The sequence below is a fragment of the Lemur catta genome, chromosome 2, assembly GCF_020740605.2.
Source record: "Lemur catta isolate mLemCat1 chromosome 2, mLemCat1.pri, whole genome shotgun sequence".
NCBI classification, from domain to species: domain Eukaryota; kingdom Metazoa; phylum Chordata; class Mammalia; order Primates; family Lemuridae; genus Lemur; species Lemur catta.
Genome location: NC_059129.1, coordinates 61,336,269 through 61,480,447, shown reverse-complemented (window position 1 = coordinate 61,480,447; position 144,179 = coordinate 61,336,269). Strand labels below are relative to the sequence as shown.

General features: G+C 35.2%; 1 protein-coding gene across 3 annotated transcripts; it reads right to left on the bottom strand.

Annotated features, from left to right (window-relative positions):
• Positions 1-56,121: 56,121 nt before the first annotated feature.
• TINAG (tubulointerstitial nephritis antigen) lies at positions 56,122-136,891 on the bottom strand. Of its 3 annotated transcripts, none has more exons than XM_045543776.1 (11): positions 136,394-136,891; positions 124,629-124,692; positions 123,875-123,964; positions 118,989-119,103; positions 108,128-108,251; positions 104,041-104,191; positions 101,650-101,830; positions 100,078-100,123; positions 96,596-96,713; positions 65,185-65,230; positions 56,122-56,470 (listed from the first exon to the last, which is right to left on the bottom strand). In XM_045543776.1, exons 1-11 carry the CDS (start codon positions 136,746-136,748, stop codon positions 56,336-56,338), a joined length of 1,425 nt encoding a protein of 474 aa, XP_045399732.1. In that variant the 5' UTR covers positions 136,749-136,891; the 3' UTR covers positions 56,122-56,335. The 3 variants fall into 3 exon arrangements, with proteins under 3 accessions (XP_045399732.1, XP_045399734.1, XP_045399733.1); XM_045543778.1 differs by having other exon boundaries at positions 136,619-136,847; XM_045543777.1 differs by lacking the exons at positions 123,875-123,964; positions 124,629-124,692 and having other exon boundaries at positions 118,989-119,107; positions 136,394-136,847.
• Positions 136,892-144,179: the final 7,288 nt, after the last annotated feature.

The window sequence follows — 144,179 nt, the reverse complement described above, 5'->3', positions numbered from 1 at the left end:
TATACTCAACCTTTTGTCTCCTGGCTAAATTACTGATAATGATATATTAATAGGTCAGGCATTAGTTTCCAATTATACTAACAGTCTAGATTAGTAAAAGAGAAGAAAACAGTGGGTATGTTAATACTGGCTAAGTAAAACTTCTCAAAACAATTTTGGGAAAAAAAGAACAAGATCTACAAACCTAAAGCTCAGTGGAAATGTTTGGGCTCAGAAAGTTCTACAGATTTACCAAGTGAAGTTGAGATACAAAAACATGCCCAGCCCGAAGCATTTCTGCTAAGTTTTGGAAAATACAATTAGGTCTACGTGCCAACCAAAAATCAATTGATCATTGAGAACTTGCAACTTCAAATATGAGAATAATCTTTTATTTTTGGCTCGAAAGATGGCTATATCCTTAGGAAAATACAAAAACATATCTGATGAAATTATTACAACTCCAAGAAGGCCCAAGAAGCAATTTAAGTATAACCATGTTACCAAGAATGAGAATGAGACTAAGAATAAAAAAATAATGAGAAATAAGTTTTATATCCACTGTGTTGATAATTTTAGAACTGGATTAAGTACAAATCTTTTAATAGTTGGAGATAATTTGAAGTGTGTTTTGTCTGCTTTTTTAAGTGACTGAAGCTCTCAAATCTGATATAGTATACCTATGATTTTAATTATGTTTGTGAAATCTGATTAAATAACTATTAATCAATATTTAAATAACTATATAATTTTGTTTTTTTCAGTTTTTGATACATTTATTTTTTCAGGATTTAAGCATTCAGAAGAATATTATTTAATAGATGTATAATACTAAAACAGTAAGCATTAAGTGAAGTTCAAATAGTTTTAAATATATTTAATCATGTATACAGGCCTACTAGACATTCAAGTTAATAAGAACACTACCTGCTGAATACTTACATATGGTAGGTACTGTTTCCAGTGACTTCTCATGTTTTCTCTCTCAGTTTATCTTTATCACAGCACTATGAGTTTTACAGTGTTGATTTTATAGATGAGGAAACTCCAGCACAAAAAGATTAGGTAATTTGTTGTAGGTTACACATCATGCAATACCAGGCAGCCTGACTTCACTTGTTTCCAAATTTAACCACCATGATGTGACACCCACTGGTCATTCCTACATTTAATGAACAGTGTTAAGTAACTGTTACATCAAAGTTAAGTGTGAGTTCTTTTTCATAAAGTTCAATTTTTACATGTTGTATCTTCGTTGGTCTATATCAAGGTAGGGCATTTATGCAAATGACAAATGGCCCTTAGAGTAAGATGTTCTCTTTAGTGGGTCAGAGCTCTACTCTGCCGAAAACAATGCAGCTAAGCTTCATTTAAAATGCAAAGTTTTAGAAGCAAGTCTCTGAAGAAAATGTGTTTGCCCAATCTCATAATTCATGTTTTGATGATAGTAATAAGTATGAAATAGACAATGTTTTGAGTTTAAAATCATTTCAAAACATTTAAAAAAATGTTTTTATCTTCATTTGAAATTCTAAGAAATACAGAGACATAGCTCTGAATCATTTAATGTTCTTTCCAGAGTTTAACTCTCTCCACTTAATCGTTTTTTTACAGTTGCAAACAAGGCAAAAGGGGTATGCAATCAGTGAAGACTACATTTCTGGAAAGAACCAGTTTTGTTCTGCCTCTCAGCATTAGCCAAAAACTCAGGTGTCCATCTTATTGTTATGTTCCTATTAGCATTAATGGTCTTCTGCTACAAAGCTCACTTATAAACTCAATAATATTGTAAAACTAGAAAACACATTTAAATGTTGTTTCCTAAATATCCGGACTGCTACACACAATAAAGCTATTTTATTACCTTTTTTAAGTAGAAATATGCTATTAAAGATAAATACAAAGCTAAGTTGCTTTAAAATCTAAGCCAGACTCCTGAGTTAATGATTTCATAAACCAGTTACCTCAAATTTTAAAGAATGAACCTGAAATGAGTTCTAGGATGGATGAGGATAGCGGTGTTTCTATTCCTACTTTTACATTCTCAAATTACCCTCCAGTCCCAGAGAAAATAGTCATCCTTCTCTGCAATGCTGTTCCCAACTTCTGTTTATGTTCCTTGATGTCATCCAATATATATACATTTTTACTTTGTTTCCTCAATTTCTTTCTCTCTGTATTTTATTAATTTATGTAAGGGTATTAATCTCTCCACTGTTGGCAAATATTTACACACAGTCTTCATGAAAATCTTAAAGGTAGAATATAATACCAGCCCCCTATATTCTAAATCAGGCTTAACTGTACATTTTTCTGTCATCCAAGTTCTGCAGATATCAGAAGCCAACAAAAGCAAAATTCACTTCTCTTCTAGCTCCACTTTACCATTTCCAAACCCTCTATGACACTCTTGTTGACAGAATCACTGCTGTCCCCCACTTTTTTTTTCTGGTATTATCATCTGCCAACCTTCTGCTCACACCACAAGGGTATATGGTCTGCGTATGGCTGGAGTATTCTATTCTACCTCTAGTCTGACACGTGCCTTAGGTGATGTTCAAGTTTAAGATCAGGGTTTATCCAGCAGCCTATCTTCATCTACCGTGACCTTCCCCAACTGCTTCCACAGCCACACCCTGGACCTTGGCACAGCTCAAATCTGCTACACCCCTGAAATCTTTTACTCATCTATACCTGTAGCTATCTACAGCCTCCTCTCTTTCTAAGTCATTCTACCAACAGCCACATCAAAGCCTGAGGTCTCTCAACTATATCATTTGTTAAAAATCTATTGGCATTGTTCTGGATTCATTCCCTTCTCTATCCAGCCTTGACCCCAGACTGCTCTTTAAGCTCTATAATGTTGTTATCCATTTTCCACCTACCACACTGACCTTATAAAATCATATCCCCAGAGAAATCTACATCCTAGCTATTAAATTTTCTGCTGGAGAAAAGCACCTATTAGGTGATTGATGTCATACACACAGAAAAAAATATCATGGTTTATTCTTCAGCTGGGTCTTGAAAGCCTCCTGGGCAAGCTTCTATGAATCTTTAGATAGCATCTATTCCATTCCCTTCAGTTGCTATTCCAACTTTTCACATTTCTCAGAAAATCCTTGCACAGCCACATTCTCCCTCAGCCTCAGCAAATGAACTTGCCTTACATATTTACAAAAACGCTTAAGCAGAAACAAAAAGTATTTTCTCCCTTACGAAATCAGCTATGTCTAAAGCTATCATTTTAACCTATATATATGAAAAGGTCTCTGCTTCTACACTCTAAGACAGTATTCCCAACTATACTTCCAATCCCACCTCTGCATTAGTTTACTCTTGTCTTAACCTGGATTCTCCTAAAAAAGAGCTTGAAACAAAGGACTGTGTGGAGGTAGTTTATGGGAAATATGGTCACAGAGAAGGTGTGAGGGACTGGAAGACGAAATGGGGAATAAGAGAAAACAAATGCAAAGATATGCCTTTGAGTTGGTCATCCCAACAAGCAACTGCTTCTTGTTCACATGTAATTTTCTCAGAAGCCTTAAGAGATATAAGAACCATTCACCTAGGGGAGAAAAATCAAATGTATTTGTCTATCAACGTCCATCCTGTGTTGGTCAAAGGGTAGCCCTATGGACATCAGCTCCCTAATATCTATCTCTGATTTTTTTCCAGTGTCAGACTGGATAGTCAATAGTCTACTTCAGATTGCCTTATGGAATTTCCATAGGTATTTGAATAATATCCATTATGTGTTCTCCATTAATAGACACACACACACACACACATACCTGCTCCATTGTGGTTCCCTCCTTACTCATCCAACTAATTGCCTAAGCCATAAAAACTGGAATCATCCTTTATTCCTTCTTCCCTGTTAATATTTTAATCCAATATTTCACAATTTCCCATTGATTCTTACCTCCTTAATATCTTTAAAACAATCCCTTCCCTTGTTTTTATACTGCCATGGTCTTTTTTCAGGTTTTTGTCATTTTTTTACTCTGATTACTCTAATTTCTACAGTTTCACTGGTGTCTGCCTAATCATCTTTCAGATACTTTCAGTATGAAGTTGTCAAAGGTCTAAATCTAAGATCCTGAGATAAGGATATAGGTGCATATAACTTATTGGCAAGTTGTTCCTGAAGGCACATGGAGGAATAAGAAAAGTAAAAGGGGAATAAAGTCATTTAAGGGTACATTATGGCTGTGGGTAACTGGGGACCTCTGAGATCCTCTATTTGTGGTCCTCTGAGGAACCATGTATAACATATCTTAGAATGCTTCCTAGTAAAGGAGGCAGAAGTTCACTGGTTGAGGGTTCATCCCAGACTGCTCTACATGTAGATTGAACATGTGATTAGAGAAAAGCCCTTGGACAAACAAGAGTTACCCATTTTGCTATTTGTTTTCTATATACTTTGTAACTTTTTTGTCCCACATTTCCTGCTTTGCTTTATTCTTTTGTGCTGAGTTTTCTGTAGTGAAACATTTAAATTCCTTTCTCATTCCCTTTTGTATATATTCTATAGCTATTTTCTTTGTAGTTACCCTAGGGATTACATTTAACATCCTAAAGTTATAACACTGCAACTTGAATTTACACTAGCTTAACTTCAATAACATACAAAAACTCGACTCCTTTGAAAGCTCTCTCCCCACCCTTTTTGATGGTTGATGTCACAAAATTACATCTTTATACATTGTGTGTCCAAAACTAATAATTATTTGAAATGCATTAGCCACTTAAATTATATAGAAAACAAAATATGGATTTACTAACCAAACAGCTTTTATGCTAATAATTGTTTTTGTAATGTTCTAGTCTCTTAAATCATGTAGAAAACAAAAGGTGCAGTTACAAACCATTGTTGTAATAATTCTAGCTTTTATAATTGCCCATGTATTTATTTTGATTGAGATCTTTATTTTTTCATATGGCTTCTAGTTACTGTCCAGTGTGTCTTCATTTCAACTTGCAGGAGTCCCTTGAGCATTTCTTGCAGGACACTACTGGCAACAAACTTCCTCAGCTTTTATTTATCTGGGAATGTCTTAATGTCTTCCCTACTTTTGACAGTCTTACCATATGTAAGATTCTTGGTTGATAGTTTTTTTTTAGCACTCCTCCCACTTCTTAAACCACCCTCTTCCTTTCTACCATTTAATACCTCTCACTTATCTCTGAGCCTTTTCTAAAACGCTGTAATCAGGTTGCTTTCATTTCTTCTCAAGGTTTAAACTAGATGTTTAAATGGTGATTTCCATTTATATTCCAAAAAATACCTCATTTCCAAATTATATCGTACATTTATAATTGCATAAGAGATGTTTTTACTTTCATATTCTATTATTAACATAAAGCCAACTTAATTCTTTCCTTTCTTTCAGCTGCCTCTCTTTACCAATAACCCATCTCTTTTCCATACCAGTCAATAGTCTTGATTTTATTCTGCCTATGGCATATAGCACTTCTTTATGCCCTAACCTCTTTGATTCTGGTCTTTTAAGTCCTTCAACCCTGATTTTTACAACATTCTTAGAAAGTGGTGACAGGTAACTTCTCCTAGATAAATTATTTGTCACTCTCCTGTTCATACCCGTCAGTGGTTTATCAGTTTGTACAAGATAACATCCACACTTCTGGGCCTGCCACTCAAAGTAGGTTTATCACAACCTATCTTGGCAGTGGGAATATTGTGCAGTAGCTAGACGTTGGCTCTGAAGATTGACTAGCTTATTTTTAAATCCCAGCTAGTGATGTGAACTTAAGAGCAATGCGTCATTTCTCTACGTCTTAGTGTTTTCATCTGCAAGGATGGGAGTAATATACTCTAATTCCTGGGATGGATGACCAGATAAAGTGAGGTAAAATAGATACCTAGCTCATGGTAACTGTACAACATGTAGTAGATATTATTAGCTTCTAAACTGCAGTTTTCACTTCAGCAATCAGGTCTATTCACTGTTTTGTAAATTTGTCTGACACACTTAGGTTTCAGTGACTTTCCCTTCATAATTGCCCCTACAACATTTTATAGTAACTGACCATCCCTTCAAATAATCAAATTCTAATTATTCTCCAAAGTCATGATCTCATTCTACATTTTTCTTGAAGCCTTATCTATTTACATTGAATGAGCTCTTCCTCCTCTAAAATCATTGAAGAGATAAAGGTATTGTCCATGTCACTCAGTTGACTCATTAGATTCTGTGCTTTGTTACTAACAGTTCAAGAGTGTGCAATTTGTCTCTCTACCTAAAGTCTAAGCTTCTTGAGAACAGGAGGAAATGTGTCTTCTCTTTATTTTTTTCTGTACTCTATACATATTAGTTGGTTAGGTCATAAAATTTTAATAAGTATAAACATAGAGAAGGGATGTGTTATTGGCAAATAGGGACATATTTCTGATATCAGCTGTATCAACCTCATCTTTCTAGTATATCTATTTCCAGATTTCTGAATTTATTAAGATATGAAAGGACAACTAACAATAACTTTTCCTTATGAGATAATGTTTCTGTAAAAGTAGACAACAGGTATAACTTGGACTTTTGCCTGTTTATCTTCCAAAAAGTGTACAACTACCTCACTTCCTGAGTTAAAGCCTACATTCATGACAGCACCAAAAAAAAGCACGTGTACACATGTATTTGCACAGACATGCACATGCCTACATGCACACAATCAGAACTAGCTTATAAACTAATTAGCTTTGAACGTCCTGCTTTATCCCTAGCATATTACTTTTGGTGCTTCCTGCATCTCATCACTATTTTGCTTAAATTGGAAATGAATCTTTTAAATGTGGGGAAATATGTAAGTATTGAGCCTATTATCATTTTTTCTCTCATAGTAATATACCCCCAAATATGGCTTGAATATTTATTAGATGCTTCTTATAATGTAGTTCAGGTTTAACTTACCAGGTTATAAAAATGAAAAGATTATTCGAAGCAGCAAGGAATACACTGGCAATTACATACACTAGAATGTCAAATATTCTGAATAATTATCTTACATTATTTTAGTACAGTTTTGCTAGCTGGCATTTCTTTGAAGATATTTCTCTGAATTGTTTTAATTTTAAAGCTCTACAGTCAGGCCTATAAAGTCTCTAAATACAGTAAATAATTTTTTTTGCATGGACGATAGCCCTTTTTAATCAGCTTTTGTTATCTCCTTAGAGTTTTTAAAAATTTTTGCAAAACAAGTGGGGGTATTAACAATAGTAGTCAACACTTACATAACGTCTACTCTGCACCAGGCCTTGTTCTAAGAACCATTCAAGTATTAACATAGTTAAGAATGAATGTTATGAGACAAATGAAGAAATAGATTAAGTGGCATGTCCAAGAACATAGTGCTATTTGTATTGCCCCCAATTTTATTGTTTCATATGTTTAATAAATATTTATGAACACTGACCATGTATGGATCACTGTGTTTATATTTATTTTCTCTTTGCCCTAATTCTCTCAATTATTTTTTATTCATTTTTACTCTATGTATTTTGAGAGCTCTAAAAAATTTGGATGTAACATATATGGTATACACACTTTATATGTATGTGTGCACACACAAATACACACATGTCTGCATTCATTAAGCAGTAGTAATATGCAAGGCTGATTTTGAAATGCAACTACCTGGCTTATCTGCCACTTGTCCCCACATTCCCCGAATGCTCTAGTCATTTTAGTCTCTTCAGCATCCCTGTTTCAATAAGCACGATTTTCATTTTATTTTCTCATATTTCTCTTTTGTAAAAATAGAGCCTAACAACATGTAAATTATGACTACTATAAAAAGTAGTCATAGAGAGAAGACCATGTTCAAGGCCTTCACCAAGTAGGTGAAGCACACCCTTACTTTTGCAAACAAGGACATCAAATTAATGTATAATTATTTCTTAAGAGATATTCAGTCAAAATATATCTTGAATGGGTAAAATATTTCACTAACGTTATATAAATTATTCCTTCCACACATATATAAGACATGTAAGTTTTATATATGTCAGTATTACTTTTTAAAAAAAATGTTTTCCCAAATTACACCCTTATAGAGATTTGCTGTTCTCCCAGGTGAGTCATCTTTTCATAATGATTCATAATCTTCTTTTACAGAGTCCCATAAAATCAGAATCTCTTTTATAATAATGATTTTGAGAGGAAAAACATGTTGTGCATTTTCCATCAATTGTAAATAGATTCAAAGTGGTTCTTGAAATACGCGAATTTGACATTGTCCTTAGAGACAGAATGATCAAAGGTAAAAACAAAACAAACTTTTGTGTGCTGATGGTCTTGCCATGTATTTATTGATATAACACCACAGGGTCTTATATGAACAGCTTCTTGAAAGCCCCTTCATAGGAAATCACTTTAGAATCTATTACAAAGGAAAGAGTTAATATTCCTTTTTAATTTTTTATTGATATGTAGTAATTGTACATATTCATGGAGTATATGTTATATTTTGATACAAGCATATAGTTGATATTCTTTTTTTTTTTTTTTTTTTTGAGACAGAGTCTCACTCTGTTGCCCTGGCTAGAGTGAGTGCCGTGGCATCAGCCTAGCTCACAGCAACCTCAAACTCCTGGGCTTAAGCGATCCTACTGCCTCAGCCTCCCGAGTAGCTGGGACTACAGGCATGCACCACCATGCCCGGCTAATTTTTTCTATGTATATTTTTAGTTGTCCAGATAATTTGTTTCTATTTTTAGTAGAGACGGGGTCTTGCTCAGGCTGGTCTCGAACTCCTGACCTCGAGCGATCCACCCGCCTCGGCCTCCCAGAGGGCTAGGATTACAGGCGTGAGCCACCGCGCCCGGCTAGTTGACATTCTTAATATGAAGTAGCCAGGCAAAATGAAACACTGTGCAAAATAGTGTTCAGAACATCCACTTCTTCATTTGTACTAGTGAAAGTACTATGTCTCATCTACTTTTATTCTAATCTCAAACTACGTGATATAAAACAGAGGCTGGCAAATTACAGCCCATGAGCCAAATTCCTTCCTTCTCCACCTGATTTTGTAAATACAGTTTTATTAGAATGTAGACACATCCATTCATTTATATATTGTCTACAATACATAGAAGCAGAGTTTCACAATACAGGAGCAGAGCTGAGTACTGCAACAAAGATTACATAGCCTGTAACACCTAAAATACTTACTATCTGGTCCTTTATGCAAAAGGTTTACCAAACTCTAGTTTAACATATATTATGCAAAATTTTTAATCTGAGGTTTACCTGATGAATACATGCCATCGCTATCCTTATCAAGGGATTTGAAGAATCAATGAAAATGACAATGAGACAAAAAATGTACATTTTGAAAGAGTTAACTAGTCAGTCTTTTCATGTAGCTGCTGTTATAATTTCCACTTTATTATTATTATCATCATCGGTCAAATTTATTGAGCATTTACTATGTGCCAAGTACCTTATATGCAGTATCTCATTTATTCCACACAAAAAACTTTGTGAAGTAGGTGCTATTATCATCTTAATTTTTGAAATGATGAAACTGAAGAGCAGAGAGCTTAAGCAACTTGCCCAAAGTTACACACTTAAGAATAGGTGGGACAGGATTCAGAAGCCAGATCTATTCAAATCTACAATTCCTATTCTAAACCCTGTGTTCACTGGACAACCTTGTGGATTGGGGAGAGATAAAGGAATACAGAAGCCTCAATCTCTACCTGACCCTGCAGCAAGCTTTTTTGTGTTTGTGTTTGCAAACAAAACATATACATCCTAACAAACATTTATCCAGTGACTGTGGTAGGCACTGTTCTTAGCATCATGCATTTATTATTCCATCTAATCTCCAAAACAACCTTTTAACTGAGCTCTATTATCCACCACTTTTTACAGATGAGGAGAAGAGAGATAAGGTCACTTGTCCAAGGCCACTCAGCTGGAAAGGAACAGCAGTATCTCTGTTAAATCCCCATGTAGAGTTCTACCCAGCAGTCAACAAGCATTACCTACACAACTTAAAATTCCAACAACTTTTAAGTTTCCCATTCTCAAATATGAACAGATCTCCAAGAATCATTAGACATTTAAGGAAATATTCTAACATGAAAGCAAGCAAATAAAAAGGAACTAATCAGAGAGACTGAAGAAAACTTTAAAAGTACCCATAATTACCATATAGGGAAAGTAAGAAAAGATGTTTTATCTATGAAACACAAATAGGATGTTATTTTTTTCAAAAGGGAATACTCAAAGCACAAGAAATAGGTTTTAGGAAATCAAAATATGAAAGAACAACAAATTCAATAGAAGAAGTAGAGCTAATAAATATAACAGAAATAAGGAAATGAAAATAACAGAAAAGAACAATAATATTACAAGATTAGAACACTCAACATGTATTAAAACGTGAGAAATTATCAAATAAATAATTGTAGACAATTTTTCAGAACTGAAGGATACGAATTTCCATAATGAACAAGACCCACTGAGTGACCAGCAGATTGAATGCAAAAATGCCCACATTAACAAACATTAGTATTAAAATTAACAAAACTAGGCATAAAGAGAACTGGAACACTTCCAGAGAGAGAAAAAAAAAATGAGTTCACATTTAAAATATACCAGAACAACACAATTTCTCAGCAACATCAAAAGCTTAGGGAAAATGGAACAAGGTATTCTTTCTTTTTCTACATGAATTGTAAATTCTGAGAGTAGTGTTAAAACTTCCTACTAGGATTTGCATGTTGCTAGTTTTTCTTTGTGTATCTAACAATTTCGCCTTGGCTATTTTGATCTTCTTTTCTTTGTTATATAAAGTTTTATCTGTCATTTTTTCATAATGTATTGTACCTTCTTTTTCATCATATATTCTTTTTGTCCCTTTTAAATCATTGTGTATTGAATTCTGCTTTAGATGAGTAAGGTCACCTCTATTCTGCAATTTTGTGCATTATCTCTTAGAGGTTTTGCCACCTCATGATTTTCAGCAGTTTGATTATTTTATTTTAGAAATGTGTCATATGAATACTGAAAATATTTAAATATATTAGACCATATATTTCTCTATCAATATCAAAAATTAAAAAGTGTCCATGATAGTTCACATATTCTCCCAACTCCCACCAAGATGAGAACTTTAATTTTAAATGTCATAATAAAGTATTCCCATCAACTTTTATTAAAAGAAAAAAAGCAGCCTCTGAAAATTTTTTCAGCAAGTGAGCAAAAGATCTCATTATTGTTTTAGAATAATGATTCTGGAACTAATGAGGATATATTGTCAATTTGAGAATTGCTTTTGGAGGGTGTGGCAATTCTTGCTAAAGAGCTGTCGTAATAGCTTAAGGGAGTGAGGATAATTGCTTGACCTAGGCATTTAGAGTGAGGATTCAAAGATGATTAATTGGATAAGAAACCAAAGGAGGTGGAGGCAGAGGCTGTTCAGGGCGATGTCTGGGTTGCTATCTTGGGTAACTGGGAGATGACAATGGTGTTAATTATCACAGGAAATGAAAGAGAAAGAAAATGTTTATCCATATGTTGATTTGAAGTGTCTCAGGGACCAGAATTCTTGTAAAGTAATGAGTCAGTTTTAAAGTAAAATTTTCCTCTAGTCCTGCCTTGAACTCATACCTGGATTTAGTAACTAGACTTATACCCTGATGATCCTGTTACTAAGTACCCATCCGTGTTCCAGTTTCCCTTAGACTTTTCTGCAATTCCAAGGATTAAGATGCTTCATCTAATCTTCACAGTTGAAATGCTTCATCTAATCTTCACATTGAAAAGTTTATGCTACCTATTCATCTCTGCTACGGTATAAATGTTTGTGTGCCCCCCAAATTCATATGTTGAAATCCTAACCACACAACCTAAGAGGATGGTATTAAGAGGTAGGGCCTTTGGGAGGTGATTAGGTCTAAAGGGCAGAGCCCTCACGAGTGGGATTCTTGCCCTTATAAAAGTGGACTGGGGTATCTTTTTTGCCCCTTCTGCCACATGAGGTCACAGTGAGAAAGCACTATCTGTGTATCAGGACACAGGCCCTCACCTCACACTAAATCTGCCAGTGCCTTGATCTCGGACTTCCAAGCCTCCATAACTACGGGAAATAAATTTTTGTTGTTTAGAAGCTACCCAGTCTATGGTATTTTGGTATAGCAGCCAGAACAGACTAAGGCAATCTCCTAATTCTAACTCCCCACTTTTATGTTGTTACCACCTGCCTGATATCAGTTAAGATTCTTAGATGCAAACAACAGAAGCCTACTTTGGCTAACATGTTGTATTCAGTAAAGTAATAATAATAGGTACCACAAGGGTGGGAAAGCTAGAAAACCAAGCTCAGGAAAGAGATCCCAAGGAAGGCTGGTAGTGAGAACCACACCCAAGGCCAAAGGGTGGGTTAGAACCCGGCTTCTGGTCCTGCCGCCATGATGCTTCAGAACACTGTAGCTACTGAGGCAGAGACTTGAAACCACCACTCCAGGCAGTTCATGCCAATACTACTATTGTGAAAAATATCTAAACAGACCTGCACGTTTCCCTCCACGTTCAAAGTCCCTGACAGGAGTGTTCTGTGGGCTGTCCCTGGATCACCTCTCACATCCTTGATATCAGGTATGAAAATGCAGATGATCACCCTTCTTTGACTTCCTTAGTGAGAGGAGGGCACTGTGCCCCACTAAATTATTCAACAAATACTGATTGAGTTTACGCTGTGTGCCAATTATAGGCACCGGGGTACAGTAGTGAACAAAATAAGCAAAAATCCTTGTCCTTATAGACTTTTAGGTAATGGTGCAAGAAAGTTTTTGGCATGCCTTTGCCTGAAGCTTGTTTTCCAATCTGCTGTGTATCAGTATTTCCAAAGATTTAAAGTTGAGTCTAGACAAATGACTGATTTTCTGAAATCTGTGTTTCCTTGAGAATTTAAGTTCAGCTGCAGGGTTTGAAATAACTATTAATACTAGATAAATTTTTAAAACTTGGAAAGCATAAAGGACAGTTAAACCTCTCATTTAATTTCTCAGCTATGTACTTAGAACAAGCCTAGCCCCCTCCACTTCTTACTTAATGTCTCACCTCAATCCGGTGCTTCTGTTCAACTTGTATGATATGATTAAAATTTGAACTAGGCAGAAGTATTCTTGAATCCTTGACAACTTTTTTGTTCTAATTTTATATGCACAGACAAATTCTCAGATATTCTACAAACAACTGATCCTTATCTATTTTCAAATCTAGGACTTCCTGTGGGAGAAACTTGCAACTATCTCTCACCCAATTTCCCAGTTGGAAAGAAAAATGCTGTTTGTTAACCAATTCAGAACACTCAGTATTCTTTGCACAGATATGAGAGGTAAACACTTAAAATGTTTTGTGGAAGACTTTCTAATCCCAGCTACCTGAAGCACAAGAGGGGGAAACTGAAGGGCTTGATCCTAAAGTCCATAATTAGCAATGAAGTATCCCACAAAAACAATATAATGAAGGAGGATCAAGTATAATGAAATCATCGTAATAATACTTCAGATACCTAAGGGGTAAGTAGCTTCTGGAAGCTGGAATATGAACCTAACCAGCACAGATACCTTGTCTATATGGGGGGAAACATTCCAACTTTGAAACAAGTCAATTTATTTAATACAAATGAATTTCCAGAAGACAGTCCTTCACCATTTTTCATTCCAAGACTGGTCTTAGAAAAGTTCTTGCCCTTGCAAGACTACTAAACCCTTCAAAAGGACAGAATAAGTGTTTCCCAGGTCCAGATGTCAAAATAACAGGAAAGGCTCAAACTATGACTAAACCGTGTCGCAGAAGAAAATATCAGTCTCCTAGGAAACCTACATGAACCAGAATTGTTATCACTCTTTAACTGCCGAAGATATTTCTATACAACTCACAAATTTTCACCTGTGGTAAAATATTACTTTGAAAACCTTTACAAGCTACTAAAAAATAAAGTAAAATGTAAAGCTAATTCATTAATTCAACAAATAATTGTGGAGAGCCAGCCACAGGCTATGAACTGTTCTAGCTGAGTGTAGAACACTATCAAAACTGACCAAGTCCTTACTTTCTGGAGCTAACACTAAATGGGAAAGAAATTAAGGAGGCTACAAGGATGAGGAGCCATGAGTTGGGGTGCCACATTAGATGGGGGGAAAAGAAGGTGTCTCAGAGATGACGCTGGAGCAGAGACTTACTTAGGAAGTGAAGGAGGAATCACTCCCTGGATAGGAAGTGAGCAAAATAGATGTCTTAGGGGAACAGAGAAGGTAGGACTCGTGAAAGCTCCCTGGATGCTGCACGTTTGCTGGGTATGACACTGGTAGCTGTTAAGAGCCAGCTGGTGTTGTGCTAGCACAGGGAGTGAGCAGGAGGGAGGTAGACCCTTCACTGGAGAAGTAACAGGACCAGAGAATTCAAGGCTGTTTAGGCTGCAGTAGCGACTTGGGATTACATTCTAAGAGAGGTGGGGAAGTTTCAAGAGGTGAGTAAAACAATCTGACTTTATTCCAGAAGGGACCACTCTGATACCCCTATGTAGAGACATGAAAGATCCCTTAAGATGTAAGAATATGCCCATAGAATAATGTTATTATTTGCTACTTATCATTATTTCTAATTTTTTAATTAATTCTGTCAATCTTCCCTACTGCACATTTTTGGCATGAGGGATCCTAAAGCTTGCGATCTTCTATTGATGCCAGCAATAAAATGAAATATGCTTGTGTTTTTTCCTACCAAAATTGTCACTGGTATAATTATTTTCTACCTCTAAAAATTCTTGTGTTTGTACTCTAAACCTGATCTGATTTTAAGTAAGTATAGCAAGAAAAAAAATGACCAAACAATTCTGTTGTGTGAATGTTGTGTGAGTTTTGGGAGGTTGTGTGTTTCTAGGAATTTGTCCATTTCATCAACATTTTCTAGTTTATTTGCATAGAGATTTTTGTAGCATTCATAATTGATATTATGTTTTATATTTCTGTGGTATTAGTTGTAATATCTCCTTTTTCATTTCTGATTGAGTGTGTCTGGGTCCTTTCTCTTCTATTCCTGATTAACCTAGCAACAGGTCTATCAATTTTGTTTATCTTTTCTAAGAACCAACTTTTTGTTTTGTTTATTCTTTGTATTTGTTTGTTTGTTTGTTTTTCATTTCATTTAGTTCTGCTCTGACTTTAATTATTTATTTTCTTCTGCTAGCCTTAGGTTTTGTTTGCTCTTCCTTTTCTAGTTCCTTGAGGTATGTAATTAGGTTGTTAATATGTGATCTTTCTGTCTTTTTGATGTAGGCATTTGAGTTTATGAATCTTCCCTTTAGAACTGCTGCTGCTAAACTGTATAGATTTTTTTTCCTTTTGTCATTCAATTCAAAGAACTCTTTGATTCCATCCTAATTTCATTATTGACCCAATAAACATCCAGCAGCAGATTTTTTAATTTCCATGATTTTGAGTAGATTTGAGTGTTTCTCTTGTAATGGATTTCTAGCTTTATTCCACTGTGGTCTGGAAAAAGACATGGTATGATTTCAGTTATTTTGAATTTGTTGAGACATGTTTTGTGGCCTAAGATATGATCAATCTTGGAGAATGTTCCATGTGCTGATGAGAAGAATGCATATTCAGTAGTTTAGTTTGGGGGTAGAATGTTTTGCAAATGTCTGTTAGTCCTATTTGTTCTAGAGTTCCATTTAAGTTCTGTGTCTTTTTATTGCTTTTCTGTGTTAATGATCTGTCCAGCTTTGTCAGTGAGGTGTTGTAGTCCACAGCAATTACAATGCTGCAGTTTATCTCTGCATAGATCTAATAGAATTTGCCTTATGAATCTGGGTGCTCCTATGCTAGGTACATAAATATTTAGGATTCTTATTTCTTCTTTTTGAATTGCCCCCTTTGCCATTATATAATGACAAACTTTGTCTATCTTTACCATTGTTGATTTTGGCTTAAAGGGTTTCCCCTAAGAAATCTGTGGTTAGCCTGGTAGATTTTCCTTTGTAAGTTAATTGATGACTTTGCCTCACAGCCTGCAGGAGTTCCTCCTTCATGTTGACTTTGGCTAGTCTAATTATTCTATGTCTTGGTGATTTCCTCTTTGCACTGTATCTCCTAGGTGTTCATTGAACTTCTTGTATCTGGATGTCTAAATCTCTAGGAAGACCAGCGAAATTTTAGTCAATTTTTCCTTCAAATAGGTTTTCTAGACCTTGTGCTCCTTTCTTCTTCACCCTCAGGAATACTTAGGATTCTTATAATTAGCCTTTGTACATAGTCTTATATTTCTGGTAGGCTTTGCTCATTCCTCTTGATTCTTTGTTCTTTACTTTTGATTGGGTCAATTCAAAAGAGTTATCTTCAAGCTCTGAAATTTTCTTCTGCCTGGTGTAGTCTATCCTTGAAGCTTTCCACTGTGTTTTCTATTTTTCTACATGAATTTTTTATTTCCAGAAGCTCTATTTTTTTTAATATGTCTGTCTCTTTAGTAAATTTTTCATTCATTTCCTGAATTGTTTTTATGGTTTCTTTGAATCAGTTTCCCATTTCCTCTTTGAATTCATTGAGCTTTCTTATAATCCCATATTTGAAATTCTTTATCTGTGATTTCAATATTTTCATATTGGTTAGGATTCATTGCAAGAGAGCTTGTAATGCCCCTTTAGGAATGTCCTTTTCCTCTGATTTTTCATGCTTCCAGAGTTCTTTTCACTGATTCCTTCACATCTGCACCAGCTATCACTTCTTAGTTTTGGATTTTCTTTTATGTAGATGGGACTTTTTCCCCCCTCACTCTTAAGAGTGTGTCTGTACCATATGTTGGGTAAGAACATTTGGCTTTGCTTGTGGGTTCTTTGATGAGGTCTAAGTTCTGGATGGAGGCCTTGGTTATAGATATCCTTAGTGTGTTAGTTTTCTTAGTTGCTAATTGTTTGTCGGCTATAGCAGTGGTGAGCTATGCATGTGAGAAGATTCCTTATCTCTCGTTAATGAGAGAAGATGGAGGCCTTTGATATCCTTTCTCTTTCCCCAGCCCTGTGGTCTTATTAATGGTGAGAATTATATTAGGACACTCAGTTTAATCTTTGAGACAGTTGGTGGTGCTCATAAGTAAGAATCAGCCCCCGCTTTTATAACTGAGTCAGTAAATACTGTAAAAGGCTGTACAAGTTGTCTTTCCTGCCAGTAGGTGGCGCTTGCTAGAATAACCAGCTGCAGTGTTGTTTTTCTTTCTTTGTTTCTCTTCTTTTCCTTTTCTTTTTCTTTTTTCTTTTCTTTTCTTTCTTTCTCTTTTTTTTTTTTTTTTTTTTTTTGAAGCTCTGACCAGCTCTGGCTCCTCAGGAGAAGCACTCAAATACCCCAGGTAGTAGGCTCCCACAGTCTGTGCAGGAGTTGGGGAATGTTTGTGTGAGTATGAGGAAGACAAAAACTGAGGGGCTGAAGCTTCTGGGGAGGACAAATGTGGACAGTGGGTGGAGAAGCAGTATGGCACCAGCCATCTCAGCTCTGGTTGTGGTGACAGGAAGCTACTCCAAGGGGGCTGGCAGCCTGATGCATTATCCTCAAGAAACTCCCACTTCACTGGCAGCAGCAGCCCCTAGGCTTGTAAGGGTAAAAAAGCTCTCTGGGCAGTTTGGGAGCCTGCTAACTGCCAGAGATATGAGGGAAAGAGAAACAAAACCTCAACATACCCCTCTTGCCATGCTGCAAGCCTCTTGGGGGTTGATCTCTGCCAATATCTTGCTCCTTCTTGTTCTACTCTTGTAGGTTCTGGCACTTTTCCCTCAGAATTACACCTGATCTATGTTTTTTTCTTCATCCAAAACTTTTCCTTCTTTCTGAGACAATCTGGCAGCTGATTTCTTTGGTCAGCCATCTTCGGTACCCACAGTATTATTATTTTAAACTTTACTTTAAGCTACACCTAAAGCCAGTCTTCCCAATTTCTCAGTTTTATGTGAGCCATGAAATTCATATGCTTTAAGCTAGACTGGGGTGTATTTTCTGTCACTTGAAACTGAAAATATGGTAATGGATATATTGAGTTCAAATAGTCTTGAATTACATGTGAATGCTAAGTTCAATAATACATAACACTAAATATTAGAATTTTGTTTCCCTGAATATTAGATGACATGTCTTCTCCCCTAGTTAATGAAAAAGTATACATTACGCTCTGTCTAAATACAGAAAGAAATAAGAGCTTAGAGACTTAGACAGGGTGGAGTCCTGAGACATGTGTAGGAAAGAGGTGAAATGGGATTGATAGGGGTTTCAGGGAACAGAGCAAGGGGATAACTGGAATTTTAAAGCCAAGCAGAAAGTCAAACAGAAGAATCAAGTCAAAGAAGCCAGTTAGTAAGTCAGAATACAGACAAAAGGCATAAGACCAAATGGACCCTCAAACCAGTATGAGAAAGTTTAAAAATGGTATTAAAAGGGCTGGACTTGAAAGAGATGCCTGAGGACTTTGGAATTGGCTGCAGTTCTTTTTATAGGTAACCTTTTGAGTTAGCATAGGTAAAGAGGGAATTACTGAAGATACTGAATAGACAAGGATGTACTTGACAAAATAAAATATTCAGTTATGTATCCAGGCCAAGTAAAATATTCAGAATTCAGTAGACCTTCAAATCCCTAAGGCAACATGACTTTGAAAGGAGGAATATCTTCATGTAGAAAAACATTCTCTATTGATGAAATGGTAATTCTCCATGACCTGCAACTGAATCACTAAAACCAATCAAAGTACAAGATGAAAGTTGTATTTCCCTGCTTCTCTCCCACTTATCCACTCCCACTCTAACATAGAATGCATTTGGCATTGACTACTTCATAATAAAAAGTAAAGATGTGACCTAAACTTACTGTAAATGTACATGAAATTAAGGGAAAAGGTATTGCTACATAGAGAGAACCTCAAAGATGTAGAAAGAACCACAGCTTCAAGTCAAAGGTAGACTCAGGCAAAATTGTGAGCTGGAAACTCATACCAAAAGTCATTCTCAAAGTGCATCCCTGGACCAGCAGCATCAACATCACCTGGGAAATTGTTAGGCAGACCTACTGAATTAGAAACTCCAGGGAGGGGGCTCAGCACTCTGGTCTAACAAGTCTCTCAGGTGATTCTGATTTACACTAATGTTTGGGACCTTCATCCAGCCTCCTCTCAGCTGGAGTCAATGAATTCTTCCCTCTGACTATTCAACCATACCAATTTCTGAGCACATATAAGAAACTTAGTTTTGCAGGATACAACATTCTAGGCTGTCCATTATTCTGTTTGAGAAGACTGAGGATGGGGCCCCAATCCCTTCTGGTTTTTAAGGTCTCAGCTGAGGTATTTGCAGTTAGTCTGATGGGTTTTCTTTTTATAGTTACCCAGTGCTTTCACCTTAGGGCTCATTGGAGTGTCTCTTTCATGTTTACTATGTGTCTTGGTGTTGCCTCCTCATCATGAATCTCCCAGGAGTCCTTTGAGCTTCTTATAACTGGATATCTAGATTTCTGACAAGGCCTGGGAAATTTTCCTCAATTATTCCTTCAAACACTTTTGACTTTTAAGGTTTAAGTTGAGAAGTCTGCAGTTAGTCTGATGGGTTTTCCTTTGTATGTTACCTGTTGTTTTTGCCTTACTTCTCATAGGAGTACCTCTTTTGTGTTTACATTGGCTAGTCTAATGACTATGTGTCATGGTGATTGCAAATTTGCAATGAATCTCCCAGGGGTAATTTTAGCTTCTTGAATGTGGATTTCTAGATTTCTAGCAAGGCCAGGGAAATTTTCTTTGATTATTCCTTCAAATAGGTTTTATCCATTCTGTATTTTCTTCTTCATCCTGAGGGATGCCTATAGTTCTTATGTTAGCCTCTTTACATAGTTCCATATGTTTTGTAGGTTTTGTTCATTCCTCGTTTCTCAGATCTTTCTCTTTGACTGTCTTACTTAACTTAAAAGTGTTGTCTTCAAGCTCTGAGAGTCTTCTACCTGATCTAGCATACTCTTAATGCTTTTCACTGTGTTTTGTATTTCCTTGAATGAATTTTTCATTTCCAGCTTCACTGATATCTTTTCAATAATTTGATTTCCTTAGTAAATTTTTCATTAATTTTCTACATTGTTTTTGTGGTTTCCTTGTACTGGGTTTCTATTTTCTCTTGTATTTCTTTGAGCTTTCTTACAATACATACTCGAAATTCTTCATTTGTCATTTTAATCTTTTCATCTGGTTGGTATACATTGGTAAGGAGTTATTGTTTTCTTTTGTGGTGTCCTTCTGCTCTGATATTTCATGTTTCTGGAGTTCTTTCTCTGATTCCTTCTTATATGGCCCATCAATTGAGATCTGGGGTGCTAAGCCTGTCTTATGGGCCTGTCTCCAGGTCCCTGAGGATCGATCTTGAGTGTGCCAGGGAGAGAAGTGCTGGTCCTGAGTTGTCTACAGGATATTCTAGTAGGTTTGGTTTACCTCTTGGGTTATCTCTGATCTGCTATCTTCACGTCTTCCCAACAGTGTATAGTTTAGTTAGGTCCTCCAGCTTACTCTTGGTGATGGTGGGTGGTACTTGTGAGTGTAAATCAGCCGTATCCTGTTTGCTTGAGTTGGAAGATGCTATCATGGCCTGTATCATTATTCTCCCTGTCATTGGTTGATATTTTTGTGAGAGATCCAGCTGCCAAGATGTTCTTTTGTGTCTGTGGTTGACTCTGGTCATCCAGGTGGAGTACTTGAGTGCCTGAAGTTTTAGGAGGGACCATATATCTCCCAGGAGGTTTCTTGATCTCCACTGCCCCTGAAGTTGGGAGAGGAACAGTGCAGTTAGTGGCTAGGTTGAGTGGGCCTAAAAGGATTTGCAAAGATTTGGCATGGCTCAGATGTTGCTTTTCCAACCACTAGGAGGAGCCACTGGTAGGGGGGTCAAGACAAGCTCTCCAAACCAGAAAAGCTATTCATGGGGGAGGGCCCTAAATCCTTGTATGCTAAGGCATCAGGGCTGTATTCTTTCTGCCCTTATCCAGTAGCACAATTTTTCTGTGGGGAGGGGTAGTTGCTCTCCAGCTGGCCACTCCTTGGACTGCCACACACTCTGGGAGGCCGAGGCGGGTGGATTGCTCGAGGTCAGGAGTTCGAGACCACCAAGAGCGAGACCCCATCTCTACTAAAAAAATAGAAAGAAATTATCTGGCCAACTAAAATATATATAGAAAAAAAAAAATTAGCTGGGCATGGTGGCACATGCCTGTAGTCCCAGCTACTCGGGAGGCTGAGGCAGTAGGATCGCTTAAGCCCAGGAGTTTGAGGTTGCTGTGAGCTAGGCTGATGCCACGGCACTCACTCTAGCCAGGGCAACAAAGCGAGACTCTGTCTCAAAAAAAAAAAAAAAAAAAAAGATTGAGTCAGTAAATGCAGGAAAAGGCATGCAAGTTGACCTCCCTATCAGTAGGTAGGGCTTTCCCAAGGTAACAAGCTGCAATGTTAATTTGTGGTCCTGTGACTGGCTATAGTGCCTCAGGAGAAACACTCAAATGCCCCAGGTAGTGGATGGAGCCCTGAAACTTTCAGATGAGTCTTTATTCTCTGCTGCAGCAGGGGTGGGTGGGGGAGTGCAGCCAGGCAGAGCTGGGTTCGAGATTTAAACTAGAAACTAAATGCTAACTACACTGAAAACCACAAGTGTCACTGTAGACTTTGTATTGGGAGAGATATTAATGGTCATGGATTCTTATCTCCCAGCCAATGCAGAAATCCCTTTTCCAGCCTCCATAGCAAGTGATCCTCAAGCCTCTGGTTGAATATTAGGAGAAGAAGAAGTTTGATCTCTTTTGAATAATACTAATTGTCAGGAATTTTTGTTTTAATTTTAACTGACAAAGCTGCCTCGATATGTCATTTTGTCAACAATATGATCATTTTAGGCACCTCTAAAAATTTGGCCTGTCCTATAAGATAATACCATAGATAGTATTTTTAAAAAGGGTTCTGTTTACGCATTTTTTATGGCTATGATTCACTTTACTTTCATACAATTCTACCATTAATAGTCATTACTTTTGTGTGTATATGTGGCTGCCTGAGGGTTGCTGGTATTTTAGAAGCACTAATAAATTCCTTGAAGCTAACATTCTCTTTCCTGAAATCATAGTTTAGTGCAGTATTCATCCAGCAACATGAAATATGAAATATCATTCATATTAAATTTCCAGATAAATAAAAATTTTCCCTATTAGTAATAACACTAAGCTATCTTAATGGCACTCTTTCTAAATATAATAGTCATAACTATGGCTTTGAAACAGCATGTCTGTTAAGTCAGAAGAGAAACAGCCTGCCCTATGAAGGTAAAAGAAATTTCTCGCTGCCTACCCATGAAAACAAGAACAAACCGTCACTTTGAAGCCGAACTTCTCTTTCTTAAGAAGAACACATTGTGTGGCCTCATTAATAAATAATGTGTATTTAGCAAGGGAAGGAGCATCTTCATACAATTGTAAGAGGGTAGTGTTAACTTTTACCAAATGAAATGAGCAAACTTCTTATATACTAAAAACCTTTGTTGTGCAGAGCTGATATTGGGGGAAGAGATGGAGCAATTTGCTTAAGGCATTTTGGAAGCAAAAGGTACAAGACTTCCAGTCATGCTCCACAAGATTCAGTATCAGAGGGCTGAGTGAATTCATTCATTCATTCATCCATCCATCTATTAAGGGCCTAGCACACATCTAGGTGCTAGGGTCACAGCAAGAAATAATGCCCCTGCCCTCAAGGTTCCTAGCCAAGTCTGCTGGTACAGATGACTTCAAAAATGCACTTGGATGGCAGCATGTCTGGCAATCAACTGAAGGACAAAGTACACAAGAGGAGAGATGATGTTAGTACACCAGCCTTTCAGGCATAATGGCTGTGTTTTGCAGAGCAATAACTGAGCATGGGTGCATGGATAAAAAGTGTCATAATTTTGGTACTCAGTGTGGAACATCACTATGGCACACTAGGAGCCTGGGTCAGGAGGAACACCCCTGCTGCAATGGAGAATCATCATTCCTCATACTATGTCATCCATCAGCTCCCATGCTGTTTGAGAAGAAGGGACAAATAGCAGAAATGGACCAATTATTTTTGTCTTCTTAATGTCTGAAAATAGTGCTAACCTCCTTTTGAACTGAATAAGCCCCTGAATTTTTTTGGACAATAAGAGTTGGTGGCCAAATGTCTCAACAAAAAGACAATGGACTTGCTGCTAATAAGTGAAGGATTGATGGCTAATTGAAAAAATAATAAGTGTCATATACTTATAGAAGCAACTTAATTAGTAAAGTGGATCATACTTGCTATATACAAATCATTGTGCTATGAACTACACATAAATTATATCTAACTCTCCCAGCAATGCGGCATGATAGATTATATTTGTCTTTATTTAATAATTTGTACAGTACCACATAGCTATCTAATAGAAGCTAAATAATATTACAAACCAATGTTGGTATATCTTAGCAGTTCAGGGATGCCTCTTAGGAAATCAAGGGGTTTATACTGCACATAGCGCAGCCACATTAAATAGAAGCTATCCCCCCAAAATGAAACCTTTTTTAATGTGAAATTACTAATATTATAGCAGCATAATATTAAAGCATGGTACTCAAAAATGTTTGAAATAGTTTATGTTGATGGGCAAAAGATTTAATCCTTCCCTCCAGAAAAGTTTTCTCTATTTCTGTTTCTTAGGAATCTGTAGGAAGCTGAATGGCCTGGGATGACCCATCATTTGCATAAGGACCTTCATTGCTTTCACCACATTATGTATTTCTTCTTATCTGCAATGTTTACTGCTCCTTGGAGAAGGAACCTAGTTTTCTAGTTTTCTTTTTTTTTTTTGAGACAGAGTCTTGCTCTTTTGCCCTGGCTAGAGTGCCGTGGCGTCAGCCTAGCTCACAACAACCTCAAACTCCTGGGCTCAAGCGATCCTTCTGCCTCAGCCTCCCAAGTTAGCTGGGACTACAGGCATATGCCACCGTGCCCGGCTAATTTTTCTATATATATTTTTAGCTATCCATATAATTTCTTCCTATTTTTAGTAGAGACGGGGTCTCGCTCTTGCTCAGGCTGGTCTCAAACTCCTGAGCTCAAACAATCTGCCCACCTGGGCCTCCCAGAGTGCTAGGATTACAGGTGTGAGCCACCGTGCCCGGCCTGGAACCTAGTTTTCTCCTAGTAACTTTGATGAATGGCTGCTGGATGTTGGAAGGACATACATAAAATTAAAACATAAAGGAGAGGAACTTGAACTATTGGGACCCATCAATAATTTATGTGATTTCCCGGTATGGATGTCTGAAATGTTAAAAGGGAGGCAAGGCCCCCAAATGTGACCACCAGAAATTTCCGCTATGAATTCATCCTAATAAGTCTGCTCATATTTTCAGATATTGTGATATACAGTAATGGTAGAGAACACAGAAAGATAGGATAGATATCACATTTAAGATTCTTGTGAAATACTACTTTTCAGAATTAGTCTTGAAACAAAGTAAAATCTATTCTTTTGTTTTGTGTTTTATGAGGATTTTTTATTCATTTTTCAGCTTTATTTATATGCAATGTGATGTTTTGATACATATATACATATAGTAGAATGATCATCATGATCAAGTTAATTAGCATATCTACCATCTCCCAGTTACTTTTTTTGTGTGCTGAGAATACTTAGGATATATTCTCTTAGCAAATTTTAAGTTCTAGTGTACAATGTATTATTATTAATTATAATTACCAAGCTGTACATTAGGTCTCTAGAACTTATTTATCTCAAAGCTGCAGATTTGTGCACTTTGACTAACATCTCCCCATTTCCCCTGGTAATTATCCTTCTACTCTGTTTCTATGAGTTCAACTTTTTTAGATTCCACATATAAGTGAAATCATTCAGCATTTGTCATTTAGTTTTTGGTTTATTTTACTTAGCATATTGTCCCATAGGTTCATCCATGCTGTCACAATGGCAGGATTTCTTTCCTTTTTAAAGGCAGAATACTATTCCATTACATACCACATTTTCTCTGTCCATTAGTCTCATCCCAGACTCTTAGATTGATCCCATATATTGGCTATTGTGAATCATGCTGCAAGAACCATGGGAGTGAAGATATCTGTTCCATATGCTGATTTAATTTGGGGGAGGTATATACCCAGAAGAGCTATTGTCAGATCATATGGTAGTTCTATTTTTTAATTTTTTGAGGAACTTCCATACTGTTTTCCATAATGACAGTACCAATTTACATTCTCATCAACAATGTATAAAGGTTCCCTTTTCTCAACATCCTTGCTAACACTTGTTATCTTTTGACTTTTTGATAATAACCATCTTAAAAGGTATGATGTGATATCTCATTGTGGTTTTGATTTACATTTCCCTGATGATGTTGAGTACTTTTTCATATACAACATCACTTGGCCATTTGTATGTCTTCTTTTGAGAAATGTCTATTCAGGTCTTTTGTCCATTTTTTAATTAGGTTACTTTTATTAATATTTTTGCTATTGAGTTGTATAAGTTGCTTATATATTTTACATACTAACCCCTAATTAGATATATGGTTTGTAAATATTTTCTCCCATTCCATGGGTTTCCTTTTCATTATATTAATAATTTCCTTTGCTGTACAGAAACTTTTTTAGTTTGATGTAGTACAACTTTTTATTTTTGCTTTTGTTGCCTGTGCTTTTCATGTCAAATATAAAAAATTATTGCTGAGACCAATGTCATGGAGCTTTTCACCTATGCTTTCTTCTAGAAGTTTTATGGTTTCAGATCTTACATTTAAGTCTTCAATTCATTTTCAGTTGCTTTTTGTGTATGGTGTAAAATAAAGATCCAATTTCTTTTCTTTTTCTTTTCTTTTTTTCTCTTTTTTTCTTTTTTTTGCATGTGAATATCCAGTTTTCCTAGCACCATTTACTGAAGAGATTATACTTTCCTTATTGTATATTCTAGGTGGCTTTGTCAAAGATTAATTGACCATATATGGGTTTATTTCTGAGCTTTCTATTCTCATCCATCAATCTATGTGTCTGTTTTTATGCCAATACCATACTGTTTCAATTATTGTAGGTTTATAGTGGATTTTGAAATCAGGTAGTGTGAGCTCTACAGTTTTGTTCTTCTTGCTTTAGCTATACAGTTTTTCCGTGGTGCCATTTGAATCTTAGGATTGTTTTTTTCTATTTCCATGTAAAATGACATTGGAATTTTGATAGCAATTGCATTGAATCTGTAAATAACTTTGGGTAATATGAGCATTTTGACAATATTGAGTCTTTGATCCATGAATGTGGTATATCTTTTTATTCATTTGTGTCTTCAATTTCTTTCATCAATGTTTTATAATTTTCAGTGTATGAATTTTTTACTTCTTTGGTTAGGTGTATTTATTCCTAAGTATTTTATTCTTTTACATGTTATTGTAAATGGAATTGTTTTCTTAATTTTTGTTTTGGATAGTTTGTAATAAGTATACAGAAATGCAACTGATTTTTGTTTGTTAATTTTGTATCCTACAACTTTACTGAATTTGTTTATTAGTTCTAATAGTTTTCTGATGGAATCATTAGAATTTTCTATATATAATCTATGACTTATGTGTAAGTTTTTGTCATCTGCAGAGACAATTTTGCTTCTTACTTTCTGATTTGAATGCCTTTTTTTCCTTTATCTTGCCAAATTGCTCTGGTTAGAACTTCCAGTACTGTTAAATAGAAGTGATGAGAATGAACATCCTTGTCTTTTTCCTGATCCTGGAAGAAAAGCCTTCAATTTTTTAGGGATATTGGCCTATAATTTTATTTTCTTTGATGCCCTTGTCTGGCTTTGTTATCAGGGTGATGCTGGCCTCTTAAAATAAATGTGGAAATGTTTCCTTCTCACCAAGTTTTTGGAAGAGTTTGAAAAATATTGACTATTTTTGGTAAAGATTTGATAAAATTTACCTATAAAGCCATCTTGTCCTGGACTTATCTTTGATAGGAGATTTTTGATGACGAAATTTTTGATCCAATCTTATTACTCATTATTGGTCCCTTCAGATTTTCTATTTTTTCATATTTCACTCTTGGTAAGTTGTATGTTTCTATGAATTTATCCATAGTAAACTGTATTCTTATGGTACAGTTGTACAACATTAGGATAACAAGGTCCAAGATTTTAGAATTTAGAGACACCTCTGCACTTGCTTCCTACTTTAGGATTCTATCAAAGAAACAAAACAACACATCCAGCTTTTGTGCTGAACTACTTTTGAATATGTATAGCTCTTAAATTTTCTTTGATGTCTCTTTTTCCCAAAACTATCTACCATTTCTGAATCTGTCTGTGCTCTCCTTTTGCGCTAGTGCCTTTTTGCCTTATGTAACGGCTCACTGCCTTCAGATAAATCAACAATCTCATTTAATGTAGGATTTTAATTAAAAACATTTTAGGCAAGACCTCAAAAAACTTCATATTTTTTTTCTACAAAATAAATTTTATGGGCTATGTAAGTGAGAGTTATTCATTTAGTTTTTCCATCTACTCTGAAAACATAGAAGGACAGTGACTGAGAATTTTCAAATTTCAACCACCAGATAGATAATATACTACTATAAGGTGGACCACAGCACTTTACATCAAGGCCTATTCTAGTGAAAATCTTCTAAAACCAGGAATATTAAATAGACCACTCAAAAATTAAATAGTGACAGCCTGACAAGCAAGCTGCATTTCTATAAATTATAAAAATGTATATTTCTATAAATTCATCTGATCTAATTGAAATATATTAGCTTAGGATCTTAGGATTTATCTGAAGAAATTGTACATAAAAATTGTTTAACAAATATAATCTAAAATGACATATATATTTATGCAATGACACAATCTTCAATATAATGGTTTTTATTATTGTCATAAATTCCATAAATATTTATGTAAAACCTAGTTTGTGTGAGGTATTATTTATAGTTTTGAGGATACGGAATGCCCAAGAAAGAAAATATTTTTGATCTCAAGAAATTGATATTCTTGTGGGAGAAATTGTAAATAAAATAAATTAATTAAAAAATTTTAGATTATGACAATGTCTATGAAAGAAATAAAAATGAATAGCAGTATAGAGAGGGAGTAGACCTGAGAGTAAGGGGCTCCATGAATAGAGTTATCAGGGAAGTCTCTCTTAGGAAGTACAGTTTAGCTCAGACCTGATTAAATTTTAAACTTTAAACTAGCATTTGGTCTAAACTAAAAACATTTTGGTAAAGAAATGTTTAGAAAAAAATCACGTACATAAAACCCAAAGAAAATAAAAGTATTTTAAAAGATACCTTTGTTATAATGAAACTTCAATGTGTTTTTTAAAGCAGACTTCATTGTATTGGTAAGTGTTTACTGGGCATAGTCAAAAGCTCTAGTGAGTAAGTTATTACATGAAGATACACTCTGCACATTAAAGTGATAGAAGGAAGATAAAAGTAGAAGTCTTTTTAAAAATCACCTATCTATATTTTTGTCCAGGATGACCCATATTTTCTATTTAAATCACCTCCACATAGGAAAATAGGATTTGTCATGCTGGATTACAGCATTACTCTATTACATGTGCAATGCTGATTCCAGCATGAGTCAAATATTTTTTGCATCAGCCAAAAGTATAAACTTCCAAAACAAGTTGTCATACTTGCTATGTTTTCAACTGCAGCTAAAATTCCATGCAGAGCTATCATTGGACTCTCATTTTAGACAGTAGATTTTTTTTTCAAGAACTTTAAGACACTTTGTCTTACAGAGGTCTGAATAAATGTGAATATGGTTATATCTTCCAGTTTCACTTTTCCTCCCCTAAAATCATTTCTCTTTATCTAACATTTTTACTCAAGTTGGGTGTCATGGAAGGTGGGGAAGACATACAGGTAAACAGATAGTTCCATAGGATGGGGTTGAGGCAACAACCATGTTCATCTTTTAGTCTGCCCTCTGGAAGTTTTCTTTCTGCTTCAAAGAAACCTCTTGGTGTTTGCAGTAAAATATTTTACAAAGGATACATAGTATGAATTGTTGTGGCTCATGAACCCCTAGGAATGGCTCATTTTCATGCTTTAGAACATTTTCTGGAGTCAATATAAAGTCTATTCATATAAAGAGATGGTTAATTATGACAGAATATTTTCATGCCCAGTTTAGGGATTGTGCATATATATATATATATGTATATATACATCCCAACCATACTTGCTTTACCTCTCATAGTCTCTTGCACATTATAGGTGCTCAATAAGTGCTCAACCTGTCAAATTTGTTTTTTTTTAATGAAAAAGTTTAGGCCATTTACATTTATTAAGATAAAAAGTATGTTTGTTTTTGTCATACCATATTATGTTGTACTTTACATTTTCTTATTTTTACTATTTTTATTCATATTTTTCTTTTTCTGTATTGATCCTTCTGCTGAAAGATGAGAGACTACATGGATCTGAGTCAGTCAATTCATGCTAGCCCAGAATACAGATGTATGAGAGAACACAGGAAAGATGAGTAAAGCTAACCCATGGATGACCTGCTAGTTTATGACAGATACCTGAGCAAAGTATCATGAGTTTTCAGAAATTTTATCATTATATGCTATTGGGTGATTTTCTTTGTATATATTCTGCTTGGAGTTTGTCAGTCTTCCTGACAGCAAATTTAAAAATTTCCAGTAAGTATTTCTTCAACATTTTTGGCTCCAACCGGTCTGTCTTCTCCTCTGTAATTCTAATCACACAGATATTAGACCACCTAATATCAAGTCATTCAGGCATTATTTTTACATTCTCATTTCTCTGCTACATTTTTGATAAAATTTCTCCTCATGTTCACTGATCTTGTATTCTGTAGTGTCTAATTCATAGTTAAAGCCATTCAGTATTTATGTATACATATATATATTTGACTTTCATCTACAGAAGTTCCATTTGGTTATTTGTATATCCATTTCTTTCCTCATTATATTTATATTTTCTTTTAAATGCCTGAACTTATATGTAGTATTAATAATGTATAACTCCCTCGTCTCTCTTTTTCTTCATTGTAAACTCCAACTGGCTGACTCTTCTCAGCTCCACACTCTGTTTCCTCACCTCAGTAAGAGCCCCAAGCTCTGCTTGGATTTTTCCCCAACACACACACACAGACATACACAAACACCATATTCTAGAAATTGTCTACAGACAGAAATATAAAATGATAATGGAGTTCATTTCATTAATAAGACTAAGAGTTGAATTTTTTTGAAAAGATTAACAAACTTGACAAACCTTTAGCTAGGCTAAGAAAAATGAGAGAAGAATAAATAAAATCAGAAATGAAAGGGGAGACCACAGACATACAAAGCATCGTAAGGGATTATTATGAAAAAAGTGGGTAACCAACCAACTTAATTCTTTAATTTAAGAATTAATAAATTCTTAAAAACATACTAACTACAAAAACTGAGTCATGAAGAAATAGAAATTCTGTTCAGAACTATAACTGCTAAGGATTTGATGATAACTGTAACCTCCCATGAGGAAAAGCCCAGGTGGTTTTATTAGAAAATTCTCCCAAACATTTAAAGAATTAATGCTAATCCTTCTCAAACTCTTTCAGAAATTGAAGATGAAAGAAATACTTCCAAACTTACTTTGCAAGATACTTTATGAGGTGAGCATTATTCTGATAGCAACCCCAGACAAAGGTATTATGAGAGAACTATAAGTCAGTTTTGCTGATGAATATAGATGTTAAAATCCTCAACAAAATATTAGCAAATCAAATTCAGGAGCACATTAAAAGGATCATACACCATGACCAAGTGGGATTTATCCCTGAGATACAAGGCTGTTTCAACATACGCAAATCAATCAATGTGATATACCACATTGACATAAAATTAAAATCATATGATAATCTCAATAGATCGATGCAGAAAAATTAGTTGACAAAATTCAACACCCATTCATGATAAAAGCTCTCCAAAAACTAAGAATAGAAGAAAATTTTATATAATCTTATATGCAGAAAATGACTTTATATAGAGAACACTAAAGACTTCATAAAAAAGCTGTTAGAATTAGTAAACCAATTTGGTAAAGTTTCAGGACACAAAATCAACATACAAAAATTAGTTATATTTCTATATACTAACAACAAACTATCTGAAAATAAAATTTGGAAAAAATCCCATTTACAAAACAACTGAAAAGAATAGAATACCTGTGGAAGAAGATAAAACTGGAAACATCACACTTCCTGTTTTTAAAATATATTACAAAGCTACAGTAATCAAAACAATATGGTAATTGTACAAAGGCAGACATACAGAACAATGGAAGAGAATGAAAAGTCCAGAAATAAATCCATGAATGTATGATCAGCTGATCTTTGACAAGAGTGCCAAGAATACACAATGTGGAAAGCATAATCTCTTCAATACATGATGTTGGAAAAACTGGGTATCCACATACAAAAAAATAAAATTGGAACTTTAGCTTACACAGAAATTAACACAAAACAGACTGAAGATTTAAATATATGGCTCCAAAATTTGAAACTCCTAGGAGAAGAACATGGGGAAAAGCCTCATGATGTGGGCATTGGAATGATTTCATGGATATGACACAAAAAGCACAGACAACAAAAACAAAAATTAAAAAGTGGGACTATATCAAACAAAAAGTTTCATCGCAGCAAAGGAAAAAATGAACAGAGTAAAAAGACAGCCTACAGAATAGAAGAAAATGTTTGCAAACCATATATCTGATAAGGGATTAATTCCTCAAATATACAAGTAACTCCTACAACTCAATAGTATAAAAAGCTAGTAGCCCAATTTAAAAATAAGCTGAAGATTTAAATAGACATTTTTCCAAAGAAGACATATAAATGGCCAACAGATATAAGAAAAATGCCCAACATCACTAATCATCAGACAAATGCAAATCAAAACCATAATATGATATCACCTCATACTATCAGGATGTCTATAATTACAATAAAAACTAGTGTTGGTAAAGATGCAGAGAAATTGGAATATTTGCACACTGCTGGTCAGAAATAAAAATCATGCAGCCTCCATGAAAAGTAATATGGAGATTCCTCAAAAAATTAAAAATAGAACTCACATAATCCAGCAATCCCTCTTCTAGTATTTATCCAAAAGGATCTTGTAGAGATATCAGTACTCCCATATTCACTTCAGTAGTATCCATGATAGCCAAGATATGGAAATGACATAAATGTCCATCAAAACATGAATGGATAAGGAAAATGTGGTGTATTTGTATACCCACACACACATATATATACAATGGAATACTATACAGCCTTTCCAATGGGAAATTCTGCAATATGCAACAACCTGGATGAGCCTTGAAAGCACTGTATGTTATTTTATGCTAAATCAAATAATCCAAACACAGAGAAACAAACACTGAAGTATTCCACTTATGTGAGATATCTAAAATAGTCACATTCATAGAATCTAAGAGTAGTATGGTGGTTGTGAAGGACTGGGTATAGAGGAAAAAAGGGAGTTACTAATTAATGGGCAAAAAACTCAGTCCAGAAAGATGAATAAACTCTAGAGATCTGCTATACAGCATTGTACCTCTAGTTAACAATAATGTATTGTACACTTAAAAATGTGTTAAGAAGGTAGAATTCATGATATGTGTTATTACAATAAAAAATGAATGAAACAAAGCAAACTAGCTCCAGAATCTAAACTCTTTTAAAGGAATAACAAGGACATATCATGAATAATTTCATACCAATAAAATTGATAACTTAGGTGAAATGGAAAAATCCTTCAAAAGACACAAATTTCCAAAACTGACACCAAAAGAAACAGAACATCTGAATAGTCCCATGTCATTGAAGAAATTGAGTTATAATTGAATTTCCCTTTAAAAAGAAAACTGCAAGCTAAGATGGTCTCATTATTAATCCTATCAAAAATCTAAGAACATTATATCAACTCATAAGCTCTTTCAGGAAGTAGAGAGAATACTTCCCAATTTGTTTTATGAGGCCAGCATTACACTGACACCAAAACCAGACAGAGTCATTACAAAATATCACAGACCTTATTAATTTTCCTTGTTTTTGTGACCTTTTTACTGATAAGGTAAACTATGACTTAGAATAATTTGCTCAGGGTCACATAGCTAGTCAGTAGCAGAGTAGGGGCCAAAACTCAAGCAGTCCATGCTTTTAATTACTGAACCCTTCTGCCTATAAGCAGTTACCCATTTCCTACCCAAAGGTATGATTTCTAATCCCTCATGAAGAGAGTCCAAATTTAACACTGTAAAACTACCACCTCCACAAATATCTGGAGTCTTGATACATTTTACAGGATAATTATTTTGATTTGTTATAGAAGTAGTAGGTATTCCAAAAAAAAAAAACCCAGAACTTTCACCATAAGTATATATTTTCTTGCAGCTATAAATGCTAGCATTCCTTATTTGGGTTATCAATTTTTAAAGGAATTGAAAGATTACAATATTTTGAATGCAAAAACTTTGTCTATTTCCACAAACTCGTAACAATACTTGATAAGGATAATAGAAACTGGAGTTGGAGAAAAACTTAAAGAGAAATTAGCTCATCAATTGCATTCAATAATTCCTCCAGGAAATCCAGCAATAACATTTACAGTAGATAAGTTGGTTTTATTACTATTGAGTCTGAAATTTTAATAAGGAATCAAAATTTCAATAAAAAGGTAAAGGTTGTCTGAACTGTGAGATTTACCCCATGTCCTCAATATGCCAACATGAGTCTTACCACCTCACCTACACACATGAAAAACTAGGGTGTGAAGAAGAAAACCTTATATTTGTAAAAGATATGCAATTCATGATGTTCTTCCATACATGTTGTCATTTGATACCTAGCTTTGTGAGATTGCCAGAAAGATCACTATTTGCTCTAGGAAAAAAAACAGAGACTTGACCAAGATCACATAACTAAGAAAGAGCAAAGATAAGGCACAACTCAGTCTTTTGAACTTAAAATTTTTTATTCAGCTACATATGTTTATTGTCTTTTGATGTAAAAATTCCTCAAGATTTTCTTTTCCAATAAGATAAATATATCTAGATACAATTTTAGAGGGCTTATAATTTATATATTTTTTTTATTTTTTTTAGAGATGGGGTCTGGCTCTGTTGCCCAGGTAGGAGTGCAGTGAGTGGCAAAATCATAGCTCTCTGCAGTCTCAAACTCCTGGGCTCAAGTGGTCCTCCTGCCTGCCTCAGCCTCCTGAGTAGCTGGGGCTGCAGGAGTGCAGCACCATGCCCAGCTATACATTTTAAACACTGAACATGAAGTAAAGCATCAAGAAATGAAGGTCTCCATAAAACTGACACTTTTCCTTGGAACCCATGACATAGTTACAGCTATGGCAAATGCCTCAGCATTCAGCAAAAGGGTAAATTTCTGGTCACTGCTCTTATATCTAGAAAAAGTCTGATCAAAGATAATGCCTGCGACACTGCTGCACTTATGACTTTTAAAGCTATGCATTATAAGCCAACATTTCAGTTTGAGTTTTGAGCAGTAGGTTACTTTCTAACTGCCATGAACACTGAAGCTACAGCAAGAAGGATTTTGCTATGTTTGTAGACACCAACATGCATTAAGAGTATACGTGATTACAAAGGCCCTTCCCTTTATAATAAGGACTATAAAATGGAAATATCTTTATTATATCTAGGTTCATGGAGAAAATGTTATTAGTATCTTCTACTTAGAGTTAATAGCTTCTACAAAAAAAGTCTTGAATACATTTTAAAACAATCTTTTAAAAGATGATTTAACAAAAAACCTGGCTAGCAGAACTCAGTTTTTCTGATGCCCAGTCTAGTGTTTTGTTTTTCTACTACCCCTAGAAATAAGTTGGAAGAATCTACCTAGTTGTAGCTGAATTTGTGAGCATACTCTCTCAGACATAGTCAACCAGACAAAAAGAATGTTTCTTTGAAAATACAGACTATTCCAGGCATATGAAACATTGGCCACTATTCAATGGCATTCAAATTAATAGTATACAAACTAAAAGAAATTTGTCCAATAACATTTTCTTTAACTATTCATTATTTAATTATTAAAATAATTAGTTTATTCATTCACATAAATATTTTTGAGTTCAATTTTCTGGAAGGAACTATAAAATAATCAAGGATGTCTGGGATATTTGTTCTGGCTTCAAAAGAGTTTGCAAAAAAAATAAGAGATTTGTCAATAGACATCAATTATCATAAATAAGACAGGATAAGATGAGAGGTGATGAACAACAGAGGGAGGGGTCTTTTGTGCTGTAGTAATCTGGAAGAGCTTGCTATAGGAAGTGACATCTAAGCCTTGTCATGCTAGATAAGCAGATTTCACTAGTAAAAATAGACAAGAATTTGGGGAATGGTATAAAAAAAGATGACCTCAAAAATTGGGAAAGCGTAAGCATAAGCAAAAATTCTTCCAGTTTTGAAGAATGGTCAGCATAATATTGCCTGGATGGATCTTCACAAGGTAATAAATGTACTACATAATATATAATGATAAAATTATGTTGTTAGCATTCTGGGTATGTTCACATATAATGATTTATTTAAATGTATGATTTACCTTAAATATTAACTATTTTGTGGTGAGTTTTACTAATTTACATATGCTAACCCAAATTTTACTAGCAAGGAAATTAAATCTGTGTTTGAGAAATGCAATTATAATTTTAATTATAAAGTTTCACTAAGATATAATGTGGATCAGTACTGATGCTTCATGCATATGCAATCAGATATGTTCAGATCCCTGTCTTTCTACATGAGACTCATTCTGACTGACATGCAAAGTATTTTCAAACTGTGAAAGCTTTTAATTTCCTTATAAATGTGCACAAATTAGAAGTACTAATATTTCAAAGAAAGCAACAGTTTTATCAATAATAAAGATGAATCAAGATATGTTTTGTCTACAAACCAAATATTTATCTTGATTATCAAGAATTAACTATTGCAGCCTATTTTTATAGTGAAAATAAATATTGATCTTATACTTTGACATTAAGAAAAAAAATTATCAGGGACCATTTCTAGGCCTAAAATTGAACATGAGCTAGTTTAGGTCTGAAATCTCTCCACAATTCCTTTATTACCTCCTGAAGCCGAAGTGTACCTTTCCCCACTCAATGCCAGGACATCCAGCACTGGATGCCACCCAGGCCTGTCCTGGCTCTAGATCCCTTCTTTTTCACCAAGTTTATGAATTTAGGCCCCCTACCTCAAAACTCAACATTCCCCCCATCCCACCCTTTCTCCCTTTCCTACTAGGAGAAAATAGGTAATGAGAACTATTTATTATACAGCCTTCACTCTCCTAACGAGTTACTCATTCTAAATATTAATAAAAATACCTTGCTCACAAGTTCAACTTTTTGTGCAATGGACCCCTTTGATATCCTGGTGAAATCCCTGGAGCCCTTCTCAGAGTAATGTTTTTAAAGGTACCTACTGCAATTCAGAGTATTATGAGGAAGCTAATTATGCTGAAATTCTATTATTAAAATAAAACATGATATAATGACGTGTTTGTTCATTAACCTACTAAACAGTAGGTGTAGTGAGAAGTCTAATAATGCCATATTTTTAAAGTAGTGATTAGTGTAAATGGTATTTTTAGATACTGAAATAACTTTAATGAGCTATCAGAATATCTACACTTCTTTGGGTGAGAAGGTCACAAGTATTGCTAATTCTGCTGTCATTTGTTGTCTATATTTAAATTTTAGGAAGCCACTAAATTTGAGGTAGATGTTAGTGAAAGTAAAAATGTAGTTTTTTTCCTCATCCAAGTTCCTGGACTCCCTTAATTCTATGTACCCAGGTAAGAACCCTGGCTTGAATGATGTCAAAATTAGAAATTTGTGCACCACAACTCCTGAAAATCAGTAAACTATCTTTTGAAGAACATGAGTTTTTTAATCAATACGACACAAATTTTAATCCAGGATATACGATTTACCTAGTCCCAAACTCTGAAAAAGTTGCTTAAATTCCCAGCCCACCTTCCTTTAAAGTACACGCACTAATAACTGCCTTGAGTTTGCCCCTAGCAAAGGGAAAATTCTTCCTTTCATAGCACCACCAAGCCCAGCTAATTTTTCTATTTTTAGTAGAAAGGGGTCTTGCTCTTGATCAGGCTGCTCTCAAACTCCTGACCTCAAGCAATCCTTCCGCCTTGGCGTCCCAGAGTGCTAGGATTACAGGGGTGAGCCACCCTGCCCGGTCAGGATACTCTATAAATCAACACTTACCTGCCTCTCGCTGCCTTCTAAGATAAGTAACAGGTAGATATAGTTTCTCACTGATACAAATTCTGCTCCTCACCTTAGAAGTCAGTGAGAGGCAAAGAAAAGTTGCCAAATCAATTCTTATTGAGGCTGAGGCAGGTGAATCACTTGAGTCCAAGAATTTGAGTTTGTTCTGAGCTAGGCTGATGCCACCACATTCTAGCCTGGGCAACAGAGTGAGACTCTGTCATTCATAAATAAATAAACAAACAAACAAACAAACAAAATTCCTCTGTTGTCCTTGGTGGACCATCTCTCTCGATAAAGTCCTAGCTCCTTGAAGAGAGTCAGGACTTTGCAACACATGGGTTTTTTTACTGTATGACAAGATGCTTTGCACATATCATTTCTTGAGGGAAAAAATGCATGAATGGGTGAATGGATAAATAATGAGAAAAGATTTTCCAGAATTGCATGTTCTCTAAATGTATATTTGATATCTGTGGTCTGTGTCAGTACTAGTTTATGAGATGGTCAAGGTCCAAATGAATAATACACCAATAATGTGGTCTGCATGAGCTCTTCAGTGTAATCACCTCCTAAATTAATATGTTTAAATGGTAAATAACAGAGAGATAGTAGGAGAAGTAATGAAGATGTAAAATTAGACTGAACCCCTGTGATACAAAGGATAGGAATAAAGTTCCCTACTTTCTGGTATATAACAAAGTGATTAAGCACATGGGATTTAAAATAAAGCAAACCCAGGTGTAAAGCCTGGCTTGTAACATAAAAACAATGTCAACTTTGATAAGTTACTTAGCCCCATGTTTCTCACAGTAAAATAGTTATATTAACAAAGAGGTGTTTTGAGAATTAAAAGAGAGATGATATATATAATGTCCCTAGCTTACTTAACATAGTGCTTTCTATGTAATCAAGAAATATAATCGTCTTAAAAGAACTGCCAGGGATATTGCTATAAAAACAAAATAATAGCTAAACCATTTGATGGTGAGAAATTCGCTGGGCAGTAATCTAAGATTTTATTCAGCTTCAACTTGGAGAACTTGTTAAGCCTCCTGGGAATCTTTGAAGTAAAATGAAATTTTATAATTATCCCTCATTTCAATTCTTTTTAGCTGTGTTCAAGGGGTACATACTAAGCCGTATGAGACACCTGTAGTTCAATCAGTTCAACAGGAAAAAAAATCCATTATGTTATTAGCAAAAAAGAGTTGTCAAATCAATCCTTATATAATCCAATCCATGACACGCTTATACATATTTTATTCTAAATTGTGAAAGGAAGCTGATTGTACAGTTCATTATAACTTTTATTACACACCATTGGGAAAATAAATAGACAAATTATTTCAATGATTCATTTAATTGCCTCAAAATTATATCAGAAAAATGTTGGAACTTCCTTAAGACTAATAAGTGAAGAATGATTTAATTCAATGAGTGGGCTTTGTTTTGATAATGTACTGCCCAGAAACTATCACTGTCTTTCAACATTGCTGTGTGCATTTTAACTGAGCCTCAGCCAACTTTTTTAATTCAGAGTTAGTGATTGCCAAAGCCATGGTGATTAGTATTTGTGGGCCTGATTAAGGTTTCTTTGGTCTACAGGGAGCTAACTGCCTCCACTTTGTTCTTTTGTGCTGAAGGCCTTATCGGCAACTGTGTGGCCCTTTTAGCTCCATATAAACCCTGAACCCTATGAGAAATAGAACTTCTTTAAAGGGCAAACAGGGTCCCATGCTGTTCTCTCTCCTCACATTCATGGGTAATCAATCAATGTCCATTTAGTTGTGTTCTCTAATGCATGGTGTCCATCCAGTTACATAGTAATAGAATGAAGAATATTTTTTATGTAAGTTAGTAGTATTTATTGAACTGTTTCTGGTGTCTTAAAGCTAGAAAGGCAAGTTTTAAACACAGAGAGCAAAGACATTTATAATTGTTAGTAAATATAATCCCTTTCATATCAGGAACACATAAAAAGCCTATATGCCTACAAAAATTCAGTTTCAGTGTCAAGTCCCCAGGAAATCTCTGTATCGAAGTTGAAGTGTAGAAGATATAAAAATTAGGAAGGAAACTACATTTGGATGGTAAATGAAAACCTCTGTAGGCAGCCAGCTGCTCCTTGTTAACAATACATCTGTGGGAAGAAACTTCTACATTTTTTCCCCCTGTGGGAACAAGGTGATATTTGGTTTTTTTTTTTTTTTTTTTTTTTTTTCCTAGCCCAATACGTGTCCCTACAACCAATAAACACCTGGGAAACAAGAAAGATTGAAGAGTAGAGAAATCCAGAACAAGATTTGAGGAATGGACTCTAGAGAATGCGGGAAACGTTTGCCTAACAACTAAAAGTAGAAGAAATTGATTTTCCATTGTGGCAAAAGGACAGATGAGAAATGTGATAGAAGAGTGTAAGAAGAAATGTGAGTTCACACAGGTATCTGTTCACATGTTCTTCCATTAAATATTCGCTTCTTAGTATGAAAAAACAAGAAATGGTAAGTGCGGTGATGCTAGATAGCCTGTGCATTAACATGGGTGATCTTAGTAACCATTCGAGTTGTATTTGATAACATATATTTATGAAGAAATGTATCACCATGGTGATGTACCATGGTGCATCACTAGATATAAATATTTTTATAAGAACAACCCAGATCAATTTCATCTGGGCCATGCATATTTGTTAAAATTAAATCTCCATTGGTTGTGGACAGAGTTCCTATCTGCCCCATCCCTATTGGCCTTTCTAAAACCAATAAATTTAAATATTTAAAGGAGGTCCTTAGAGGCTAGGAAGGGAGGAGAATTAATGCATTTTGGGAATCAACTTGGATTTTTTTGAAAAAGGCTCAATTTCAAATATTTAATTGCGTAGTCTCTCTAGGAATTTCAATTTGATTTGGCAAAATGTAGTCAAATGAGACATAGACACAGAAATGAGAGGTGGGATAAGTGGAAGCAAGAATAGCCAAACAGCATACCGCTTGTTCTTTTCATTGTTCTTTCTGCCATATTTGTAATTTGCTATTCCCCCCCTGCCAATTCTGTTTCTCAATCTGAAGAACTCCTATTTTTCTGTCAAAGCCTGGTTTGCATGTCTCCTCCCTCGTGAGAGTGTCCTGAAAAACCCCGCTCCACACTAAATGATAATCATATTTTCCTTTGTGAACCCAGAGAGTTTTGTTTCGAACACTTACTTAGATAAATTTTTCCCCATCTTCACCTTCACAGACTCTCTGCATATCCTGGACTCAGCAGGGAGTACTCACTCAATAAATGTTTGTTAACTAGAATAAATAAAAAAACAGTGGAAGTATTTGAGGCTGAGCAGTAGAAAATTTGAGCCATTTCTCATCTCCATAATCTCTTTTCCACTCCACTCTCACTCAGCTCTCTTTCCTCCACTTTTCTTCCTTTCTTTCCTTCCTTCCTTCTTTTTCCATCCTAATCTCCTATCATTTTCTTCTTCTCTCTCTTTTATTCTGTTTTTCACTGGGGTTTTTCAGTTTTTATGAGATCTAAGAAACTGGAGTTTTAAAATTACCATTAAAACAACTTAACTTTTAACTTTTATGTAACAGAGTTTTCTCTTTGATCTTAAATTTTTAAAGAATATAGAAAAATGAATGTTTTATATTCCTTTCTATTCCCACTTTCCCAGATCTACCCCATATTCCCAAGACTTACAATAGAGCAAAACTCAAGTTATTTCAATTTCGCTTTAAGTGTAACCATTTTTTTTATTTATCCATTAAGCAGGAGCTATGAAAAGAAAACAGATTTCTTTTTCTTAGTGTGCAAGAATGCTTATTCCTGGCATCTATGTATATTCTCAATTAATCCTGGCAAATTTTCATTTCTTATGGATGAATTTAAACAGAAGAATTTACCTAGATCTACTTATAATCCTGAAAATGTTAATTTTTATGGCATAAGAATAAATCAGCAAAGGGAAGATTGTTGATTGGCTGTTTCTACTTTACCTCAAAACCTCAGATTTGAAATCAAATAAAAGCATTCAAAAAATTCCTCAGTTTTTTTTTTCTCATAGGCTAAGTGATTTTGCTGTAATCAGTTCTTACTGTCAAGTACATTTCAAAATAATTCCTATATTTTCCTATTGGAAATAGATCATATTCCTTCCTTCTCCTTCATAAAAGTTATTTACATTTCAGAATACAACATGGGTATTTGCTTGGAGTTTTCTTTTTTAACAATACACTTTCTTGTTTTTGTTTTTGTTTTGAGAAAAAGACTTTTGTTTTATGAAGGACACATAAAACAAAACACAGGGTAATTTACTTTTTGACACTAAATACTTTCAAAGTCACTTCTCATCGCAGTGTGCCAATAAGATAGAAAAAAAAAAATGAGCTTTTTTCCTCATTTTAGGGAAGAACACACTGAGTCCCAAAGAGGTCAAATGACTTGACCAAAAGCATATAGCAGAGACTATGATATAGAAATTTATAATTGCTAACATATTTTATGAAATCTAATTTATTCTTAACTGACTACCAACATTAAACCTATACCACTATAATTCGGTGTTTTTCGTCCCTTCTAGAATGTTTCTTTTTTTGATCTATACCTGTGATAAAAGAAGCAATAAAAAGTATCATATGACACCACTCCAATAGAAGAGGCAAAAGAAATAAATGATGTTTTTCCTTGGTAAAATAGAGAGAAATTTGTTCTTGTAAGTAGGATACATTGGAAAACATGAGTCACCTTGGCCTTCCCACTGATGTTCAGCTGTTAAAACCAACCCAATTAATCTTAACATATGTGCTTACAGAGTATTGGAGAAAGTAAAAATAAATTCCAATACATTTATAATAACTGTACATCTGTCAGAATGCTTTACTTCATTGTATTGTTCAGGGTTTTCAGTTTCTGTCAATAGAATCCACCTGAGCTAGTAGTTTAAGCAAAAGGAATTCATTAAGCCATGTTGGAGCCTCACGGAATCATTGGGCTTTGAATTCTATGGCCAGATACATCTTCTACACAAAGCTGGCCTGAGGAGATTGTTTCTGACCCCAGTGACACCAGGACAACTCTGGCTCTGCCACAGTTGAGATTCTTAATCTGAGATGCTGTCACTTTACCACATCCCACTTCTGGCCCCAGAAACACCGTGCTGAACTGGCTTGATTAGGAATTTGTCGCTGCTATCAACCATAGACACAGGAGTCTCTGAGTCTACCCAAGCCAGCAAAGTACATTTTCCACATTGAGCCTATTTCTTCATATAGTTAAATTACAAATCAAGGTCCAGGGAGGTTGCATCTCATTGGAGAAACTTAGATCATCTGATCTTAGCGGGAAAATAAATTAAGGATTACAATTTTATTAATTCTGCCTTGAGAAGGCAGAATTCAATAAGACAAGGTTGAAATACAGAGACCTATCAAAATCTGGAGGGACTGTTGGAAGGATTTTGGACATCTCTGAATGATAGATGATCATTACACCTGTGCAAAAATATCACTCATATTGTAGACGTATATAGAACATACCAGAAGAAAAAAATTAAATACTAACTGTGGGGGGCTGAGCCTAGAAGACAGAATGGGTGGATGGAAAGAACGTGAGCAGGGTGAATAAAGGGACAGGTGAAAACGCCTGCCTGAAGCTGCTTGTTTGCTGTGTGCAAAGGTCAGCTGAAAACAACAGCTCACCTGTATGGATGTTAAAGAAATTAGCAAATGGCCCTGACGTTTTGCACGTGTCCTTGGGAATAAATACAGGGAGCAACTTAACCGAGGAGGCCATTTTCTCCTTCAGACTTTGGCTTCTTCCCTTCACTCTAAATACTGTTCCTTTGCTACCGACCGAACTCAGGAGCGGAAAGCTGCTGCAAGTGGGGACCCTGGCATGATTCAGGAATCCGTGTGTTCAGCAAGCGTTTTCATCCTCCGGACTCTAAGGGGAATCATCCCGGTAAGGGACAGTCCCGCCCGCTGCTTTGGGAAAGGGACCAATGTGGGTAGTTCAGAAGGGGATTTCTTATGCGGGACAGCACCTGATAAAAGACCAGTGAATTTATCTGCGCACTTTGCAGCAACTCCTAAAGGCTGCCTAGTGTTCTGTCGAACCAAAAGCTTTAAGACGACTCATGCGCGGTAAGACAGCATTGCGCCTGGCTCCCAGACAAGGGCACTTGAAAGTTAGAGCCCTGGGAGCAAGTAGGGAAGGTCTTTAATAAGAATCTTATGCAGGAGGTTGCGGTGCTCCTTGCGGTGTTAACTTCACGGAGCCTGGTGCCAACAGCCCTGACTCCCTTGCATGTTCCTACAGGTTTTAATCCATTGGAACCCACTCCGCCGCCGTCTCCGCTGCCACTGCTCCACCGGAGGAGCCTGCGGTTCCCTGCGGATAAGGAGGAAGCATCCCCTGCCCTAAGATTCCGGAATCCTGAGCCATTCTCTCCACCATCGCCTTCTGCAGCTGAACAGGAGAAGCGGCTTCCTCCCTCTGCCCCTCTCAAAGGTGACCTCCATCCCTCCCCTGGTAAACCATCCGCTTTTCAGTGTTGCCTAGGAGAGGGCCGATCTTTATGGGGACAAGATTTGCTAGAACAATGGCCTCTTCTAACTACCCAGGCTCTTCAATAGGTGCCACTGCTCAGGTGCATCCAATACAACCCACACCTTTACAATGGATTAATTTGCCCATCTGGATAGAGCAGTGACCCGTCAAGCAAGATTAATTAAAACCACTTTTCCAGGACCAACTTAAAGCAGGATACATAGAACCTTCCCTGAGCCCGGGGAACACTCCTGTATTCGTCATAACTACAGAATAAGTGGTGTTTACTACAGGACCTAAGAGCTCTTAATGCTATGATAGTCCAGATGGGACTTCTACAACCTGGTCTTCCCCAGCTGTCATTAATTCTAAGAGATTGGCCTTTGATTGTAATTGACTTAACATGGGGAAGAGAATATGTTTGTGTTCAAACTTCTACAGGTCCCGAGGGGTTCCCTTCCAGACGAGTTGACCTATATCAAGAGCTGGATTCCACAAATGAAACGTCTCTCTATCCAGCCACTGCTGACAGGGGTCCTGCCCCAACAGACACGTAACACCATGATGGCACCCAGGATCTCCTAGGGTCAATTGGAACAACTAGAGACACAGGCTTCAGCTGTGATAACACAATTCGGGAGCTCCCCCTACCCTGGGGAATACTTTTCTGGGATGTTCGGCTATTGTTTCCCGTTATAGGGAAACTATAGGTACCCTGAAGGCTGCTTTGCAAACTTTTTCTCCTATTTCTCCCAGGCAGTACAGCCATAGTTTACTGGGCTCATATCTTAAACCCACCTATGTTTAAGCCCCTAACATAGTGAGACTCAGAGGTCCGTCTACCAATGACTCAACATGGACTTGGATGAGTATGGTTGCTTCCACGTTCCTGGCAGAGAAATGGAACAGATTGGCTTAATATCAGAGTCAGTAGTTTATCATTCCCTAAATCCTCCTGTGTGTTACCAACTTACATAATACAACATGGTGCATTCCCATGACCACCCAAAAATATCTATTAACCGGCTGTGTTTCCAGGATGGATTCACCAATGGGTGACCTCCCAGCACCATTATAAAAAGATGCTGGCTGAAGTTTACATCTTGTTCCTACTCACACTCCATCTGTAATTTTAAATAAACAAAAAAGGGGACATGTAGGGGCTGGGCCTAGAAGAAAAGATGGATGGATGGAAAGAGTGTGAGCAGGGTGAATGAAGGGTTGGGTGAAAACGCCTGAACAAAGCTGCTTGTTTGCTGTATGCAAAGGCCAGCTGAAAACAGTTGATCTGTGTGGATGTTAAGTTAGCAAACAGCCCTGACCTTTTGCGCATGTCCTTGGAAATAAATATGGAGAGGAACATAGCTGAGGCCGTTTTCTCCTTCAGACTTTGGTCTCTCTCTTTCTCTCTAAACACTGTTGCAAGTAATTATTCCTTTGCTACTGAGCTCAGGAGCGAAAAGGTGCTGCTATAACTATCCTCTAAATTTTTCTTTTTCTCATGCAGCTAGCCCACACCTTATTGATTCTTAGGTACATCCTTAGAAATTTTGAGGCAAACTTTCTTTTTAAATTATAAAGTTAAAAATGTTCATGTATCTTGCTTATAGTTTTGAAAGTTAAAGTAGACTTCTGAAATTATGTTCTTCAAAGTTAAAGTATCATTGGGACTAGCTGAAATATCTGTTGGAGAGTGATAGGATTCATGAAGCAAACTGCTTTCAGAGTTGAACTTTTTTTTAGACCTAAGGTACAATGCTAACCTGTATTTTTAATATAGATTTTCTAGCTTTTGCTCTTTTTTGTAAAACCTTATTAAATGCTGTTATTTCCAGGTAGTTTATTTCCAGATATTGATCAATACATTTTATTTTTCCTTGGCTAATTCATAATCTTATTCTCTTATCTCTCTTTCCTATATATTTGTTTGAGCTATATAAAGTCAATTAGGTGAGGGGGAGAATGTGATCACCCAAATCATCAACCATAGGATCATACTGCTAGCCAAACTTTGTTTTGCTAAAACTACATATTAGCAAAATGTTGAGCAACAGAGCCCATTTTCTGACTTATACATTTTCATTCTAGTTTTGACTCTATAATTAGACGAATAACCTTGAACAAGTCATTTAACCTTTATACGTTGTACTTTGCACCATGGTAAAAAGTAAACCTATAGGCCGGGTGCAGTGGCTCACGCCTGTAATCCTAGCACTCTGGGAGGCCGAGGCGGGTGGATCGCTGGAGCTCAGGAGTTCGAGACCAGCCTGAGCAAGAGTGAGACCCCATCTCTACTAAAAATAGAAAGAAATTATATGGACAGCTAAAAATATATATAGAAAAATTAGCCGGGCATGGTGGCGCATGCCTGTAGTCCCAGCTACTCGGGAGACTGAGGCAGAAGGATCGCTTGAGCCCAGGAGTTTGAGGTTGCTGTGAGCTAGGCTGATGCCACAGCACTCATTCTAGCCTGGGCAACAGAGTGAGACTGTCTCAAAAAAAAAAAAAAAAAAAGTAATACATGACTCTTGCTTCCCAAGAATGTTAGTAAGATGTATTTGATAGCTATCTCTACCTGTTATGTGGTTTAAGAAATGTTATATAAATATTAAACTTGTTTTTGAGTTAGATAAGGTCTAATCTTCTGCGTTTCTGTCGACCATGCATTCATCCCTCTTTATTAGATAACAAAACTCTTTGCCTTTGGGGATATTCTCTTCCTGTGCTTCACCCTATGTGATTCTGGAGGGGCTCCCAACTGCAGGACATTCTCCTGTCCAGAGGTGTGTATGTGTGCTTTTGGCCATCCCTATCGCAGTTTTCTACTTATCTGCCTCTAGTCATCCATTCAAAAGTTTGCACATCATGGAAGCCAATCCAATAAGAGTCCCATTCAGATTATTTTTGCTGAAAGACTCATTCTTTCCAGTAGGGCAATGTTTCTCAAATTTTAGCATGCTTCAGAATCACCTGGAAGGTATGTTAAGACACAGATTGTGGTCGGGGAGCCCCAAGTCCAGAGTTTGAGTCAGTAGGTTTGATGTGACCTATTGACATGACCCTGAGATTTGTCTTTCTAACAAGTTTCCAGATGTTGCTGATGCTGCTACATCAAGGACCACACTTTGAGGACCACTCTTCTGTGGTCACTAAATGAGAATGATGCAAGTCTAAACCCACTAGTCCTTGCAATGCAGATAAGGGCCTGCTCATTTTTTGTGGTATGTAATGAGGCCAAAGCTCAAAGAGTAGCAGAGACAGAGAGCAATGAACACATGAGATATTATGGTGATGTCAGCATTTAGGCTCTAGAACCAATTGACCCAGGCACAGGCCTACCTCCATCTCCATTTTTTTCCAGTTATATGAATCAATAACTCTCTTAGCTACTTTAATTTGAGATGGCTTTCTGGTTTTAGAAAATAGCAAAAAAATGGAGAAATTCGATACCAACATCATTTAATGATCTAAGTTTTATTTAAGAACAGTCCTAGGAAAATGTATGGCACTGTGGCCATGTTTGATTCTGTAGAAGATGTCCAGGTATTTTTATATGTAACAATATTTTGTACCAAAGTCATTTTTCAAATAGATTTACCATTTTCATGTGTCACACATGCTGGAATATATTAGTACAGAGTATCATGCATTGGTGATTGGTTTCTGAAGAAACAGGTACACATAATTATTTTGAATTACCATTAAAGATGGCATTTAATTTCAGCACAGATTTTTCTTTGAACATCACTCTCACTTGGGTTTTGAAAGAGCTCATCAACAGAGTTCAAATTATAATAACATAGGGCAGCATAATATCTCACTTATAAACATACTTCCAGCACTCTAGCCTGGAAAATATCCATAATAAGGGGAAAATCTTTCATTTTTGCATATTTTCACTATTTGTTTTACTAATTCTTGAGTGACTCCAACCCCAGAACCTCTTCAGAAGTTTAAATTCGTTTCCAGAAAACAAAGCAGGAGGATATAAGAAAGGTATAGAGAAAGTACAGGAGAATTTCAATGATCTTGCTAGGTAATTAACACAAGTAATGCCTTCTTTGCATGCACTCTCAATTCCCCCACAGAGACAAAATCAAAATCTTTTCATCTTTTAGTTTGCCCCCATTTCTAAGGATCTTTTCTTTACACTTCACTGAAAAGTCCTTCATTTCTCATTAATGCTTTAAGTACAAAGCTGGTTCTGTTGATCATATAATTTTTCCCAAGTCTAAATTAGGTTTCATACAGTGCATTACAAAGTCAAAAGACAGAGCTCATGCTGTTCTGCTATTTTACTTAGTGTTTATATGAATGAAGAAGCATGGAGTTTCAGAACTTTGGGTTTTTTTTTTTTTTCTTCTTTTTTAAAAAATCAAACTTTTGCAGTTTATTTAGCATTTGTTAGACTAAAAATAGCAGAAATGGCCAGTTTTTATTTCATTTCAATGATATTTCTATCATTAGACTTTTTATCTTTGCACAGATTTCAAAAGGATAAGAGTTTCATCAATAGAGAATGTTTATATATGTAGCCAAGGAATGGACCATCTCAATTTCAGTAAAAGTTTTTGGTGTATTTATATCAAATGAGGCTCTGTCAAATTCCTGGTACTATTAAAACCACAATTTTTATTAGTTTTCTTGGGATTTAGATTATATCATTCTACTGACACTACTGATACTAAATTTTGCCAAGCACTGAAATGCTCACCATAACTTTGAGTGGCTCATTCAATATTGGTTATTCATCAGCAAGCATATATTAAATATGTGTTTAGAACAAACACTGCATTAGGCATTACTAAAGATAAAAGTTTCCTCTCTCAAATTCCAATGATAGGGAAAATATCCATTATACACAGAGTCTCTCTCTCCCAGTCTCTCTCTGTACACACACACACACACACACACACACACAAATATATATAAATATAGTGTATTTTTAAAGTATTTTTATTAATATACTAATTTCTATTTTAATTTCCCATTCAATATCATGGGAAACAATGTAATATTAGACAATTCTTGGTTAAACATAGTCTTCTCTATTTCAAAATTATTTAACTAAAGTTTTATTTCTTTCCTGATTGCTTTGTGGGAGGTAGGTAATGCCTAAGACTCACTCAGCTTGCCTAGGAGCCCGGGAGGCTAGAGAGACCTCATTGTCTGTACTGGCATCCATACTGGCGTCCACCGACATGATGATAATTGCCCTTTCTGGTCAGGGCAGAATCATCCCTCAATCCACTGAGATTGTCAATTTCCAGTCTACTCCCACTTTGTCCAAGTCATCCAAACTTAGAGGCCTCTCTTGCTCATTCTCTGACTCTGTGGTAAATAAGAGACTTTCAGTCTCTACTGTCCCTTTAGGACTATGGAAAATGTGCAGTCATATCACTTTAGCATGCCCAAGTGTGATCTCTTGGTTTCATCCTCATTACCTGATTTTCCTCATTCTTCCACATCTCAGAGAATGACAGCACCATCAAACTAGTTGGTCAAGGGAAAGCCTAAAAGTCTTCCTTAATTATGTGCCCAAACCCCCTTTATTCCCATTACTTATCTCCCAATCCTCAGTTGCTGCCCTGATCCAAACCTCCATCACCTCTTATGTGGACTACTGAAACAGCTTGCTTACTGGTTCTCTTGCCTTGCCATTAGTTTTCTCCTACCTATTTTTCACACAGAAATCACGATGGTGATAGTTGCTCAATGGCTTCCCATTGCACTGAGAATAAAATCCTAGTTCCTTACCACGGCCTCCACAGTCTACATGGACCTGTCCTCAGTCACTTCTCCAAACTTACCTTGGTCCTTCCTTCCTCCAACCCCATCACAGCCCAGACAACCTCACTATGCTCTGGCCAGTTTATCCTTCTTTCAGCTATTTTATTATATCAGGAATATTCCTGCCTCACTTTTATTTAGGCTGTTTCTTTTTCTCAGAATTCTCTTCTCTTCTTTATCCACCTTGCTGATTTCTTATACTTTTAATGTCACTTTCCCAAAAAAGACTTCCATGTTTATGCTATCAGGATGGATCTCCCACCCCTATTACTCTCCCTCATTCTAGCCTGTTTGCTTTCTTTGTGGCCTTTAAATGTTAAATACATTTCTTCTTATTTGCTTACTTGTTTGTCTTTATACTAGGCTGATGACAGAAGTCATGTCTTGTTTGTTCATCTTCATATGGCTAGTACTGATCTCAATTCTCTACAATAGAGTAGGCACTCAATAAGCATCTGTTGAATTAGATACCCAATGGATTTATGCAGAAAAATTACACTTAGCAAGTTAACTTTCTCCTCCAAAGCAGTATTTCAAGGACAATTTCAAGATATCCTGGAGGTTTATTATGACAATTCCTGAGTTTTAATTTTGCTTAGTTACCCAAAACTCTGGAGTCATTCTGGAACCCTCTCTCTCCTTCACTCATCACCACTGGCTCTAAATCAAGCCTGATCTGATGATCTTATAACCCAAATATTTTGTGAACCTAAGCTCTTCTTCACTTCCCTTGTCCAAATCACCGCCATCTCTCACCTCAAGTCTCATGATAGAATGCCAACCACTATCCTTGCCTCTAGTTTTGCCCTCCTCAAAGCAGAAGCCAGAGTGACATTTCTAATCCATTAGTAGCCCCACCCCCATTTCTTTTGGGATAAAGGCAAAACTCTTTAATACAGTTGATAGTTCTCTGCAATCTGCTTGTCGCCTGCAATTCTAGCCCCATTTATACCACTCTTACTCACTTTTGACAGAATCTCTGCTTGACTTCTTTCAGATAATTCCTCCCTCCAGGCCTCCCTAAAACATTATTATCTGCCATTTGGGCCTGACTTTCTTTGGTCTACTGCTACTTTTTCTCCAGGTATTTACCTAAACATTCCTGCTAAAAGGCCCTTCACCAACTATACCAATTCTTCCAGCTACAGCTTGGTATGGCCCTGTGAATTTTTTCCATCATATTATCTCTTATAACTTATTGTAATTATTTGTTTAATGTCTATTTTTACATGCCAGACTAAAAACGACATAAAAATAGAGACAAAGTCTGACCATAGTATCCCCAGGACCTAGCACAGAGTTTAACACAGAGCAGGCTCTCAACAAATTTCAATTTAAATAAAATTCTAAATGGAGACATAAAAGAGACTTCTACTTTTAAGATTTAAAAAAAGACTGTATATATGCATGTATGTATATATACATGCATGTGTGTGTGTTCTTGTGTATGCGTGTTCTCACCATAGAAGATACTGGATTATTAGGAACATGGGCAGCAAATCAATGCCAAGGCCTGCCTGCTCACTGCAGTAAGCCCTGAGAATCTTGGATGATGGAGACTTCCATTTCCAGCTCCTAAAATGAGATTATAAGTAGTTATTTCCAGATTTTATCTGGCAATTGGGAACCCCCCTTTCTTATTCCATCCCCCTTCCACTGGCATTCTTTGGAGAATAATCTGGGAAATCAAGAAAAGAGTTGATTCTCTATCTATTTAGAGACCTCTATAGACACAAGTATCCATAGGTCCTAAATTTTCCAAAGTAGTCATAATGTCAAGTAGAATATCTCACTGTCTCCCCATGTATACTTGTAAAGATCCAACCAGGCATCCTGGTGGTTGGTCCAGGAAATACGGACACTGGCCTCACACAGAACTGCTTTGAAGGCAAGCTGCTTGCTTTTAGCCACCTGCAGGGCTTGATCATAGGGAGTGAGAGAACTGCTTTTAAGATTTGTTCGAGACCAGGCGCCGTGGCTCACGCCTGTAATCCTAGCACTCTGGGAGGCCAAGGCAGGTGGATCATTTGATCTCAGGAGTTCGAGACCAGCCTGAGCAAGAGCGAGACCCCATCTCTACTAAAAATAGAAAGAAATTATATGGACAACTAAAAATATATAGAAAAAATTAGCCGAGCATGGTCATGCAGGCCTGTAGTCCCAGCTACTTGGGAGGCCGAGGCAGGAGGATTGCTTGAGCCCAGGAGTTTGAGACTGCTGTGAGCTAGGCTGATACCACGGCACTCTAGCCTGGGCAACAGAGTGAGACTCTGTCTCCAAAAAGAAAAAAAGATTTGTTTGAAAGATCTTTGTTCTCTTCTCTGCCTTCTCTGTATCTGCCACTGTGATAGGATGAGGACAAAGATGCTCTGTCATTAAAAGAGCCATAGCCTGTGCCCCCTTTAAGTTATATTTTCTTCAGCTGCCTGGTCCACCTCCTAAATTGAGACATTGTATGAACAGTAGTTATCATAGCACTCAGTACACAGCAAAAGCTGAATGAATGATTAATATAACTTAGTATGATTAATATAACTTAGCTGAACATGAACAAACAAAACCATAGAGGTGTAGTAACTTCCCTAAGGTCTCAAAGCTACTGTGCCAGGTAATTTAATATTCATAAGCAGGATTGTAGGGTGGTTTTACTGTATTTCAAAATGCCTTTCAATATTGTGTTAAAATAGAAAAAAAACTCTTCATACTATGTCATCATCTTAATCATTCTATAATCCTTTTAAGCGCTATTCATATGCATGTCCATACATAAAATATTCTTTTAGATAATCAAAATGGGGCCTTGTCTACCCACGGAGCTATTTTGAATCTAAATTAAGGACTAAGATTAATTTTTGACGAAAGATACGTCATGCCATATTAAATCATGAACCGAAAGCATATATTAGATAGCTAGTTAAATGCTAAAGAGATTGTAGATGGAAATTACACACAGTTATTGCAATAATAAGAATAATGTTTACTTTTTAGGCAAATATCTCTTTACTGGGAACATACCTGTGAATTAACATACCAAAGTACTAAAAAGCCTTAAAGAGAAATATAGCATGTAACGGAACCTGAACAGAATTTTAAATGCCAAAGTAATTTACATCTCGGCTGACTTTTTGCTACTCTATTTTCTTTGTCTCTGTGGGAACCTAGTTTGTTAAGAAAAAAAAAGATCTATAACTTGCAGTTATTGAAAAAGAGAATTTTTTCACCTGAAATTAATGAACTACTCCTTAACAGTCTGTCACAGAAAGTAGCCTCGCCTTTAAAACACGGCTTTCATGAGTAAATGAGCCTGTGAACTAGCCTGTTGTGAATTTTCCAGTTTCAGCTATACAGCAGAGACCTAAATGAATAAAACATGTTTCTTGCAATACAAAGGATATTGGTTCAATTAAGTAATCAAATCACACAGTTTGTGTGTTATGCTATTAAATTATTTCCACATTGTATTTGGAAACCTACTGAGTAGAGATGATCTGAGAGAATAAATGAGAAATAAATTATAACTAGAATTGACACTTTTCTCCAGGTTTTTCTATTCAGAAAATGTGCTTTCTTTTTAAACAATTGAGTAATTACAATTATAAAAAGCTAAAGGAAGCAATGATTATATTTAGAGGCATCATTTAGAGAGCACCCTACATAAATGTTTAAATTAGAAAACCAAAAGAAAGCTCAAAATTAATGAGCTAATAGTCCAACTTAAGAAGGTAGAAAAAATTATCAAAATAAATGCAAAGGAATTTGAAAGAAGAAGATGAGAGAAGTCATTAATTAAACTGAAAACAAAGATGAAATAGACAGTATCAAGAAAAGCAAAACTTGTTTCTTTGAAAAGAAAAATAAATGGGAGAATCTCTGATAGGCTTCTTCAAGAAAGTAAGGAAGAGGGAGAATTTCTAAAGAATACATTTAGATCCAGTAAGATTAAAACAATATTAATACTATGATATAGTTATATATGGTATATAACTAATATATTCCAATAATATGAAAATGTACATTAAATGGGAAGATTTATATATACACACACATATAAATCTTTATATATACATATATAAATTCTTATATATAAAGAAGAAATATACTTATTTCTTCTTCTAATTCAAGAAGAAATAGAGAGCCTGACAAAACTTATATAAAAATATTCAATCAGTAATTTAAGATTTTTAATTTTAATAAGTACTATGTCTAGATGGTTTAATAGTATATTGAAGTACCCTATCAATAAGTAAATTATCATAATCTTACACAAACACTCCAAAATAATTAAACAAAAGAGGTAAATTCCTGCTAACTCATTCAAATAATCTTACTATCAAAATCTGACAAGGAAAAGATGAGGAAAACAGAAAATCTGTAGGACAACCTCATGAGCATAGGCAGAAATACTAAATACAATCTTAGAAAAATAAATTCAGAGATTTAGAAAAAGATATTTAATGTCCAAGTTGGCCTGAAAACTAAGGAGGGTATCAACATAGAAAGTGTGTAAGTATAATTTACCACATTAATAGATTTAAAAATGCATAACCATCTCTTTTGATTCAAGAAAAACCTCAATATAATTAAAATAACAATACTGCCCTCATCATTTGGGGATCATTGGAAAGGAAGGACATTTTAAAACTGCAGAATCTAGACCCTCAACCCACAATGTGAAAATTAATTCTAAAACTATTCATTCATTTGCATAACACAGAGAGAGGTGGATCAATTGACTCCTGTAAGTGTTTTTAAAAGGCATGTGAGTCACCTGGCACTTTTGTGTGTTGTGATTTATCACTTCAGCAGTCTTCAGCGTCTATGGAATGTTTTAAAAGTGCGTTTACACCCATAGCAGACACTGTCCCTGCCCTGCTCACATCGTCTCACCTGTACCGTTTCAGTGGACATCAGCCTGACATGCAGAATGTGCTTTGCTTTGCTTGTGGGTTTTTCTTGACACTGGAACCTATTTTCCCCAACCCTGTGACAGACCAGAATGACCAGAGAATTCACGGACCCCTAGAGCAGGCTCCAAGCAAGGAACACTTCTTTCCTCAGCAGCATAAATCTGCGAAATGTATTAACACTCCCCAAGGAGATAAGAACCAGTTGCCCGTGGTGGACTTTGCTTGGCAATGCACTCTTACTACCCATGTCACTGCGTACTCCCTTCTCAGTGTTCCCTTCATGGCCCAAGCAAAGTATTTGCACTCAGAATCTTGTTTTAGGGGCTACGTCTAGAGGAACCCAAACTTAGAGAAAACAAATTATTCTCAACCGTCTAGGGGAATGTCAGCCAACGCTGACAAGGTGAATCACACCCCTGTGTATTTTCTAGGGCAGGATCAAGTCAATAAATGCTGCTTCTGATAAAGCTACAGTAATTAATGAAGAAAACAACGGTTGCAGCAACACTTCACATTCTCGTGCTCAGCTCCCTCCCATTTTCAGCATGTCTGGCTTCTCTAATCAGGGTGCCTCTGGGCGCAACAGGAAAAGCCCCATTGGAAAAACAACATGATGCAGTGACCAGAAATTCAGGCCATTCAGAGCCCCCAGTGTAATTATAACCGGCTGTGCTCACTTACTGACCAGCTTTGCGTCTTCTTTTAGTAGTTTGTCATTTAAGATGTCAGCGAACTATTAAAATATTATCTCCTTTCCCAACTATTATTATTATATGAAGCTATTTTGGTTTTTCCGACTATAGAAAATAAGAATCAAAATTAGATGCAAATTAGTGCCAATTTAGCTTACTTTTTAGAATTTCAAGCAGTGAAGTGTGAAATGGTTGTGATAAAAAAGTATATTTATTCTTTCTGACTCATGGTATCCTGTTGTTGTTTTGGGGAGTAAATGTGTTATCTTTCCATATACAGTTTTGCAGCTGATTTTAATGGATTTTAGACAGAATATACTGGCTTCCAAAAATAGGACTGTGTGTATGTCAGGACTGTACTTCCATTGTTAGCCTCTAAGCTTTTCCATTACTTAACATCTTCTCCACATCACAGACCATTACACAGTACCACAAAGTGTAGTTATTTCCTGTGGAGAGTTACTTTTCTTTTGTGACCAGATTACAAGTTATGTTTAGGCAAATGAAAAGAAAAAATGTTAGCTTACTGAGAGAAGCCATTAATAATCTATGTCCACTACTTTCAGCAAAACGTAAGCAAGGATTTGAATTAAAACAATGTTATTAGCTGAAAAAGAATATTATAGAGATGGCAAATTGCTGCGTTTCTAATTTGCTTTTTGTTGTCTGAAGTCCTCATTGGTCAAAGAGAAAAACCAAACCATTTCTACAAATGAGTGAGTGCTATGAACTTTTAAGACAGGTGCTGCCATGCTGTTTGTGAACAATTAAAGGTGAAAAGGACACTGTCATGAGAGAAAAATAAAGACAACTTGGGAATTTTAAAAGCATTTAACCATTCTTCTGCCCTTTATTAGTGTTTTCATATAAAGGAATATAAAGGGAGCGACAGCATAGAGCCCGGGGTCAAACAAGGAAACAGGTGCATTCTATTAAAAGGGTGAAGAGAAAGATTCCACTGTCACGGAGAACTTCACATTGCTGCACTTCAACATAAAGGTTTACTTAAATGCATGGCCTTAGGGAAATTTAATGACATGTTATGGTTCATCTGAACTTGTCGGTTGGCCCCAAGCTGCTATAATCAGCTTTTCAATGTCAGACTCATTTACTCCTCGAAGAATCCTGAAATAGCCGCTCTCTCCCCATGACTTTCCCCAGGAATTGGCAGCAATCTGCAGGAAAAAAATGAAAAAGTTTAGTATCATACTTTGCTGTTTTTTAATCTTCTCTATAAAAACACAGGGAACTAATATGTAGTTTTAAATGCCTTTGACTATTGACTATAATTATCAAGAACTTAAATATTTTCTAAATAACAGTTTTATTATAGAGGTAACACATGCATGAGAGTTTGAAATGCCACATCAGAAAATGGTAAAGAAGCCACAGTTACAGAGTGTCTGCTACGTGAACAGCCCTGTGCTCAGCACTGAAAGACCTAAGATAAATAATATATTACTTATTATATATTAGTGCAATAGTAAATAATACTATACTGTGTTCAGGGAGCATATCATCTAATGAAGGACGACCAACATGAGACAAGTGATAATATAGAAATATGCATAGGGTATTACTAAGGTCAGAAAAAGGACACCTTGCTTATTTGGATGGTACAAGGAAGATGTTGTAGAAGAAGTGCTGCCTGGGGTGCATATTAAAGCCTGAACGTAAATTCACCAGACCAAAAAAAAAAAAGGAGGAAAAGAGATTTGGGCAAAGGGAAACAGTAAAAGCATGAAACAGCATGAAGTAGTGAAATGAAATAATACAATTATTATAATTAGATCATAAGAAGGAAGCAGTGGTAGGTTATGAGGCTGGAAGGGGAGCTAAGGACATCCATACTGAGAAAGTAGTGGTGAAGACGAGAGCAAGTCGTTGAGTTGCTTGCAGCAGGAGAGCAAGGTGGGAAAATTCACATTTTGATGACATTGTCCCATCTGATGTGAAGGTGATGGATTTAAGAGGGTGGAGACAAGAGTCAAGGAGACCAACTAGTAGACTCTTATAATTATTCAGTTGGATAACCTAACTGCCGCGGGAAAAATAGAGATAAAGTATTTGAGAAATCTTCAGAAAGTAAAATCAACAGGAGTTAGAATTTTTTTTTCTTTTTAAAATATGAGGATAGTTAGAGTGTTGGGATAGGCCCAGAATGGCTCCCAGATTTAAAGCTTGTGTGAATAAGTGCATGGCGGAGCAAAGGCATTAATGGAGTAGAGAGAGAATATCACAGAGGCCAAAGGGTGCACAGAAGGGAATTATTTGACCACAGCTTAACAAAAGAGAAAAGCCCAGTAAATTGGAGACTTCACAGCAGCTCACATTTACCGCTCATTTACCCTACACTGGGCCTCAGATGGAAAAATTTCTTAGTGTTGTCTACATTGATATTCCCAAGGCGTATGGTGTTGCACTGAACTTTCACTGTTTTCTACCATGTAAGAGAGGGGCAGATTCACTCAGCATCAGACACTGTCGTGACAACATCAGCTTTAAGAAATAGCTGATTATCATCAGCATTTCTTTTTACAATGTGGTTCTTTGCCTCCTTAATCAGCCCTGACATCTTAAAGGAACACTCTCAATGCTGTGTCTAAAATGATGAATTCAATTTACCACTTCAAAGATGGAATGGACTTTGAATAGCTGGAAATGAGACAGCATCAAAGTGTGTGAGAATTTTAGCAACAATGAACTAAACTAAATTCCAATTTCCATATTTTCTAGTCAGTTCCCATATATATATATATATATATATAGAGAGAGAGAGAGAGAGAGAGAGAGAGATTTCAAACAAGGCTAGTCAAAACCTAAGATAAATTGTTAGGAATAGTAATATTTTTAATTATTGAAAGTATGATATACAACACTATATCTAACTATACCTATTCTCATTCGGATGTCTGAAGATTGTTACTTCCCAAAATTTCATAATTATCTCTTTGATAAATACGGGAGGGGTATGTAAAGATTTTATAAGCAAATGTGAATTTACGTGCTAATGAACAGTGGGACTTTATAAATTAGTGCTAAAACAATGCACCTCAGGACATGTATTTTGTTTATTAATCTTATCCTTCCTACTCTCATTCCTTCCATTTCTTCACCTATTGTATTTTTTTCTTCCAAATGCCTGAATTTGTTTGTATTTAATGATAAAGCAAAGGGTGGCAACACAGAGGAGGAAATTTCTAAAGATGTAATTTTTTACCTTTTGTATTGAGATCTATGATATAGTCACATGTGTAAAGTGTATTAATCTTAAGAGTACAGTTTAGTGAATTTATACATGTGTTTATGAAGTTAGTGCCTGTGTCATCTCCACTTAGACAAAGATATAAACCATTTATAGCACCCAGAAGATCCACCATGTCGCCTTCCTGTCAACATTCACCCTCCCCTCACTCATCAGTTTTTCCTGTAATTGATCTTTATAATAACGGAATAACACAGAATATACTCTTTGGTGCATGGCTTCTTTTGGTCAAAATAATGTTTCTGAGATTCATCATGTTGTGGTATATGTAAGAAATTAGTTCATTTTGTTGCTGTGCATTTTTATTGTGTCACCATAACACAATTTATTTACCCATTCTCCTGTTGATAAACATGATGTACATAAGTAGTTGTACCATCTACGCATTCATCATTAATACAAGAGTTGTAGTTACTCCACATCCTCACTTATACTTGGTATTATCAATCCTTTTAATTTAACCCATTCTAGTGTATGTGCAGTGGTATCTCATTGTGGTATTAATTTGCATTTCCCTGATAACTAATAATGTCAACAACATTTTCATATGTCTGTTGACCATTTGGATTTTCTATTTTCTGAAGTGCCTGTTCAAGAATTTTGTCTAATATTTTATTCAGGCTTATTTTTTTTGTCTTTCTATACATTTGTAAGCATTTCTGTGTATTCTACATGTGAATCCTTATCAGATATCTTTCCAGATAGATAGATGGATAGATAGATGATTGATAGGTAAATTTTCTCGGTCTATGGTTCACCTTTTCTATCTCACAATGCCGTCTTTTGAATATTCTTATTTTAATGTAGTCTGATAATTTTTTCTCATGAAGTTTATCCATTTTATTTCCAATTTAAGAAAGGTTTGTCTAATCACTATCATGAACATATTTGCCTATGTTTTCTTTGAGACTCTTTATTATTTTGCAATCACATTTAGGTCTATATTCCATCTCAAATTAGTTTTGTATATATTTTGTGAGATATGGGTCTGGTTTATTTTTTTTCACATGTATATAAAATTTCTGTAGCATGAGCATTGGCAAACTATAGTTTATGGACAAAATAGGGCTCATGGAGCCTTTAAAAGAGGGGCTTTTTGTTTAGGAATTTTGTTTTTCCTAATGGTCTTGAAGATGTAACCTGCTATGTTGTGAGAGGATCTGTGAGAATGTCTGTCAGGGGGCCACGTGAAAGGAAATTCAAGCACCCTCTAGGACCTAAGAGTAGCCCAGTCAGCAAGAAAATGAGGACTTGGCCTCACAACCACAAGAACTAAATTCTACCAACAAACACATGAGGTTTAAAAGAGGACCTTGAGTTCCAGAAAGGAACACATCCCAATCAACCCTTGGACTACATCCTTGTGAGACCCTGAGCAAAGGATCCAGATAAGCTGGAGTTCTGACCCACATAAACACTGAGAAAATAAATGTATATTTAAGCTTCTAAATTTGTGATTTTTTTTGCACAATAAAATGCTAATTCAGGTGCTGAATTTTATTAATGCATTTTCTACATCAATGAGGGTAATCATGATTTTTTTTTCCCTTGGCTGTGATAATGTGATGAACTATAATGATTGATTTTAATATTTAAAACCAACCCTGCCTTCCTGGGATGATAAACTTCACTTGGTTATGAGGTGTTATCCTTTCAATATATTTCTTAGTTGTGATATTTTGTTTAGAATTTTATGTTCATAAGAGATGTTGACCTGTAATTTTCCTTTTTTGTATTGTCAGGCTTTGGTGTTGATGTTATGCTGCTTCATAAATGAGTTGTGGACTAACTGTTCCTTATTTCTATTCTCTTAAGGGGTTTGATATAAAATTAATTTTATTTTTTCCTTCAATGTTTGGGAAAATTCACCAGTGAAGTCTTTTGGGACTGAGTTTCTTCGTGAGAGTGTTTTAAAAGGAGTCAATTTTTTCAAATCATTCCATAATTGTTTAGGCTTTCTGTTTTCATCTTGTGTGAGTTTTGATAAGTTTTGTTTGCCAATAAATTTATCCATTTCATCCATATTTTAAAATACATTGGCATAACTTTCTCATAATATTCTCTTATTAATTACTTAACATCTATTGAATGTGTAGCAATGTCCTTTTGTATGGTTACTGGTTTTGTCTCTCTTTGTTTCTTTTTCAGTCTTTTTAAAAATTTGATCTTTTCAAATAATCAGTTTTTTGCTTTGTTGATTTTGTCTATTATATGTCTGTTTTGTTCGCCATTGATTTCTGCTCTATATTATTTCATTCATTTTATCTTTCTTTGGGTTTGTGTTTTTAGCTTATTGAATCATTGTTTTCAACCTTTTTAAAAATGCATGAATTTTAACCTTTTTTTTCTAACACATGCATTTTCTATTAAATTCAGTACTGCTTTAGCTAAATAACAAAAGTCTTAAGTTGGTATCTTCTGCACAATTTCAATCCTTTGAATTTATTGAACTTGCCATTGAACTATTGCCCAAGATATAGTCAATTTTAGAAAATATTATATTTCATGTGCACTTGAGAATGTAACTCATCAATATTTATGTATAGTATTCTACGAATTTCAATTATATAAAGCTGGTTAATAGTTTTTCCAATCGTCTATATCTTTACATACATTTTAGCTGCTATTTCTATAAGATACTGTGAAGTGTTAAAATATTTGTCTATTTTTTCTGCAACTTTTGCTTTATATTTTTTGAAACTGTGTTGTTTCAGCTTTTGTTTGTCTAAAAATGTCTTAATTTTGAAGAAAATTGTCACCATGTATAAAATTCCAGGTTGGTAGGTTATCTTCATCACCATCATCATTGTCATTCTTATTATTAACTATTTTTATCCAGCACTTTAACAATGTCATTCTATTGTCTTTTACCTTCCATTTTTTTCTGTTGAAATGTCAGCTTTCTGTCAATGCTGCTTTGGGGGAAGTTAATATGTATTTTTAAACTCCGTTTTAAGATTTTTTCCTTTTATTTTTTATTTCCAGCTGTTTGACTATGAAATGCTTTGGTATGATTTTCTTGAATCATCCTATTGGAATTTATGAAGCTTCCTGAATCTTTAGGTTGATATTTTTTAGTTTTGGAAAACCTGGTCATCTTGATTTTAAATATTGATTCTGCCTCATTTGCTCTCTCTTATCCTTTTGGAACTACAATTACATGTATGTTAAACCATTTGTTTGTTCCCCACCTGTCTCTTCACATTGTTCTGGATTTGTTTTTGTTTTCCCATGATATTTTCTTCTGTGTATTAAAAATTTGATATATTTTATTGAACTTTATTAAGATCATTAGTCTTGTCTGCTATTTAATCGTACAGTGATTTCTTAATCTCAAACATTGCATTTGTGAATTCAAGAACTCATTTTGTTGTTTCTTTATAGATTGAAATTCTCACTTTTCATCAATATTTTCCTTAATGCTTTTTTATAATGGTTATTTTAAAGCTACTTCTGAAGTATCATTCATTGCTTCTATAGATTGTTTCTTTTCCCTTGATTATATGTCAATTTTTCTGCTTTACTTGTCTCATAATTTTTAAATGTACCACAAGTGATGTGATAAGAGCCAATGGAATTTTTCTACACAGGTATGCTGGATAGTTTGTTATCGCAACTATAGAGACTAGAATTCGAATTATTTTCCATGAAAGAAAGTTAGCTCTTTTTTCTTCTAGAAATATATGGTAAGGAACTGATCACCTCAATCTAGTCATTCAGTCAGGAATTGAGTTGAATGAGGGCTGAAAAGAAGCTTTTGTTAAGCTCAGTCCATCTCTGGTTTCAAATATGTCAAGGGCTATACTTATCAAGTGCTTGTTTCCATCTCTGTTAGGAGGGAACTCTTCCCCCAGGCTTTGCAATGCTGCAGAAGATTTCACTCTGCCTTTCCATCTCTCCACAGAAAATCTTCTCTAGATTCAGCTCTCATTTTTTTAAAAAATACAAGTTTGAGGAATTCTGCTGTTATTTTCTACGTATTTAGTGGAATTTATGGCTTGCTACTATCTATTACATTTTACTCAGTAGTGGAAGCCATCCAATTATTTTTATTATAAAAATAATTCTATGTTGTAGGCCTGTTTATAAATATTTTGAAACATTCGCATATAATTGTGAGGAAATAAAACTTCGCTAGATTTCTCAGTGGTCTTGAAAAAAGTCCTAGCTTCTTGATCCACAAAAAAATGTATTTAATATAAACATAGGGAATGTTTGCTTTTACTTCTCCCACAAATATTTTACTCTTCACATACCATGAGAATTAAATCTGTAGCCATTTGTCTAGTGAACTGATAGATCTGAAGGGATAATAAAACTTCTCTTATCTCCTCAAGAGGGCCAAATAGAGCAAAAAGTCCTAAATTAAGCCCCAAGGTGCCAGAAGTACTCCTTCAGTATTTACAGGCCAAAAGGGATGAAGTAAGTCCAGCATTTAGAGACAGTATCTGATGTTTATCTGGCCCTTAGAAAGACATGTGCATATTCCTAAAGGTTAGGGTAAGAAAACAGGATTCTATCCAACTCATCTTAATGGAATAAAAGTTTTTTCTTTCCTTTCAGGAAAGGAGGAATCTGCCTATTTCTCTCCTGTATATGAATGAAGAAAATGCATTGTTCTCTGTCCCTCATTTATGGGATTTAAACTGCTACCTGTGTGGAAAAATTCCATCGGCTCTTAACATATCACCTATAAGACTAAAGTGTGGGGCGCTCATGCTGCAACACTTCAGTGTTACCCTGGTTGTTGATCTGGTTGTGAATTTCAATTTAAAACTTTTTGCTTCTAACCCAGTTGTCCTATGGTGCATATATATATATATATATATATATATATATATATATATATATATGGGAAAACATCTCAGACTCTTCACAATTCTTTATAAAATATACAACTGTACTTAAAGATTTCATATATCAATGAAACCACTATAAAGTTTTACATGAAATAAAAATTATTTTAATGACTTGGCTAGCTTTTCCTGAATACATAGATTGCAGTTATTCATTCACTCATTTAATGACTGTTGTTGACATTCCCCCTATGTACCAGTCACTACCCTTTGCCCTTGGAATACGTTAGTAAATATGGCAAATATGATTGTGGCTGCAGATGAATATACCATTTAATGGAGAAAAAGACTACAAAAGTGGGCAATTTAATAAAATGTTATAAATTTCAGTCTGATTCTTGTACTTCTACCAATTACATTCAACAAGTTATCCAAAAGAATCACAGCAGAAAGAAATCCTGCCAATACCCCCATGAAAAATATTTTCTGAGAAAATTTTTGATAAGTAGTAAGTTCAGAGTTGATAGTAACTACAACAAAACTAGTTTAAAAGGATAGTGTGCATGTATGTGCTGAATACATGAGAATGAGTGAGTATAAATGCAGGCACACGTGTGTGAATGTGTGTGCATGTGCACCGGTATACCACCTGTGGGGCCATAGGGTGGAAACGATCAGGTTGAGGATGAGGGGACCACAAAACATTTTCTTCTGCATATTCATTCATATTCATTCAACAAATGGCCATCAAGTGCTATGTGCTAATAACTGTTGTGAGTTAAATACATTAATCAAAAAACTTGTTTTTATCTCTAAATTTTATATTGTTGTGAGATAGAATAACTATTCAAATTTATTTAATAAAAATCCCACACAGAAACTTAATTGTAAGTATTCAAATAACGTATCCTCTTTCATAATTTATTTATTTTAACTATTGGACATTAATGTTAATTGTTGGCAACTCTGAGTTTTATTTTAATAAGGAAAATGATATTTCTAAAAAGCTCAATATGAAGAACAACTCCTCTACCTAAAAGCACAATACCTACATATATCAACAGACAAATACAAGGTGTGACCACATGCCTGAGTGCTTTATGAAGAAATCTACCAGAAGTCACTTGGATGAGTACAAGTCCTAATACCTAGTGTTTTGTAAGCTATAATATGCCTTCTACTGTGTACATTCAATTTTAAATTCCATGATAAGTAATATAACCTAGACTTTATTCTATTTCTGCAAAAAAAAAGTATATAATATTAGGACTTGGGACAATTGACCAAATTCATTATAATAAATAAACTGAATATTTGAAGTAGTATGTTCTAATCTTCTTCAAATTGTATTTTTACCCATAACTTGCTATAATTTTTGAGACTAGACATTGGCTCTTTCTCCATAAAGACATATAGTATGTTATAATTACGGGGAAAAAAAAACCTTAATCTCTAGAAAAAAATTATATATATATATGATACTAACATAAAAAAGCATCAAAGTTGTTTGACATATACACATATATAGGATTGTCTAAGCATCACCTTAAATTTAATATAGATGATAATAGAACAAAAAGTTGTCCTGTTGATTCTCAATTTGAAAAAATATTTATTCTTCGTTTATAATTTGAAATAATAAGAGTTGAATAAAACTATTACTACGATATAAATAATTATCAGTTTTGTGCTGGAAAAACACCAATGTTATGAACAATATAACAGTAAATTAGGATGTGACTAAATAATACTGTGTAGGAAGCAGAGGAACAGAAGTTTGCAAAATATTCATTTCACAGTAGGAATTCAAGAGGAAAGAGTTACATACCCAAAATTTTTCTTTTCGCCCTTGTGCTCCTCTCAGTGTGCCCCATCTACAATTAATAACAATATTAAATATTAGTGTGGCTAAAAATATTTGATTTGCATCTTCAGAAAATGCAGATTATTGTCATTCCTATATCTCTTGCATTTTTCATTTGTGCCACCCTGTTTTACAATGGAATTGTCACCATTGTCATACAGAAATGTGCTTGTATAGTTGTTTTCTTCATATAACATAATTTACGTGGCAAGAATAGACTCATCTATATCCAAATGGCTTCAAATCAAAATCATTGACTAAAGGAGAAATACTGAGGCAACTGGGATAGAGAGGTTTTAAAGTACTTAAAGATACCTCTCCTCCTTATATCTAGCCCTCTGAAACTCTACCTTAAATGACATAAGCTAAAAATTTCTAAGACTACTGATAAAAACCAAAATGGAAATACAAATAATTTTTAGATGAGGAATTTTATGTAAATATATTCATATACACATGTTAGTTTTTAAAGTGGCTTTGCACCTAAGGTGGAATTTCTGTATACACATGTACATATGGAAATCAAATCCTGTTTTCCCAATACTGGTCCATTTTCAATGTAACACATGAGAGCTCATAAAAGACCTGAACTTATAATATTTCAATTTTTTTTTTTTTTACTAAACCCAGTGAGGTAGGTATTATTAACATGTTCTGTTTACTGAGATGATGGAGACTTGTCTAAGATCAAGCACTGGGAAATATTGAGCCAAGACTATGAATCTTACGTTCTTCTTAATACATTATTTTTCTCTTATAAACAATACAATCTCCAGCTGCTGTGTGTTCTGAACAACATTAGTTTTAGGGGAAGAAAGCACACTGAGTACCGTTTTCAGATAATTTGATGGGTTGTGAGAATACAATTATTTCTGCCCACATGTCACCCCATTAACCTATACATAATATCCAAAATTCTAACATCAGAGCTTCTTTAAGCTAAATTATGGTCTGCCATTACAAAACAAACATTCCTAGGAGAGATACAAATTTGTTGTTTAAATATTTTCCAACATGTCAGTTTGCAGAAGGCTGTTTTCCTTAGGGCACAGAATAGAATGATGGTACAATACGATGGAGGTATTGCCTAAAGAGGACAGGTTTATGGTAGGGCCTTTAGGGCACTCTAGAAAATATATAATGTATTTGGATCCTTTGGCATGAGAGTGAGGGAAGAAGTGATTTGGGGTTGGGAAAACTCTAATTAACAATTTTGCTTTCTCCCATTCCTGATAGAGGTGAGGAGTGGTAATTGCATGAATTGGTATCTCTTTTTGTTCCCTGCTGCACATGATGTGCATTGTTTCAAATGTTCTGGGTAGTTTACTATGTAAGTTAAAACTAATTCAATTTCCAAAACCATTTTGCAGTTTTATCATTGCATTTATATTCTTACAACTTTTTTAAAAAAAGTCATCAACACTGAAAAAACTTACCAAATCATAGGTGTCCCAAAATATTCAAAGGCCATTACCTGCTTCAAGTGGTAGATCACATATGAAATCACTGATCACTCATTTTCTATTTTATTTATTTATTTATTCATTTATTTTTTATTTCAGCATCTTATGGAGGTACAAAAGTTAAGGTTACATATACTGGCTTTGCCCCACCCAAACCAGAGCTTCAAGCCTGTCCATTCCCCCCATGATGCGTACCGCACCCATTAGGTGTGAATATACTCATCCTCCTCCCGCCTCCCACCTGCCCAACAACGATGAATGTTACTACTATTTGTGCATATAACTTGATCAGTTAATACCAATTTGATGGTGATTACATGTGGTGCTTGTTTTTCAATTCTTGTGATACTTCACTTAGTAGAATGGGCTCCAGCTCTATCTAGGATAATGTAAAAAGGTGCTAGGTCACCATTGTTTTTTTTTTTTTTTTGTGGCTGAGTAGAACTCCATAGTATACATACAGCACATTTTATTAATCCAATCATGTATTGATGGACACTTGGGTTGTTTCCACATCTTTGCAATTGTGAATTGTGCTGCTATAAACATTCTAGTGCAGATGTCTTTTTAATAGGATGTCTTTTGCTCCTTTGGGTAGATGCCTAGTAATGGGCTTGCTGGATCCAATGGTAGTTCTACTTGTATCTCTTTGAGGTATCTCCATGTTACTTTCCACAGAGACTGTACTAGTTTACAGTCCCACCAGCAGTGTATGAGTGTGCCCATCTCTCTGCACCCATGCCAATATTTATTGTTTGGGGACTTTTTGATAAAAGCCATTCTCACAGGAGTTAAGTGATATCTCATTGTGGTTTTGATTTGCATTTACCTGATTATTAGAGATGTTGAGCATTTTGTATATGTTTCTTGGCCATTAGTCTGTCTTTTTTTGAAAAGTTTCTGTTCATGTCCTTTGCCCACTTTTTAATGGAGTTGTTTGTTTTTTTCTTGCTGATTTTCCTGAGTTCTATATAGATTTTATTTATCAGCCCTTCATCAGATATGTAGCATAGGAATATTTTCTCCCATTCTGCAGGTTGTCTGCTCTCATGATAGTCTCCTTGGCTTTGCAGGAGGTTTTTAATTGGTTCAGGTCCCATTGTATTTATTTTTGTTGTTGCTGTGATTGCCTTTTGGATCTTCTTCATAAATTCTTTCCCTAGGCCAATGTCTAAAAGAGTTTTTCCAACATTTTCATCTGGAATTCTTATAGTTTCATCCATTAAGTTTAAGTCTGTTAACCACCATTAGTAGATTTTTGTGAGAGGTGAGAGATGCTGATCCTGTTTCAGTCTTCTCCATGTGGCTATCCAATTTTTCCAGCATCATTTATTGAATAAAGATTATTTTCCCCAGTGTATGTTTTTGTCTACTTTGTCAAAGATTAGATGGCTATATGAGGATGGTTTTATATCTGGGTTCTCCATTCTATTCCATTGGTCTATGTCTCTATTCTTCCACCAGTACCATGCTTTTTTAGTTACTATAGCCTTGTAGTATAGCTTGAAGTCTGGTAAATTGATGCCTCCCAATTTGTTCTTTTTGCTTAAGATTGCTTTTGCTATACAGGGTCTTCTCTGGTTCCATACAGAGCATAGAATTATTTTTTCTAGATCTGAGAAAAATGATGTTGGTATTTTAATAAAGATTGCATTGAATCTGTAGATCAGTTTGACTAGTATAGACATTTTAACAATGTTGATTCTGCTGACCCATGAGCATGGTATGGTTTTCCACCTGTTTACGTCCTCTGCTATTTTCTTCTTTATTGTTTCATAGTTCTACCTGTAGAGATCTTTCATCTCCTTGGTTAACTATATTTCTAGGTATTTTATTTTCTTTGTTGCAATTGAAGCAGCAATAAAAAAATACCTTCCTAAAAAGAAAAAAGAAAAGTTCCAGACCAGATGGTTTCATATGCAAATTTTACCAGACCTACAAAGAAGGACTGGTGCCTATTGTGGAGAAATTATCCCACAACATTGAGAAGGAAGGAATCCTCCCCCAATGTGAATTATGAAGCCAAGGTCAAACTGATACCAAAACCAGGAAAGTACGCAACAAAAAAAGAAAACCTCAGACCAATATCCGTTATGAATACAGATCCAAAAATTCTCAACAAAATCCTAGCAAACCTATTTCAGGTGCTTATCAAAAAAATAATACATCACAAACAAGGGGGCTTCATCCAAGAGATGCAGGGATGGTTCAACATATGCAAAGGTATAAATATAATTCAACACATAAATAGAAGTAAATATAAAGACCGTATGATCCTCTCAGCAGATGCAGAAAAAGCATTTGACAAAATTCAACACATTTTTATGATAAGAATGCTTAACAAAATAGACATAGATGGGACTTACCTAAAAATGCTAAAGGCCATATATGACAAACCCACTGTCAACATCATACTGAATGGGAAAAATTGAAAGCATTCCCACTTAGAACCGGAGCCACACAAGGTTGCCCTGTATCACCACTTGTATTCAACATAGTGCTGGAAGTCCTAGCCAGATCAATCAGACAAGAGAAGGAAATCAAGGGCATCCAAATGGGAGCAGAAAAGGTCAAAGTATTGCTCTTTGCTGATGATGCGATCTTATATCTAGAAAACTCCAAAGATCCTGCTATAACACTACTGGAATTGATAAACAAATTCAGCAAAGTCTCACATTACAAAATCAATGTACAGACATCAGTAGCATTCCTACATGCCAACAACAGTCAAACTGAGAATCATTTTCTATTCATTTATAAATGATAACCATCACAACAATCTCAGAAAGACTTTAGCACTCAATCAAACTTCCTTTCAGATAGTCTGGCTACCAGTTATGTTAGCTATTTACATAAAATACAAAATCCAAGTCTAAATCAGAAGAATCTAAGGAATCATTTAAATCTGAGATTACACAAGTAGGGGAGAGACCCAATATCTGAGATTCCATCAGATATGGTAAGAAGTTGGAGACAGTCCTGCTTAAGCTTCCAAAGATAGAACTCTCAATCAAGAAAGAGGTATCCAGGCATGACAAACTTAACTTGGTAATGAAGACTTGATCAAAGAGAAGAGTAGCTATTGAGGGTGTAATTTTTTTCTCTGTCACTCACATCTGTTCAAGCTCAGTTCCCATACTGGACTCGACTGAGTTTGGAGTTGGGGAAAGGGCAAGTCAGACTTTTTATTAAAACCTAAAAAAGCCATTTCACTACAAACTCTTCATATTCCATAAAATACTGTAATAACACTAAAATAGCGGGTAACATCAATAACGATAAAGGTTTCTTTCTCACTTTGTAAGATCTTTCAAATTTTTTGAGCTCCAGTGCATTGAGGATTGTAGATGGTAGGACAAAGTAGTATTTAACAGAAGAAATAGAAAAGACATATAAGAAAAATATACCATACAATAAGTACCACATGTATTAATATACTATTTGAAATGCTGCTAGGGACTCTCAGAAATATTGAGGCAGTGTTTTGGGGGATGAAGATCCACAGTTGCATATGGGGTTAAGAGTCAGCAAAATAATAACTACACATAATTCTATTACCACAGGTTAGAGGCTAAGTTTAAGGAAACAGAACATTTCTTCACAAAAAGAAAAAGATACTTCAGAATGTAGTTGTATAATTTTTCTTATTCTAGTATCACTGAATAAATTAAATGTGAAATAAACTGCCTTAATTTGGAGACTTTTAAAAAATACAATCCTACTTTTGCTCAATTGCCAATATTTTTATTATTTCCTATGTATTTCGTTATGATTATCCAAACAATATTTTCAATGATATAAAAGATAGCAATAATTCTTATCTTGCAGATCTATCAACTCTTTGCAGATGCTGTTAATTTCTTATTCTAAGCATATTTATTATAACCTTAAGATGCTTATTTAAAACACCAGTCATTTTAAACCCAGAGACAATACCAGCATTCAGATTGGTATAAGCCTTCTCAAAATAGGCAGCAAAACAAATCAATCAAGTCATCAACCAGAGGTGAGAGAGGAAAAGAAAAGTAATGCAGCTGAGTCTAATAGTTTCAGAGACTAAGATGCTTGTGAAAGAGAAGTTTAAATAAAATGTGTTAACCTTTATGCAAAATTCAAATGGAAAGAAAATATCATACACAGAAAAATATCACCACAGAAGCTATTGTGCAGTTCATGTATGTTATAGCCTCTGCGTCAAATGACAAGCACAGTCCATCCATCACAGGATTTAATATTCCCACTGTGACCATCAGCTATCTTTCCTCTCCTCTATCTTGTCTAGACGGTTCCTAAGATGGTAATCAAATACTCACAGAGTTACAACAGGGTGTTGCAAAGGAATAGACCTGTGAGTTGTTTTATAAATATCCCATGCTCTGAGAGACTGGGAAAAATCACTTTGCCCCAGGTGATTTCCCATTGGTACTATAGCAAATTCATGTGGTTAAAACTTTTTTCTGCACAAAGATAAAGGTTAACTAGTGCAAAGCAACAAGGCCACTCATGTTATTCAATTATAGGAGAGAATTCGTCTCTTCTTGATCTACAGAGGGCATTTTTTCCTAATGTACATTCCTGAGTTATGTTACTATACTTTTGCTTGCCATTATACCAATAGACTAAAAATTCTAGAAATATGCATAGATTTTTACAAATGTCCTCTTATAAGTCAATGGCTGCCTTTGAGGACATGAGAATCCTCATTACATTTATATTTGCTCTAAATATAACTATGTATACTCTGTTTTCCTTTATATATATATATATTAATTTTAAGGATTATTTACAAACATTTGTTTAGACAGACCAGAACCTTACTCTGCAGAGATTGTTTTCATAACCTTGCTAGAACAGTAGTAGCTTCACAAGCTTGAGAGATCTTAATAATGGCTTTTCTTGCCTCACTCAAGTGAACTGACTTAATCTGAACTTTATACAGCTCTTTTGAATTTTTTTCTACTTCATTAAATTAAATTATTTCAATTATTTGTTAAGACTCATTAATACTTCTTTTCTCTCAAAACTTAGTGACACCTGGAAAAATGCTGATTTTGAAAATATCTGGGCAGCTCTTAGTCCATGTGCCATATTCCCTGAGGATGCCTGAGAATGCTACCTGAGCTCTCACGCCTCCTGGCATTGTCTATGATGACATCTCTCACTCAATGCATTGATCATGCAAGCTCTTCCTTCAGGATTCATCTTACATACTCACTTTTCAGAAGTTTTAGAAACACTACTTTTTTATGTAATATGAAAAGTGTTTGTGGGAAGTCCATGAAGTTTCTGCAGAGTAAGATATCTTTTATTCCCATAAAAGAATGCTATTAGATTTTGTATTTCTAAGGTTAGGAATATCTTTATGCACGTTTTCTTTAAAAAGAATGTTGTTATTTTGAGAAAACTGTGCTGAACGATACCAAATTTCTTAAAACCCTATTTTAAGCTATGTCTAAATAGTAAAATTATTGGAACTAAATAATTTGGATAAGATTTTCAATGGTAATTTTTTTCTCTCCCTTGGTTTTGGTAGATTTTGCCATTGAGGTTCATATACCCAGTGGTGGTCAGATTAGACATAGTAAATAAGACAGTGTTGAAGATATAACTTTATTAAAGTAATATTGATTCTTAAATATTCTTATAAATATTTCTTTTTTCTTTTCTTTTTGGAGACAGAGTCTCACTCTGTCACCTGGGCTAGAATGCAGTGGCATCATCATAGCTCACTGCAACCTCAAACTCGGTCTCAAGTGATCCTCCTGCCTCAGCCTCTTGAGTAGTTGGGACTAGAGGCACGCACCACCATGCCCAGCTAATTTTAAAATTATTTTTTCTAGAGATGGGGTCTTTCTATGTTGCCCAGGCTGATCTTGAACTCCTGGCCTTAAGTGATCCTCCCACCTCGGACTTCCAAAGTGCTGGGATTACAGGTGTGAGCCACCATGCCTGGCCTATATTCTTATAAATATTTCTTTTAAGGGAAACACAGAATCTCTTGTGTACTTCATCCATAAATTTCTGCCTTTATTCAGCAAAATACTGTTTAGCCCAAAAAAGACACATCTTTTGTTTTCAAGAAGCTGACCATCTAATGGGAATGATCTCAGGGAAAGAAGAATACAAATAACTAGAATTGTCTAAATGCCACTTTTAAAGAAGCATATTTTGAAAATTTCTACAAGTTACAGATGAAGAAATTCAGTGTCTGCCAAGGGCGAAGATGACTTCCTTCACAGAGTTGGGCAGGAATTTCTTCTTGAAATGGGAGTATAGAATTTTAGGGGCAATAAGTAAGTGTGAAGTCACAAACCTCATGTCAGCCTCTTCTGAGAGCAGCACTTGGTCCAGTGTGACTGGAAAACAGTGATGGGAGTGGTGGGCAGACAAGTCAGGCAGGCAGGTGTGGTTCAGGCCAAAAAGAGCACTGTGGCTACCATGCTTATCACTTACAAAGTTGGTGATAAAGGGTCATCCAAAAATGGGATATGATATGATCTGGATTATCTTTTAGAAGGACAACTCTGGTGTTAATGTGAGACATTGTTTCCAGGGGGAACAGGCTAGATGCAAAAGATGAATGTTGTAATTTAGGCAAGAAATAATGAAATTCTGAATAAGAAACTAAGACCAATACAGCGAATACTGTTTATTCTTTTAACGGTTATATTCCCAACAACTCAGATGGTGACTATCACATGGTTGACCCTAAACAGTTATGTGTTGAGTGAATTGAAGTATACTGGGAGTGGGAATGAACAGGAGGGCTCAAATTTAAGAGCTACCCAGGAGGTAAAAGTGAGGGAATTTATTGGCCAATTTGTGTGGACAGAAAGGGAGAAGAAAGAGTAAAGGTTAACTCCAGGATTTCAAGGTCAAATGAATAAGTACATCAAACATGCATGACTAGAGGTGCACCTCACATTATATAGAGATGGGTTCCTGAGGATCAGGTTGATTTATCATCACCTAAGACTGTAACTACAGAATCGCTTCACCTTCTTTTGGCTTTCCTCTACTGATGGTGGTTCTGGATATAAACCTTTACATTCACAGCTTTTCTGGGTTTCTGACACATAATAAACCTAAGAACCAAGAAAAGGTGATTGTCAAAGGAAGTTCTGAAAGAGCCTTTCTGCAGAATGAGGAATTCTCCTGGGATGAGGATAATTCTTCCTTAACTCACATGTTAAGATCTCCTTTGCTTAAGAATCGGACACCTTAAAGCCAGTCTCACATCCACCTTAGAATCTGGAGTTACGAGAATAAGAAAAAAAAAAGTTTTATTTTATTTTGACGGTAGGTATACCAAACTGTAGCAGAATCACCTAGATGAAAATGTTGCAATGCTTCTGAAGATTTGCTAGTTTGGGGGTCTCAGCATGTGCCCAACAGACTGAAAATAGGAATTCAAATTCATGCTTTCTTGGCAAACCAATTCTGTATTAGTAAATACAGATCCAGACAGATAAAAAATAGTTTCTAAATAGTGGACATGTAAAGAAATTTATGCAGTACTGCCTACCTTAACAGGAAATTTTGGAGCAAACAGGGAACAAATACACCATTGAGCCTGATATGGAACTCCAACCATTCTTATTAAGGGAAATGAAAGTCAGATAGGATACAAGGATAAAGAAACAGATGGACTCCAAGTCAATAACAATGATATGCCTACTCTGGATATAGGATTTTGCTTTTAGAGGTAAGACTGCAGATAGAGTCTCAGCTCCCTTTACACAATGATTTGAAGGATAACTGCAGTAAGAATAAGGCAAAGATTTGCAGGCTTTTATTTTCTTATATTCTACCGGAGACATTTAGGAACTTCAATTTTTTTTTTTTTAAAGAGTTCATGCCTAGTGAATGTAGCAGTGTAGGATATGATAGGGAGATATCAGAAAGTTCTAATTAATGCTAGATCAAAAGTGAATAAAAATAGACTTCATGGGAAATCCAAATGAAATGAGGGCATTCCACACCACACCTTCATTTTCTGCTTAAGCATAATGTGATCAAGCCAGGGTTCACTAAATCTAAGATTAGGTACTTTTATTGATATATTCTGCCAAGAAGCTACAATTTTATTATACATTGGGGAAGCAGATGGAGATTTATGGAAGATCATTTTTGCATGAAAATCTCAGATGATCATGTGCACCTAATGATAATCAATCATCCAAACAATACTGCACAATGCCTACCATATTCTTTATCTTGCCATATCCTAACATATGAGGAAGCAAAAAGGTTGCAAGTATAATATCATTTGTAATTTGACCTACGAAAATAAGTGTAGAGCAAATTGATGAAAGGTTGCACCCAGTTTATTATCTTGTCTGAATGGTCTGCAGTATAACTGAGAAAACTATGCTTCTGCATTTACTATATTGACAGAAAATGTGTCAAAATGCCTGCAACCATGTGAAATGTACTCAGGAAAGGGAGAACAGAGACCAAAACCATCCTTAACTATCAACAGCAATTAATTAGGGCAATATCTTATGAAGAGAAACTTTAAGGAAAAACTTTATCTCTTTGAGGTTAGGAATAAAAGTGGCTTTTTACCTTCACATAGAATCTTAGCACTAGAAGGAGATTCGGAGATTATAGCATATTCCAAGTGTTGGACAACTATGACTCACAGGCTAAATCTAGACTGATGCTTGTTTTTGTAAATAAAATTTTATGGAATATTCATGCTCATTCATTTACATATTGTCTATGTTTGCTAATAGCAGAGTTGAGTAGTCAAGACCATATGGCCCACAAAACTAATCCCACGCCAATCCAATATCTTTATTTCATAGATAAGGGAACTGCGGCCCAAAAAGGTTCAGTAACATTTCGAGATCATATGACTAAGTGGCTAAATTGTCACTAGTGTCTAAGAAGCAATTAATAACACAAGCAATAAAAAGTAGGGCTAGAAGAAGGCAGAAAAAGGTGAAATGACTTCGAATAATCTATAGAAGATTCCAGGAGAAATGATGGCATATCTGAGAGACAAGAGCATGAAACAATGTAAGGACCTGGCTTTCATGTATTCATAGAGAAATCATGAAAATTTTGGAAGAAGGAGGATTGTAGGCAGCCATAGAAGGATAAAACTGGTGATGGTGAGCAAGATGAATAAATGGGTCGGAGGCAAGAGTAACAGTTAGGGCATTATAAGAAGAGTCTAATCAGAGTTGCATTTATCATATCCAGCAGTCTCATTTGTATCCATAAATGTAATGAACATAATTATTATAATAATGAGGATAGAGAAAAGTAATATTTAGTAATATTTATTTGAGGATCAAAAGAAATCAAGGTTGTCACTTAATATAACAGGTAATACTCATTCACATCCACAAATTTTGTTTTTTCTGCAACCCTTCCCTTGTTATTGTAGCACAGACTTGGGCTGAACTTCTCTTTGGTTTTATTGAAGTAAGCAGTAATATCCTAGATATCTCTGTGCAGAAAAGACATTGCAAATTGTCATAGCAAAACATACCTTTTAACAAAAACTCCTGGTTCATTCATTCATCAGAATTGTCATACATATTATATTCCTAGAGCATAGGATAAAATCCTGATCCTAGATTCTGAAGGATAACCTTGTGTCATGTGCTGTACACAGATGTATAGCAGTGACCCTGCAAGTGCTCTCTCTTTCAAGGGACAACCAATCCATACTTCAGTTGACAGAATTCAGAAGCCACCTTATTTCTTACTCCTGAAATTCCCTCCCCACCCCCACCCCCAAATCTCTGGAAATTCACAATCATAACTCCCAAAGCTCCATGTGAAGTCTATCATATTTGAAATTTTGAGGCTGACACCTACAACAGAGGTAGTAGATTATAAAACCAAATCATCAAAACATATTTATTAAGCTAACTTTGGAAGGTAGCACTGTACCAGGGGCTAATATAATTTATTTCATGGGCCTCCCCCAAATCTAAAGTATCTACAGGCATTAAAACTAGTTGAAACCTATTCCATAGAACTGCTAATGCATTACCTCAAATTTTGTATAACTCATTGCTCTCAGTTCTCTCTAAATCTAAGGAATTGCCTGTAATCACCTTCCTCAATTCAACTATTTGTTCATGTATATCTTTCCTTGATGTTTCCAAACTAGGAAATTATTAATTCCAACCGCAGTGATTTTATACAATCCAATAAAGTATAAGTGACCAAATTCCTAGTATAATGTTTATATGGCTTTCTTGGTACAAATAGAATCAAATTATCTAAGATTATGAAAAATTATATCACATTTACTAAAGAAATTAACTGTTTCCTCGTATAGTCACATTTCTCTTCTCCTTATCATTATTCATCCACTTGTGTTCTCAAAGTAAGCTGGATCAAAATTAAATAAATAAATAATATTGTTTTTTAAAAAAAGTAAAAGTCTATCACATCATAGATAAGTAACACTTTTCTAATTAATCTTATTAGTAATACTACATTAGATTCATCTCTAAATTATATTTTTAAAAATAATTCTTAAAATAGATTTAGAGTAATTACAAGATGAAGAAAGTATGAATTCAAAAAAATGAAAATGTAAAGAGAGCAGCCCTCTAGGTAGCAGACACACTGCTCCGTTTAAGTCTTACAATAAGACAGCGATCACCCCAGTGGAACACATGAGAAAACCAAGTTGTAGAGAGATTAAATAACCTGTTGGAGATCACCCAGGGAGGACAGAATTAACATCTGAACCTAAGCTTGATTCCAATACCCTTGTCCTTTATTGTGTACAGCATCCCTTCACAATCCAGACTAGTTCTACACTTGACCTCAGACCAAAAAGATATCATACACACACACACACACACACACACACACACACACATACACACGTATGTTTTGTAAGCCACATTTTTATGTATGTCAAGACAGCTTTCTAAGAATTCTTTTAAAATGACACTCATACAATGTTTTTGCCTAAATAAAAATAAAGCTTTTCCTTTTCGCTATATATACATGTGTGTGTGTATGTCTGTGTATACGTATAAGCATATATGTGTGTGTATGTGTATATATATATGTATATATATATTTTTTTGCTTTGTCTTGTTTTATTTTGTAAAAGGCCAGTTCACAGTGGTAGCAGTTATAGAGTAGAACAGACCTGGTGAGTGTTTGAGATGACAAATCAATGGAAGACCAATGTCAAACAAGAGAAAACAAATGGAGCACAAATTGTCCTGTCAATTTGATTCAGTACTGACAGACAATGCAACACAATTCAATCAGCACTGAAAATAGAAAAAAAAATAATAAAGCCCATTTATCAGTTTTAACGTCCCCAGAGTCCACTCCACTTCTACTCCTCTGTCAGTGAGTTCAGCTCAAAAGATCCCAACAGTCCTGTGGAACCTCAGTGTGGCTCCCCTGAGTGACTGATTGATAGCTGCATCAAATCAGGGGGTCATAGTTGTTGTTTTTTTTTTAATTTTACCTATTGAGGCTCTCCATGTTATTCATCTCACTATCTCCAGAACCTAACAGGAGGCCTGTTATCATCGCTCAATAAAATGTGTTGAAAGTTGGAGTTGAGAATCAATGTGAGGATTATCGAAATAAACTAAACGATTGCTTTTTTTTTTTACTTTCCAGTGAGGTTTCAATACTTTTGGAAGTCATTCAAAATCATAGTCCATGGATTCTATTAGCCTTCACATAACCTTACCTAATTATTTTTCTTTTCTTCAAGTTTAATATACACACAATAGGGAAATATATTAATGCCAAGTAAACACACATAAGAGAAATCGAATTTGTTAGGACTTAAGACGAACATAAAATAATACTGTAATGTAATTTGTGGATGCAATTATAACAGCAAATTCAAATTCACAGATTCAGCAAGAGGAAACAACTGTTATTGATTCTTTCTTTTTCTGCGGATTTCTGTATCACCAAGCCCAAAGGATATTTTCTAGTACCTGTTTTATTTGACCTCCCGGCAACATTCCACACTAACAGCCATTCCTGCTTTCTTGGAACACTCTCTCCCCCAGGTCTGGATGACATCAAATCCTCCAGATTTTGTTCTTTTTTGTTTGGCCATTTCTCTGCAGTTTCCTGACAATTTTCAGTAATTTTGAAACTTCTGCAGTTATTTATAAGGTAACTTTTCATTGAAAAAAATTCACATTAAAATATCTAACCTTAAATCTACTTAGGGTAGCATTTTATATCCTCAGTAGTTTATTTACTCTATATTCATTTAATTAATCTGATTGTCAACTCTTATTAAATTGATGCTTTTCCAGAAAATTAATTCATCAAGGTTGGTGAGTTGTCATAATAATAATGTGATGATGGTGATTATAACGATGATGATATTAAGAACAGTAGTAGTTGTTGCTAATTCCTCTGTATAGTACTTAAATTACTTACTGTTCTAAGTACTTTTTATATATGAACTCAACACCATACTCCTAGTTCTGACACAGTTAAAAATATTCATAAAAAGAAAATGTGTAATAAACAATATACTTTAATAAGATTCTGATGTTTTAGCTCAAAAACCCTAGATTATACTTTTGTTTACTTTTTTGTTTATATTTATATAAAGGGTATACACCTACATATTACCATATGTATGTGTATTCTTGAGTTCTAGAAGTCCTGGACAATTTAATAAGCATGAAACAAGCTTTTAGGATTTTTTTGAGTTATTTTAATGTGTACAGTAGCACATTTCTTTACATATCAATACAAGAAGTTTTTTCTTTTAAATTTCACCAATTTTCACTATCACTTAACACCATCTTTTTATAAGCAAAAATTAAAGTTTTTTAAATGTCATGAGAGTCAACTGCATATGGGAAGACAAATAACTAAGTTCATGAGGAACAAGTATGTTAAGTGACCTGCTACAAACACCAGCCTCACAGTTCATGATTCAAATTAGAGTCTTAGAAACATTGCATATTACAATAGCTCTTGAATTTTTGGGATATCTTCCAAATCATAAAAACCAAGAATGTTAAATTAAAGAATGTCAAATAACTACTTATTACTTCTATTGTCAGAAAGCAGTAAACATTATTTTAAAACGTACATCTGAATTTTATATATTTGCATATAGTATACATTTATATGTAGGTTTCAAATGTGTGATAAAAATTGTACAAGCCTTCAGAAATTTCCAATGTATCTTTTGTCCAGGTTTCCCTTACTAACATCAAGGAATGGTGTCCCTTGGTAATTAGAAGTTTTTGCTAGCAACCCCAGAAACTTCCAATTACACTTCTAATGCATGAAAGATATTTTATATTACCTAATTTTCTCTAAACTCTGTACTAAATAGAATCTTGATCCACTTTTAAGTGCTTTAGGAAACTGTCAGTATTTAAAGGACCTAAATAGTATTATTGAAGCTAAAATTTTTAATTAAATTCATTCAAACTTTGGAAAATATAAAATTACACAATGTAATTTTGCATTCCATTCTGGGAAATTCATTCTGAAATCGATCATCAATAGCAATGATGGCTTTGATTGAGAAAGCTTAAATAAAATAAAATATCCAATTTAAGTTGCTCTGAGTTTTGTTTTATAAATCTCACAGGGAAAAACAATTATTACTATTTAAGAATGTATAATTTTTAAATCTTTAAAAGTATTAGAAAATAAACATCAACTCAATTATCAGAATTATTTAGAGGAAATCCCGTGTTTATCACATCTATGATTTTATATTCTACATAGTTCAATTATTTCAGATCAGCAGTTCAGCTTTCATTCACAAAGAGAGAATCTGAATAGGGCTTATAATTTGAGGATGCCGTATAAAATTATTAACCCACTTTAAAATATTTTTAAATGTTATAGATTTGGGAGAAAATACAGAAAATTTTAAAAGTTAAATGTATATATATAATAAGATTAAAAATATAGCCTAATTGTTTCACTTTTGATATTATTACTAATAATAGCTAACTTTTATTGAATGCTGCCATATAACAGGAATATGAGTATTATGTCTTCATGGTCTCCTTTATTCCTCACAACACTCTTTTACTCTCAGATTACAAAAGGTTAAACACAGCTAAATAAATGGCATTAATAGATTTTCCACATAGGTGTGTCTGACTTCAGCATACATAGTCTTAACACTGAGTTATGTCCCAATAGTTTATCAAACAAGATTAGTATTGAAGTGGCTAGAGCTGAGTTTTGCAAGTAACCAGTGTGTAATCTCTGGCAAATCACTTTATCACTAATTCTCTTATTTTGCATTAGGTTATTGGGCAGATAAAATCTATTGTCTTTTACAGATTTTAATGGAATAAAAAATTTGACTTTGAAAAGTGATAAGGTCTTTAATCAAATTAATCATACTATCATTTTAATACTTTATTTTTCATATTATTAATTATTAAAATCCTTCAACCTGGAAAGATAAGTAAAATAAAGTAATAGTCTAGCAACCAAATAGTTAAAATTTTGAAAGTTGCATGAGAAGATCTTTCTCAAATGTATAGAAAAGAGAAGCAAAAAATATTACAAAAACAGAATCCTTCAAAAACAGCATTTCTCTAAAGAAAAATAAATGCAGAGCACTTAATAGTAGTCTTTAAAAAGTAAAAAATATTTATTTTACCTTCCTTATAAATAAAACAAACAATATCCAATTTAAGTTGCTCTGAGTTTTTTTTTTAATCTAACTGGGAAAAATAAACAGGAAAAATAATTCATGAATATTGAAAAAAATGAGAGCAATGAAGCAGTATGTACATCACCTAGTATTACAAGAAAGTGGTAGAATTCAAATAATAGAAAGTGAGTATTTTGAACAGGACAATGCATAATCAAACCCTAATAAATTTATATAATAATTTACTAAGCAATAAAATGTATTTAAAGAGTAAGGAAGGGGTATATTATTAATTGTGTGGCATTGGATCTTTTGGCTCAGAGTTTGAAGGAAAAAAAATTAGATCTTCACTGCACATCATTTGCCCAAATATCTTCCAGGCATATTTTTAATATAATTACTTTAAAAATACAACTTTAAAAAATCTAGAATAAAAATTAAAATATTGTCCAGGTAAAAACGTTAGTAATAAAATTATAAAAGCTAACAATAAACTGGGGTTTAGTCAATATCATAAAGGGTTAATGCTTTCCTATGGACTGGATGTTCGTGACCCTCCCCACAAATCCTTTTGTTGAAATCTTAACTCCCAATGTAATGGTATTAGAAGGTGAGGCCTTTGGGAAATGATTGAGGGTGGAGTCCTAATGAATGGGATTAGTGCCCTTATAAAAGAGACCCCAGAGAGTTCCCCTGCCCCTTCCATCATGTAAGGACATGGCAAGAAGACAGTCATCTATGAACAACAAAAGCAGGCCCTCATCAGACACCAAATATGCTAGCACCTTAATCTTGAACTTTCCAGCCTCCAATCCTGTGAAAAATAAATGTTTGTTGTTTAGGCCACCAAATCTTTAGTACTTTTGTTATAGCAGCCTAAACAAACGAGGACAGCTTCCAATGCATTATGAGATCATACACATCAAGTTTTTAAAAACTAACACTCTAATAGAAAAATGAACAAAGGCCAAGAATAAAGAGGCTATGCAAATGAGTAAATAATACAGTCATCTTTAATTCCAGGGTCATTTCCTACTCTAGTCTTTACTTGTATCATCTCTACAGCACTTGCACACTCTCAAGTGAGGCTCACCTCCTCTGTATACTTTCATACCATCCATTGCAAAACCAGTGCTCTTAATAACATGATCTGTTTATGTGGCTGTCTTCTCAAATGTATGTATTTGCTAGAGCTCAGCTCTGCCAAAGAGTGTCAGGGAAAGAAAGATCTCCTTTCCTTTTTGAACACTATTCAGTTTCTGCAATTTGCCTTAGAGTTTGCTTAAATCCCCAATTCTATTCTTTGATGACAGTTTCTTATCTCAGATTTATCTCAAAGTAGAATGACTCAGAACTAGGATGCTTAACTGAACTGCTTGCAAATGTGAAAGACATATTGGTCTCTTTATTAGGAACATCATTTCACAGGATATAGTGTAGAGGAAATCACATGGACACTTCCTAGAATTTATGCTGTAAACCAAACAATGTTGCTGTAAGTTAATATAGAGATGATGGAGGAAGGGGAAATAAACTCAGAGACAGTGAAGAAGTCAGAGCCAGGCTGGGCTCCAAGATAAGTAAGTAATCATCATTAAAGAGAAGAATGTCCCTCTGACTTGGCGACATCATAGTCTAATTTTTCACTGGATTTCTCCTTGCCTTACACACTACTCATAAAAAAATTTCTTCTAATTCCTTTAATATGTCATCTTCTACCACTCTGTGAGATTGTGCATTTGTTGTTCATTTTTCCTAGAACAGGCTTCTTCTCTTTCCATATAACTTTAATACTTTCTATTTATCCTTTGAAATTCCACAGCAGGTGCCACCTCTTCCTGGGAGCCTTCTTTGGCCCTCATAATTGGAATTATGTGCCTTTCTATATAATGCACATCGTACTACTTAATATGTATTCCCATCCTATCTCTATCTTCACACTCAAGACATTTCATGTTAGCACCTACTTCTCTCTCTCTCTCTCTCTCTCTCCCTCTCCCTCTCAACTTTGAAGACAGAGGCAGTACCTTACTGGTGTTTGTCTTCTAAATGCCTACCACAGTACTTGCCACATATTATGTGTTTTTAAAGAGTGTCTTGTTGATAAATGAAGCAAAAGCTTTTATGTATGTATTAAAGATGTGGGTCAAAGCAAGTAAGAATAGAATTTTAGATGGGGGAAAAAAAGGATGCATTTGTTTTTATTTCAAAGAAATTTTTAGTAAAATAAAAAATATAACAATTGCTTGAGAAATCCTAGGAGGTGACCAGACATTGAGGAATCTTGACATCTTGACAGTGGACCTTTCGTGTTCATAAACACACACACACACACACACACACACACACACACACACACATACACACACGTATATATACAGTATTGTAAGAATATTATTTAAAGCCAGATGACTTGAAAGATTTTCTTAAATATTCTCAGTACCTTATTTCTGGCAAAATGGAATAATAATTCCCATCTCATAAGGATTTTGCGATGATGAGGATGGTGTTTAGTGACAGTTCTACTACAGTGATTACAGATATAGTTGTTATCAAATACATTTATTATTTTATTCACTCTTTTTATTTTTGATGCAGTCTTGCTGTGTGCCCAATCTGGTCTCAAGCTCCTGCGCTCAAGCTATCCTTCTCCCTCAGCCTTCTGAGTAGCTGGAATTATCAGCACATGCCACTGTGCCTCGCTATTCAGTCTTGTAGAGCAGCAATTATCAAAATTTCTCAGTGAAGACTGTCTAAAGACAGAACACATCATCTCAGAGGGCCTGGGAGATAGAGACCAAACTCAAAATTTGAGTCTCTGGATTTTTCCTTTAAAATGTATGCAAATTTGGAATTCTACTCCAAAATGTAACTCTATTTGTTCTGATATGAACATGTTCCTGTCAAATCTTTTACATTTCCCAGCCACCTTTGCAGTTGAGTGGGGCCATTAAATGAGTTCTGCCAAAGGAATGTGAATGGAGAGTTATGGGCCATTATTGAGTCAAGGCTTCACATTTGAGAAGCTCTCCTCATACTCTTCTTCATTGTCCACAGGCTGGATGAGATCACAACATGTGACCCTTACGTGTAATAAAGCAACCAACTGTAAAGAGCTTTGAGGCCCTGAAACCATATAAAGGAGACCTACTCAACAACTAGGATCACCCATTTTGAACTATTATGTGAACGAGAAATAAACTTATATTAATATGTTTAAACTATTAAATATTTTGAGTCTATTTCTTGCAGCATCGACTGTTATTTAAAGCAGTATATCCCCTAAAAAAGAAAAATGCAAGAAAGAAGTATTTTGCAGTTTAAAGACCTTCTAACACCCAAATTAAATGTTTTTGCATTGTCTATACTAAGTGTCACACATTTATTTGCATTTGCTAAATAAGCATAGCAGAAATGTTCATTGAACTGTCTTTAGACTTTCCCGTGCATTAAAAAACTCTAATTAAAACATCTGCTCAGAAATTATCAATTTGCCAGAGGTTAAACATAACATAGCATGGAAATTCAGGCTTAGCATTCAGTTGTTATTCAGAAAGACAGAGATGAAAAAAAGATGAATGGGAAAAAACAAATGGCAGCCCTAATAAAACTATGTCAAATAATTTGTAATTGCCCTAAATAATAATTTATGCTCCTGGAATTCTTGAAATTTATATGTACAGAAAATATGAGGAAAATACATTAGCAATTCAACTCTGAAGCATTAGTTTTATGCTTTCTTAAGGGGCAAGTATCTTTCACTGTAGATAGAAGACAGAGAGACAGAGTGAAAAAAGAGAGAGATAACATACATTTATGACTACAAAGTAGACAATCAGTATGGCAACATAATTAGGCACCTAACATAGGAAATAAATCATGGCTTTTGGTCATTTTATAACACTGTATTCTTAATGAATAAAATATTATTTCCTTATTATTGCATGATTACATTTTTATTTCCTTATAAATAATGATTTTAAAAGTCTAACAAATGAAAAATTAGAGAATCGTAAAATCACTGATATTAGAATTATCATGACCTTTAGCCCAATGTTTTTTTCTATTTTCTCTAAGTCCTTCAATCCTCTCCTTTATCAGCCTTATTAAGCTTTCTATCATTTTAGTAACACACCAATATCCATATCCTGAACCCCTTCTTTTTCTGACTCTTTATTGCACCCATCTGGAAAATCAGTAGTCCTGGATAAACTCAATTTCCCATTTCCCTTTGCATACAGTTGAGCGATTGATCAAAACTACAGGAAGTGCACACAAGAGGGCAGAATGGCACCATTACCAATGCATGACAATCCCTTTGGTTTCCTCTGGGCAACTCCCTCTCCTAAGCATCTAGATGACCATTACAAACCATCTCTGTTTTATTCAAATTTCTAGCAATGCATTCCTCCCACCACCTCTTCCTTCTACAGGAAGGAAGATAATCTAAGCTTCTACTTCCTAAAGATAAAAGAGGCAATCTGATAGAAATTTTCCTCAACTTACCATTACCCTAAACACTAAAACATTTTCATCTAACCTCATCTTCTCTCCTGATACAATGGAATTGCCACTTGGTTCCCTCTCTAAGACCAGTCTCTATACATACTCTTTGAATCCCAACCCTTCCAAGTTTCCAGGTTTCTAAGAAATCTTACACTAGCAACTCTCTCCAACTTTTTTTTTTTAACCTCCCTGGCTTCTCCTACTCTGTCTCAATAGAGTCGCCCTTTTTCAGTCAGTCATTAAACATTGAATTTTTCCATGGCTTAGTCTCAAGCAGTCTCTCTTTTCTTCTTATTCTGTTTAGCCCCATCCATGTTCAACTCTTGTCTCTCCTCTGAGATCAGTTAATCTACCGGTCTGCTCTGACTTCCATCTGCATTTTTATGTCTGCCTTGAAGACATAAGACCTTAAGACCTCCAAATCATAAGGCCCAACAGTGAACCCCTTCCCCATCCCATTGCACAGCACCACTCTCATCCGATGTATCATGCTATAATTATAAGAGAGGACCATTCTTGACTCCTCCCTCACCATGGTCATTACAAACCCATAGCATGTCTGCTAGCATTTCTCCTTAAATATTTCTTGATCTACTCACCTCTCCCCAACTCTTTCGCCATCCTACCAAGTCCAGACTATTATCTTTTACGTGGAGTACTAAAATTTGCCTCTTTATTTCACATTCCTTAAAAAGAACAGTCTTTATATAATCTAAAGATCACACCACCTTTCTACTTAAAATGCTTTAATGACTTCCCTTTGCTTTGTTTATCCTTAACCAAATACTTAAAAACCTTGACTAAAATCTGTAAAATGACCTACAAGTCCTTGTCTTTTGTGATTTAGCAAACACAGCCTTTGCTGTGTTCATAGAATATTCTGTAGTCTTCTAACCAGAGGGACTTTACACAAACTGTTTTCTTGTCCTGGTGCTATCCATAAATCTCAGCTTAGACTTCATGTCCTCAGGGACAGTTCTCAGATCCTCAAGACTAGGTCAAGGTTATCATATGCCCTATTACCATTTTCTACCCTGCCTTTATAGTGTCTCACAATTTTACATTTTTATGTGTTTTTGTTTAATGTCTAGCTCTGCTGTGAGGGCAAGGACTGTTTTTTAGTTTGCTCACCATGCCTGGTACTCAGCATAATACCAGGAACACCATGGATTCACTTTTAATATCTGTTGAACATATAGACAAGAGAAACTCAGAAATCATCATTCTATTTGTTCCCAAATTTAAGCCATATAATATATTCACATCAAAGTGTACAGAAATTTCCAACATCATTTTTGGATGATTCACTCAAAGTAGATGTCTTCACAGTAATTATTGGAAACATGCCCAATTTCTATCATTTTGCAACATTTTTAAATACATTTGGGAGGTGTTCAATTTAATTTTTTAAAAAATGCTAGCAATTATTCACAATCTACTGGAAAAAATGTCTTTGTTATATTTCTTCATCCTTCTTGGACTATTTTAATGTTTGCTTTCCTTTCAGCCTCCATTTCACAATAGTTTGCTTCCTTTCTCTTGGAGTCATTACTCAATATTTATAAGTAAAAAAGTTGATATTTTGATCCCAGACACACACAAAAAAGTTTAGCACAAAAATGTAGCCCATTTTAAAACATTTTATTTGCCTAAGAGTATACAATTAGTAGAACATGAATTTGATCTTCTATAAAGATTCTATAAAATAGAATCTTTGTCTATTGTGTTCACTGATATATCCCCACCACCTAAAACAATACCTGGCATATATAGGTACTCAATAAATACTTCTTGAATAAATGGACCTCCACATAAAAAATTATTGGACAATGGCAAAAATATGTCTAAAAATTATTTTATTAATCTCTTTTGGTGATATATAGACTACAAGTGTATTTCAGAAATATTGTGGGTTTGGTTGCAGAACACCACAATAAAGCAAATATTGCAATAAAGTGATTTACAGGAATGTTTTGGTTTCACAGTACCTATAAAAATTATGTTTATACTATACTGTATTAGGTGTGTGATACCTTATGTCTAAAATAACAATGTACATACCTGATTAAAAAATACTTTATTGTTTAAAAATTGCTAACTATCATCTGAGCCTTCACTGAGTTGCAATCTTTTTTGCCAGTTGAGGGTCTTGCCATGATGTTGATGGCTGCTGACTGATCAGAGTGGTGGTTGCTGAAGGTTGGGGTGGTCGTGGCAATTTCTTATAATAATACAACAATGAAGTTTGCTGCATTGATTAACTCTTCCTTTCATGTAAGATTTCTCTGTAGCATGTGATGCTGTTTGATAGCATTTTACCCACAGTAGAACTTCTTTCAAAATTGGAGTCAGTCCTCTCAAACCCTGCCCCTGGTTTATCAACCAAGTTTATGTAGTATTATTAATCCTTTGTCTTCATTTCAACAATGTCCACAGCATCTTCACAAGGAGTCAATTCCATCTTAAGAAGCCACTTTTCTCACCCATAAAAAGCAACTTCTCATCTGTTCAAATTTTATTATGAGATTGCAGCAATTAAGTCACATCTTCAGGCTCCACTTCTAATTCTAGTTCTCTTGCTATTACCACCACCTCTGCAGTTACTTCCTCCACAGAAGTCTTAAACCTCTCAAAGTCATCTTTGAAGACTGGAATAAATTTCTTCCAAACTCCTGTTAGTGTTGATACATTGACCTCCTCCCATGAATCATGACCATTCTTAATGGCATCTAGAATGGTGAATCCTTTCCAGAAGGTTTTCAATTTACTTTACCCAGATTCATCAAAGGAATTACTATCTGTGGCAACTATAGCCTTACAAAATGTATTTTTGTGATAATAAGACTTGAAAATCAAAATTACTTCTTGATCCATGGGATACAAAATGGATGCTGTGTTAGCAGGCATTAAACAACATTAATCTCCTTGTGCATTTCTATCAGAGCTCTTTGGTGACTAGGTGCATTGTCAATGAGCAGTAATATTTTCAAAGAATTTTTTTTGTCTAAGCAGTAGGTCTCAATGGTGGGCTTAAAGTAAAATGTGTTGCTATCCGGCTTTGTTGTTCCATTTATAGAACATAGGCAAAGTAGATTTAGCATAAATCTTAAGGGCTGTAGAATTTTGGAATGCTAAATAAGCGCTGGCTTCACTTTCAAGTCATCAGCTGCATTAGCCTCTAAGAAGAGAGTTAACCTATCCTTTGAAGCTTTGAAGCCAGGCATTGACATGTCCTCTCTAGCTATGAAAGTCCTAAATGGCATCTTCTTCCAACAGAAGGCTGTTTTATCAACATTGAAAATCTGTTGTTTAATGTGGCCAACTTTATCAATGATGTTCACTAGATCTCCTAGATAACTTGCTGCAGGTTCTCCATCAGTACTTGCTACTTCACCTTGCAGTTTTATGTTATGGAGATGGCTTCCTTCCTTAAACTTCATGAACTAACCTCTGCTAGCTTCAAACTTTTCTTCGTTACCTCTCCCAGTTTTCACAGAATTGAAGAATTAGAAGCATTGCTCTGGATTAGGTTTTGGCTTAAGGGCATGTTGTGGCTTGTTTGATCTTCTCTATCCAAACCACTCAAAGATTCTCCATATCAGCAATAATGCTTTTTCACTTTCTTATCATTTGTGTGCTCACTATTGTAGCACTTTTAATTTCCTTCAAGATCTTTTCCTTTGTATTTACAACTTGGCTAACTCTTTGGCACAAGAGCCCTAACTTTTGAAATATCTCAGCTTTCTATATGCTTTCCTCACTAAACTTGAGCTTAACCATTTCCAGCTTTTGATTTAAAGTGAGAGATGTATGACTCTTCCTTTTACTTCAATACTTAGAGGTCAATGTAGGAGTATTAACTGGCCTAATTTTAATATTGTCGTATCTCAGGGAATAAGGAGGACTGAAGAAAGGGAGAGAGAAGCGGGAAGGGCCCATTGGTGACACAGTGGTGACACAGAACACACACAACAGTTATCAATTATGTTTGCTATCTTATATGGGTGTGGGTTGTGGTGCCCCAGAACAATTACAATAGTTACATCAGAGATCACTGATTTCAGATCACCACAACAGATATAATAACAAAAAATTTCAAAATATAGTGAGAATTACCAAAATGTGACACAGAGATGTGAAGTAAACACATGCTTTAGAAAAATAGCACTGATGAAATTCCTTGATGCGTGGTAGCCACAAACCTTCAATTTATTAAAAAACACAAGATCTGCTAAGCACAATAAAGTGAGGTCTGCCTGTATACCTTCAATAAAATTCTGCTCCACAAACAGGGAGGACAATATGAAGAAAAGTCAATATTCATCCCAATTATTTCCATTAGTTTTCTAAAATTTTTACTGCTTCTAGCTCTCTGAGGCCACAGGAAATAAAAAGATAAAATAAAAATTTTACTGCTGAAATTATTCCTTTGAGTTCTTGGAGTGATTCCTGAGACCCATATGCAAAAGTAAATGGTACCAATGTGCTACATTACCTGCTTGAGACTTGGGGGTTAAAGAAAGCTTAAAAAGTTCAGTGGACAGAGACATGGGATAATCTGCAATGGGCGTGAAGATGTGGAATAGGACCATAATATGAGAACATTGATGAGATGAAAATCTCAAATACTACATTTCGTTGATTGTTAAACATACCTCCCCCCCCTATATTTTAACATCTTTAGAACTGGAATCCATCTTACAATCAATGCAGTTTTTTTAGTTTAATCAGCAATATTTTATTATTTTTATTTGTATGTGAAATAAGGCCATATTTTAAAAAATATAGCATAATTTATTCAATTGAATGCTTTTATAACTCTAGCATCCATAAGGGATGGACAGAGTTTTTGGAAAGAGAGAGAGGAGTGAAATCAGACTATTAGGAGCAAAGAAAAGTCTTCCAAGTTTATATATACCTACCATAACCCTGTGTTTTATACATGTGCAAATATATAACCTTTGTCTCATTATACTAGAATCAGTTGTGAATGTATCCACTTCATTCCCTAAATGCCTTAAGAGGAGGACTATGAATTAATCCTCCTTGTATTCCCCAGTGCTGGGCACTTGATAGAAGATCAAATTCATTTGTTCGAGTAAGTTAATTCTAATAGCTTTGTCTTCTGCAAAAAGGGAAGCAAACAATTTGCTGTGATAAATTTGTTAGGTACTTGTTGGGAGTATATTAAGTTGTCCGATAAGGAACATTAACTTACTTGAGCTATTTGATTGCTTTCTAATTCACTGGTGCATTAATTTCCTGAATGTAGTAATTACAAATCAGAAATTGCTAATGGAGAAATGAATTAAAACATACTGCTGTAGGGCATCTAGCAATGCTTAGGTGATCTAAAATATTTGTAAAAAGCAAACATATTCTCTAAAAGTAATTTGCCTAGGAGCAGACTTAGCCTTAAATGTCACGTGTGAAGTAAATTCATAAAAATCCCAATTTTCTAGGAGTTTATAAAAGTGAACACAATACTGCAACTGATACATCAAATAGGGAAAATATACAAACAATGGCAGAATGATTTAATGTAAACACATTTGTATCTTGTTCAAAATGAGTGTAAATGAATATAGGAGAAGAATGAAGAAAACGTGACCAGCATAGCTAAATGGGTGGTAGAGACGATAAACGACCAATTCTAATAAATCAAGGGAGGCTCCAGGACAATGTTGGCACTTTCAGAGTTCTCTGAATGATAGGAAAAATTAGATCAATCACCTAGTATGTGGTGAAAAATGTTTTCCAGATCAAGAATGTCCCTAGAGTAGATAAAAATTTGATAATGGAATATCTACAGGAGGAAGTTTAGAAGGAATGGGACTTTTGAACTTATGAGAAATGGAACTAAGGTAGAGCTGAATTTCCAATTAGAATGTTCATTGTAAAGGCATTTTTATTCCATTTACCTGTCTCAAGAGTCATTAAACAATTCAGAATAGAAAAATGAAATGAAATGAATCAAATTTTAAAACTTCAAAATTGTCTTTCTGTCTTTATGAATCAAGAAAACAACCCTAACTATAAAACATAACTTTGAGGAAGAAGGGAAAAACTCATCATATTCCGTACTGAAGTAAGAATGGAGGCTGAGAAACAGTGCTTACCATGAACCTCTCCCTCTACCTCTGAACCTGAATAGGAAAAACTTCCCCTTAAATGTATGTAAGACAGTCCGGAAATACCCCTCAAGATTTTTCTGAGAGCCATGTGCAGGCTGTGGCCATCAGCTGTAAGTGCCTTCCCATCTTACCCATGGGAGGTCAGCTGAAAAAGAAATCACACTGGAAGCCAGTTGAGTTGACACAGTATAATACCAGCCAACCCCCTGCAGCAAGGGCTAAAACATGGAGGAGAGTGGAGTGGAAAAGGGAGGCAAAGAGTAGCGTGTAGCAGCAAAGATACCTGCAAAGAATTTATTATAAGTCCCACCAAACTCTGTGAGCTATGAATGAAGGGCAGACATATTCCCAGTACAAGAGAAAGAGGTGATTTGGTGAGCCTGTGCCCAACATTTACGAACTTGAATCAATGCTGAGGGGATGCCTGCCTCAGTTCTCGTCTCCAACTTCTCCCTCCTTTATTTTTTAACAAATAGCTGCTTCATTTAAAGATGAGTAATCGCCAGAGAAACTAGTTACTAGTGTATAACATAAGCCCCCCAAATAATTTATTCATTGATTAGACAACCATTAATTGTATTACAGATCAGCACTGTATTAGATGGCTTTGCTATATTAGTGAATAATACAAAGATAACCTGCTGTCATGGAACGTCACTCTAGTAAGGAAGACAAGCAATACATAATCAACATAAAAAGCTAATTAAATTGTACAGTAAGTTCAAAAGTAAAAATTGTATAAAAATTTTGCCAAAGCAGAGGGCAAGTAGCAGATTAAATATAGCAGTCAGGGAGACCATACTGAGACCATACTGAGAAGGTGGGATCTGAGCAAAGGCCAGATGGAGGCACAGAAACTAAGGAGTTGGATATCTGGTAGAAGAGCATTTTAGGCAGATGGAAAGGCCCTTAGGTGTGCACTCCTGAAACATTAAAGAATCACTAGACCAGGAAGAACAAGCTACAGATGAGTAGGAGTTGAGATCAGAAAGTTGATGGGTGTGGAAGTAGTCAAGAAGAGGAAACCTCAGATCACGTAGGACATTTTCAGCCATTGTAAGGACCCTGGCTTTTACTCTGATGGAAGAGGGCAAACACTGTAGGGTTCTGAGGAAAGGAGTGACAAGATCTGACTCATCTTCCAAGAGGAAAACCCTATTTTCTATGTTGAGAATAGACTGTTGATGAGCAAAGGTGAATGTAAGAAGACCTATTAGAAGCTACTTCAGCAACCCAGTTACAAAATAATGGGTAGTGGAGGCTCATAACCCATTATGAGCAAAGGTAGTAGTATTTTAGATAGTAAAAATGGTTGGATTGTGGATATAAGTTGGTAGAGCCAACAGAATTTGTGACATATTGAAAGTGAGTTGTGAGGAGAGGAATAAAGGATGATTCCAAGATTTCCAGCCAGAGCATATGGAAGGATGAAATTACATCAGCTAAAACTGAAAAAGTTGATGCTGCTCAGCAAGTTTACAGTGAAGGATCAGGAGTTCAGTTTTGGAAATGCTAGATTTGAAGCACTTACTTCCTTAATAAAGTATCCAGGTACAGACATCGAGTAGGACATGGAATGTATGAGTCTGGAGTTTAGGAGAGAGGTCTGGAATGGAGATATAAATTCTGTGGATGTCAGCTTTTAGATAGTACTTAAAGCCAAGAAAAGCTCAAGCACTGATGCGCATACCAGAAAATGAGCGAGAGTAGAAGGAAGAGAAGAACCAAGACCTAAGACTGGGGCACTCCAACATTAAGAATTATAGAAGTACAGGAAAAGAAAGAAAGGAAAAAAAACAGCAAAGAACACAGAAAAGTTACAGCCAGTAAGGAAAAATCAAATGGAAGGGATGGAATGATCTGGGATCTGATTGATCAATTTAACAATGTGGAAGCCATTGACAATCTTGAAATAAATAATTTTAGGAAAAAAGAGGGGTCAGGAAAAGTGATCGGTGCAGTTGAACAAAGAATGGGAGGATAAGAATTGAAGGAAATGAGTACAGGGAAATCTTGCAAGGAGTTTGCTGTAACAAGTGAATATAAATGGGGTATGGAAGAAGTGGAGTCAAAAGAAAGGGTTTTTTTCCTAAAATCTGAGAAATAACAGCATTTTTGTATGTTTGTGGAAATAAAATGGATTACAGGAGATAAAAAGGGAAAATAGCCTCTGCATGATCTTGCATAGTTGAGAGGAGTTGGGATCTGTGATATAAGAAGAGGGATTTAGATGAGAACGTGGATAGCACAATTATGTAAGAGGTGGGAAGAAAGATTATGAGGGAGTACATGCTGATAGGTGGCACTTTTGCTAACAGGAAGTGTTTTTTGATGGTTTCAGTCTTCTCAGTGAAATAGAACACAAGGTTGTCAGCTAAGAACAAGAGGAAGGAGGTATTTGGGATTCAGGGAAAAAGGAAAAGTGTGGGAACAATCACCCAAAGAGTGGGAGAATAAACAGAATAGGATTCCGGAATATGATTGCCTGGTAGTATTAGATACCTACCTGAAATTTGTTTTTATAAATTGACATGAAATCAGCATAGTTGCAAGTTTTTTCCAGCTATGTTCAGATGCACAGCAGCAGGGATGATCTGAATTTAACCAGAGTTGAGGTTTTGCCAAGCTAATATGATGCATCAAGAAAGGGACAGAAGAGTTAGGGTACATGACAGAGAATGATCACAGTGATTCACCATGGAATTTAAGCAACGAAGAGTTTGTGGGCACCAAGGAGAAGAGGGACAATTCAATGGTGGTTACACTGAATGGAAGAATTCCTGGAAGCCTGGGAAGGACTGTCAAGGTCAGAGCAGTAGAGGTTGTGGACTGGAAAGAGCAGAAGTGCTAGTCAGAGAATGAAATGCAGAGATTTGAGATTAAATTTCTAAAAAGAATGTAGGAAAAGACAAATTAAGAATACAAAGTTCAAAAGGAATTATTCGAGGAAACGGGAGAATTCAGACATAGACTCAAAGAAATTACAGACGTGAATTCTCTAAATATAATTCAAAGAAGACTTAAAAAAAACAACCAAAAGAAGGAAAGAGAAAACATTTAAAAATATTTCAGAGGTGAGAGCCATTTGGAGAATGAATACGAAACACAATAAAGATTCACGGGTGGATAGGTGGAACAGGGTAGAGAAAATCATACACAATGAGATGATAGAGAACTATAACATAAATGTTATTATAAGAAAGATAATAGGAGATACAGGAAATCCAATGTATGTAAAATAGGTGTTAGGCAGGGACCAAATCTGCAGGTGGCAGATACAGGCCAGTAGATCCTAGGAGTGGAGAAGGGGGGTGGGAAGGGACTGCAGGAAAATGCAGCCAACAACTGCAAAGAGCAGCAACTTGAGGCTTTGAGGCATTCACACCTGTGGAGCTGCAACTTTGTTATAACAACACCTGTCAATCATGTATATCAATTATCTGATAACATCCCATATCTAGGATATATATTAAAAATACTCTAAAATTTCAACAGAGGTTATCTCTAGACAGTGAAAACATATATATATTTATATATATTTTTCTTTTTTGTAGTTTTTTTGCTGTCTGTAGTTTATCATTATCCTACATTAACATGAAATATCATATTTCTAATTCTAAGATGCACATTCCTAAAATAAAGACAAGTCATATAATTAGTGGTATCTTAGATTCAAAGAAATGTGGTAATTTTGTAATAGAAATATTAGAGTGTTTAAAATAAAGAAGGGATGATGATTAAAGAGACTTCAGACAATAACTTGTCTACATACCTTAGAATTGACCCAAAGAGCTTTCAAAATCAGTAAGAAGACAGGAACAATTATTTTTTAGGTGAGGCTGTTTTGTGCAGGCTCAATAAAATCAAGTCAGGAAGGACAGGTTCAATAGGAATGAAATGATTTACCATATAGGCAAAATAAGAAGAGTGAGTAGTTTGAATTAAAAAGACAAAAACAAAAACCCTTTTCTGTAGCATTTCATTTGAGTTGGAGTGAGACATTATGAGACAGACTTTGCAGACTGGGCCATCAGAACAAGAGCAAGGAAGCACTAGGGAAGTGGTCTCATGACCACACTGTCTATAGGAGTAGAGCCTATTTGCGAAATTACTTACTCTTGAAATGCAACAACCAAACACATTTTGAACTTGTTTCTTGTCCTTGCAGGGATAAGTGTATTTTACTTACAAATCTGATTAATTTAATTTCCATAATTCTCACATAAATATAAAATAAACTTACATTGAATTAAAGGTGACTGTACCCTTTCTTCCTGCTTCATCTCTGCCATTTGTAATTCCATGCAAAACCTTTTCCTCAAATCATAATGCACTTTGGATTGTACTCTTGCCTTCATTATGCCATATGTAGAATTTGTTTCAGTAATATATTTTCTTAACATTAGAACAGATTCTTAAAGATATATTCACAAGTAAGTGAGAAACAGGAAATGATCATTTTTCCCAGAATATTGAGTTAGCCTTTTACTGGACTTTAAAATAACGACTAAATAGTGGCCAGATTTAGATAATTTTTCATTTGTATCAGAATCTCTCATACAAAGGGAAATTCTGATATCTAAATGCATTACATATTCTTGGTTTTTGTCTTATTTTCCAAAAGTATTAAATGAAGATTTTTTAAGAAATTGCCTTACCCAACAAGTTTGACCGCATGTGTCCGAAGCTTTCGATACTTTTCTTCATTTGTGCTGGTAATATGTCTATAAATCCCCGTCTTATAATGGAAGAAATCCTCATGGACTTGCATTATGGCTGAAATGAAACCCAACGGTGGCATGTGACAAATGGCATGGTATTAAAAAATCATCTTTAAAAACCTCCGGAAATTCTCACAGAACAAACAAGGAGTTGAATCTAAGAAAGGATTGTGCAATTCAGCCTAATTTTCTTTCCTACTTAATTTAACTGGTTGCAATATTTTCTTGTTCTCTTATAAAAACAACTTTTAGCTATTTATAATATTATTTAATTATAGTAAGTAATATATTATTTAAGTCACTGTGTAGTCTTAGTCTACAGAGGCATTTTTACCAGGAATTGAGCCCATTGCAGCAAAGGCCCACTACCCTTGGCCACCGGTTGCTATTTCTCAATTAACTTTATGCTTCATCACAAGCCTCTTAAAACCCCAATTAAGCTAGCAGAGAAGGGTGAACCCAGCAAATTATGCTTAAGGCAGCTGTCCTTAATCCTTGCAAGTAAACACAAACCTATCTTTGGTAAATTTGAATAGAAAAGCAAACCCCTGGCAACAGAATACTCTGACAAGATTTCATTGTCCCAGCTCTGAAAAGCTAAAGCAATGTTGCATGCTTTAAAAAGTAGAGTTTATACTTTAGAAAGCTCTTCCTCATTCCCTCACCTACATTGCTTCTCTATTGTGTGCTGCTTTGTTACAGGGCTTGGGCAATTCAGGATGAAGACTTTAAACTTCTCTTTTAGAAGACATGAATTGAAACATTTTTAATTGAGATTATATATGTATACCTTGAGAACTGTGTACAATGCTTGTCTGTCTTAGTTTGACAGGCGTTTTAAATAAAATAGGAACTCAGGTAAGTAGCATTTAACAGATCCTTTAAAAAACAAAAAGCTTATACTCCAAAGTTAAATACAGCTTTTTAAATGTTCCACTTTTTATTTCATTTGTTTGGTGTTCCATGCTTTTACTGATGCTGTTCAAATAATCTCAAAAGCGGTTCAATCTTCTTTATCTACTCTAAAACACAATCCCATAGGACTTTAAGAATTTAGATATCTCTACTCTGTGCAGATCTCTTCTTTTCTTCTCTTTCCATCAACTATACTTATTTTTAACTCTACAGATTTTAGAAGAATATGCACAATGTTATTTATTTAGCATTCTATTGCCTTTTACGTTCTTTTGAACTGAAAAAGAGGGAAATGCTATATGTTAGGCCAGGCAATAATATAGACAATCATGTTTCATCTACAGTAAGAAGAGTCAACCAGCATTCTATCCATTAATAAGAAATGTGAAGGTATTGCTAGTGGGTTTTCTTTTCTCTAGAACCACTGACTCCTTTAGGTCCTATGATTCAACTTTTCTCTGAGTACCATGAATAAAATATATTATTCATTGCTAAAAATCACTTCCAACTAAAGCAAGAGGGTGAGAAGCCATCAAAAGTAACTCAAAAGTGGGCTTCTTCCTCCAGTTTCTGACACCGAAACAGACTTGATAAACCCACAAACATATAACTATATAAGCTACTATACTACAATTTTACTTTTGGAAAACTGCAGCAACTCATGATACAGAATTATAACATACATGAGGTCAGGATACTTATGCCTCGATTGTTGCTGTATTTCTTGCTCCTGGCTCAGACTGTCAGGAAGCAGATTCTCAACAAATCTTTGTTAAATGGGTGTTGAATAATTTGCATTTGCATTTTACTGCTTTGAAATTTTCCCTCTTTATTTTTGATTCATTATGTAAAATTCATGAGCATCTAAGTATATGGCCATAAAATAAACCTAAGGTGCTCTCGATTTTAAATAATTACAAACAAAATATTTTTTACTATTTTGAAAATGAGGAAATGGAGAAGAGAAAAAGAAACTCTTGAAACAGTAGCACAATGATGTGAAGATTCAGAGGGGTTAGTAAATCACCCAAAGTCATTTAAGTAGCAAATTTCAAAGTTGGAATCTTTGAGTGTAGCCTGAGTTCAAATACCTGTGCCCCTTCAGATTTGTCACATAACCACCACTAAGGAAGCACACGTGGTAATTCTACATGAATTCCTTCCACTCTTATAACAGCTAACAAACTACATAACCGAAAGGGGGAAAAGAGCTTCTCTTCATTTAATTCAGGTTTTGTTTAAGGTCCCTGGATTTTTTAAATTAAATTCAGGACATATTTATTTTAAGTTTTAGTTTTTTAATAAATGCTAGGTGGTGATAATGACCAATGAAAATTCTTCCAACACAATTATTAAAGCTATGATTCCAGATATATATTGAGCAAATACTGATTAGGTCAGCATTCAGAAAAACAAAAACTGACCAATAGTTCCTTAAGTATATATCAAATGTTTTCAATTTAATTTTGCTTACTTTATATTCCACTGCACTGATATTATAATGTACTTTGGGCCATTCAGTATTCACAACATGAATTTTCATTTTAGGCCTCATTGGATTTGTTCTTTCATACATTTCAAGGCAATGTTTATACAGGAAGTGTATTCTGTAAATTCACCCTTATTCATACCATTGTTGCAAAATAAAATTCACTACCTAAGGAAAAGAAACTATTATCAGAGATGATATCTTATAAATCAGTCAATGTACAATAAGCCACTGAAGTATTTTATTATTCAGTGTTAGTTTACTCTCAACACACTTAAAAAATTGATCAAAATCGAAAGCCTTTTGTAAAACACAAAAATCATACTGGCTTATTGATTTATTTTGAGCTAAAAGCAAAGGGAAAGCATCTACTTTGTTTCTACTATTAATCCTCAATTTTTTTCCAATCTATTACCTAATTCATTTAAATTGAAGGTAAGAGAATATGTATGTATGATTCTTAAATATGATTGAATGAAGAAAGTGAATTTCATTGCAAATTAATCACTTGACATTTCATGTTTAACTCTCTGTTCCTTCGTGATCACTTTAGAAAGACAGCAGACTTTTATCAAAGGTGGCTTTAATATTTTAGAGTTCAATTTATGAATGAGTCTATGTTCTGAAAATAAAATGGCAGTTAATGAAGTTATTAGATGAGCATATCTCCTATAATTGCTCTGATTTTAAAACTGTTGAGCCCTTATGAATACTTTTTAAATTATTTTTTTTGTTTGTTTTTAGAGACAGGATCTCACACTGTCTCTCAGGCTGAAATGCAATGGTATAATTATAGCTTACTGCGGCCTTGAACTCCTGGGCTCAAGCAATCCTTATGCCTCAGCCTCCCAACTAGACAGGATTACAGGTGCGAGCTCCCACACCGGCCTTGTAACCCTCTGAATACTCTCAGAGCAAAAGTTTTCTTGCTTTCATTAAACTCCTTTTACATGGGCTCAATGTAACATTTATTAAAGGAATGAATAAAACAAGGCCATATTTCATGCAAGCTTACCTTGAACTGGTCCATTTTGCATGATTTCTTTCATTATCTCAGTTTCCTGGTGGGAAAAATATTAATGAGCATTATTATTGTTATCAGAGCATACTAAACCTATTGGTGGATATACAATGTTAGGTGTTGTACAACCAATTAGGTGTTATATAATCCAAAGTGACCTCACCATTTGCAATTTACTCTTTAACATGCTTTGAAATACTCATGTGAAATGCCACATTAATGAAATTGCTAAAGACAAGATGTACCTATTTGTTTTAATGATTTTTATCACTAAATAAAAATTTTGGAATGGAGAGGAAAATGTAATAACTTTTTTATGGTAACAAAGAAAAAAATAATCACAGTAAATTAAAATCATGTTTAATCAGTGTGAATTAATGTGACCTCTAATCTTTTCATCATAAGAACTATCTCAAATGACTGTTCAGTGACGTTCCTCGGTAGCTTTAATACAGATATTTCTATGTTGCTTCCCAATGTGTTTCAGCCCTCAGTAAGGAGGCAAGGCGTTCATCAATTCATTCTTCTACTCACAATGAGCACAAAGTGCATCCCAGATACTACAATAGAAACAAATATTGACCTTTCCTCAAGGTATTTACATTTTGGTGGAATAGACAGACAACACAATTAATGTCATTATTAAATAATAAGATCTATTATAGAGACAAGCACAAAGTTTCATGCATATAAACAAAGAAAGGGAAATTAATCCTGCCTAGGTATCAAGGAAAATTTCACAGAGAAGATGAAGTTTTGACCTGGGCCTTGACATTCATGTGGCATATTACCAGATGGAAAGGTGGACAGAGGAATTATCACCTAGCTAAATAGAGAAGCATAAAAGGGCATGGTATATCTGGGGAAGAGAGACTAGTCTTCTATATCAGAAGCATTATGGCCAGGTAGAGAGGGCAGATGCTGGCAGGACAGAAGTTCATAGAAGTAGCAGGTCAGAACCAACTCATGAAAGGCCAGTGCGCCATGGTAAGAATACCGGATTATATTCTGGAGATAAGTTGGAGCCACTGAAGGTTCAGATTTTCTGAAAATAAGAAGGCCTAAGTAACCTGACATGATTGAGTAAAGTTTGCCTAGATTTTAGCATGACAAACTGGAATCCAAGGGAATCTTTTTCCTACGATGGTACGTCCTCTTCAGTTATTTTGTGGAGTGAGACAAAGGATTGCTAAAATGAGCCAATACCAGAAAAAAGTCAGTGAAAAAGTATTTTACTAAGCTTTTAATTGTCTAGTTTATGTATATACATATATACACAAACATATACATATACACATTATAAAACTTAATTTTAAAACCCTATTTCCATGAGCATTTTTTAATTTAAGCCAATACTTTATACTGTTAATATTACAAAGATTAGAAATCATACCCAACCTGAAAGTCTTTAAAGGATACTTTAAGAAAATAACAAATTTATACTTGAAAATGTAACATTTATTTTAGAATATAAGTTTTAAATGTTTTTTTAATAGTTTGAATAACAGCAGAGCTATGCCTATTTGAGAAAGTCAACCATTATTATTTCTTGCCCTTCAGACTTACATTGGAAGAGACTCTGTATGGAGGAGAACACTGGTAGATCCTGTTAGACTTCTCTATGCTGTTGGGACATGGCTTTGTGGCATGTCGTTTTCCCCGCCCATCAGACCTACTTGCCATGGCACATCCATTATTGGTAGCATTTTGGTCCTTGAAGAGTGGGTAGCATGCATGGGATACCAGTCTATGAGGAATAAGCAAAGAAGCAAAAGTAATATTTAGGAAAATGCCATAATATCCTGTCTAAATTCAATTTTATGGAATTAAACATTCACAAATTATTCTGAGTACTTATATGCATAAATTTCAAAATATCGACTGACTCCAACACAGAAGCTCAATAACATTACACTCCTCCCCACCCACCTCTTATTTCTTCATTATAATTTTTTAAATCTTGCTTCAATCCATTTTTAATAAATAATTCTATCTTTAGCATAGATTTGCCTTAAGATGAAAAGTGGCCATCAATAAATTCTGTGGTAATATTATTAACAGGGAAAGACCTCCCTCGATCTGTATATATACAATGTGGAAGAGTTAAATTTAATATGGAAAAGACAATGAATTTGATTATTCTCAGATGGTATATTTTAATAAATTATATAAATTTTAGAATTAAGGGGTTTTTCTTTTGTTTTGTTGTTTTTATATTTTTATTGTTATAGATACCTTCTCATAAGACTCCAATTATTATACGTCTGTGGTTCATGGTACTTTGGGGGAAATATTATAGTACTAATATAATGTTAAAAGTTAATAAAGTGAAAGTTATCAGATGTATATGTTACACAAAAGGCAAGTAAATTGATTTTGATCTCTGATTTTGAAGCTGAACATAGTAAAGCATAACTTACTTGGCTCCAACTCTAACATAATCCTATTGAATAAAGAGGTAGAGAGTAAGGGAGATAAAATCATGGACTTGGTTTTATAGAAATGTGATGCTGAAATGGCCATAGAAGTACCCATTAGGTTTGGTGCAGCAAATGTAATAGTGTCCAACAAAGTATGAGAATCTGAGAAAGGAACACGATTAAAAACACTCAAACACTTGAAAAATCTTGCATTAAATATGTTACATTTGCTAAATATTGAGTGCTATGGGCTGAACAGTGTCACTCTAAAATTTGTATTTTCAGTGAAGCACTAAAACCCAACGCAATATTTGGAAGTGTGTCTTTGAGAAATTAGATTTAAATGAGGTCATAAGATTAGGGCCACCATGGATAGGATTAGTGCCCTTATAAGGAGAGAAAGAAACACTAGATCTCGTTCTCTACCATGTGAGGACAGGGCAAGAAAGTGGCCATGTGCAAGCCAGAAAGAGGGCCCTTACCAGGAACCAAATTAGTCAGCATCTTGATCTTGGATTTTACAGCCTCTGGAACGTAAATGTCTGCTGTTTAAGCCACTTAGTCTCTGGCATTTTGTTATGGCAGCCCAAGCAGACCAATACAATGAGATTTAGTTGGGTCTCAAAGATAATTTACATCTTTAAGCTTCTAAAGGGCTTTTATTTTTATCATAGTGCAAAACAGAAGCCAACCACACACTACCACACCAGGAAGATATCAGCCCCAGTTGCCCATTTGAAGCACGACTTTATTAGGCAAAACATATGAAAAAATTTTAAATAATTTATTGTCATCCATCAATATCTGGCACACTCTTCCACAGCATCTAACTTTTCTATAGAAGACCCAGAGCACTGAGTGAATGATGAAGGAACAAGGGAGCAATACACATATACAATACACATGATAGACCACTGGTTATCAGCTGCAGTTTCCTTAGCTGCATAACTCAGCTCTTAAATAGATTAGTTCTTACAGTAGACAAAAGGATGCTGTGTGGGTACCAGGCTACTTGTAAGGAAATATAACCTGCCATTTTTCATCGAATGGGATGGAGAAAGTTAATGAATGATATCGATGAGTTTAGGCAACTGTAACTTCTTTATTTTATTCTTCTGATTTTTAGTCTAATTTTATCTGGCATTCTCTATTTATCAACCTGTTTAACTAACAGAAGGGCATAACAGAGATATCAGCAACAAGGATTATTTTATTCCCTCTGTGGGGACTCCATAGAACCATTTGGCTCAGAACAACAGGAAGAAAATGTTTACTTGAGTCTTCAAAAATAAAATTCGTATTAATTTAGCTAGAAAGGTATATATTCTTCAATAATTGTTTCTAATAGCTTCTAACCTCAACAGATACAAAATAAAGTATATATTTAAATATAGTATATGTAGTTACATTTATATAGATGTAGCATATATATTTCTAAATTTTTTTTGTAAAATTTTTGAAATGAAATTTTTTTCCTCATTCTAACCCAAAGCAGCAGCATAAGAATCCTAGAAACACATTTGGGGCAGCTATTTACCCACGTTTTCTCAGGTACCACCAAGCCCTATCGATGCTTCCACTGTTGCATCCATGACGGTTCTTGGCACAGCAAGAGATCAAATTCTGAGGGGACAGATTGGCTGTGTATCGACCCTCAGACTGAATTGCTATTCGGTCAGCTGCCACACCTGTTTCAAACAGAATGTTGATTAATATTCAAATGGCACATAGTAGTTCTAATAATTTACATAGCCCTTTTTTTTGAACCCTAAACTAGTCTTCAAAACTGTGTATAATTTAAAATGAAGGCCAGATATCAATGAATATATTTATGTATTCCAGCCAGTTTAACTGTGTCATAATTTCAGTGATAATTTTTGTCCTATTTTGGTATTGCTTCATTGTCTTACTGGCTTCAAGGACTTTCCTAGTTCCTTGTTCCTTTTATGTGGTATATACTTCTGAACTCTTCATTAAGACATATGTCAAGTGAAACTCTTCCACGGCAAGAGCCATATGTTACTTACATTTCTACTTCCTACATCTAGAACACTGTCTTGCATATAGTCATGGGTAATTTTTTTTAAAAGAATGATTGTAACTAAACTGGGAAAGCCAAGAAAACTTATCATAGAAATATTGTTGGAAATTTAACCATGTTAATCTGGAGTAAATTGAATCCTTGCTTTTTAAACTGGTATCTAACTTAACTACCTGGGAGACTATACTTAATCTAACCTGGATTAATATGAATCAATTTTATGCAATATCTAAAAGCTATGCAGCACACTTTTATGCTCATAATATGAATGAAAATGGAAATCATTATCTTAATCTTATTTCAGTAAACGTAGAATTCAGCTTGTTTATACACAGATATGGAACAAGGTAAAATGTGATTAGTTATAGTTGTTATAATTAACTATAGAACTATTGTTTATTAATATTATTAGTTATAAATAATATGATTTTATATAGCTATACATGTAATTATATATATTCTATAATATTATATATAACTATATATGTAACTAATAATGTATAATGGTATATATAACTAATAATTTAACTACTATTTATTATAACTATTATTAACTAATATTATTAGTTATATGTTTATATGCACACTAAATTTTTATGATTAAACCTTCTACTCTTCTGTTTACATAATTTTCCAGCATTGTTGTTGTTATCAGTTCATTTGTTTCTGTAACACATTTGTTGAACAACTGCTAGGTAACAGGCCCTGTAGCACTAGAAATTACAATGATGAACAAGAAACAAAAAAGACATATTAATAGTTCTGCCCTCGTAGAATAATAGACTAGGGAAACTAGTCAGCTAGTAGCAAAAACTTATACATGCCATCATTTTGATCATGCTACCATGATAAACTAATATGAGTGGTAAGATCATAAAAAAATTGGGGTGAGTCCCATTTCAGTACAGATTTTTTGTTGTGAGATACCTGATACAGTCTCATTCCTGATGTTTCATTTCTTTTCACTTTTAATTAAAGGCAACAAAGTACTAACTTTTCTTCTATCCAATTCACTTTTCTCATGGAAGTTACAGTTTTTTTCTCATCAAAATTGTCAGTGTACTAGAACCTCTCAAGGTGCTAATTTAGAAGTTCTCTAAAATAATTCATATAAAAATAGTTCATTTACACATGTATCTCTTCATATTCATGGTTTGTATGTAACTACATATATGTATAATGCTGTAGTACAATTGCTGACATGTTTTAGATGCTCAATATGTGTTAAATCTATAACCTAATTCCTTCTCAATTTCCATCGACTATTGTGCTAGGATATATTTCATAGGAGCAAATGGCATTATACTACCACTGCTGATATTCTCAAGAAAATAATTCCCTATTTCATAAAAGAAAATAGTAACTCTTTGATGCCTTGACATTCAGCACAAGAGTTCAAAATCAAATTGAAACTTTAAAAACGTTAGTGTAGCTGTTCTTTCATACAGGAAATACTTTGATAGTGTAGAGAAAATAGTGGTTAAGTTGTTAGAAGCCTGGTTTTCAGGATTATTTCTGATACTTCTTGTCTTTTCACCTATTTGGGACTCTATTATAAAAGCCAGAGGCTTGAAAATGTGACTTCTACAATCTCTTCCAGCCCCATGAATCTGTAGGTTTCAACTAAAGACTAAATGTTTTAAATTCTAATGTTATGTAATATGTTGCTCTTATACAGACATTTCTGAATCTCAACAAAGGTTTAGTCCAAATTCACTTAAAATATTTAGAAAAGGTCAGAAGATTCAAGAATGACTCAGTTCTGCCAGTTGTTTTCCACTCTCTTCTTGAAAACTTTCACAGGGCATTGCCTCTGAGACACGCTCTATTGTTGTCTCTGCTTCTTTTATTCCGTCTCCAAATAGACTCTGTGACATGTCTTACTCCCACCGCTCCAAACACCTTTATCTCTTCTGCTTCTGACAAATAGTTTGAATTTTATTTGGTTATATAACTTTTTTGTGTATGTACATATTTTAAGAGTCTTACTTATTCCATTTTATAGCTTTTAGTTTCTCCAAAAAATATTTTTTCTTATTGTCACCAGTACTTCCTGACATAATTTTTTAGATCATTATGAAACCTTAGTTTATTTTTCTTTTCTTTATTTAACACAACCACAAAAAATCAGTCTGATTTACCATACTGAATACACAAAATACAAAACTGTGTCCTCTGAAACCACAAAAGGCTTACAAACCCTCTCCCTGGTGTTTTGGTGAATTGGGTAGGAGGACAATCCTAACTTAGCCTTGTGCAGAGGACACCACAATGTACCCTCCAGCCTAGCAAGTTGCTCTCAGTATTTCACCGCTAACACCTTTCCTTAGACATCTTCAGACATACTGTTCTAACCTAAATTTAAGGCAAAATTCTTATATATGACCTAGACGGTATAATACATTAACCACATGAACATAAAATGACAAATGATTTATTTAATTAAATCTCCCCCCACTCATCTGAAACGGGACTCAGAAAGACCCCAATGTGGGTCCCTAACACATTAAGAACATCAGATAGCCAGAGAGCATTTACACCTGGGTTATGGGCAACAGTGTGGAATTAATAGACTCAGCCACTCCAGAGGTGAGTGTGGCTAACATGATGGTTCTGCCCAAAGCACTGTGGAATGATCTGGTTGATACGAAGGAGCAATGACATTTACACAAAGATAGCACTTTTCTGTCCCAGGGAATGCCACTCTTGAAAAGAGCTGGCTTCTCTAAGAGCCTTATTTCTCAGTGCTTCAGTGTTTTAAACTGTTTGAGCACCCTTGAAGTTACCTCCAAACCCTAGAGTATAGTTTTATGAAGATATGTGATAGCCAGCCAATCATCATCATGTTGTTTTATTTAACTGAGATAAATGAAATATAACCAATACTCCTTTGAGGATAGTTTTGGAGATCAAATCTTGGGGTTAACCTGAGTAATTCATTTACCAGATTTGCGAACTTACATGAATATAGCTATAAAACAGTCATTCCTTATACTTTTTGAGAAATAGTAGCATTAATTTAGAAGCTACTCTTATTAAAACATCGGTTATATTACTTTTTTGAGTCAGAACCTATATATTTACTTATATTTATTTAAAATGACATAAACCCATTTGATCCATTAGTATTTAGTTTTAGAGTCTTATTTTTACATCAAATTAGTTTAATAACTAAATATATTTTGCAAATCTTATAAACAGAAAAGAAAATAAGGATTATGTGGGTGTGTCCATATGTGTATTAAGATTATAGATAACATTATAAATGAAGAAGAACTTTAATACTCTTTATAATCTGGTCTAACTCTCAATAGACAAACAGATTTTAGCAACAGTATTTTGTTGCTCCTTTATTCACTGTCTACTTAAACTTAGACTCTAAAAATAAAAACCAATTTTTAGGCTAAAAATGGTTTTTTTTATATAATCTTTAGATTGCTTTCTCCAGTCAGAGTAAGATGTTATTTTAATTGATCATATGTTCATATTTACATATTCAGATTTTAAAAACCTTTTAATTATTGTTCCAGTCTCTAGAGTCAAGTGGGAGTTTATAAGGAAGTAATTAAAATGATTTCATTACTTGCAGTGGAAAATGCCCAGGATGCAGCACAATTTTTTTGATCCAACGGATCATGAGTCCAACCAGGCCACTTATAAGAAGAGACAAAAATATCTGGAAGATCGGTTGTTGCAGGTAAAGAAGCCTAAAGGGAAAGCAGAGGCATATGTGTCAGATTTTCTCAAATGTGTCCCAATAGCCATCATAAGAAAATGTCATGCCCTTTTATGATGTTTACTATTATTTTTTAAATTATTTTGTACATTGAAGTTTCTAAGTGAAGCATCATCATGTAGGATTTCTATTTCACTCTGCTTAAAAATGTCAATTTAATTTGGGGAATCATATCATAATATAAAATCTTAAGAAAAATACATAGAATGCATTTCTTGGGTTACTGTGCGGTGCAATAATTTCAGCCAATGTTTCTGTCATCTTGAATCAGGTTTGTTCATCCATAGAAAAGACTACATGGTGTTATCTAAATTTGTCCTTGTAAAGGACATTTACTTTTCTGTCCCTCCTATTTTGGAGAGTGTGTGTGATTCTGAGGTGAAATTAATTTTGAAAGGATGCATTTATGGCAATTATATATGAACATACTTGGAGCCCCAAGGAATACATGAATTTTACACCAGCTATTAAGAAATGAAACTAGGGTGAATTGGTTGATATATATAAAATCCTTGAAGATTAAAATGAACTTCAGACCAAATATACAAGACCATGATGTCTTTTTTTTGGCGGGGGGTACAGAGTCTCGCTCTGTCGCCCTGGCTAGAGTGCGTGGCTAGTGGTGTATCAGCCCAGCTCACAGTAACCTCAAACCCCTGGGCTCAAACAATCCTCCTGCCTCAGCCTCCCGAGTAGCTGGGACTACAGGCATGTGCCACCATGCCCGGCTAATTTTTTCTATATGTTTTCTATATGTTTTTAGTTATCTAGCTAATGTCTTTCTATTTTTAGTAGAGACAGGGGTCTCTCTCTTGCTCAGGCTGGTCTCGAACTCCTGACCTCAAGCGATCCTCCCTCCTTGGCCTCCCAGAGTGCTAGGATTACAGGTGTGAGGCACCGCACCTGGACAAGACCATGATGTCTTAGGAGTCCGTGTTGAAGCCCTGACAGAGTCAACTTCACCTGCAGTCTTTTCAAGAAGGCAAAATAAATTGTATGAAACTTGCTCTGTTCATGTCATTCAAAGAAAATCTACATCACAATAGCCTGGTTTTTTCCCTAAACTTTTCTAAAAAGTGATGACTTTCACTTCTGCAAATAATCAGACTTGAACCAAATAAGGACTTATGAATTTTTAATCAGTCATTTATACATGTTCACAGACACACACTCCCCATCATTTTTTGAGAGTGCTTTAACCTTGTCAGAATGTTTTAATACTTATTTTATCTTTTCAATATCCCTATGTGACATAATCAGAGAAAATATTACTATCTCTTTTTTACGAAAGAGGAAACTGACTTTTAAAAGTTAAAAGACACGCTACGTCCTCTCAACTAAATAAGAGATACTTGTGGGACTAGACTCAGGTTTCAGAATTCTTAATACCATGCTCTATCTCTATCATTTCTCTTTTGGAAATAATTAGATAATTTGCAGCAGAAGTAAAATGTCTATAAAAGATAAAATTTTACCTATTTAAAAATTTTATGATTGTGCATTAAACAAGTCAGGTTACTGATCTGGTATCTTGCAAAAAATTTACTCTGACAAGTACCTGATAGCTTCAAAGACTAAAGCAAGAAACACTTAGAATTTACATGTCTGCTTGAAAAGTGTCTATCCAAAATAATTCATAAATCTAGATTTTAATGGAGGAGTTCGGTTTTAATTTAGAGAGCTATTACTGCCTGATAAGAAAGTTGTTGAATCCTGAGTTCCATTACTAAAAACTCTGCTGTTTATATGATTCAAGAAAGTGCCAAAAACATCAAGCAGATCATGTAGCATGTCTGCTTGATAACTTCTTAAGCAGCATCTTGGAAAGCCAGATGATTTTGGGGTTCCAATGCCAGCAAATGGATCACATTCCAGAACCTTAAGATTGGAGCAAAATAAATTTGCTTTAAGTAGATAGCTTGAAAGATATAGATTGACTCTCCAAAAGTGTCTTCCTAACTGGGACAGAAACACACATATAATTCATACCTTCCAATTGTATTAGTATTGGCTTATCAGTGTGCTTTTAAGCATTTATAATACTAAGTTGCTTCATGTTTCCAGAAAAATAGGTGGTGTCAGTGGTTATTTTAATTTCTCACTTTAAAATTCCAATTTAGTAATATCACTAGGATATTTTCTTTCTGCTCTCTTGACTCAATGATGATATAGCTTACTTCAAACACATTTCAGCAGGGTTGGGTTATTTAGAGTTCGACTTGCACGTTGGAAAGCCTATTAAAGTGCTTTGCACCTAGGAGATACTCAATAAATATCTGATAACAATAAGGAGATACATATCTATTAGGGAGATTTCATCTCTTAGAAATATGCTTTTCTCCTGAAGGTACAGTGAGTTAAATTATAATACCAGCATGCATTTGTTCCTTTCATTATTTTATTATTCTTTAAAGATAAAAAAATATGAATGGCTAATCATTCCCCATAAAATAAGGCAATAAAGAAACAATAAGCAAAATGGCATTTTTATTAAAAAGTATAGTTACCAAACCACAAAGCCAGATCAATTCATAAATCGATTTATGAAAATTTTTACCACTTATTTAATACACTTTTCCTAAAAATGAGCCCCTAGGATTTGAGACCCAGTGGGCAGATATTACCTTGCAATTTTATTTGCCTCATGATATCAGATAATCTGATACAATAAACACAGAGAAAATTCTATATTCAATTATTTCGTAATTACTGTATTCCTCTGTGAAGTAAAAGTGGTTTTTAGAGTTTGTAAATAAAGATAAGCACCACAGAATAACAGCTTTTAGAAACTGGTAGTAGAAGTTTGGCTTCAATGAATAATACATTTATTTTTAATTTAATTTTTTATTTTTTTTGCCAAAGGACAGCTTAATTAAGGAAAAGAAGAAAAAGGATCAGCTGAGAGAGACTGACAGAAATTCCAATGTGACATTGGCTTAAATAAGATAAAAACTTATTTTTAAGAGAAACTTATACTATGCCATGTGGCTATTTTTAATTACTTTAATTGTAATGTTAAATGTTTTTATTTATGATTTAATTATATTTCCAAATCAATATTAGCCAAGTTTGAGGTTAAATTTGCCTCATTATTTCTATTTAAAAATTAGAAATTAAAGATATTGTGGGCAAATATGAGAATTAAATGCAATGATAAATACTGGAACATTCTTTACAATAACTTCTGTGCTTATTTAGATTAAAATCTCTAAAGGAGTGTTGTAAATGCAATCACAGAGTAGCTTGAGAAAAACTGATGAATTTTTTCAAGAACCTCAGAATAAATTCTGGACATTCTTACTATTGAGTCTATATCTACACACTACCCACCATGTAAATCACCTCCTCAATTTCTAGCTACACTTTCCCACCCACCCCTGAAATCTGGATAATCAGAGTGACCTGAGAATGAAATAACACAACAGAAAATAAAATTCTGTTCTGACCTTCACAGTCTAAGGTCAGTGGCCATGAATACAAAGAAAGTCATGAACTATTTGATACTGGGGAGGAAAGGGCTAATTTTTTGGTTGCTAATAGCTAAATGAATTTCTCATCTTCAACAATATTTGCTTTATGCCTTAACTTTTCAATAGCTATTCTTTGATATTTCTCTAGTTACTAATTATATAGACAGTGATTTTTTAGCGATCTACTTCTTGTAAATATAAATATGTACAGTGATTACACTGTGGCAGGTAGAGCTAGTTCTTCTCCAGTTCTCATCTTTCTTCATAGGAATAGAATTTTTATCTCAGCACATGCAGGCTCAGAAAAATGACTACATTTCCCTCCCACAACCCCTCAGGCTGCTATTACTAAGTTCTGGCCTATGGGTTGTTAAGCCGAAGTATCATTTGGCAGCTTCTGAAAACTGTCCTTAAGAGATAGCTGGCACTTGACTTTTACTCCTTTTTCATGATCTTTTGTCTTCTCCTGCTGGCAGAAATTTGGGCATAATAGATAGACATAGAGCAGTCTTGTTGAACCATTATATGACCTTGGAAATACAGGCCCTGGGCATTGGGGAAACAAGAAAGAAGCATGGGTATCCAGCACCACAGAGTGCAATTCCAACACAGAGCCATTCACTTCCAGATTGTTCATGAGAGATCAGTTTCTATCTTATTTAAACCACTGTCATTTTGGAATTTTGTCACTCTCAGCTGAGCCTAATTAAAACTAACACAGCATATATAATTATCATTAAAGCTGCTAGAGCAATGCCTTATTTCATTGAACCTAAGACACCATCAAATATAAGAGAGCATCCTAATTTCAGAGGTGTTAAAAAATAAAAAATATGTGCATCTGAAAATGGATGAACTATGATATTTTCTAAAATGAGTTCCTTAGAACACTATTTCTGAGCAATTTTAATAGATGATTACAAAAAGAGTTGATTAATCAAACAAGTCTAAGAAACACTGGTTTTGAAAATTAGATTTTTGCTTTCACTGCAATATTTTTTATAAACTGGTAATGTGTATGAGGCTCTAAAAAGTAGAAATAATGTTCATTATTTTTTGGCCAAATGCAAAATATTTTATTTCATATCTTTTTTTTTATTGTGAAGCAGATCAATAAACTGGTGCCTTGTGGGACATACTTTAGCATGAACAAAAGAGACCCAGACGTGTGGAGGCCAGAGAGTAGGTGCCTGTTATATCAACATACAAAATCACTTCAGGAATCTACTTTTCAGCAGCCCGAAATATTTGTTCATAGAGGGGGAAAAAGTAAATTTTCACATTTCTTTTTGAAGATTTGTCCTGCAGTGATCAATTGAGTCCCACTGTGCTGTTCAAGTCGTGTTCAATTATACCACAGTGCTTTGCATTGGACTGTGACTAGGACGGAAAAATTGAAAACCCGAGAAACTTGATTTGAAACATAAGACATTCATTCTGCCACAAGTGCAGGTGAATAAGGAGTGAGGCTGGATACATATTTTCTAAAGTTTACCAAAGGATGTGGGGTCCCATTCTGGAAACGAGAGACACAAGGAAACAAAAGAGACTTGAGGAACATAAATCAATGTTTTGATGCTCTTTGAATTTTAAAATTCTTAATTCAGTGACAGCAAGAACAACCAGCATCCTATTCTGTCCCTGGCTTTTATCCTACATGGATGAGAAGATTCTGGGATGAGCTGAGGGAAATACGTACTTAAACATAGAGTCCACAGTGACATCTGGCTGTGCCCGTTTCTGTAGCACCATTAGCACTTACTGCCTTTGAGAAGCCTGATGCCATATGCCTTATGCTCATAAGTGTGGGAGCTAAACATCAATTTTATGGGGAAAAGGGTCATTTTTTGTTCAATATCATAAAAGTATATAATTGTGTTTTTTCACTTTCATAGTCACCGTTTTGGATTCTATAGAGGCTTCTGTTTATACAGGTGATATGTTTTGGGGAGTCAGGAAGGAGATGTTTGTTCAGACTTTTTTGTTGTTGTTCAGGCCTATTCCTAGTCAGATCAAAAATTTTCATAACCTATGAGCAGTAAAAACTAAACGTGGAAGTATTTACTTGTATTTTTCCAAAGGTATTTCTCATGCCTCAGTAGGTGCTATCATTGAAATATATTTCAGAAAGTAAAAAACAAATTCCTCCTATTGTAACTAATGACTAGAGAAATAAATTCAATTACCTGCTATGTGTTATATAGACAATGATAAAGTACTATCCAGATGATTAAGTGAGTTTTTCATTTCTCACCTCAAAGATCAGTGTCATTAAAAGTTATCATATAACATATAAAATACTATTTCACTTTAACTTCCAACAAACCATGGAAAAATGATGACATTATTTTTCTTTGTAAGTAATGCCAAAATATTCATTTATATTGGATGACTGAGAAAAGACGTTTGTATGTGTTAACGATGAGGTTGACTCAAACAATTTTAGAACATTTTTACTTACATTAATCTGATGCTATATATCTACAGGTTTTAAATGCTATACCGGCCTTCTTAATATTTCTATACTTCTGTGCTAGCTTTAGCAACCTAATTCTTCTCTTTGGGGAATAAACAAAAATAATAATGAAACAAATTTTAACTGAGCCAAGTACAAAACTGAACTCAATTTTTACATTTCTGTGTAAAAATAGTATTTTTTTCCTTCAAAACATTTTCCATATTTATAATTAGGCTATAACACAGTGAAGCTTCTGGGAGCTATCCCCCAAATTCAAAAGCACTTGAACATTATGTCTAGAAAAACAATCAGGTACAGAGTTGGTTTGATTTGATTTGATATGATATGATTTGATTTGTTATAAGAGCATAGTGGAAGAACTTTCAAGTTCACCAGAAATATATAAACTCTATCAGGGCCAATAAATCCAGGGCTATACTTTTCTTGATGAAATAAAATTCTCCAAATAATGAAAGTTTGGATAATTTAGTCTTTGCAGAATTGACCTGTTTCAGAACCTTGCTATTCTCCCAAGGTTAATACAAGGGAGAAAGAACAACTTTATATATCACATAACAACATTTATTTAATATTTTACTGCATTCTGAGTATTGCATAAGCACTTCTCACTCAGCGTTTCATGGGATTCATACAACAGTATGACCTAGGCACTACTGCTGTTGTCTTTTTATGGAGAAGGATACTGAGGCTGTAAGTAGAGGAGCCAGAAGACTGACGCACACAAGCTCCAGAGCTCGTGCTGTTCATGATGTGTGGAATGCTACCACAGGAGCGAACATACTAGCTACACGTGCCTTTTGACATGACTTCAACTGCAATGTTCCTGCTGGCTCAAAAGGCCCTCAGTCGATGACAGTTTTGCATACAGTCATAATAACAGGTTGCCTCTGTTGTTTTCTTTCTGAGACACTGAGAAAGTTCTATTTTTCCCCAGAATACACTTCTGCTCCCTCCAGCACTCTTATTTCAATATCCTAGCTTAAGTCAGTATTTCCTAAAGTAGGCTCTGTGTAGAATCTAAATCCTGGGGAATGTTCATAGTCATTATAAACAAAAAAAAAGACAGAAAGAAAAGAAAAAAAGTCCTCATCTTGTAAATTCAGGAAACATTGGGTGAAAAAAAAAAAAAAACCCTGTTAATACAATAAGCATTCTCAGCGTCTGCAATATATTAATACTAATGAATAGTGTGAATCCTCACAAGAAAAATATAACGTGCCATTTCACAAATTCATTTGACCATAGATGGGATGGTTATGGTTCTGCAAGTTGGGAGCTGTCCCAGAAAGCCTAGCTCAAAGTTCGAGTAGAGGCTGGAATTCATCTTTTGCTGTGCTTGCCAAGCTCTTTGGCTTGGCATATCACTGTTTCTGTTCGGAGAGGTTATTTTTCTAAGTTCCTCAAAGGAAGCTTCTATTTGTCAGGCCCTGTGCCCTCAGGACTGCATCAGCTCATGGAGGGGCTCTCTTTTCTATTTCTCACCCAGGAGCTGCATGGTCTAGGCAGTGCCCCACAGCCTTCTTCCTTTCCCTTCTTTAACTTCCTCTGACCCACTCTGCTTGTACCCAGGGAGAACTATAAGTTTATGTTTCTTTTTGTCTCCCCTCATTTGGATTGCCATCCAGGAATTCCTGCCTCCCAAAGCTTCAAGCTATCTTTTTCCAATTTCCCACTATAAACATATTTCTATTCCTGATTGTTAATAATCACATTCTGCAAAAATTTGTTTGGATTGAACCAATTCGTACAGGTTAAACAGATTTTTTCATATTTATATGATCATGGAATATTGATATTCCTCTAACTCATGCTCAGTAGACACATTATGGGAATAATGACTTATGCTAAGGAATGAAGCCAGGAAACCAGCCAAGGAAGGGAAGAGCTTTCCCAGGAATCTGGGATGACTCATGGCTCATCTTTCTCACTTAGGGAAAATAATTCCATGAATCTCAACTCTTACTCAGGCAATGTGGCCAAGGAAATGGAGATATTTGGGGGTGGAGATGCAGGGAAGTTTCTCAGTATGCCTGAAACCATACCACTGTTGGCAGCTGCCTATCCTGTTTTACAGTCCATCATGTATTAAGAAATGGTGTTAGCTGGGTGTGGTGGCTCACACCTGTAATCCCAGTGACTCAGGAGGCTGAGACGGCAGGATCACTTGAGCCCAGGAGTTGGAAACCAGCCGAGGCAACATAGTGGGCTATTTTCTCTAAATTTTTTTTTTAAAATTAGCCAGACACGGTGGCACACAACTGTAGTCCCAGCTACTCAGGAGGCTGAGATGGGAGGATCATTTGAGCCCAGGAGTGGGAGGCTGCAGTGGGCTATGATTGTACCACCGTACTCTAGTCTGGGCAAAAAAGTGAGACACCCCCCCCATCTCAAAATAAATAAATAAATAAATAATAAAAACAGTTTTAAAAAATGTTGGGAAAAACGTAGGGGAAAAATCAGTTATCCAGAAGCATACCCACAAAAAGAATTCATTTTCACTATACTTGGAGGCAGTTTGATATCATATATTGGGTGTTTTCTATGTAGTTACCAGGCTAAGAACTAACCCAGTTTTACTTTTTCCTATAGCTACAAGTTCAACTCAGTTCATATTGACATCATGTTCTTCCTAGAAATACTTATTATATTTCTAATTCTTTTCCACATAACCAAATATTGGGACAACTATCCAACACTCAGAAACTTAGTCCTTAAGCTACTGTTCTCTAGAAAGAAGATGCATTTCCTCACCGTATATCTTACCTAAGTGGGTAATGGAACCCTCACTGGTTCAGCTGAATTTTCTTTATTTCATTCCTGGAATTACTTGGCAATTCCAGGAGTTGCAACTGTATTACATTAATTCATAGCACAAGGTAATTTAAATTCTCCCCAAGTAGTAGTCATTAAGATTTTTCATTTAAATATCACCACAGCAACTTTTATGCAAACAAATCCCCAGGAGCCAATAAATGATTTAGAATTAGATTTCCTTTTCTTTGCTATGGCGAGTAGCAACTTGGGAAAGAAATGTACCTCATTTTCTCTAGAATATAAAATATTCCAAACTGCAAAAACTAAAGTTCAAAAAAGAAATTTAGAAACAATGTCAAGGAAATGTATATAGACACCTAAATGAGTGTTTGGCCCTCAGTAAAAACAAGTGAAAGAGCAATCTTATAAAGTGCTATCTTTTCTTAAATAATGCTGCCTACTTTTTTTCCAGCTGGGTGGGGACAAAAATGAAAAAGAAAACAACTAGGGAAAAAAAAATGACTCTTTTCAAGTTGATCATATAGTTTGGTCAGTAAAATCCATAAATCTGAGCCATATCCCTAAAGATTTATATCTTACTGATTGTAGGAAAAATCTGAAAATACATCTAAACTGATAATTTAAAAAAAAAAATAGCTCTGGTTAAGAGATTAAAAGGCCGTTTTGCTACTTTGAACCTGAATTGGCCAACACTAACTGACTCGACTGGAACTCTAATGACCTTTTGGGGGAGAGAGTTTTCAGATGTTCTGGCTCTGCAATTTAAGTAATTCGGTGGCAGCTCTTAACCCCTGTCAATTTCAGTGTAACTTAACCTCTTTCCATCTCAATTTGCTTTTCTTTAAAATGTGGATAATGATAGCACTCACTACATGAAGCTGCTATTGGAATTACATAAGGTAATGTACGAAAGTGCTCGAACGCTTAACACGCAACTGCTCAATAAATGTTAGTAATCGTCTTCTCTGATACTAGTTATAATTTAGCAGGCCCTACTACTGCAATTTGAATTAGAATAATAACTCAGGTGATTACATCTCACCAAAGCAAAGAGCATTAAATATTTAAAGAGAAACCTATAAGTTTACACTCATCCAAAAGCAAACAACCATGCAGCTTGTTGAAGATGTAGAGAGTTTCCAGGCAACCAGAACCTGGTGTCTTCACTGAGGAGGGAACAGGCTACACTCCACAGACCTGGGAGCCAACTCTGTCCTAGGCATTAGTCCTAGGCTTTGAGTACAGTCAACATCTCAACTGGAGACTGCATGTGCCTGAGAAACACTGCACGCTGGGTGGTAAAATTGCAGCTCTGTGAGTAAGAGGTTCGTGATAACTAAAGAGGTACAAGAGTCTTTGTGCGAGATACCTATTACCAGATGATAACACTTTTTAAAAATGAAAGGGAAAACCAGCACAATAGTACAAAGCATAAAATTTTACAAAGAAGTTTGCCATGTCATCCAGCAAAATTTGAAGATATTCTTTTAACAGAAATTTTGAGGATTTTTGAGGACAAACTTTACTAATCATCATAGCATACATGTCTAAAGCTACCAGCATTATTTTATTCTCATGTGATAATGGATATTCCAAGAGCCAAGAGACATCAAAGTTTTGATGACTTCACAAAATAGACGTTTAGTTAAAGAAAAAAAAAGAACCAGGACTTGCTGAAGCTTTGACACACAGAACACCCAACAATCAGAAATTTACATTTCTGTGAACTCATTAGCAATGTAAATGTGAATTCAGTCATTCTTAAAGAAAAGGATGTCTAATTGATAATAGTGAACTTTCAAAGCCCACACAAGACTTTTAAGGGATGTAACAACCATTTTGTGAAAAGATTTTTGGATTTATATGACAAAATTATGACTCTGCATGCTCAAAACTCATTAGTTATTTAAAAATTACTTTAAAAGCACATAGGAACACACCTATACAAATACATACACATACATGAATCAGCATAAACACTTACTGTCATTTCATTCATGCTCAGAAGCGTGGGACTAGGTGGCAAGGTGCCCAGGCGATGTTTGAAACCATCTTCTAAAGTCATTCCCCAGAATTGGCTATAGTTCTGTGCTGTCCAACTGCCTTACAAATGGAAGAGAAAAATGTGTATAGGTTATGTGATATCACTTTCATAAGCACATTATCATTTATATTTCTGAAATTATTCAGCAGCAAATCTCACAAAATGGAAACTATTGCTATAGTCTAGTTATTCTTTATATATGATTACCTTAATAATCAAGGCTATGAAACACTCTTCCTAAATTAGGTCCATTTCAATTATTTCAATGACTCATACGAGGATCATAAGGCCATATCAATATAGACTAAAACATATGAAATCTTTACATATTCTAAAAGGGTTAAGTGGTAATAAGGCTAATATATGCAGTTTCCTTTAAATGCCATTTAGTGAATTTTAGAGAGATGCTTGACTATACAGAAATGTACTTATAAATTAAATAATCTATTTTCTTTATAATTTAGATTTGAAAAGAAGTTGATCGGGTAAAAAGAAGCATCCATGACAAATTGAGAACAAAATAATTATACTTTAAAACAATTACAACGGTGTTAATCAATTGGATATTAAAATATGCTATCTTATATTAAATGAGTTAATTTGTGTTAAATGCTCAATAATCTATAATAATATAAGGTCAACTGATGTGAAATTAGGTAACAATAAGTGCATATTTTTCTAGAGACACACTTTTTGTTCTTACATAGGAAAAGAAACTTTGTTTTCAAAATTTAATATTGAAATTTGAAGACAAGAAAAATTCCTTAAGAGATAATAGTAAATGAAAAATGAGAAAGAGGAAAGAAATTTAATTGTTGCTTTTTTGAATTATCTACAACTTGAGGGCAATATATCTTCAGTACTTAAGTCAAACCTAAACTTTATCATGTGTTATGTTTATCACCAAAATTGTTTATAATATGCTAGGCTCTTAGGCATGATTGAAAATTCAACTCAATTTTCAATAATTTGCCTGGCAAGTTAACACTTTTCTTTAATATGATCTTTTGTAAAATATTTAGCAACTTTCAGCTACAATTTAAATTGTAATCTCTATTACCCAAGGAATTTCAATAAGGAAACCTCTGAATATATTAGACATTATAGCATAACTCAAGAGACTAACAGGACTTGTCTTGGTCAAAATTGTGAAATCAGTAAAATATGTTTTTGGTGGCCTATGCTAGTAGTTTTCAAACACAGGTCAAAGGCATAGGTCATTTAATTAAGCACTCAATTTAGTAAGCAGGGATGAGCACTTTAAAAAAATAAAAGAGAGGGTAAGATATAAAATAGTAGAGTTTATTGCAATAGTGAGGTAAGTACTGTTTTTCTTTCTCTCCCCCTGACTCCAATGTGTGTGCGTATGTGTATGTACTGGAAAACAAAGTAAAATGTATGTTTTACTGTGAGTTATGCTCAAAAAAGTGTGAAAAGCACTACTAGCCTATACCATCCTCCTTGACCTAGACTTATAACTTTCCTTTTAATACAATTTATCATTTATTGAACTTTTGTAGTTTATCCTATTCTCTGATAAACACTGGAAGCATAGATATGAATACATTTTTCTACACTCAAGAAGCTCATACCCTAACAAAGACTAAAAAGGTAAAAATGACTTCAATGCGTGTCGTTTGTTAGCAGTAGGTCAAAATATGATCAGAGTAGAAGATCACACATAGCTCTGCCTGAAGGAGTTGGCACATTGTTTACAGAAAGTGAATTCTGGAAACATGAGAATGAGTTTGGGAGCCAGAGGTGAAAAGAAGACAGCATTTATTCTAAACAAAGGCACCTAAAGCAAAGCATGCATGTTTGAAACTGGGTGGCACCTTTAGGGAATGGCAGATAAGTTAAATGCTTAAACTATGAGAGGGGACAGGGACACAGGGGCTGAAAAAAAGGTGTAAACCATGAGTTAGTAAAGAAGCCAGGGAGTTATTTATGCTAAGGAGGATAATTATATTCCGTAAGCAATGGAGTACCATTGAGGATCTCTGGAAACAGAGAGACAAGGAAGGTCATTTCAAGCTAGGCCAGATGAACATGCTAGAGTATAGCCTGTTCTATTTATTTCCTGGAGGAAATAAATACCTGAGAGAAACTTTGCATATGGGACTTAGCAAGACTTGATGACTGAGAGTGAAAAGGAAGGAAAAAAGTCAAACTAACTTCAAATTTTCTGGCTTGGTTGGCCAGATGGAGGGAGATGCCCATAGCCAAGGATGGGTAGACGTTCATCCCTTCAGTGTGGGGTTTTCTGATTTTCAGAAACTTGTGAGGAATCAAGGCAAACTTATCCAGTAAACTAGATTTTGGGTTTATAAGAAAAATCGAGTGTCAATGCGTTAGATTAAAAATGGCCATAAATTATTTGCAGCACTTTCCATCAAGAAGTCTATTTCTCTGACCTTTGAATGTGCACTGGCCCTGCAACTTGCTTTGCACAACAGAAAGCAGTGGAATTGATGCCGGGCATCTATCAAGTGTAAGCCTCCAAAGAGGACTTATGCAGCTTCCACTTATTCCCCATTAGAAGTATTATGATGAGATGCAGCCAAGGCTGGCCTGCTGGAGATGCACCAGCACCAACCACCAGACATGGGAATAGGCCATCCCAGACAATTCAGTCCCAGTTGAGGCTCTAGATGTCTAGAAACACATCCATAACCCCCGAAGAGACCGGCCAGAAAGCCTCAGCTGAGTCCATTCCAAATTGCTGTTGTGAACAAATGAAAAGCTTGTGGTTTTAAACTGCTAAATTCTGGAATGGTTTTGTTACACAGCAGCAGATAACTGAAACAGTTATGTATCTCCCTTTATGCCACTAACTTGCTTATTATTACTTATGTCACTAATTTGGCACTTATCTTCTGCCCTATCATTGAGAATCCTTTTTTAAAGGTATGACATGTTGGCTCCTCAACAAGATGGTAACTTCCTTTAAGACAGAAATTATTCATTTGTAACCTCAGCAACACCACAAGTGGAACACGTTTTATTAATATCAATTGGTTGCACTGAAAAATTATATAGAGAATAAAAAGGCACTGAAGTACATGATGTAGAATGAATGAAGACTTGGATCTAAAATACTGCCAAGATGCAGGAAAGAAATATTTTCAAGCAAAGGTTATATACTTGTATGTAGGCTATTTCTAAGAGCACTTAATAAATATTGAATCATATATTATGAAAACAATTTGGGCATCATGAAGAAAGAATAGCTCTGAATTAGAACTTTCTTTTAAATTCAAGGATTTTCTCCCTTTTTTCCCCTGGTAAATAGCTTTAGTTTTATTTCTTTTCTTCATAGTTTGTTCCTTTTACTTAACTTTATTCTTTGATCTGTGTATGTCTCCCTTTCCCCCAATTATACTTCATTTTCCACTCTTTTAAAGTCAAGTAATGTTCTAATGTTTGCTACTAAAATGCAAAGCTCATGCCTCTCAACTAGTCCCAGAGCTCAAAATACACAAGTGATGGAAAGAAAGTTCTTCTTGCCAAGGAAGGCAGCATTTCCGACAACTTCTGTACTCAAGTATACTTTCTTATGTTTTAGACCTTGGTCTCTCATGTATTCTGTAACAGTGCTTACAGTTTCTTGGAAATGTGTGCTAATTAGGTCCAGCAATTGAATCCTTTTAGGAACCCGATTCAGATAATTTCTCAAGATGACACATACTCTCATGTTCTTTGAGTGATTTAAATACAATTTAGCCACAGAAAATTATAATTGGTTTTCCCTAGAAATACTTAAAATGTCGTCAAGTTATCTCCTAAAATATTGGTTACACATACACGCACGCACAGAGGAATTGAGAATGGTTTAAGAATATTAATGTCAACAGATGTGACTTTCTATATTTTCTGACTTCCAAGAAAATATTTTGGATACATTGAAATTCAGTGTCTCCACTGTGCTGGGAAACATAACATCTGTTTGTGGAAGGAAATGGTATTGCTATTTTAAAAAATTACATCTCAAGATTATTTCATTTTTCTAGTTGCTTGATAGTAGATCTTCTCATGTGAAGTCTTTTGCGGAATGTGGAAGATGTTATCAAGGGTATACACAGATTTGATCAATGGTGGTGAAGAAATCCTGAGGCAGATACCAGCCAGTCTATTTATCTTTCTCTCAGTTCTACAAAGAAAGCTGGTGTTGGGTGCCTACATCCTAATTCCTTTATGTATGCAGACATGCCAGCTAATTTATGAATCCGTAGAAGAGCACAGGTATTTCCAATGTTTAAGTGTCAATCATCCCCATTTTTAGTTTGCTAGCAAAGCAAAGTGGCTCCACCTGTCTTTTGACTCGACTGTGAGTAAAATTGGCTAGCTATCAGTCATTTCAGTGAAGTTTTCTAGATTGACTTGTTATTTGGGGGATCCTCAAGACACTCTCCTTTTAATGTCAGATTCTACCCAGAGTGACTAAGCACGTGATTGGCTTGGTCGGGACAGCAGCAGAGGCAAAGATGGTTAGCATAAATAAATCAATTTTGCTGACTTCCTGATTTTGCCTAAATACTTATCCAAAGTAAAGCTCCCTCCACTCTGTTTACCTACACCATGACATTGCTCTCTCCTAGATGATTTATGACTATGTGCTAAATTTCTTTTTCCTTTGTGCATTTTAATTTTCAACTACTTACTGTTTACTTTTGCATTCCAATTTTACTTGTTTTCTATCTCCTTTCCCATATCTCTCCCATTCTCGCTTTTTAAATAATGACCATTTTTAGACAGTCAATACATTGTTTAAAACCTGAGGAATAAATGAGTGTGCCAAGAAGCATATAGAACAAGATTTCTCTCACCCATAGTCTCGTTTATTGATGTTTTCAATTAATTCTGGACGAACAAGGCATACATGCTGGGAACATTTCCATTGCTGTCCTGAGCATGTGCTGCAAAGATACAACAATTACAAAAGTGGTGTGGCCTTTATGGGGTGTATTTGAAAATTAGTAATACTCGTTGCACATTGTTAAGGCATAAAACATAATTTTTAAAATTAATGATAGCCATATGGCTATTTGATTCTCGGCAAAAATACATCATAAAACATACATTAGTCACCCCTCAATATGCTCTTATCCTCTGCTGCAGGCAATTAATAAATGATATGATCACATATTCATTGAAGTTCGAAAACATAAGACAATTTGGACAGTAGATTAATATACTTGTATTTGGACATTTTCTGCAGGCTAATCCTCTTAAAGTACCATGTTTTTATATACAGTTATTGTGCTTAAAAAAATACAATTTGCCTGTAGTATATCAGACTGTTTGTAATTAAGAGGTATATTTAATGCAGGCCTACTGTATGAAAAGTTTCAGTATCAAGAACATCAAACTCAAGCATTAAAAGATATATTCATGATTAAATTTTTGACAGTCATTAAAGTTAAATATGCTTATAAAAAGTTACAAATATGTGATGTTTTATGACATATGATTCTGCCTATATGTATTTAAATGTATGTTTTGTTTCACAAATATTCCTTTTATTTGAAGAAAACATACACAGACAGTAGAATTCAGTTAAGTGCCACTTAAATTCATTACCAGGAGTTGCAGTTTTCTTTAATTACTGATCCTTCATCATAATGATGGCCATCTCTGAAGCAACCTGTTGACATAACATATAAACAAACAAAAATTCTAAACTGAGTGATAAAGTCCATTTACATAACAAGTAATCTAAAATTGTGGTTAGTTTTTCAAATATACAAAAATATTTGGTGCCAATCTGATAGAAGTACACATCTGGTGTATGTCAAGGTTCATACATGGAATTCTGGGCTTATTCCATCAGCTTTTATCTTTAAACTGCATGTTATGTTCCAACAGAAAGGATTTGTAAAGCACTAAAACCAGATTGCCAGGAAATTAATCATTCAAAAAATAATTAATGTTTCTAAATAGATAAGCAACATAATAGTATTTGAATCAATTTATGGCATTTCACATTAAAAAACTAATCAAGTCTCTTAAGTGATTGTAATTAATTGGATATGACTAGAACAAATAGCTCATAGCTTTGGACCAAAATACAAAGTCAATTCATTGAATTTACTTTACAAAGATAAATTCTATTCCTTTTCTTCAGGATTTGGATCAGGAGAAAAATTCATGAAATAAACAAGATTGTAGCTATTTGTCTTCCAAATCCAAATGTTTCTCAACTACTAACTGAAACTAGTTGTAAAGTAGTTTAGTAGATGATATAAACTACTCAAAAGAGATGAATAGTGAATTATCATGTGAAAGACATCAGTCAGATATGGTAAAAATAGTAGCCTGATTATGAATTAAATCCCTTTTGAAAATATAACCTATCAAATTTCAAATTAACATTGAATTAGCAAAAGGGACTTTACTTTATCTAATGAAATTTTTTTGACAGAACACATAATTGATATATCACATCCATGACCTTGAATTAAACAAAATGAATTTTAATTTTTTATTCATAAAATCATAGGGGAAAATACACCTTTAGAAAACATTCCAAGGGACCTGGTTTAACTTCTAGTCACAATGTCACATAAGCCACTTATGAAATTAGCTATCCTTTGATTTTCCAAAAATTGTTTCATAGGACACATTTCACAGCTGCCCCTCCCCTATATATGCTATGCTTCATAGTTTAATATTGTTTACTGAATTACGTTTTTATGTGTTTACATCTATTCATTCCTTTCCCATGGATTTTTGGCACTTCCCAATCATGGGATGAGAGAAGGAAACCACCTATCTCCTGACCTCAGGCTTCCTAATGCAGCAAACCCAGGAGACAGGGGAGATTTAACTTTAAATCAAATTCAGAGTTATCATTGCTACATAAAATTAGGCACTTTTAATAACTGAATTGACAACATGTTTGTAACTTAAAGAAACCCTAGAAGTTTTTATTACCTAGAAGTAACAGAAAAGTCATGGGATGATCCAAGTTTTTATTCAAAGGCAAGGGGAGTAGTTCCCTGATCATTCTTAAAGGGAGAGTGGGGAATAAAAATAAAACTGATTTTTTATCGTACCTCATGAATCTTGAATATTCAACATGCAAGTTAACATGGATAAAGGGAACAGAAGTCAGAAAGGTCCTAAAGGACAAAAGACTGTCCCTTCTCTAACTTGTACTCCAGCCAATAATTTTAAAGTCAAGAGAATGTTATTACTAGATGCACCCCAAATGATTAGCACTAAATCTCATGTTAACAAAAACTCCATTTCTTGGTCATTCTTTCCTAATATCAAGTCAGAAAGCATTCCAAGGGACCTGGTTTAACTTCCAGTATCAAGTCAGAGTGAACTATGAGACTCTATGTTCGCTTTAAGCTCACTTGAGAATTGGTCTCTTGAGCAAAAGCCATATCAGTTACATCTGCCCCTGGTTGAAGTGCTAACACAGTTAAGCATCAGCTTCTGTAAATACTGAGACACATTCACTCACTCCTTTGCTGCACTCCTTTCCAACGCCAATGTGTCCCTCCTTCTCCGCAAGGCATTTAGAAGAGATCTTTTAAAATATACATCGTGCCACTTTCTACTTAAAAATCTCCATGTTGTTTCCTATCAAATTTAGAATAAAATCAAACTTGTTACCTGACCTATATATAAGGCCTTACCCAAAATGTCTCTGCCCTAATCTCTGCCCTTGTCACTCCTGTTGAGCCCGCTGGGATGGAGGTTTGCAGAAAAATGAAGGATTAGCATAATAGTAGTGAGGAGAGAGAGAAGTGGATGGATATACTTTGGGGATAAAACAAATGGGATTCACTTATGGATTGAGTTTGGGGAATGAGGAAACAAAGGAATCAAGGATGTGTCATCAGGACTTTGGCTTGAGCAATACAGGGGCGATAAAGCTATCACTGAAATAAGAAACGTGCTTTTTCAAGAAATCAAGAGTTCTGGTTTGCATATTGTAGATTTAGATTAAATCTAGGCTAGATATCCTAATGGAGATGTCAAGTAGACAGTAGTTTATGGAAGACCAGAGTTAAGTCAAGGGCAGGGCATGAATTTGGGGGATAACAGCATATACATATAATTTTTAAAACCAGAAACTAAATAAAAGTTATGTAGACAGTGTACATAGGTAAGAGAAAGTGATCCAGGACTGAGCTCAAAACACTCCAGCTGACAACATTCAGAAAAAGAAACCTGGAAGGAGTGGCCTGTGAGGAGGCAGGGAATTCAGGAGGGGGTGGTGTTATGAAAAGCGGGCCAGGAAGGTATTTCATACACACGAGATGGTCAGCTATGGGCAGTATTGCTGGGAGACCAAGAACAAAAAAGCAGACATCTGAATACTACATTTGGTAATGTGAGAGTTGCCAGTACCCCTGCCAAGAGAGATTTCACTGAAGTAACAGAGAGTGACATCCTGTAGGAATGGGTTGTTGAGAGACTTGGAAGTAAGGAAGCCAGATTTTTCTTTCAGATATTTTGCCAGGAAAGGGAAGAAGGAAATGGGACGGTAGCTGGTTAAGGACATGAAGTCAAAGGAGACCTTTTTTTTAACTTTGGAGAGACAAAAACATATCTTGTAAATTGATGGTCAATCAGGAGAGAAGGGAAAAAGTGATGCTGAGAGAAAGAGACAAAAAGAGAGAGAGAGAACTGTAAGGGTGAAGATCTTGAGAAGACAAGAGAAGATGGGATTCAGAGCTCAAGATAGGGAATAGCTTCAATGTTAGCTGCAACCCAGATGGAGGTAGGCTGAAAACTGTGATGGTGGAGAGATGAGAGAATTCCTGTTTGGTAGCTTATTTCCTAGTTACATATGTCTGAAGAACCTCAGGGTAAGTAAGTAAATTGGATACAAACATAGCATCTTGACCAAAAAATAAGAAGAAGAATAAAATAAAACAAAACAAAAATTAATGACTGCTGAAATTAAGGGAGTTTTGTAACTTTAGCAGTCTTTAATGCAAAATTAAGCAAATCATATATTTAGAGAGTGAAATTGTTGGTCTTATTCATTGAGGAAAAATGATCATATGATATCTGTAATTTATTGTAAAATACTTCATCACAGTGTGTTATAAAAGTCTGTGCTGGTCTGTACCTCTCTGCAGGAAAGGCAGCTGCTTGCTCTAATCAGGAATCCACACCCCAGGGGTGGTCAGTAACATTCATTCTGAAAGGCCAGACTTCAGGGCACCTGCTACAAGTACTTTCATTATCCATATTGGACCAACACGAGAGGATTAGTATAATAAATGTCAGAATTGGGCTTTCCTTGGTAAAATCAGTGGCTTGTTAATCAGCATACTGGAGATAAGTAATCAGCTGTCCTTGGTTAAATTAATAGTGCTTAATTTATGTTTAGCTAAAATATTTCAAAGTCACGTCTCACTCTTGTACAGTTTATATGTATCTCCTATGGTCATAAACCTGTACTCTTAGACCTGGGACCCCAGGATTCATCTATGTCCTGTGTCCTTTGTCCAGCCGTCTGGGTAGGAAGATTTGTCATTCCCTGATACCCACTGTAAGGGTAACAGAGTCCTACCTCTGTAATATTATCATATGTACCTCCAATAAATTTTTCATGCAATGTACATATGGGAACACCTAAAAAGCCAGGAAGTTGAGACTTCATAAAGCTTACAGAAGTTGTATGAATTAGTTTGTGTCATATTTTTGTAACTGTCAGTATGTGTGGCAGAGTTTGGACTCTGATTTATCTTCATTATAATATGGTTAAGGAGGTTGTGAAGGAGTAAATAACCCTTATCCAATTCAGACATGTCAGTGGCTTACATACATTTTTTTTACCAATGCAAACATATTGTACATAATCAAATTAACTTAAGTCTGTTCACAACAGATGGTATACTAGAGTCTTTCCTTAATATCTGCTACACCAAAAGATTATGTCTAGAAAATCCACTCTGGCTGTTTCAAACTCCGTCAGGGATTTTCCGTATCTGACATTTGAAGTTCTCCAGTAACTGCATGTTACTTTCAGATATGGGTAAAAGAAAAACAGAGAAGGAAGATATTTACCAATATACTCGACTTCCAATTTATACAAAAGGGACATATTTTTTAATCCTTAAGATAAAGTACACAGTTTCAAGTCATTGATTTAAAGAGTTCTTAGTACAAGCACAATAAAAAGAATTAGACAATACCACATAACTAGATCCTTGAAAAATAATATCTAATAGGTCAGCAAATGAAAAGCATAGCATCTCAAAGGAAAGTTCTTTTATTCATGAAAAAATAGTACAAATAAAATACCATTGTCTTTTTATTTTAGTTAATTTTCCACATTTTTAAATGTTGTGTGGAACTCTTTTCAAGCAGCTACTTTCAAAAGCAAGAGAAAACAAAAGAAAAAAATTATCTTTGTGAGAGCAATTATAGTCCCATGTGAACTTTTTGCCACTAAATAAAATGATTAATTGCTTCCCTCTATAATGAATGGAGTAAAACCTATATCTGGAACGTAAGTTCTACCTAAAATATGGCCCTAAATTAGTCTTAACAAAATTCTAGTTGTCAAGCAAAAGTGAATATTGAAGAAGTAGCAACTTCTTTTTTGAATGGGCTATATTTCTCAAATAAGAAAATCTCAAATACATTTTAGCACATTAAAAACACTACAGCCTATACTATGATACTAAGACTCAAGCTAATATTAAATTGATAAAAGAGCTTTCAAAAAAGTGCAGACATCTAGATAGTCACTGTGTTTTTAGATTATTCTACGTTCTTGATTTTTGGCAGAGACTACTGATTGTTCCCAATATCATTTCCTACTATTTTTTTGGTAGCAGAACCCCATTCACAGCTAGGAACATTAATATTAACACACCACTGAGCAAAACAAAACAAAACAAAATAAAACAAAACTTTGGTGCTCAGCCTCTCTCCACGGTTGGCATGGCCATGCAATTATGTTTTGTCGAAAGAGATAGGAGCAGAGGTGCTCTTCTCTTCTGTAGAATGTCTCCTTCAAACGTGGAAACCATACCCGCCTTTCTCAGTTTTATTGAGTGAGTCTCAAATACGATTTTTGGAGCAGAAGGAGCCAAACTGGACCCTGAATACAAGGCCCTATTCTAGCAATGCTGGAGCAGAAAGCTAGATGGAACTTGGTCTCTAATGACATAGTGAATCCAGCCAAAATATCCTATGTGTTAAAAATGTGTATGTTAACTAGAGTTGTCATCAATCTGATACAATTTTATCTGGTACAGAGTATTTATTAAATAGGTATTAACCATTGTAATGTACTCAACTTTCCAGTTGAGATTGTAGAGTAATAGTATTGTCCATACTCAATCCGCATGTGGCGTATTACTCACTTGCAATGGTTTCTAATTTTTTCACATACTTAAGTCTTCTTACCCACATAGAGCATAAGTTTCTAGAGGCCTAGGACTTTAAAAGACTCTTTTCTTATCAGTCTCAAGGCTTACCACAATGATGGATATCTAATAAGCTTTAAATACTATCAATTACTCCGGTTAAGGTGCCAACTTCCAAAAGAATGTAAGAATTGCTCATTGAAACTATGGATAAACAATAATACTTTACAAATACCTTTTAAAACTACTTGATGTAGGAAAAATTGTACTTTTGAAAATATTTTTACTCTTTAGAATCATGTAGGAATAAAATTAATATTTAATTTAACAAAGAATTTGACAAAATAAAAATTCTCTAGGTCGCAATTCAATCCAAATTCAACCAGTATTTACTAAGCAACTCCCTCTTCATGGCCTTGTAATTTTTACACAATAAATAAGCCACCATACTTACTCTCAAGAAGTTTTCTACATAATTGATATAAAGTAATTATCCTATTAAACAGGTGAAATGAAAGAATACATAAGTTAATACCCAAAAGGTGCTTAGAATAGTTGGCTCCATGGTTAAGTACCAATAAATCTTAGCTTGTAGGAGGGAGGAATAGTAGGTTCAGTAAGCCAGTAAAAAGCATGCTACTCGGAGTATGCTACAGAGAGGTCTACTAATTAAGCATCTATAGTGTGCAAGGAATTTCCCTTGACTGCAAGGCCCAATCTTGTCACTATTAGAAACTGCACTTCAAACAAGAATATGATCCCCAACTAATCCTAGGCATAGGGCTCTTTATGATGCCTTATATATTATCATCATGTTACTGATATATATTATTTTCATGTTATTTAACTTCACCAATTTTTTCAATGATCATACTAATATGACAAAATAGAGCAGTTCAACCAAAATACACCTTTGATTTGCTTACATTTTCAAGGAAATCCCCTTATTTCAAACCCAAAATAAATATGACAGTAAGTGGCCTAGGATATCCCCATACAGTTGTGCAAGTTGTATATTGAACAACAATGAGGAACGCCATTGACAGAAACTACAGAAAGACTGACCTCTGGCAGAAAATGAGAGAAAGTGGGTTAGAGAGAAAATAGCAAGGGGTGGGGTTTGTGGCAAAATGGAAAATACATGTATTACCAAAAGGTGACATCCCCAACTTATTTCCAGCTGATGGTTGTCATGTAAGACCCAGGGACCCTGAATTGCCAGATCTTGCAACTTTTCAAGAGTAGCTAAAAGTCTGGACTTTTAAATGTTTCTAATTCTTATTAATGCTATTTCCTGTTGGTTTTATTTTTCTATGTAGATTATCATATTGTCTGCAAATAATAAGGGTTTTATCTCTTTTCTTCAGCATGTTTCATTTTAATTTTTTCTCTTAAAGCGTTAACAAGGAACTCCTTGTTAAGTACTAGCAAATATAATAGACATCCATGTTTTGTTACTAGTCTTAAAAGAAATACATCTACAATTTTTCCATTATGTATGCTTACTTTGGGGTTTAAGTGTGGAAATCTTTACCGTGATAAAGAAATCCATTTTCATTTCTAATAAGAGGGTTGAGAAAAGTTGCCAGATAGTATACGAACTTTCATGAATAAATAGCATTTATCTACAACAATAATAACCAACTATAATATGATGTTTATAAAAAATATGCAATTCAAAATAAATCTTAAAGTATCCAGGTATAAACAAAGAGTATATAAGACCACTATGGAGAAAAAATATTAAATCTATTTAAGGACATTTTTAAAAATCAAAGTAAGTGGAGAGATATACTATACTCTTGGATGAAATGTCTTCATATTACATAGTTCAATTATTTTCAAATAAAATCTATAAATTTTACATAATTATAATCAAAATTTTAGCTGGAGTTTTTGAGGAATTAGATAAACTTATTCAAAATCTGTTATGGAAGATTAAATGTCTACATGTAATCGGTCAACCTTGAAAAAGGAGGACAAATAAGTTATAAGTTGACTTACTGTGCCAGATGTTAAGACATATTAAAAGGCTATAGGTAGAAAAAAGTAAGTCATGGGAAGAAGAAAGCCAAATACTTAAGCAGTGTATGAGAAGAAGCTCTAACCCATTAGGAATCAGAGAAATGCAAATGAAAATGACAATGAAATCATATTTTAGTGGCCATATAAGTAAAAGTAACAAAGCTGTATAATACCAAGTGTTAAAGATCTGGGGTAAATGGGTTTTTAAATAGTTCCTGGGGGACTATAAACTGATGCAGTTCCTGAGAGTCATCTGGAAGGACTTAAATTAAATGAATGCATACCCTGGACCCAGCAATCCCAGTCTCGTCTATAAAAAGATATTCATGAGGCTGTTCATCATGGACTTCTTTATATTAGCAGAGAACTGAAGGCAACCGAGGTGTCCACCCACCATGGAGGGAACAGGTAGGTAAATGAGATGAGGGAACATCACAGAGAACTGAGCATCAGCCAAAAGCCATAGACTAGGCATACATTTGGAGACATGCGCAGATACTTAAAACATGATGCTGTCTGAAAAAGGAAGAAACAGAATAAGGTCTCTAGCATAATATGGTCTATATAAATTAAATATTCAAACACAAAAACCAAGACTACATGCTTCAAAATGGTACGTAAAAATAAAACAAGGGCAGATTAGCTATAGAGAAAGATGCAAATGGATCATAGACATCAAAGGAAAGAAAGGAAGAAAAAAGAAGAGAAGGAAGAAAGAAAGGAGAGAGGACGGAAGAAAGGATAAAAGAAGGAAGGAAAGAAGAAAACAAGGGAGGGAAGGGAAAGAAATCCATAAATAAGACAGAAGCCTTTATGGACCAGTGATAATAGTGTGCCCTGAATAGACTTTAATTTACCCAAGCCTCTCTGCCCAGAGATGGGAAGAAAAAAAATCTAACATTTAATTTTTTAAAAAATACTGTCTATATGGGTCAAACAAACCACATATTCAGACTGACAGGATGCCTGTTTGAGACCTCTAACACGTAAGCCTCTTAGATTGACAGCCAAGACTCTCCCTGATCTAATCCTTCTTTACATTTTTTCCCACCTACCTAATTAATGAAGTCAAAACATACAGTTTCTTATAAACTCATTCTGCACATACTACATTCTCAGCTACTCAAACCTATTCCCCCTAATCTTATCCCCTAAATAACACACAATCATCTTTTATGACTCAGTTATAACGTCCTAAGTTCCACCATATTGAGTACATGTCTCCCATAGCTCTTGCCTCATTTTACCTAAATTATCTCCTATGTCTCTTTCTTATCTATAAAGTTCTCAAGAGCAAGACCATGTCTTAGGAAGTTTCTACTTTTACCCCACATAGCAGTAGTCTACACTGCTACACAACTAGCCCAAGCAGCTCTCTTTGCTCATCCTCCAGTACTGCTCAAAGTGTACCATAGACCAGCTCAGGCCTGAGAAATATTTGCTACTGGTCTATGAAGAATTAAGTATGAAAAGTAAGAGCAGATGTATAGAAACTTTCATAGCAAGTTGATGTCCCCATTTTAGCACATGATTTTTATTTTGCAGAAGTATTGCCATGAGAGATTGAAAAGATAAAAAGGTATAAAAAGGTAGACATTCACCACCACAACTTAAGAAGCACATTCTAGCCCACTCCAATCCTCTACTACCTTATTTTCTACTTTTACTTTTCCTACCACCAAGTCTGTCTTTCAGCATGATTTTTAAAAAATGAAAATGTAACTTCTCTACCCCAGCACCAGCTATGTAATTTGTGGGGCCAAGTGGAAAATTAAAATGTGGGGCTGTTTTTCAAAAATGATTAAGAATGCCAAGATAAGGCAGGGCCCGGTGGCTCACGCCTGTAATCCTAGCACTCTGGGAGGACGAGGTGGGAGGATCGCTCGAGGTCAGGAGTTTGAGACCAGCCTGAGCAAGAGTGAGACACTGTCTCTACTAAAAATAGAAAGAAATTAGCTGGACAACTAAAAATATATAGAGAAAATATTATCTGGGTATGGTGGTGCATGCCTGTAGTCCCAGCTATTCAAGAGGCTGAGGCAGGAGGATCACTTGAGCCCAGGAGTTTGAGGTTGCTGTGAGCTAGGCTGACACCACGGCATTCACTCTAGCCTGGGCAACAAAGTGAGACTCTGTCTCAAAAAAAAAAAAAATGTCAAGATAGCAACATCAGAGCATTAAACCAAGCATGGGACTCTTCTGAGCACAGGGTCCTTTGTGACTGCACTGGCAGCACATACAAGAAGCCAGCCCTAATCCTACTTAATGTCTTTCCATGAGTCCTCACAACAAAATCAACTGCCAAGTCCCTAACATGGCCTGTGAGGTGTGACATAATATGACCTCTACCCACTTCTCAAAGCTTATCTCACATTCTCCCTAGCCCTCCAGACACAGTGGCTTCTTCCAGTGGGTTCTTCCAGGTCCTGGGCCATTCCAGCCTCCTCACTCAGGTCTGCAACACTCTTCTGTCACCTCATTCCTCAAGTCTCAGCTCAAATTCTTCCCTGACTGACCCTCCCACCCAGGCTAATGTTATAGTATTTTACGTATCAATGTTATATTCTGTTACACTTTCTCACAGCACCCTAAATGTTTCCTTCAGAGAATTTATCACAATTTGCAATTGTACAGCAAATTTGTTAAATATCTTCCACCCCTCTCCCACAGCTTGACTGTGATTTTCACATTAATAAGACCTTGTCTTTTTTCTTTCTCTGTTGTTGCCCCAGCACCAAGCACAATGCCTGGCACAGCAGAAATACTCAGGAATAATTTTTGATGAATGACTAGATCTCCCATTTCTGCTATAGTATCTTCCAACTTGTGGGATTAACTAAATATTTGCTGAACTGTTTATTGGTAAAATGAAAAGGCCTAGAATAAATGGCAATTCTGTGGAAAATTTTAAATAATACATATGTGTTTTAAAGAAACATTTCCTTAATTATACAAACATTAAGATGATATTATTGAGAATGAGGGCAATGGTATCTGGATTTTTGAATGAGATATGGATTTTGAAATAAAGATTCCAAGTGCCTAGTTTATCCTAAATTCTCTTCTAACTGTAATTTCTAGTCCTTATCATTCATTTACAGTCGTGTGACAGACCTCTGATTAGCCCTGAATTTCTGCTGAGGAAATTTGATAAAATGGGAGACAGAAAAATAACGCCTCATCTAAATGTAGTTGTAGAGTTTTGTTTTGTTGTTTTTGTTCCAGAGCTTGGTTATATCAATTATTCAAAGTCAATAGCCATCCTCCTATAAGTAGACCAATATAAGAAACACACCATTCTCCTTATGTTATATTTATCCACTCAACCTTAGAGTTTTCAACTCCTCTATATGAAGCCCTTCTTTCTTCTTGATTATTTTAAAAGTCCCAGACTGGCGAAACGAAACAAAAAATGGACATGAAAAATCTATTTGGTATTACTTAGGCAGGAATGGTAACTGACTTTACTTTGATTTTGCCCTGGTTTTAATGGCATCAATATACCACATATTCTAATGCTAGGGGCTCCATTAGCCCCACAAAATAATAAGTAAACTTGCAGATGATCAGGCTTAGAACTTTCATGAGAGTCTCTAAGAGGTTACACTCAAAAAGCCTTGAGAGTCCTGATGTCAATACATTTGGAAGGAAGGAGGAAGGAAGGAAGGGAGGGAGGGAGGGAGGGAAGAGAAGAGTTTTAAATAATCCTTACATAAGCTGAATGAGTGTTCAAAGCAGAATCTAGACCCGTACTGAGGCTGTCAGATCAGAACTTTCCTGAAGGTCCTGGTATGACACAGGCACCCTGCATCCAAACCAAAGCACTTCAGCAATGCAAAAAAAATTATCTTAGCAATCATAATAATCATTTTCATTTCATGGAAAGAAGGGGAAAAAAAAGAAGAAAAAGAGACAGTTTTTCAGCTTTTGTTGTTATGAACTAGGATGATACTTAAACACATTCCCAAAGCCTACCTTCTGGATACCAGGGCTGTGTGTGAGCAGGCCATTCTTTCTCTTCATGGCAAAAGGATTTGTAATCAGGACAGCAATCAGAATTTTCCCTTTCACAGAATTTATCACAGTAACACAATGCATTCACCTCATAGAACTGAGTGACACAGCCATCATCTCTGTCTTCACAACAACCAAAATTTCTACAGTATTGCCCTTGGAAAATGGCTCTTTTGAATCGAGTACCTTCCAACATGTTGTGATTCCTAGCGAAATAAGCTCCTAGGTCAACTTCTCTTTGAGAGAAATACTGCCTCTCCATCCAAATTTCTGTAGTAAAGTAAGATAAGATCAAGATCTTATATCCGGTCCACATTCTCTGGATGTCGGGTACAGCTCCCACCTTCTGTTATATCCAATACCCTTGGCCTTGGGGCCTTCTCCTTCAAGCTTGAATTCTAACCACCAAAACACCCCAGCCTGAACCCTGAAACTGATCCTTTACTTGAACTGAGTATATGTCTTGCAGTTAAACATTAATCAAGAATTTCAATGTTTGCCCAAGTGTTAGAAATAGATGATTATTATTCCTCGAGTTAAAAATTTATAATATTTCATATAAAGTAAAAACTTTGCGTCATCAAAATATCTGCATAAAATCTTATACACAGAGATACATTGAATATTGCTTGTCCCTTAAAAAAAAAATCTAGATTCTTAAATCAAAAACCTCCCTGGAATATATATGGCCCAAATTATGGCTGCAATAACTACTGGCAAGGTGTAGGAAATTCAAAAGTCAAAAACACAATTATTCATTTCACCTATTTCCACTGCAACTGAAATCCAGGCTCTCGCCAGGCTGCCTCCCAGGATCTGTCATATCAATAACAGTTGCTGTAAATCATGCCTGGTCACACACGGGCTTGATTTCCCATCTGTACTCCATTTACCAACCAGAAGTATCTTCATTTCAAGGCTTAGTGGAGCCTAATTCATCTGGAAATTCCCTGAGGGTGACCTTAGTTCTCTCCACCTGAGTCCCTACTTAGCCTCAATGTGGAAACCTTCAGTGGAAAGGCAGTTTACAGTCAAGAAGAGTCAACACACAGTGCTAACAAGCAGTGGGGAGAAAGAGTTGGAAAGGAAACTCAAAGGTCAAGATGTCTTTAGTGTTTCTGTGGAGCTGTGCATTTACTGTGGGCTTTGCTATACTGTGTTTATCCATTAACTGCAGTAACTCCCTTTGGATTAAGGATAAGTAACCAGCAGACGATGATTCAGCAAGAGTGTCTTAGTGGACCAGTGAAAAAGACCTGTCTTGGCAATCAGAAAACCTGGACTCTGGTCCCCAAGCTACTGTTTAATTGCCTCTGTGACCCTGAGTTCACCATTTACTTCTCTGATCCTCAGTTATTTTTCTATAAAATGAGGGTCTTCTTCTCCAAAGCTATTTCATAATTTTGACCCTTCGACTTGTTCCCTGACCTTGCTCCATGTTCTACTCAACTCACACCTTTATATCTTTATTGTGTTGCTTTCTTCTGGCATCTTCCTCTTGGGCTGTAAACCAGTGTTAGTCTCTCTCTCTTCTTTAAATTCTATATCATCTTGGTGTAACTATTCATAATACCCTTGTCTTTTCAATCCAATACCTACCGGTTCCACTTCTGCACTATCTACCGAGTCACTAAACTGCAAAGTATTGTCTACATTCCCGCCTGCGTATGCCGATGACCTCTTCACATCCAATTCCCATGGACCTGTTTCCATCCTTATCACACGTGTATCTTCTGCAGCATTCAAAGAGGGTAGATTTTAAAAGTGCTCACCAAAAAAGAAAGAAAGAAAGGAAGACATAAAGAGAGAGAGAGAGTAATAGAGGGAGAAGAAAGAGAAAATGGAAACTATGTGAGGTGATCTATATGTGCACAAGCTTGATTGTGCTGATTATTTCACAATGTATATGTACATCAAAACACCAAGTTGTATACTTTAAGTATATACAATATGTCTTCTATGCTTTCATTCTCTCCCGATTTTTGTCCCATTCTTCATAATGTCCCTAATTTATCTTCTCACTCTTGGACTCAGTTCTTTCCCTTCCCAATCAATGATCATTTGAAATATGCTTTCACTAACTTTTTCAACCCTTTCCCTTGCCTAGTCCTCATACTTAATCTTAACCTTAAACTTCCAATCCTGAATCAACATAAAAGCCATGGGCTATAAGACCCTATCCAAGGACCCCCAATCTTGTTATCTCTCTGATGTTAATTTATAGCATTTTACCCCATGCTTATATTAGTCCAGTCATCACACAAGGTTTCTTGCCATTCCTCAGACATGGAAGGGACACTCCTGTCTTAGCACCTTCACACTTACTGTCCCATCTTCCTGGAACATCCTTTCCCAGATATCCCACATGGCTTCATCTCTTTCTTGTCTTTTCTTTTTAATGACACCTTCTCAAAGAGGTCTTTCCTACAGTCCCTAACTGAAATGAAAACTTTTCTTCTACCCTACCTAGCACTCCTTATTTTCATTCTTTGTACTTACCACTAATATACCATAATTTTATTCATTGGTCTTGTATATTTTATGCATTTCCCCTCCAGAAGGTAAGCTCTACAAGGTCAGAGAATTTTTTTCTATTCTGTTAATTGTTTAATCTCCAGCTCCTAGAACAGTGTACGAGCTGGAGATAAAACATAGTAGGCTCTCAATACATATTAAGTCACTAAATGAATCAATCCTGCAACTTTCATTTTTAACCTTGTACCTTCTCTACTGAGTACTACTATAAACGATGTACTATACCATATGATTGGTGCTAACATGAATTTTGGGTTTTTTTTCTTAGTTGCTCTCTTAAGTGTTGCTCATATTTCTTTAATTTGTCTTTGCTTTCCCTTACTGATTATTACAAATCTCCTTGCTTTTCTAATTCATGTCCTTGCTTTCTAGAAATGAACTTCTCCCAAAGGTTGCCAAGAAAACAAAGATACCAACTGTTAATCCCACATTCTCCTGTCATCAAACTCATTAACCTGTCTACATTTGCAGCCATCTTTTCATCTTCCTTCCAGACTCATAAGATAAGATCTCATACTGTTCCCAGATAATTCTTTCATTTATGATTTTTAGTCTGCCCTCTTATTATCCTTACCTCTTAGTTCTCATACATCTTCAGCCTCTCTCTGTCATCCAATTCCTTCAGTTCATTAGTAGGATTGCAGCAGAGACTGTTGTCCCCCCAACCCATATTCCCACCATCCTTACTATTTTGGTACAAATGACTGGAACTCCAACTATGTGAAGTATTTACTGGGCAGAGCTAACTTCCACCCCCCTCCCAACCCACAGCATAACAAGCCAGAAGTATTGAAGAATTAACACACTCCCCCAGCCCAGAAGCAGATTTTATTTCATTTATTTTTAATAGACAATTAAATATTGTATAATTTATGCCATACAAGTTGGTGTTTCAAAATATGTATATATACATTGTGGAATGGCCAAATGAAACTAATAGAAATATTCATTACCTCACATACTTATCTTTTTTTTTTTTTTTTTGGTCAGAATACTTAAAATCTACTCTCTTAACAATTTTTGAGTACACTATACAGTTGTCCCTTGGTATCCGTGGAGGATTGGTTCTAGGACCTGATGCAGATACCCAAATCTGTGGATGTTCAAGTCCCTTGTATAAAACAGTGTAGTATTTGCATAATAACCTACCACACATCCTCTTGTATACTTTAAATGATCTCTAGATTACTTATAATACCTAACACAATGCAAATATTACATAAATAGTTATTATACTATATTGCTTTTTATTTGTATTATTGCTGTATTGTTATTTTTATTGGCTTTGTTTTTCAAATATTTTCAATCCAAGGTTGAATCCATAGATGTGAAACCAATGGATATGGAGAGCTGACTGTATATTGTTATTAACGATAGTCTCCGTAATGTACAACAGATCTCTTGAACTTATTTTTCCTGTCAAACTGAAATTTTTCATCCTTTGAGAAACATCTCTCCAATCCCCTCATTCCCCAGACCCTGATAACCACCATTCTACTGTCTCCTTCTATGAGTTCAATTATTTTAGATTCTACATATAAGTGAGGTCATGCAGTATGTGTCTTTCTCTGCCTGGCTTATCTCATTTAACATAATGTCCTCCAGGTTCATCCGTGTTGTTGCAAATGACAGAATTTTCTTCTTTTTCAAGGCTAAATTGTGTGTAAAGAACACATTTTTTAATCCATTCATCCATCAACAGACACTTAGATTGATTCCATGTCTTGCTTTTTGTGAATAATGCTACAATAAACCTAGGAGTGCAGATATCTCTTCAACATACTAATTTCATATCCTTTGAATATATATCAAGTAATAGGATTGCTGGATCATATGGCAGTTCTATCTTTAACTTTTTGAGGACCCTCCATACTATTTTCTATAATGGCTGTACATTCCCACCAACAGTGTAAAATTCCCTTTTCTCCAAATCCTCCCCAGCACTTGTTATCCTTTGTCCTTTTGATAATAACCATTCTAACAATAGTGAGGTGATATTTCATTACATTTTTAATTTGAATTTCCTTGATGATTAGAAATGTTGAACATTTTTTCATGTATCTGTTGGCCATTTGGTGTCTTTTCTTTTGAGAAATGTCTGTTGAGGAGTTTTTTGACTATTTTTTAATAGAGCTGTTTTCTCGCTATCCAGTTAGTTGTTTGAGGGTTTTTAAAAGTATATTTTGGATATTATACTAATAATAAGGAATTTTAACTCTTTATCAGTTGTATTATTTGTAAATATATTCTCTCAACCCACAGGTTATCTCTTCATTCTGTTGATTGTTTTCTTGGTCATGCAGAAAATTTTTAGCTTGATATAATTTCATTTGTCTATTTTTGCTTTTGTTGCCTGTGCTTTTGGGGCCATATCCAAAAGGTCATTGTTCAGACCAATGTCATGGAGCTTTTGGAACCAGCCTTTAAATATTCCCTAAAGGAGTTGGCATACAAGAACCTCTCTCCCTCTATCCTTGGATGGGCTATCTCTGACATCCACATCAACATAGCCCATATCCTGATGTAAGAATGGGAACTCTGTAGTGAGAGGGATTGACAAGGATGCCCTAACCCATGTGTTTATAGCACATGGTTAAATACTTCATTTTACCAGTGTCTGGTAAGTGTATCTACTGATTATAGTATCTTGCTTTAACCTTTTAAATTGACAAAAGCTTTTAAAAATCCCTGCAAAAACAAGCAAAAAATCTTCATATTGAAAGTGACATATTTGTCACAAATTCTACTACTAATGTATTTCTTTAAAGCAGTGGTTCTCAAAAGGGGATGATTTTGCCTCTCAGAATAAGTTTAGCAGGTCTGGAGACAGTTTTATTGTCCTGACTGGGGAGATGCTATTGGCGGCTAGCAGGTAGAAGATAGGGATGCTCCTAAACATCCTAGAAGGCACAGGACAGAACGCACACCAAAAAATTGTCTAGCCCAAAATGGCAATAATATCATTGTTGATAAACCCTGATTTAGACACATCAAAAAAGTTCACAAGATGGACCTCCAACAAGTGGCTGGTTTGAGATATTAGCTAACGATAGCAGTACATATACATGGGGATGCTCCTTTAAAAATTTTGGGTGCAGTGCATGTATGGCTAGAAAGGTTAGAGTCCACCGTGCCACACCCTCCCCAAGCTTAACCCAAAAGCCCCTTAAATGAGGTACAATTTAGGTAAGAAGAAAAGTGCTGTAGTCCCTCTTCTTATAATTATTCTTACTACATCCATTGCGCAAGGAACAATGGGGGAAATCAGCAGCTTTCTGATTTTACCTTGAGAAGAATGAGGTTTACCAAATAACCTCACTGAAACATGATTTTAGCTAGAAGCTGTGAAAATGGACAGTGGAGCTTGTCATCATGTTTACAATTGGCACTTCCAGGTATATTTAAATATGCAAAATGTAAACTTGAAAGAGGTAATATCACCTCCTACCAAAACCACTTTCCCTGATCTATAGTTTTGTTGTGACATGATATAGTTCCTTTTTCAATGTACTTCAAAGTATTCTAAGAGATAGAGACAGAGACAGAAATATATATAGAGAGAGAGAGAGAAAGGAGAGAGAACAGGAAGGTGAGCTTGCTGAAAACAATTAATTTAGCTGGTTGGCTTAAATCTTAATACTAAAGATTTAATATTTTGAATTATGGAGTCTGCAAAAATTTTCTTTGGTAGTAAATATTCTTTGGTGAGATCGCTTGAGTAATATTAACTTACCTTTGAGGGTTGGAGTTTGATCCCTTCATCTTGACCAGAGATCTAGTATGATCTTGGAAGGTGATAAGGACTGGTGGGGATAGCAAAGAAGGGGTAGGGAGAAACTTGCTGAAAACCCAGCACTTTTTCCTCACACATTGGGCCATCAATTAATTATTTGAAGCTACCTTCTTCTATTTCTACTTCATTCTGTTCGTTCAAATTTTATAATAAGGAATTTCAATAAGACTAAAGAAAATTTTTTGACTACAAGATGCATTTGTCTTTGGGTTAAGCTGCTGAAAGAGACTGGAGGATTTTACACATAATTACCATATCTGCCAGTATATAGACATGTATATGTGTACATCATATGGAAGGTATATTTGTGTATTTGTGTGTGTGTGTGTAATCTCATATGACCCTTGCAACAGTCTGTGATGGCAAACAGTATAGCTATTATCCCTATTTTAGGTATTAGAAATGCAGGATCGAGGCTCCAGTGACTGAGCAAGGTGACATGGCCAATGAGGACTGTTAAACACCAAGCTCAGTGAGCACTTCCCTGGCCCATCCTGCCTTTCTGTCTACATATTCACCTGGCCCTTCTGTCTGAAGTCTGGACTTAGCCCATGATATTATTTGGATAATCTTTCCAAATCCTTTTCCAACCCAGGGATTCCTGAGATGGAAGGAGTATGGGGAAGGGGATGGGAGGTGGGGGTAGAAATTCAGGGAAGAATCATGGGGTTTTCCACTGATTGGTTGTATATTATAAAAACACGCAAGTGAAACACCTCTCTTCTATGGAAGTTTACCAATTAATGTAGATTTGGTCTCTAATTATATATTGCAGAGAAAATTGAAAGGAAAATTAAAAACTTAACAGATCCATGAAATGGAAAAGAGGACTTTGTAAAAGCTTATCAACTGACAATAGCAGAAGATGCTGGGCCCAGGTCCAGACTTTTGGAAATTTTGCTCAAGGCCTTCTAACCTCTCATTACAAGTGAACAGGTACTTTGGGCTCCACTTTCCTCTTGGTTTTTTTTTGTTTTTTTTTTTTTTACTTTTCTTGCAAAAGCAATTTCAACATCTTTTTCCATTTCTTATTTCTCCACAGAGAACTGCATGATATCGTGATTTATGTAGTGTGCATTCGTAGATTAAGACAGCCTGGAGAGGATATTTGGCCTAAATAATCAAGCACCAAAGAAAACTTCTAATGGGCCAAGACTATGCATCCATTTGAGCCTGGAAGGAAGAGAAAAAGAGGCCCTAACAAAAGCCTCATTTCACTTTCCACCCTATCTCCACTCTGGTTCAAGGGCCTCCTATGGAGATTGTGTTGCCAATTCTTTGTCTCCATGTAGACTGGGGAGGAGCTATTCAAACTTCATAATGACAAAACCCCAAAAGAAACCAAAAAAGGGAAAAACATGAAGGAAAATGCATGAAGGCAAAGAGGGTAGCAAAAGACTACATTGGAAAAGAGCTAAC

Bases quoted from the DNA above. Each gene is read 5' to 3' on its own strand.
- TINAG (XM_045543776.1), bottom strand. From the start codon at position 136,748: ATGTGGACCGGATATAAGATCTTGATCTTATCTTACTTTACTACAGAA. The intron at 119,104-123,874 runs GTGAGAGAAATC...TTTGTAAGGCAG, and splicing joins ATCAATAAACGAGACTATGG to TTGGACAGCACAGAACTATA. The intron at 56,471-65,184 runs GTATGTAACTCT...TTTTTCCTGCAG, and splicing joins GGCGAAAAGAAAAATTTTGG to ATTGCTGCCAATTCCTGGGG.